Source organism: Sphaeramia orbicularis, chromosome 6 (genome assembly GCF_902148855.1).
Source record: "Sphaeramia orbicularis chromosome 6, fSphaOr1.1, whole genome shotgun sequence".
NCBI lineage: Eukaryota > Metazoa > Chordata > Actinopteri > Kurtiformes > Apogonidae > Sphaeramia > Sphaeramia orbicularis.
This window is the reverse complement of record NC_043962.1, coordinates 33903491-34047669: the sequence shown is the minus strand read 5'-3', so window position 1 is coordinate 34047669 and position 144179 is coordinate 33903491. Positions and strand designations below refer to the sequence as shown.

The 144179-nt window shown below is 37.9% G+C and overlaps 1 protein-coding gene across 4 annotated transcripts; it reads left to right on the top strand.

Moving 5' to 3' along the window:
- The first annotated feature begins 46151 nt into the window (after positions 1-46151).
- On the top strand, positions 46152-137632 carry LOC115420865 (cGMP-inhibited 3',5'-cyclic phosphodiesterase A). Of its 4 annotated transcripts, XM_030136437.1 has the most exons (15): positions 46953-47118; positions 47318-47916; positions 95006-95056; positions 108636-108896; positions 112117-112274; positions 120645-120718; positions 123230-123381; positions 123487-123624; positions 124302-124413; positions 124624-124737; positions 125388-125587; positions 127019-127222; positions 128381-128542; positions 134999-135257; positions 137097-137632. In XM_030136437.1, exons 1-15 carry the CDS (start codon positions 47076-47078, stop codon positions 137408-137410), a joined length of 2841 nt encoding a protein of 946 aa, XP_029992297.1. In that variant the 5' UTR covers positions 46953-47075; the 3' UTR covers positions 137411-137632. The 4 variants fall into 4 exon arrangements, with proteins under 4 accessions (XP_029992296.1, XP_029992295.1, XP_029992294.1 ...); XM_030136436.1 differs by having other exon boundaries at positions 46152-47916; positions 125430-125587; XM_030136435.1 differs by having other exon boundaries at positions 46153-47916; positions 123233-123381.
- Positions 137633-144179: the final 6547 nt, after the last annotated feature.

Below are 144179 nucleotides of genomic sequence, written 5' to 3'. Positions count from 1 at the left end.
ATTATTTTACTGGTCCGGCCCATTTGAAATCTTATTGGACTGAATGTGGCCCCTGAAAGAAAATGGGTTTGACACCCCTGCAGTAGACTGATCTGAAGGACAGATGGCCTCTTCATTCTGACTCTAGATACTGGTTTCATGTGAGTGTTCACCGACAGACAGAGTAGTTGACTGTAAACACTCTGATATGTTTTGATGACGCACAACCCTCTACACACTCATTGATATGAAGACAGAACTGAGGGCGGGAGCCTCCTCTACAGCAAACACACTCACTGTGATGTTGAGTGGATGCATCCCAGATTCTACTACATTATTATATGTTTGTACACATGTATTTAGATAGAGACACATTCTAATGTTAGTTCAAATGGATAGCTCTTACACTCACTCTTTAGCAGTAAGTTAGTGTTAATACTCTGCCCTGTTCTTTGCTTCAGCCCCTATTTGTGCAACATATGACAAATTTGCCGTGTAACTGTATCATGTCGGTACAGCTTTGTGAGCAGTAAATCTATTCTGGGAGAGATGAAGGTAAAATGTCGGTAGCAATGCGATGTTTTTGATCAGTACTGATTTTCTCTGTGATGCCCCTATCGATGCTGCAGGTTTGTTTATTGACTTTTCAGATCTACTTCTTAGCTTCTTCGGTCTCATATTCAGAGAAATGTAAACACTTTCCTTAAAATTCCTGTTTCATCTAACTTACAGCATTTTCTTCTGTTTACTGAATCTTGCCTCCACAATCCGACACTGTGCAATCTCCATTATAATGAAAAGCAGATATGTTTGTGGTTATGTTCACGCTGGAATTTTGAGCAGTGAGAATGGAAGTAATCCACAGGGAGAAATTTTCTTCTTCAAAAAGGGAATCGGGGCATGAATATCATTTTCACACAACAATGCAATTAGCAGGAGTACAAGCTGGTGCACTTTAACATAATGATGAGCCTTGATCCAGATTCTTTGAATCATATTGTTTTTTCCTCCTGTGAAAATGCTTGTTATCATATGGTGGACTATGGACCCACATCTTTCTGCCCCCATCTCTTGTTTTCTCTCTGTTTATTCTCTGTCACTCTAGATAACCTCCCTCTCCTTCTCCTCCTTTCATGTATTTGAATGTTTTAACTAATATGTTAAGGCTGTTATTTTTGCCAGCCCTCTCTCTTGCTGATTACCACTCACTGTTTCTCCTCCACCCTCCTCCTCCTCCTCCCCCTCCCCCTCTTACCTCCCTGTTCTTATTAAAAACTCTCCCACTTAAGAGTCTCACTGGCACAGGTCCCACTCGCTTCCACAGAATGATCTGAGGCATCCTCCAGGCGTTTCAGCTTCTCCCTGTCCTCCTTCCTCTCTCGTTTCTCGCTCTCCCTGGCTCAGTGTGCGAGGAGTGACGCACGGCCCTGCTGTCAGGGAGAGATAGCGGACCGGACTCTGGCTGTGACGTCACCGGGCTATCTCCAAGCCGTCCTTCTGCACAGCTCAGACCTGCACAGACACACACCTATAGTATTTGGAGGCACATGCTGCCAGTACGACCGTCAGGATTATGATGCTGCAGCTCGTACGGACTCTTACACCAATGCAACCACATGGGGTTATGTTTCACACCTCCAAAACCCCAAAGCAATTACCGGTCGACATGCCTTAATTCCACACTCTTGCATGCTAGTCATACTCAGTGCAAATCCCTCACATACCTACACTATCTGCAATTATTAACATAGAAGTTTTTTTTTTTTTTTTTTTTTCCTATTCCCATGTCTGCATATAGAGTGAAATACTTACATTTAAATTGGAAATATTCTAATTCACATGGGTTCTTTTAAACTGAATTTTCATATCAAGATGATTCTATTTAACTTATTTTAAGCTCTATAGAAATTGCGTTCTTTTTAAGATTTTAATGTAATTGTTAAAGTACTTCATAATCCCATTACACTATTGTAAATCATGGAGAAGGAACACAAAGACTAAAGAAAAGATGGGTAGTTTCTCATATCTGAATCACTCACTCATTCCACAGAGGTCAGTCTATTAATGAGTCTAGTTCGAAGCAATTGTAGAAATAAAATTAATAGAAGATAGGACTTAAATGCAGGCTGTGACGCAGTTTTTCGATCAGAGGAAACATTTTAAGATGACAAATTAAGTCCAGCTTCGAAGACAGATGATGGAAAAATATCCCAGCTGTCCAACTATTATTGAGAATAGTTTGGAACCACTAAAACCTGTTGCAACATCTTTTTAAATAATGAGAGGAGTCGTACTGAGATGGACAGCTGATGCAGATGTTCTCTGATTTATGGCTGCAGAAGTGTCATCCAAATAAAGTCTCATCAGGTTTTGTGTTTACTTGATATTTGGATGATACTGAGCTGTAAACACAATTCCCCAATTCATGGTTCCCTCTACAATGGTTGTTTTTATTGTCTTTCCAATGAATATAAAATAGGCTGAACTGAGGAACAAAACCTTTAACATCAACCACCATATGAAGTTGAAAGTCATTCAGAATCTGTTTATTCATCAGCGGTAATGGATCCCTTTATGTTCTGTCCAGTCTGAACCCTTCTTCCCTGTTAATTCAGAGGTAGGCTTTGTTCTTCTTCTTTGTTAATACGGCACTATTCCCTGAGGTGCGATCAAAAGTACACCAGCTCCACTGAGAACAACCCCCACCACTGCTACCACAAAAAAGAGGGAAGAAAAAAAATAAATGCATGATTTCACATTTGCAGTCGTTCTCGGTGTAAAACCTCGACTGGGTCCACAACTGATTGGAACCTGAACCCACAAAGCAGAAAAAGGAGCGACGGTCAATATTCATTTGAAGCGGAAAATCAGGCAGTGGTGAAGTTCACTAGGCTTGGGTGGGATTCACATGAATAAAATTGGACGCCCCACTTTTTCTTTTTTTTTTTTTTTTTCATTTCATTGAATTCGGATCAGGACATGACGCCAACTCTTAGATGTGTCGCAGAATTTGGCATTGTCCGTGACGGCAGAGACAGCTGTATCCAGCAGCACCCCCCCACCACCACCACCTTTGTCAGAACTAGAAAACTCAACCACCCACAATCTTCCTGTCTTTTGATCATCCAATTCTTTTCTCATAATTTATGGATCCGTCCTTTTCATCACAATCATATTCCCTGCTGCTTTCTTTGAAACAGCTAAAGGTTCTTCCAAATGCCATATCGTTGTTTTTATTATACAAACAATTGTTCTCAGTATGCACGGTCATCATGATCGTGACGCTCATTTGGATAAATAGATCCGTAGTCCGACCAGTGTTAAGATCTCACGGCACAGGCAGATGTTTGGACATGTATCTGGGTGTGATATAAGAGGACAATAGCAACAGCATGACAGGCTTCCTCAAAGTCACGATGCTGGATACGAGAGCGGAGATGCCGAGTGTTGGGATGGATGGTGCCACTGCGTTTCCCTTTGTGTTCACCAGCTTACATCAGCCAGCTGTGACGCAATATGGCAAAGGAAAGTAGACCCATAACAGACAATGCAATGTTGCACAATAATACTTTGAACATGATCTTTGTGTGAGAGTGTGGAATGGCATTTGAGGCTTTTCAGAGAGACTCAGATCACAGTTGTCTTTTTAGGCTCGGGTGTAGAGCTCGTAGCTGTCTGACCATTTGATCAAACTCTTCCTCTGTTCGCTGAATTCTGGTTAAATCTGAGTTCTTTACAGAGGGGGGGGTACAAAACTAGGCCAGGTGGAATATAAACATTTACAAGAGTGCAGGACTTTACTCCTGAAGATGAAACATTTAGTACATGTAGATGGCAATGTAAACAAAATCAACCCTAAAGAAAATTAAAAACAGTTATTGCAATGGTATTAATCACAATAAAACATTACATTGTCTGATTCCACTATATATATATATATATATATATATATATATATATATATATATATATATATATATATATATATATGTGTGTGTGTGTGTGTGTGTGTGTGTGTGTGTGTGTGTGTGTGTGTATATATATATGTATATATATGTATATATATGTATATATAATGCACAAACAGTATGAGCCACTTAATAGTGAGGTAAAATATTCACAATTAACATTACATATCCTCTTGAGACCCCGCAAAGGATTTTTGTCCTCAGCAGGGGACAAGAGTTTCACAGCTTTACTAAAAAAAAGCTGGAAATTCCATAAAAAAAAATCTAATAAACCAAGTGGTGCCAGGCACAACAAACCCCGCCCCTTACATGTGTTTCTCCCATTGTCAGTAAGTGGGAAGAATTTAAAAAATCATAAAAAATAAGAACTTTGACCTACCTTTCCCAAAATTTAATGACATCTACTCTGGGTCACTGGGAATCTATAAACCCAATTTGGTATGAATTCAACTAATAGTTTTGCTGCTAAAGTGTTAACAAACAAACCGAACCCAAAACAATAGCCTTTGCTTCCCCTTTTGGGGGGAGGGGTAATAATTTATCTGAAAAACTGTTACGTCATGCTGTTTTCAATCAAGACAATTATTTAATGTAAAAAAACCCAAAAAACATAACTTTTACTTGCCTGGGTCTCAGAAGGATCTAAAAAGCCTCCCAGTTTATTTCCTTGTTAATGGTGTTATTTTATATTGCCATTTGTTGTCAAATGTCAAATATAAAGCTGTTATTTTACCATTTCTCTTCTGTGTCTGTCAACAGCAGTGATGTTATCAGTTACAAATATTAAGCATGAAACTTAAAAAAGCTTAAAAACATCACTGATGTAGAGATTTAAGACTTATTTATGGACGTAAACACAGACTGAACCCAATCAGTGTTCTCATCTAAATCACATTTATAATCAGTTTGTGCACAGATTTGCTTTGTTGAAATTGTGACTTTAACCCTTGGGCCATTTTTGTACATTTTTTTCATTTTTCTTTTTTGACTTGGTGATCACTATGGTTGACATACATAAACATATTTTTTAATCTAATGTCAGTCACTCTTACAGGTCTATTATATACTGCTAACACTTTGACATACAGTACTATGGGGCCCCTTGAGCCAAAAATGTACATGAAAAAAAATTCCATAAAATCAAATATCAGTGTTTTTTGTTTTGCCTTTTTCTGCATAAATCTTTTAAAAGACTTAAGCTTTGCTCAAAACTACCAAATATTCAATAAGTACAATTTTAACCCTTTAAATGCCAGTAAAATTATGTGACGCTATGTTTTAATAAAAACAACAGAACTATGAAATATGTTCCATATGATACATGATGGAGGGATATGGAATTATTCTATATCAGAATCTTGGACATGTCAAAGATTAGCAATGAGAGTGAATTTATTGCAATAGTAGTTTCTGTTTTCTCATGTCCAAAACTCTAATTATCAGTAATTGAAATTATTGAACATTTGGTAGTTTTGTGCAGAGCTGAAGTGATTTAAGAGATTAACCCAGAAAGACTCAAACATTCACCAGCGACCAAAAGCATCTGCTGATCTAAACTGTTTAATACCTGTTGATCCACTAATCCCATCAATACATGTAAATAATTGGTGTAAAATGCAGTTTATCATCTTTTCATGGTCATCAGATATGACTCATTTGGGTGTTCAGAGGCTCCGTAGTGAACATGGAAACACCGTCATCTGTTACAACATTGATTCACCAGTAAAACCCATGGAGTTTGACCAATGACAGTGGATGGACACACTGGGTTTATGTTCAGTTAATTATATATTTACCGGAAATGGCTTTTTTTTTTTTTTTTTTTTTAGTTTTCCCTGTTTTTAAGATAATAAACCTCAGCTTTAATCTGAACTTTAATGAACATCTACATGATCAGTAAATTAGATCTAGGAAAATACCTGATTTTCACTGGAAAAATGCAAATTACAGAAGATAATTTTATAATAAATGATGATAAATCACTGAGGAAAGGTTAAATATAGAGGAAAAATCTTTTGGGAAGTGACACAAAAGAAGCACTGGGTCTTTATTGGTTAAAGCAGAAAAAATATTGATATAACAGTTTTTGGTGTATGTACATTTCTGGCTTGAGGGTCCCCAGTGCGTAGTAAATTAGACAATGCACAAGAGTTGAGCAACATTTTGCAGAAAATTGTCAGAGACATAGATGGTATGGTTTAACTCTTAACTTTAACTTTCCTGAAACTTTTCTGAAAATAGGAATAGGCAAGGCAAATATATTTGTATTGCACACTTCAGACATGGCAAGAGAGACAAGTTAAAAACACATTCATTTTCTGAACTAGGGTCACAGGGGTCGCTTGGAGCCTATCCCAGCTACATAGGGGCAAAGGCGGGGTACACCCTGGACAAGTCGCCAGTTCATCGCAGGGCTGACATATAGAGACAAGCAGTCACTCTCACATTCACACCTATGGGCAATTTAGATTAACCAATTAACCTATTAGTGCATGTCTTTGGATGGTGGGAGGAAGCTGGAGTACCCGGAGAGAACCCACGCAGACACGGGGAGAACATGCAAACTCCACACAGAAAGGTCCCACCCCCATCAACTGGTGTTGGAATCGAACCCAGGACCTTCTTGCTGTGAGGCACGAGTGCTAACTACTGCACCACTGTGTTAAAAACACACAATTAAAATATAATCAATAAGATATAAATAATAATCAATCAAAATAAAGTAAAAGAGAAGAGTGCAGATAGAATCCTTTCAGTTTTAATATGCACAAATGAACAGCCGTTTTCATCCTGGAGTTAAATAGTTGTTTTACGTTTGTCATGTAATGTCATGAAATTTTCAACTTATATTAATAAATGCAGAAGTGGGTGTGAATATCCAAAGTAAATGCCAAAATACATGCTTTGTTTTTCCACAGTCACCACTCAAGAAATTTCCAATAGGAGATTAAATTATGTACACAAAGAAACTAGTGTAACTGAGGCCGTCCCAGATGTCTCATCAGAATTGATTCTTTTGTGTCTTCAAAGAATTGTTGCTTTCATATGTTTTTATCCCAAATGTTGATGTGACAAGACACCGGACAGCCCAACCACAACTTGGCAAGGATGCATATAACGGGCGAAGTGTGTGGATGACATTCATCTGCTTTTTGGCTCTCATTCACTCCTTCAGGCCTGAGCAGTGTGATTCATACTGTAGTCCATCTGACTGGAGGTCAAAAGAAGGGTAGAGCAAGGAGAGGGACGGTGACCACAATCCCCCTGCCATCTATCATGTGCCGTAACGGCTTTAGTTCCCCTGATAAGTGAGAAATGAACAATCCAAAAAAGGAGGGTGTCTCAGCTGTTAACCCGACAGAGGAAGATGAGTGAAACTTCACTTCTTCACAGTGATTAGATGCGTCACAAGAGACGTAGACGGTGCCAGAGCTAGGAAACAATCTCATCATTTTCTTGACATCAAAAGAACATACTGTCTGTGAATGTAACAATTCTGAAGAGGACAGGAAAGAAATTACAGGGGAGCTTAAAATGGAAAGCAGATAATTGTGTCCTTAGTTTGCTTTGGCAAGATTTGTTCCTTTTTGAGCCAGATGAGTTAAACAGGCCAACCAACTATAGAGACAGATAGCTCCAACACCTCAGCCAGCTCCATCAGTCACCCTTCGCTGATGACACACATCACTATCTGACCCTGGTGAGGAATCCCATAATCCACACTGCAACTTCTACCCCTCATTGATTACTGTGTGAGTCCAAAAGTTGTTTTCCAATTCACTGATTCATGATGATGACAGATAAAAATCCAAAACATGTTCAAACTTGGCCTGAGAGGATTTACAGGGCTAACTGAGGAAAGATGACTTTGAGCGACATCCACACAGGGATTTGCAGCTTTTGTGGACATAAAACTGTTGCAAATTAGAGACAAATATAGCATGTAATTCACAGAACACCCACAAAGGGTCATGGCAAATTGGGATGTCAAGCATATAACATCACAGCACACCTTTACTATTTGCATGGAAATGAAAAAATCAGCACCTTTCTATGCAAATTAGCCATTTTCTAATCTTCACCATTGGCAAAAAGAGTATATTAACCCTTTCATGCATAGTGATCACTACAGTGGACAGCTATTCTACAGCTGTTCTCTTATCGTATTTTCAAGGATTTTATTATTTTAGTTCCATATCAGCCAACACGGTAGACACTGAAGCATCATCCCATACACTGACATGCATACCATTACTGTAACTCAGCTGTTGATAAACCTGATCTGCAGTAACATGTTTGAGTACAGGTACAGGTACTTGTTATTGTTATTAGACTGTCATTAACATTAAGTTTTTTGTTTTTTTGCATATAATCTCCATAAAGTGAGTAATAACTAGTATTAGAGTTTGTTAAAATGTGACAAAACATCAGATTAACAATATTTTGAAAATGGTTTCATAGTTTTCACTCAGTGTATCAGTAAATAGATGTTTCTTTGCTTCTAAAATTACACACATAGTAGACATTTTTGCAACTCCAGGAAAAATAGGTTCATAAAAAACAATTTCATTCGCATTATTTTTTTTCATGCCTAAAGAGGAATAAAAACACTCAGGAAAAAAAAAAAATCTCAATTAAGTTTCTCATAATTCATGCATGATAGGGTTAATTAACCCTTAAGGACCCAGTGTGACTTTTGTGGCAGGTCCTAAATGAGTTTTTCCTCTCAATTTAACCTTTCCTAAGTGATTTATCACCATATCCTCTGGATTTTGCATTTTTTCCCAGTGAAAATCATCTATTTTCCTATGTTTATTTGACTGATCATGTGGACGTTCATTAAAACTCAGAGTAAATTCAAAGATTTTTGTATCAAAACAGAAAATACTGAAGAAAATGTGACTTTTTCAATGAAACGTCATTAACTGAACATAAACCCAGTGTCTCCATCCACTGTCATTGATCCAACTCCATGGTTTTTACTGGTGAATCAATGTTGTAGAAGATGATGGTGTTTCCACGGTAACAGCAAAGCCTCTGAACATCCAAATGACCATGAAAAGATGAATACCTGTATTTTACACCACTTATTTACATGTATTGATAGGATTAGTGGATCGGCAGTTTAGATCAGTAGATGCTTTTGGGTGTTTGGGTCTTTATGGGTTAACCCTTTAAACCCCTGAAATATTATTCCAGGTAATCGTGCTGCTGTGAATGCGTCTGTTTCAGTGTCATAAAAGCTGCTGTGAGTATGTGTTTGTGTTTGGTTTTGTTTTACTGTGTGTTTTAGGGTCAAAACAGGGTGGAATAACAAAAAAGAGAGGAATTGAAGTTTTACAGGTTTTTACCAAATAAGGCACTCAGAATGTACATCACTAAGAGATTCAGGAGGTTGAACATCAACTGTGAACTGGAACACACTGAACAATAACAAGTATTTGAATTTGGGCCCAGTAGTTTTTGTTTTGGGGCTCTTTTTTCTGTAAATCAGTTCAGCTAATTTTCGGCACTTGGTTGAATTCCAAAAAGCAGTTACATGGTCAAAACTCGATAAAAACACAGTAAAAAAAAAAAAGGGAAACTCACAACGGTAAAAACTAAAAACCACAAGGAGAACAATGTTAAAGGTCCCATATCATGCAAATCTCACTTTGTGAAAGTTTTCTTATAGTAGTGTGTGTTGCAGTAGCCTCATTATGAGGTTCGAATTTGAAAACTGTCTGTTTCCTCCCTGCCTTGCTGCACCACATTTTGTGAAAATGCCTGCTCAAACGGCCGAGTTTGAGTTGGGTCCGCTTATGACGACATAAGTGGATTTAACTCCTCCCCCTGACTGTGCCCCCACCCTGGCAAAGCGAGCCCCGCCCTGGCAAAGTACCTCTTGGACAACAAATATGGCGAAGGCGAGACACGCAAGTTGTGGTGTTGTTGGCTGCACACACCAACACGATAGTTTATTTTTGCTCCCCACTTCCGAGCCTCTCCGTTAAAAGTGTCTGGATTCTATCTGTGATGGTCATGTACCAAACAACATTCCCAAACGCTTGTATGTGTGTGCCCGGCATTTCACGGACGAGTGTTTTTCGAACATGGGCCCATACAGCTCCGGCTTAGCACAAAGACTCCGAATCCAGAAGGACGCAGTACCAACGCTTCGTGACCCAAGTACAAGTGTGGGAGATGTAAGTTCTGATCATTTTTTTGTATCTTTACTGCATAACCCTACATTACGGATGAGCTGGTGGTTGTTGATGTGTACGTCTAACGTTAGCATGGCAGCTAACATAGCTCGGTTACTGCTGCTAACGTTTGCGTCCCCGTTAACATGCAAGAGCTGATAATATCAAGAGACATTCAACAGAACTACTTGAACACGGGCCTTTTGTGGTTGGCATCAGTATAGTTAGCATCAAGCTTGTTAGTAGCTGCCTGCATTAGTGGTGGCAGGCGTCCTTCCGTGTCAGGTCCACGAACCCGACACAACACCGCCGTTTTCCGTCGGGGCTCAATCACGCCTCAAGGCAAAGAAAGCCAGTGTTTGGAAAGACGTTCTGTCTGAGACATGTGTATTGTAGACAAGAGAGCCATGGCTTCACAGTCAACATTAGCGCGTTGTACCGCTAGCGGAAGCTGCGTCCTCTCCCAGAGAGGGGAGGGGGAGTGGACGTGGACAGATGCGTTCATTTGCATACCCGGAAGCAGGCCCAGAAACAGCCTGTTCTGAGGAGGGCTGGTGAGAGGGACTTTTTCGACCGCTGAAACTCCGAAAAAAGGATGATTTTGGGGCGAACAAACTTAAATACTATGTTTTTGGGCTTCTGAGACCTATATGACGTGACTGAAAAATAGCATAATACGGGACCTTTAAAAAAGAAAAAAGAAAAAAAAAGCCCAAACAATCTATTTTTATAGTGAGTTGGTCTCACTCACTGCTGTGTTTTGACCTCTATTCCACAGGCGGGGTGTGCACTGAGCATGCTCAGATGTCTATGGAAAGCACAAGGTCTAGTCTATCCGAACATTTTGAAGTTTTTGTTATTGAGCTAATCATTGAATTTTAATGAGTATTTAAATAAATCATACATTCGGAACGCTCACCACAGACACATCAGTAGTTAAAGGGTTAAACACATGGAATTTGAGGGGTTTTTTTTATGGATGTAAAAAACATATGGTTTGCTGATCTTATGTGTTATAATTGTAAAGAAAACCCTAAACTACGATTCTGGTAATGATTATTTTCTTGTATTTTATCTGTTTACCTGGAAATCTGGCTGCCACCCATCAGGTTATTCAGTGATATGGCAGATTAATATGGAACTAGAAGACACACCCAGAGGATGCTGGGATAGATTGCTGTGGAGCCTGCTACACTGTTAATCTGACTTTTTACTGTTGGCATCTATCAGCCTCACAATGGTTAAATACTGAAGATAAAAGCATAAAGTGCAGGGCCCACAAAAAGACAGGCACTGGTCTGATTTATTAGGTTGTTGAGCTGTGATTCCCAGATCCGTGATGCTGTGACGATCACCCTGAACCTCTCCATGCGTCCGTGGTCGTGTCCCGTCCACTGACAGCTCCATCCACTCTGCCTTCTGGCTATAACGGCTTCCTCCATGATGGCTCTGTTTTTTGTTTTTTGTTTTTGCCTTGATGTATTGTCTTATGTTGGTGAAACATGGAAGAAAGTGTTTGTATGTGTCTGGTTGATGTCATTCTACTTCACAGCAGGGACTGTTGCCTCCTGGACTGCAGTACTATAGATAATGGTGCATTTTAGTCATTATTTGATATTCAGAGATGTGTTCACTTCAGTAGAACTTAGGAAACACATGCCCCATGTCCTGCCTGCACTTAATCTAAAGCTGACACCTCGTTTGGTCGTTTAAGATGTGCTGCCTGCAGTTCCTCTTTCTGTTTGACTGACATTTAGAGATAGCAGAGGTTGATGGAATGGGTTTGCATCGCTCTCAGCAATACAGAAGGAGGCTGGGGAGCTGAGAGAAAAAGAGGTGAAAGCTAGACAGAGAGATGTTAGATAATGAGAGAAAATAGGAGAGCAGAGTACTCTGAACCATGATAACCTTAAGTCCTCTTCTGATGACACATGCTGCCATCTCTGACTGGGTTTATTATGGCCACAGCATCCTTCGCTCATCTAAGTCTAGGCTCTGCATCACACTCCCATGAGGACACTGGTCTGTGGTGTTTGCATTCGGAGGACGCCTCTGAGTGTCTTAGCCGTCACCTTTTTTTAGGCGCAAGAATCTGCTTTTGAAAACATCACATAATGCTGTGATCATATTTTTAGATTGGCTGCATAATGATAATAAAAGCAGTACAACAACAGCAATGATGTGAAGGCAGCAACTGTTATTACCCCCCCCCCACCCCAAGGGCAGGCAAGGGCTATTGTTTTTGGTTTGGTTTGTTTCTTTGTTTGTTAATACTTTGGCGGCAAAACTATTGGTTGAATTCATGCCAAATTGGGTTTATAGATTGCCAGTGACCCAGAATAGATGTGATTACATTTTGGGAAAAGTAGATCAATGTAAAAAAAAAAAAAATTATGAATTTTTAAAAATCTTTCTTTTTCCCATTTTCTTATAATGGGTGAAATTTCAAATGTTTATAAAAACATCAATTTTGTTTCAATTTACTTCAACCTTGGCACATATATAGAGGCAATTGTTATACATCACTCTAACATAAAGCTAAGGCATATGTATTTTTTCACATTTTGAGTAAATTTTTTTTAACTCTTCCCATACCTAACATTGTGGTATACATTATAAAGGATAGGGAAATCACACACAAAAAAAGCATCCATAAAATATCATCATTTCTAATCAACTCATTCTGAAATTTTTTTAAACTTGTTTTAATAATAAGCAAGGAAAGCACTCTGAGAGCGCAGACCTCTGCCAAGGCAGATCTGTCCCCCCGATCACCACCAAAATTTAATCTTTTTTTCCTTGTGCCAGTATCAACATTTCCTGAAAATTTAATCAAAATCCTTCCATAACTTTTTGAGTTATCTTGCTAAAAGAGAAACAACCCCAACCCCCAATCACCACCAAAATCGAATCATTTGTTCCTTATGCCAATGTCAACATTTCCTGAAAATTTCATCCAAATCTGTCCATAACTTTTTGAATTATCTTGATAACAGACAAACAGACAGACAAATCCCGGTGAAAACATAACCTCCGCCGTTCCTTGGTTATGAGGTTATGAATGCCATTGAAAAACTGATTAAACTTGCTGTGGGTTAAAATAAGGGGTAGGGTTTGTTGTGCCTGGCACCACTTGTTGTATCTGCATTTTCTCACCATAAAGCATCAAACAACGCTGAAACATTGCGTACAGTAATACCCCTTTGTTATCTTTAATATGATACATATTTCATTATTTACTTAAATAACTCTTAAAATAATATATAATATCCATTTGAGAGAATAGTAACAAAACAACTCTTTATTTATGGGAGCTTTAGAGGAAGTGTGCCGTCAAACTGGAGATAAGTTTACAGAGTTGTTGATAGGGAGTCTGGGAAAAAGTGCTCTATGGGTTTGCTGAGAGTTTTATAGCCCTGGCGTAAACTGTGGTGACCCTCTATCACGACACCTCTGCTGTAATGTTTCACTTATCGGATCTGGGACATTCCTGTTATCTGAATTATTAGCTGTTGAATAATAAAGTGTTAATTATCTACTGTGGGAACTATTGATCTCCTATGGATGCTGACCTACATATTGTCCTTGTTTGATTTCCACATGTTTGATGCCTTAGTTAATAAATTGCTACAGTTAGACTCTGTGTTTCTGTCTAAATACTGAATAAAGCTATAGATAGAGAAGACAAAATGTAGAATTCTATCATTACTGTTGACGGTTGGGGTTTTCTAAGAACGTCTCACTGTGTGGTTGAGTGTGTGTTCCTTTGACATAGCACAGTGTGGCTTATTGGATCCATCACAAGACTGGAATCTACTGTATGTCTTGTTGTGAATAGTTGAGTGTGAGAGGGAATGTGTGTTTTGTCTTATTTTCTTTTTTTATTTGACCATTATTTAACCAATTTAGTCTCTGGAGATAGAAACGCTGGCCAAAAACACCACACATTGTGTTAAACAAACTATAATTCATAGAAGGAAGAAGAAAAGAGATGGGGGAAAAAAAGCAAAAAAAAAAAAGCATTAAACTGGTAATGCAGATATAGAGCTTACACTAATGTATGCGTTCATCTCCCTGTATGACACACATGCATGTCATAGTCTCAGGAGGATCTCTGTAGCCACTGGCATTTTTTCCTGCTTCATGTTGTCTTATTTAATTTTATACATGAAGTCATGGGAGGACCATAGTGAAACATTGGACATGCCTTTTACATTAAGTCAAACATTTTTATTTCCATCCTGATTCTGGTCTTATTAAGGAAATTTAACATACATGCCTCCAGTTGCAGCAGACACTGAGCCTGTATATGATTAGAATCTTCCAGCCCGGCCACAACCACCACTGCCGTCACCACTGCTGCCACAGACCTTCTAAGAAATAGATCACCTCCAAATATTGTGTTATGTAACCTTTAAACAACTGCAGATTTCTCCCCGCTTCTTTCTTGAGAGACACGGGACCACAAGCGTGCCTGGAGGCCAGATGGAGATGATGGTCTGTCAGTTTGCGGACCCATGGTCAGGCCATCATGATGACATTAACACTCCAAGAATGTCTGTAGCACTCACTCTCAACAATCTTTCCACCCTCGGTTTGAGCAATGTAGGCTAATTCTCCCCTGCAGAATGTGGATTGTTATAAAGGATTGCCTGTACAGTATGTCTGTAAAACCACAACGCACGCTCTATAGGTGAGGCTTTTTTTCTTTGCTGTGTAAGTCATTCTTTTTGGCTAAAAAACAACATATGGTATGATATACAGCATGTGCACTGGATAGTCAGTTCTGACCAAATATCCTTTTGCCACCCAATTTATTTCCATTTATTACAGAGCGTTGTAGAATACTTGACTGATGGCCCATGATGGAACACACTGACTGTTATTTCTATATAGCAGCCCATTATTATGAATAATGTAGTTGCTATGTTGGATTTTTTTTAAACTGCAGATCATAGTAAATAGCTGTGTAATAAGTGGAATAACGTACTTAATGCCCTTAATATGCACTTTTTTTTTTTTTTTTTTTTTTTAAACAAACCAGCTTTCATGTGTCAGTTATTGATGGAATGAGAAAAGCAGCAAATTATACCATTTCAGAACTTTAACCCTTAGGGACCCCTCAGACCATTTTTGTACATTTTAGTCATTTTTCTTTTTTAATGTGGTGATCATTATGGCTGTGATGAAGCTTATGGTATGAATTTTTGCAGGAAAGTTGACAGACTTATTGAATTTAATGTCAGTTACTCTTATTGGTCTATTATAGACTGTGACACTTTTTACATCCTCTTGGATGCAAAAGACCTGCTATAAAATCATCATATATCAATGTTTTTTCTGGGCTTTTCTGCATTAATCTCTTAAACCCCTTCAGCTTTACTCAAAACTATCACATATTCAAAAATGTTTTCAGGATTTGAGCCCTATAAATGCCAGTGTAAATAAGTAATGCTAATTGTTTTATTAAAAAACAAAAAACAAACAAAAAAAATAAATAAACAACACAAAATATTTTCCATACATTACTTATTTACTGTATTAGTATATTATTGTTAAAATATAGTCTTGATATTAATATTACTATAATATTACTATATTAGAGACATATCAAAGATTAACAATAACACTGATTTCATTGCATAAGTAGCTTTTGTGCACTGCAGGACCTTCATTACAAAAAACATCTCATTTATTTACACCGAAAAAACATTTTTTAATTTCACCTAAAAAATACTAATGCAGTAAAATCAGTTTTGTTGCTGCTTCTTGGCATATCCAAGACTCACCACAAATGCCCATTTATTATAAAAAGATTTTTTTTTTTTGTGTGTGTGTGTGTGTTTTTAAATAAAAAACAACAGTTACATGTATTTAAACTGGAAATTAAAGGGTTTAAATCCTGAATATTATTGAATATTTGTTTTTGAGCAGAGATAAAGTGGTTTAAGAGATTTATGCAAAAAAAAAAAAGTAGAAAAAATATTCATATACAGTGATCTTCTGGCAGTTTTTTATGCATGTACATTTTTGGCTTGAGGGCCCACATAAGGTAGTAAATTAGACAGATGTGGAAGGGCTGAAACAAATCATCTTTTAAAAAGTAGTTAACATTTTTTGATTGACCACTTTATTTATTTGTGAGTTCTTTGAATAAATTATTCACTGAAATTAAATACATTTGACAAATATGGTTGTCAGAGTTTATTTTGCCGTCATGAATGGCTCATTAAACATCATCCTTTTCTAAACATCTACTGAGGAACGCATGATGTGGTGATAAGATCAAACCTTCAGTGGGTTTTGACCATTTGAGCGATGCCGTGCAGCATTAGGAAGTGAAAATGAGGACAGATGAAAACCCATTTATTTATGCATCACAGAAGTCCCCCATGGATCTGCTGATGACACGAGCAGAAGCTTCAAATACTTGGAGCCTCTTCCACTGGCTCCATCTCACCACCTCATCCCAGTATCTCCTCCTCCTTCCTCTCTGTGACCTTTTTTGTTATAGCAGGCCTGATATGATGAGGGTTTCATGAAAGAAATATTTAGACACATCACAAGCTTGAGCCCATGCTTTGAAGCCCACGATGGTAGTGTTGACAGCAGCTACTGGTGCGCCTAATTAGGCTGCAGAGTCGACACCTCTGTAAGGGCTTCTCTGATGCAACTTGGAAAGAACCCAGCTGAAGCCACCGCACTGTAAAGATAACGGCTCCAAAATAACCAAAGTTGTGTTTACACTATGTCATCCGTACCCTCAGCGTGGATTTACATTCGGGATATAATTGCAGGCTGTTTGATGAACAACGGGGTGAAGCTATGAAGCTGTTAGGACACTGATCTGAAACTTGAGGTTAAGAGGTTGCAAGAACTGGCCTTGGCATCTCCCTTATGTTTGATGTGCAGCCTGCTGAACATAAACCTTGGCTCTGAGTTGCCTCTGGAGAGAATATCTTAGGCAGGAAAGTGAAATGGCTGTCGCCTGCAAAGCCAGCTTCCTGTATGGAGCCTCACTGTGCAGGGCCTGTATGAATTAAACATGGACTGGAGCCATTATAAATGACAGGGTCAGAACAGCCAAATAGGGATGTTGGAAAAACAATGCGACCAACAGAATCTATCATCTCTGCCAGCTCAGTAAAACTTTGTCAAGTAAGGCCAAGTCAGCAACTATCAGACTACAGCTCCAGTGAGCACACTAATACTGAGACGAACAGAGACTCAGTCAGATGATATGACACTAATGGCTGGAGAGCAGAGCAGTGACGTGGGTTGTGCACTGTGGTATTACTGCTGGTATGCTGTGAATGATTATCTGATCAAAACAACTTATTACCGCAAAGTAATTCACACACTGCTGTACATATCTGGCTGGCCTCGTTTTATAAGCTTTAGAAGTAGACGTTTTGGACAGCTTCGCCTATTTCCCAATTGAATGAGAATGGAATAGTTTAGAGTCAAAGCTAAAACACACTGATCTGACAATAAAATATTTATTCTTACTAATAGTGGGGTGTTTTCACCTCTTCTCGTATTCTGATCATACAGTATAGAAAACACCTCTGAGATCATAACTGACATGGAAAATCAGAAGGAAAAATGTCAGAATGTGAGAATACATTTTGAGAATATTGTTCTTCTCAGTCCAAATAAAAAATAAAAAAAATCAGTACACTTCTTAAAATCTACATATTTTAATAAGATGAACTGGAAAACAAATGACAAAAGTGCTGGTCAGCTGATGATTTCAATTTATATGATAAAGTCTTATTAAAAAAAAAAAAAAAAAAAAAAAAAAAAAAAAAATATATATATATATATATATATATATATATATATATATATATATATATATATATATATATATATATATATATATATATATATATATATATAGGATTATGTACATTTAGAAAATAGATTTATAAATGTCCCACTAGAAAGAACCTGTAAAGTGAATGTATTGTAATGTGCAGACAGTGTTTTAAGTAAAACCTATTGTGTCATTAATTCTTAGGCCCTGTCCATACGAAGATGGTTTTGGTCGTATCTGCAAATGTTTTGTATCAGATAGGCCTTTTGTCCACATGAAACTGGTGTTTTCGGTCACTGAAACTGCAACTTTATGAAACCAGGAGTAGATAAATATGAAAATGCTGGTTTCGTGTTCGTCTACGACCAAACCGCAACTTTTCTAAAACGATGATGTCATAGCCCCACCTCTCTAACCTTTCAACCCGGAAGCAAGACACCACTTGACAACCACAACTACGGTGGACTACATAGTAGTGCTTGTGCTACAACAGCTATTGAGCTTATTGGAAATATTGAATCAAAATCTTAGGCTACACTTTCATTACAATGAGCAACAAACAACCATAGCTAACAATATCCACTACATGCTCTTGGATGGAGAGTTGTTCTTGTTCTTCTGTAGTCTATGGTTTGCATACAGCGCTCAAGCTTTATGCACATGCTCCACATCTTCTTCTCCGTTTTTTGCAAGAGCATTACAACGCCACATACAGGCCTGGCATTTGTACTACATCATTTTCAGTTGTTTTCACTGGTTTCGTGTGGATGCAGATATTTCCTGAAATGACCCAGTGTTTGTGAGCACATATGACAAAGAAAAAGATCGGACAGGAAAAGATGTGGCTTCGTGTGGACATGGCCTTAGAATTAAACATTTTGACCAAACACTGTATCTTGGAAACTACAGCCATCCGGCATTTATGACTTAATTTTTCTTTATTAGTAACTCAAACTTGGTAAAGTTTCATATGGAGGCATTTTGCCTGTAGACTGGTGATATGAATGGAGAGGACTCGACTCAACTTCTGAATAGAATAATAAATAAAGTCACATTCAGGTATGTTTTCAGTCATGTATTTAACCTCCATACCTGTCTGTAAACACCTGTGATCGGCCTAAATCTGGGCATTCATGGTGAAGATTTTCTCCAGCTAAAAAACACAGACAAGAAGTAAATACAGAGCTGTCATGTCCTCTCAGACCAAATGAATTATAATATTCTGAAAGATAATAATGGAAGTTTTGCCCAATATCCCTGAAAAACAATCAACTTTCAAGTTTGCTCTTGTAATGAATATTTCATTCAAGGATAAATGGATATGTAGATGAGGGAGTGAGTCAAACAACAAATATTAATTTCACTAACTTCTTTTTAAAAAAATATTTAACAAAAAGATTCTCTGTGTTAAAATTCTCAGACATGAAAGTTTGCTGTTTGTCATCAACAAATAATGGATGATGGGTGATAAATTAAAACCTCACTGAAGGAAAAAAGAAATAAACAAGTGGTGCCAGGCACAACAAACCCCACCCCTCACATGTATAATATCTTATGGCATGGATCCAGCTGTTGTTATAATGTCTATGTGTGTGCTGATGTCAGCATATCAGTTGCCTCTCTCTCTCTCTCTCTCTCTCTCTCTCTCTCTCTCTCTCTCTCTCTCTCTCTCTATATATATATATATATATATATATATATATATATATATATATATGTATATGTATATATATATATATACACAAAGTGTGGAGTAAATTGAAACAAATTTGATGTTTTTATAGATATTTGAAATATCGAGCATTATAAGTTAATGGAAGAAAAAAAAGATTGAAAAAATTCATAAAAAATGTGAACTTTGACCTACTTTTCCCAAAATGTAATGACATCTATTCTGGGTCATTGGCAATCTATAAACCCAATTTGGTATGAATTCAACCAATAGTTTTGCTACTAGAATGTTAAAAACAAAGAAGTAAACAACCAAATAAACTGAACCAAAAACAATACCCATTGCCTCCCCTTCAGGGGTGTACACAGGATGTAAATAGTTTTATTTTATGTGTTTTAGGTCCCTTTTGTGACTGCAGTGCTTTTCTGGTCTACTTAACTATCAAAATGGTCAATCTGAAGAATAACTGAAGCAGAACTCCTGGAAGAACAGGCCCCAGTTCTTTCTCTGTAAACTATGTTGAAGTGCTAACCACTTCTTCTGTTACTTTTATTTTTAAGAGCATTCATCAAGTGCAACAAATCTTGATCAAAGGTTAACAAAACAATTTACCCCTTGGGTCTAAATGTTAAATGGATACAGATTTTTCATCATCATTTGACCCTGATGGTTTCATAATAGCCTACATTTGTTAAAACATGATTGGAAATGGGATCCAACAAAGGGACAGTCCAGTACATTCCATCAGCCTCGGCCTTATTGTGTACAATGGGACTGTGTTATCTGCAAGTGTTTCCAATGTGCTACAAATGTACCAACTGTCTTTGATCATACTGTGAAAAAAAAGTATCTCCACCTGAATTTAACTAGATTTAGCAAATACTTCAGATCCTTCTATTGGATAATTACTATATGCAATACGTTTCAAATGCAACCAGTTCTTTAACTTTAACTGATGCAGTGTGTAGTTTCTCATTTCTTAAACAACCATCAGTTTGATAGAAAGCATAAAGATTGGATTGAAAAAAGTCATGTGGTCTGATGAGTCCAGATTGACCCTGTTCCAGAGCGATGAGTGCATCAGCAGTCGCTTTTCCATTGACCCTCAAATTGTGTGAATATAACATGTGCATAAAAATTTACCTAATGGAAAAACGATAATTTTGCCAAAAGTCTAGTTTTTCGATAAAAATTTTTTTGTGCTGGCAAGAGGTGGTTTGTCAGGCGTAGCAAAACTGGTATATCTCACAAAACTGCGAAGCAAAGACCTTTTTCTGAAACTAGAGCTATGTGAATAAAAAAATGGATGTTGATGGACGTTAGAAGAAGAAGCATGGTGCGGTATGTGTGGACACACCAGGAAACCGAATCATTTTTTAATTTAGTACAGGATAGAGGGGTAATATATAAAAATAATGAATATATCTGTAAGTCAACACAGTATTTACGTTCGTCACCATATTTATGGAATGACTTCCCATCTCATCTCGCGATAAGAAATAAACAAATCATTGTGTTTGTGATTTAATGGAAAAACCGACATTACGCACTTAATATCAGTAAAGTTTTGCACATGTGTCCAATGGAAAAGCGACTAGTGTGAGAAGAGAGGTGGATGAAGTGATTACCCATCAAGCCTAGTGTCTACAGTATCAGACTGAAGGCACCTTTATCAGTACTTAAATACGCTGATGTTTTTCATCGTGTCTTTGGCCATCATGAGTCTACATCAGTTTGAGGCTAAGATGATCTATGGACTGTATTGGGTTTTTAAAAATAATTCAATCAGAGTAAAACAAATGGGTTTAAGCTCTTTTACCTGAACTGCACCTGTGGAGAAACTTAAGTTAATAGTTTACTGGAAACTGCAAACAAAATCCGATCAGTCTCATTTCTCGGACTTGTTTTGATCTCTGTTTTAATGGTCTTTATTCTTTATTTCAGTTAACATATGTTTTAGATAACATCTGATTCTGAGCTTAAAGTCCACATCAACTGCAGATGGAAAGATGATTTATCTGCAAACTATGAAGTTCTATGCATTTCCCTTGTTGTAATGTTTTTTAAAAGAAAATTCAGTCATAGAAAAAAGTGTAATTAAAGATTAACACATGATTATGCCATTTATGTTTAAAAGTTAACAGGATAATGGTTTTTAATTCGACCTTGTTAGTTCTATAATAGCTGGGACTAGTTTAGCACTATCTCCAAATGTATCCAACAGAAGACCAACCCCTCAAGTATAGATTTTTTTCATTTTACTATACTGACTGTCTTGGTTTTAAGGGAAAATAAGGCTTTATTTGAAACAAACTCCACCATATACTGCAGGTGGAGACAGGTTGAGAGTTGTTTTTTTTTTTTTTTTTTTAATGAGGTCAAGGTCAGTTGTGTTCATTATCCCCGGGCAGTTTAGGAGGCTGAGCTCACTGAGGAGGTTGATCTGCCCAAGGTGCCATTGGAATATTGGACTGTGCTGAACATGTTAATAAACAACAAAGATGTCAGTTGTCAGGTCCTTTCAGGAAACTATTTGAGTCTTTTTCATCCCTTGACTTCACCCTCTCAGTTTTCAATGTCAGACCTTTTCCCATAAATTCAGTCTTTTACAAAATGTTAAACCAAAGCCCTAAAACCATCTAACTGCACTCTGCAAACCAAACAGATTCCTTTGTTGATTACTGCACAGACACAGGCCAGCTGGAAAGTTTCCCCGTTTCAGATCTGACCCTGCAGACAGAAGCAGACGGCAGAAACACCGGAGGGGTGACAGGGTGGTAAAAGACAACTGTTCACAGATACCGTCCCAAAAGCAGAGTTCAACTACTTGATTTACACGTCAGTAAACTGAGGATCACCCACAGTCGTATCACAGTATCCAGGTAAAATCCAAAAATATAAAATTACAGAGATGAATTTGAGGTTTCATTTGATTACACACAGTGTTACTTTGAAATGAAACCAAATTCATCTCTATTATTTCTATTTTTGGACCCTTGGATGATTTTCTGTACAAACATCAGCTCCTATTCAACAAAAACATGCGCACACTTCTAATTATTAAAGTAAACACTATTATTAAGTCATTCTTCTTTCAAGCTGTGTTTGTCTACAAGTACTTTTGTGCTGAGACACTGTTTTATGTGTGTGTATTCCACTGTGGGTGTCCTGCAGTGTTAGTATGACTGTATCTCTCACATTCTTCCTTGTCAGATAGACTATCGTCTAGTGTGGTCTGAAAGGTAAACAGGACCCAGGGGGGTCTGGGAGCTCCAGTCTGCATTCACTCCTCAGTGTCAGAGTCAAGTGTAAGCTAATGGAGCCTGTCAAAATCCTTGTAGCCTAAAACCACCTGCCTTGAGAGGGCTTTGTGTGTGGATGTCAACTCACTATAGTAATACCCACACGGCCTGCAGCTCGACTCAATACTGTGCTGTCACACTTGATTTATACACTAAGTGGAGAGGAATAAATGCTACAATTAATCTCAATTAAGCCTTGGTAATCCTGACAGAACTCTATTAGCAGTGACTCATGTGACCTCTAAATTGAAAATGCATCTGGGTTGACTTGGTCAGTGCAGTAACAAACCTACCATAATTTAGATGTAAGGTATTTTCTACTAAGGATTTTTCTATATATATTGGTTTTCTGTTTATTACATATTGTCTGCAGTGGTGCCTTGGTAGAACTTAGCATATCTTACAAGGGATGCAAATGCACAGTCACACACCATGCATGCACTTTGTAAGGGGGGATGGGGAATTTCCCCGCCTTCTGGTCTATATATTCCTCTATATATGCCTCTGTGGAATTATAGATATCCCCAGTGGGGATGGACTTTATCTCCTCACCCCATAGTGATTAAAGCTACTTCAGCAATAGAGCATATAAAATGCTTAAAACGAATGAATAAATAAATAAATAAAATAAAATAAAATAAAATATACAGTGCTAAAGCGCAAACAACAATAAAATCTTAAGTGAACTTTCAGTGTCAGCGCTCATGAAATGACCGTGCATTTAAGCCACATGATCTTAGTTCCACAGGCCTCCATCTATTCAAGTCACCAAGCACCAATAGTCTATTTCACTGTGAATATAAATATGGGTAAATAAGTGTTTGGGCTCATCTGACTGAGGCACACCATTAAAGGGGATTTAACTGTGGCATGTTACATTAGCATTTATCCTCCTCATTTGTCCTTTTTGGACCTGTAAGTATACACATGAGGAAAGACAAAGGCATGGGAGTGGAACTTATTGAAAGGTTAAAAAAAAAGATAAAAAGATAGTCCTGTGAATGCAGTTGGTGTTTCAAAACAATTGTATTCAAGTTTGTAGTTATTGTAAAAATGTTTAACAGTATCTTAACAGACAGTAGCCCGTTTTACGCAACACCTCTGTTATAGGAATATTTCACCTTTATTCTGGAATGACATCTGTGTAAACAAAATGGCATAATCATTTGGTTTCACCTTTATCATGGCTTCATAACACCTCTGGATGTAGTAACAGAGCTGTGATAAAGGTGGATTCATGATTCTGGGACGATATGTAAAAGGAACACCTCTCGTTCTGCAACCAAGGTGTTGTGTTGATGCCAGTGGGATTTAAACATGAGTGAGGGTCGTGTACAGTAAACAAACATATCAATGCAACCAGAAAGATGTCGAACTGGGGAGACGCCGAGATCCACGAGCTGTTATCACTTTGGGCGGAGGACTCTATCCATGCTTACATTTGTGGAACAGTGAAAGTCGTCTCTGGAGAGGTTAACACCGAGATGCTTGGGGTATTTCTGACACACAAGTTATATGTCACACTATACGCTGCGCTGTGTCACTGCCCCTTGGATTCCAGAACTCAGGTCCACTGTGGAAAAGTCCAGCCTGTCTCACCTCTGTTACTACTTTGGCTTGGCTGTGGAAATCGGCCAGTGGTGGAAAAATTGTGGGATCACCATCTCACCTTTTTTCCAGATCTCTGGGTAAAAGTGGCTTTAGACCAGAGGCGATTTCTCATAGACTGCAAGGGAAGCTCGGCGTCTTCTAAAACTGCAAAAATTAAATGGTTAAATATGTACGGTTGTGTTGACATTTCATTGACTACAAATGTGTTAGAACACGTTCATCTCACAGATGAGTTCGTTCAGAATCAGCTTTATCAGAAATCAGCGGACTCGATGTTGTTCACTTCTCATACATTCCCGTTGCGCTGTTTTCTCATACGATCTCTGCTCAGTGCATTTGCCCGTAGACGCTCAGCGTCCATGCACTTCAATGGGACTGAGTGGAACAGTTTTTATCATTGCCTCAAAACTGGACGGTAATTGGATAAATGCCATGATGTTGTCCCGCTCCCGGAGGCTTGGCATCTCTGGGGGTGAATGGAGCTGTGGGCGGAGCTCGGCTGGGCTGGACGCCAGAATCCCACGTACTGATTGGAGGATCGGTCGAAAGGCTGTATCCAGTTTGATTGACAGCTATTTTGAGATCTACTTCTTCACTTGACAGAGTTCAGTTTAATACCGTCGTACATTCTGCTGTGAAATCGAGAGAGAAACCACTACGAAATTACTTGTTCATTTCTTGCACTGTAAATAAAACACACTCATTGTACTTCCTTGTTTCAATTTAACATAATTTCAACGTTTTCTTGTTTACTTGGTACGATAAGGTCACTGACCATTTTCTTAAAAAGGAACAGAGGGCTGAATTTATGTTTAAATAACTTGACATTTTTTTAATGTAAGCCGACAATGAGCTTCCCCTCTCTGAAAGACGAGCAGCCGCCACTGCTTTAGACTACTGTATGCAGACACCCCCAGTCATAAACTGCATACACACACACGCACACACACACACAGATGCATACTTAATTATCATTATGAAACAAATGCAACATGTCATGTCATGTCAGCAGGATGAGAAGGAGGGGAATAGTTTTCATTGCAGCATCTCTGGAGCGTTCATGCAGTCATGGTGGTCATACATGATGTTGTCATGTTGTTGAGATTCAGCTGCAGATGAAGGCAGTCTTGTTGCCGTTCTAGCACCAGTCATGGCGAAACTTCCACAGTTATTTCAGAGACATCACTGAGCTGAACAGAATAAAACATTCCTGATTATAGAATCTTTTATTTCAAATGTACAAAGGAGATCTGTGCTGTTGCTTTAATGTTGTTTTATGGGTGTTTTACATATTTAATCTGCATGACTGTGTTGTGTATGTTTGGTTTAAAATATTTATTACTGATTCCTATTAGCTCGGGTAAGGCACAGTTAATTCTATTGTATTTTTATTCCAAATTCTGCAATGACAATAAAGCTATTCTGGTTCTGAGAAACAAAAACCTATCATCAACTCTACGAACAAGAATGAATCTGTGTCTTGATTTATCGGTAAGGATTTTAAAGATAATGAGCGAAAGAGTAATTCCTACAGGATCTATTGTAACACTTTTCCTCAGACTACTTATATGGAGCTCTCCTCAACATACAGTCTAAGCTCCACATTCTGCTCATTGTGTTCACACAAGTACAGTTCATTCATGCTGCAGACTCTGTGCCAGTTACTTGAATGAACCTGGCTCTCTCAACTCACATTACCAGCAGCTGTTAGGTGAGCTGGAAAACCACAGCATGAGCAGGAAAGTAGCTGATGTCTTGTATTTGTAGCTGCAGGAATTTGCCAGTTCTTGTAAAAGTTCATTGTATTTATCCTTCACTTTTATACCCCCAGGTTAGCAGGGCATACATTTAGCTTTATAACAGGGTTCTGGATACAGTTACAATGAAAGACTGTTATAAAGCAATTACAGGTAACAATGAAGTGATTATTGGATTACAGAGAAGTGTGCATGTTCTGATTTTTAATTGGCTTTGCAGGTTACTTCATGAAATCTGTGGTGATAGTAAAAGCAGGCTGTCCTAGCTCTTTAACTCTTATGGCCTTCTCAAATGTATTACCCTTTGGCTGCCTTTATGGCAAAACATACACACACAAAAAACTACTATAAAATCATTATACATCAATATTAATATATTTTTAATTTTATCAACCTCTTAAAGAACTTCAGCCCTGCTCAAACCTCCAAACATTGAAACATTTTCTGGATTTTAACCCTTTAAATGCTCGTTTAACCCTTTCATGCATGAATTTTGAGACCCTCAATCAAGGTTTTTTTTCATGAATGTTTTTATTCCTCTTTAGGCATTAAAAAAAAAAACATGCCTAAAGAAAATTTTCTTATGAACCTATTTTCCATGGAGCTGCAAAAATGTCCACTCAGCTGAACACCACACGTTTAATTTTTGGAGCAAAGAAACATGTATTTACTGATATACTGTGTGACAACTATGAAATAAAAACATTTTAATGCTTATTTCAGGTAATTCATTTCTCAGACAGGGGTAGTTGTTTGTTTACCTGCTTTACTAGTTTGTCTGATAAATGAATTACCTACAAAAATTATATGTGGAAGACAGTATGAACCTTTACCAGACATTTTTAATGCTACTAATCTGATGTTTTCTCACATTTTAACATGCTTATACCAGTCATTACTCACTTCATGGGAATATAATGCAAACAAACCAACAACTTTTGTTTAAAACAAACTGTTAATTACAGACTAATAACAATAAAAGCAATTGATTTACACTCAAATATGTAAAAAAAAAAAAATACTAATAAAAAATATGTTGTAATGATTCAGTATATATGTCATTATAATTAAAACACCACACACCTTTCCTTATAAAAATTTTAATTTAAAAATAAAGCGTAAATGTTGTCTAAAATTAATGTTTGTTTGCAACATAGCATAGCAAACTATTACATGATCGAAAACAAATTAATTTTAACAAAAAATGTCTCAGTTTTGAATGTCCGGGGTCACCAGAAATTTGTGATGTTAAAATGGGGTCACAAACCAAAAAAGGTTGGGAACCACTGGTTTAAAAACAATAACAAGCAATTGATTTACACTCAAACATGTTAGTGCAGATCAGGTTTATCAAGAACAGCAAAGTTACAGTAATGGTCTGAATGTCAGTGTATGGGATGATGCATAACCATCCACTGTGTTGGCTGATATGAAACTGAAACAACAAAACCCATGAATATCCAAGAGAACAGCTGTAGAATATCTGTCCACTGTAGTGACCACTATGCATGAAAGGGTGAATTATTTGAGTCATTTATTACAAAAAACACAAAAACTGTTGTATTTTCAATATAATAAATAGTAAGGAGTTGGAACATAAGTGGTGATTGGAGCTTTGGCGATGTCAAAGATTTTTTCTGTTGTGTCAAATACTCCCTCTGGTTACCCTCATGGACAAAAATACCACATTGACTACCATTATAACCTTGAAATGATCACCAAATTAAAAAACAAAACAAAACAGAAACATTTCCAAAAATGCCTGAGGAGGAAGGGTTAATTATGGGCTCCTGAACTCCATCCAGTCACTGGAGTGAGTCGAGTACAGTCCAGAGCTCCAAAGCTGAGATACAGCACCACATTTTTCCAGCTGGAGCTTTCTAGATAAATAAATAACAACGATTATTACATCTGTCTTCAGGAAGGACCAACCAACCTTATCTTATAAAATGCAGTGGTTAGTGCTGTAATTTTCCCCAGTAATGAACCTCAGAGCAGAATTGTAAACTGAACGTTAGTGAAGGCAGAATCATGTCAATAAAATTAGATCCCTGGCCAGCCTCCCATAGAAAAACAAGCCCATAGGTTGTTTGTGCAGCCTATTATTGCCCATAGTTGGTTTTTCTTGTTAAGTGGCAGCATCTGTGTTTACTTTTTTTGACATTCATATTGCAGAAGGTCTGAAAATGTTTTTAAAGAGCAATAATGTGTGTATGGAGGGTTGATGATACTTCAGCTTTGGACATTTACTCAAGAGGCTGCTGTTCATTTCAGTTTCAGATGGGTAGTTAGTATTGTTTTTTTTTTTAGGCCTGTAATATGAGGAAAACCTGCCATGTGGAGTTACATTGTCCAATAACCAATAAATAAGATGGCACTCAACACCAAATGAACCCCAGCCAATTTGACAGTGAATTGGATGTTGTGTGTGCTCAGGGCTCCATTTTGTGGTTCACATGCATGGGTAAAAGGTGTCTGCATACACTTCAGGCAGGAATGAAAATGTTGTGCATGTTCACGATATGATTATCATCAAAATGTGATCTATTAGTCACCACTTTTCTTATTTAATCTAACCAATGATTGTGTCATAATCATAATGGTATGTATATTATTGCAATCTAGACAACAAATGTCTTCTAACCAGCAAAATATTTTTAATCCACTGTTCTTTGTTTTTTGTTTTGTTTTTGTTTTTGTTTTACCACAGCTGCTTTTGTAATCAAAACATTTACCCAAACTGAAACTTATTTTGGAAGATTAACCTTAAGTCTGAGTCAGGGACAAGCAATTTATATAGATGCATAGAATACACTATAAAAAGTTAGAATAATGTTGTTTTCAGACACATTCCTCTTTTTATTCCTGTTCTTTGACCAGGTACAGTGATTACATACTGAGTCCCAATTACATTGTATCTAATGGAAATAACTCTCACCGTCACAATCATTTCATGAGAAAAGGAAAAATTATTTCATTTCAGCTTTATGAGCAATAGTGTAAAAGTTTACAAATGCAAGTAACTTAAAGTAAATGGTTAAACATGATAGTGTCCTCAGAAGGTGGTGAATGGGGTACCTTACACATGGCTTTAAGGAGCAAAGTAGAAAAAGTACAAATGTCTAATTGTTTTTGTACCTGTTACTTCTACCAGCCACATTTTAACACTTCATGGGAATATCCGAGGAGATGAGGAGAAACCACTTCTTCTCTGGAAGCAGAAACAGCTGATCATTCATGTAAGTTAAATGTCATAATTTATACTTCAGTATTAACTCTTTTCAAAAAGGCTAAAAAAAACCCTTAAGTGAGTGTGAAAACTTTTTACCTAATTTAACAACTGCCTAACTCAGGGGTTCCCAAAGTGGGGTACATGTAGTCCCAGGGGGTACTTGAATTTTTTGGGGAAAAATATATAAAAAGTTATTATGTACCGAATACAAAATAAATAATGAGAATTAATGCAGAAATGTAAAACACAATAAATACATTCATAAAATGTTTTTAGTGTCAGTCATCTTGTTTAAACTTTGGTAGCATTTTAAGAACATTTCTATTTTATGTTATTCAAAATGAGTTTATTTGAGTAGCTAAGTAATCTTTTTTCTTTTTTTTTTATGAAAGATTCATTTATTACTTAATGACTAATTTATTTATTTTTCTTATCAATGAAAGACGGCACTTTCCAGTTCATATTTTGCACACGAAATGTTCTCTAAAAAATTATAATTTTTTCCAGTTAAATATATGATGTTTGTTTACAAAGTTTGAAAATATATACAGACCTTTTTTTGCACAGGAACAAATTTTGCATAATTTTTTTTCAATCGAAAATGCTGAAGTGAGAGTTGGGGGTACTTGGCTAAAAAAAAGTATATTTCAGGGGGTACGCCACTGTAAAAATTTTGAGAACCACTGGTCTAACTTGTATAATATCGCAAACATCCACTCAAACAGTGGTCAAAGTTACATGCAGTCTACAGAATTAGACAGCAGCTGGGTTTGTCCATCCTCGTGCAAAGGAAACGCTATAAGATCTTCTGCTGGCCATTAATGTTCTGCTAAACGTGCAGCCAAGGGAAGTCAGTTACTCACTCTGATCTTCCCAGATGCCGTGTGGAAGACATGAGGCAAACACCATGTGCTCTCAGTTGCACATACAATATAAATATAAAATGTTCTCATACACATTCAAATCTAGCTGCTGGTTTGGTTTGTCACGCACACTTAAGCATGGTTACATGTTCACAGTGCGTCTATCCACAAGCTTTCATTTCCCAACCAGGCTTTATCTCTGGATTCCTGAGTGGTTAGTTAGTCTGCAGAGTTTATCAGCCACTGAGGCCAACGAAGGAGTGCATGTGTAGAGGAAGAAGCACTTTCCTTATGCACCAGAGTAATAACAACCCCTGCTGGGTTTTCTTACCCAGCACAGATTAGATCAGAGCCAGAGCCTGATGGTTTGGTCTGTCTGAAAGCTCAAAGTCTTTGGCTTTTACCACTTGGACTACGTGGAGGCCCTCTCCTCAGGGAACAGTCCTACTGAGGCCAAGAGCAGAGCAGAGGAGTGGAGTGGAGCGCTGCAGGGAAAGTCCAGCATACGTCGGTCTGAACACCAGGAAGTGCAGAAAGGAAATGACCTGGGCCTTTGGAAGTCATTAAATCCTTAATCTGATAGCACAGGGAGAGCACACACATCAGCTGCTCCCATCACCTTTCCACCAGTGATTCCAGCAATTTTTTTATTTTGGGATTTTACTTGGAACAGCGTTCGCTTGATTTGATTTTTGATGACAGCGTTGTTAAATAATCAATTCTGTAAATGTGCCTATTCTTAATATTTTAAAGTCTACCACATTGTGTAACTGACAGTGAAATCACATCTGTAATGCATTCAGTGAATGGTCATTCGAGAAAAAAATAGACATTTATTGATGTTTTTTTTTTTCTTTTTCATTGTTTGGGTCTGTTTTTTCTGTTGTGTTTGTATTAATGTTGCTTTATGACGCATCCCCAGTGACGGTCTAATTCGTAGGATACTGAAAACAGCGCTGTGCACAAGTCCCGCAAGAGAGGGTGTTTAAATTTTTAAACATATACCATTTTAGCACATTAACTATTGAAAGGTCCCAGTGAACCGTGAATAACTTGTGCATAATGTAGACAGGCAGAAATCTTTAAGCACCACATATGTACTGTGAAGAATTTAGCTTCTCTGTGTACTCGGTGCGATACGCATTGCTGTTTTCTAGGAGAGAAAAAAGACACAGTCAGGGGTTTGATGCATCACAGGACTCGGAAGTCATCAAAGTGTTTTAGCAATTAAACAGAAACTGGACAGAGATGACGACATTAACCTAAAACTTACTGACTTATTCATCAGGGTTCCTGCAGCTGAGGGAATGCTATTGCTAATGTAAATGGATGGACGCTGTAAGAAAGCCTGCCAACATAGATTACAAAGGACACAGCAGAGAATGGAGATCGCTGTGTCCTTACTTTACATTTGCAGGTGCCATCAGCGTCCTGACCGAGTGTGGTCTAACATCTTTTTTACCACAAATACATGACGATCAACGTGCAGAAGGGCCATTACTTTGTCTTGCTCAAGATGATGAATTTATTACTGTACTTCATGTTGGGGTAACTCTTTTTTTTTAACCTTTATTTCAAAAATTACAGTTACAAAAGATCAAACATACAATCGATATGGCCACAAGAACTTACAGCAACCTTAACATACACACAAAAACAAACAAATACAAAAGGATTCTTAGGCATTGGGGCTGAATCCCAATTCATCCCTTGGCCCTCCCCCTTACCCCTACCCCTCAGTTTTGCGCATACATGTGAAGGGGTAGTGTTGTCCCAATTCTTAATCAGTCAGAGGGGAAGGGCTAAGGGGGAGGGCGCTGTATAGGCCTTGAAACAGAGATTTTCCAGGACCGCACTATGAACAGAGGGGTGGGAGAAATTTCCCATAATTCTGTTCGAATCATTGGCAAGACAAAAGTAAACAGTCACAAAGGGCAGCAGTGTGATGAAAGAAACACACAAATGTACGGATTTTCTTTGTAAACAACTTAATCATTTGATTGACTGTTTAATAATAATAATAATAATAATAATAATAATAATAATAATAATAATAATAATAATAATAATAATAACTAGAAGCACTCAGAGAGCGCAGACCTCCGCCAAGGCAGATCAGTGCCCCGGATGAAAATTTCAGGAAATGTTGATACTGGCACAAGGAACAAATGTTTAAATTTTGGTGGTGATTGGGGGTGGGGGTGGGGGTGGGGGTGGGGTGGAGTGGGGCCACTGATCTGCCTTGGCGGAGGTCTGCGCTGTCTTTTCTAGAAAAGTACTCGTAGAGTGCAGACCTCCGCCAAGGCAGATCAGTGCCCCCCCCCACTCCCGATCACCACCAAAATTTAATCATTTGTTCTTTGTGCCAGTATCAACATTTCCTGAAATTTTCATCCAGATCCATCCATAACTTTTTGAGTTATCTTGCACACAGACAGACAGACAAACAGACAAACCAATGCTGACAAAAACATAACCTCCTTGGCGGAGGTAATAATAAACTTTATTGCAGACACAAGTCCATATAACACAAGCACACAACGTACAGAATAAATAGAAGAAAAAGGAGACAGAAATTAATGCAGTTTCAATGTGTTATAGATCACATTTCAGCAGTTTATAGTTGATAGCTGCAAAAAGATGACCAAAGCCCATGGAACAGAGATGGTTACATCTACTGACGGCATGATGAATACTTTTGGTTGTCACATCTGTTAATAGCGGCATCGATGACTGCTGATGACGTAACAGGTCGCGAAGGGTTGTCCCATTTCATAGGACAGAGGAGAACTAACAGATTTCAGATTCTTTTATTCCTTCAGCTCTCACACTTTCAAACTCTGACAGCAGCCATTTTAGTCATTTTAGTCATTTTATACGAGATTTTCTTGTTAGCAGAACCAATAGGGTCTTTTAGTCTGCGTTGGTATTTATTGATTATTTATTGTTGATTATTTAAATGCATTTATTCGTAATTGCTTTCAATGATCTTGTTTTTGTGTACTGATTTATTTATGTTTGCCACATTGTACTTTGGTAAGGGTTAGGGCTAAGGGGTGAATTGGGATTGGGCGTAGTTCTCTGTAGAAGATTCTTTATATAGTTTGACAGTCTTATCACATTTGGGGGAGTCTATAAGCTTAATACTGCATATGTACTGTTCAAATTCAGCTGGACTCTCTGTAAACTGGGGGTCATTTTCAACACTTTACATTTGTGGATATGGAATTTACCAAACAATATTAATAAGTTAACAACATATTCAATGCTACTCTCTTGGTGAATAAAACATGTAATAACAGACCTTATAATTAATTACAATAGGGTGTTTGACTTTACACAATATATATTTTTCCAATTTTGTCCAAAGGGTTATAATAACAGAGTGGTTGCACTGATAGAATAAGTGTATTAAAGTTTCATTTTTTTCATGTTCATTATTGCATAAGTTGCATTTATTTTCTAGATCTAAAAATTTAGAAAGATATGCATTAGTTGTATATATATTGTGTAAAATCTTGACGTGTTGGGTTAACTCAGACTCCAAGTGTGTATGCTTCATTTTCATTCATTATTTCAACACAAACACCAATCTTTGCTGGCTTTGCCTTTAAAGGGTAACAGGGATCTGTTGGTACAGAGTGTCCGTGGTTGCCCCACGCTCTTATAAACACTCCTGACATGGGCTAATGTTCAGTGTATCCTGGGGCACACATGCCTTCTAAGAAAATTAAACCAAATCTCTTTTGCTCTAAACAAAAGCAATGTCAGAGAAAAGTTAAAATCCTATAACAAGGGGAGACATGAAGTGTATTATATTATAGCTTTGAACCGACAAATTCATTTTTTCTAATTTTATGCCTTAAAATGCATCTGTGGGATGAAAGGGTTTTGTGGTAAATTAAACACATGTCCTCTGCCGTTGCCAACTCTGAGTCTCTGTTTGCATAGTGTCAGTCAGAATAATCTTTATTACCAACAGAACACTGCATTTATAGATTAATCCAGTCAAATGCTTTAGCTGAGCTGCTATTCTATTATGTTTGAGTCAATTGTCATGGCAGTTTAGTCAACATTAGGACAGGTGTAGAGGCTGAATACATGAATACCTCAGGGAATGTGCACATCAGGAAAACAAAAGCACTAAAACCAGGCGAGGATAAAGGAATTCAATTAACAGGTTTAAGGTTTAAGTTGTCACCATGTTCTTTCAAGCATGAATGTCCATGAATGTTTCCCTGTGCAGGAAATATGCTGAATGGATAAATCATTTTGCGCAAAGAAAGTTTACTTAAAATACAAAAATGATACAGATCCTAAGATTTAATCTAGTGCTAACCAAGGTTATAATACTTTTTCAATATAGTTTAGTTTTATGTTGTTTTGACTTTTTTTTTCTCTAATTCAGTTAGTTTTAATTCATTTTTAGAGCAGGTTTGCTAGTTTTTATTAGTTTTCTTTTTTTTCCCCCAGTAAATGCTTAGTTTTAGTATTAGTTTGAGTTTTTTCACATTTTTTATCTTCCTCGCTGTCATATTCAAATAAATCAAGACTCTGCTGCTTTCTCCCAACTTTTTTTTTTCTCTAATTCTAGTTTTGTATTCTAGTGTTAATTAGTTTTTAAAGCAGGTTTGCTAGATTTTTATTATTTTTCGTTTTTTCTAAATGCTTAGTTTTAGTTTAGTTTTAGTATTGTGTTTCATTTCATTTCCATAACTTTTATCTTTCGTTGTATCAAAAAAAAAACCATACAGGACTTTAGTCTCCATGTTGCCAGGTAGAGTGCGGACGAGAAGACGACTCTAAACGACAAGTGCCGAGAAGTGACGGACTGTGAAGTGCCGTATGGTGCCGCCAGCTAAAATTGCTTGAGTGAAATAAATCGATTTCATATCAGTTTGACTTTGACAAAGACGAAAACTAAGGGAATTTTATCTATAAATTTTATATGAATGAATGAATGAATGAATGAATGAATGAATGTTTATTTCAGTTAAATACAAAATACAAAACACATACATATTAAAAAAAAAACAACAAAACAAAACACCTACATATTAAAAAAAAAAAAAATGTTTTAGTTCTGTAAGTACACAATACAGTCTCAGTTGGTTATCATTTTTTCTTTTAATTATAGTTTTTATTTATTTCAGTTAACGAAAATCTTTTTTCAATTCTAGTTGTTGTCATTTCATTTTTGTTAACGATAATAACCTTGGTGCTAACATAGGCACGGGAAATGATTAGATTTTATTGATACCTGTGATGTTTTATCAGCCTGTCTGTTCATTGATTCCCTCAGTGAGTCCTGATCCATTTTCTGTGTGCAAAAATACACTTTTTTTCCAGTGTCAGTGTAGCATTTTTCCACATTTAATATTACTATTTTGGAGACATAACAACCATGCTTTGAGCTGTTCCATTCTCTCCACCTTGATTCTTTCTTATTGATAAATATGAGGTTGGCATCTCTGTTTTGCAGTGCACAAATATACGACCTCTGATAAAAGGAACTGGAAAGATTAGACCATTTGGAACCCATTCCTGAGTCCCAAAAGACACCAGAATAACTTATTATGAGTTGTTTTACTGCAGGAGTAATTTATTCCTTTATGATGCTAAATATATATTCATCTCTATATATATCTGCTTGGATGCTTTTGTCTTTCCAGTAGGAAAAAATTTATTCCAATGTTATTCAGTAAAAATGAATAACCTTTTCAATTCTGCTGTTAAAATGTAATCATAAAGAATACTGTACTGAGCAGAAGCTCATGCTCTGAGCAGCAAGTCTGATTTTTCCTTGATGTTTACAATGCTCAGGCTTAACCGAATGACAACTGTAAGCTGTTAGAGAGGATTCTCATTTTTGTCCGTTTATTTAAGAGAGCCTTCTCTCCATTACATGACGTCAAACATCCACTGGGAAGACTAAATAGGGCGTTTTAAGTCTACACAACTCCCCTCGCACTGTTTTTAATGGGAGGTTTTTAGACCCACCCCCCCAATTGATGGAGGGAAAAATGTGATGGGGCGGAAACAGTTTGTATTCTTATTTTAAGAGCCAAAAACGTTGCCTTAAAAGTCTTTATTTAGGGTATCAGCCGAGTAGGTGTTTCCCATAAAATGTTGATGACAGAAGAGGGAAAAGGCGAGAGTGAGAGTTTGTAAATGGAGGCCTCAATCTGCCCGCTTCCTCCAGAAGGACCACACACTTTATGGATCACTTCCTCCTCTCCTGTAGTTCAAGAACGGCCTGACGTGTGCCGGCGCCATCCTCTGTGATGGCAACCAGGATAAACGGTACAAACAGCGGGGGATACATGGCAGCTTAAAAGCCTCTGTCCCAAATAAAAGTTGCAAAGAAACACAAAGCGTTAGGGGCTGTCACAATCTGGAGATGAAGACCAGCCACGAGAGATGCAGGATGATTGGGCAAAACTTGGACTAACCTTCTGCCACCTCTCGGGGACAGGAAGTCTGCTGTGGTGTCCTGTCTTCTCTCTGTTTAGGTGCCAGCGTGCCTGTCTGCTTTTTCTAAGTGCTGTCAGTATAAAGGTCAGCCAACATCAAGCGCTAATCTCATTCTTCCCTTTTCATCATAGAGCAAAATTGTGTGCAACAGTAAATCACCTGACAAGTCATTTAGAGAAACTGACTCGTGTGAAGGTCTATAGATGTTTGGAGGATCTGGCCTCATAAGGGGAAACTTGACTCGCATGAAAGTTTTTGGCCCCAATCTGAGTGGCACCCTAACATGTTCCATTCATGAGTGTTTGTGTCTGGCATTTGTAAGACCAATAACATATACTTTAGATTCCTCTGTGTATAAACTCCTCCCCGCACAGCCAGACACATTGTCCAATAGCTTTTACATCCCAGGAACATGAAGTGGAGAGCCAGTCTGGGCGATGTCACTGAATTATTAATTACATATTAGATAAACTGATGAAATGAGTTAGTTTTCATTTAAGAACAAATACATCCAAGGCTTTCTGTGTTCCCAATACCCCTCTGAAGTATCTAATCTCAGACTATTGCTGAATCAATGCCAGTAATGATTTAACTTAACCCTATAACTCCAAATGTATCATATTTGATACATGAATTTTCATTTTGAAGCCCACTACATGATCAGTGTGATATTTTTTTCTTGAAAAGCCTGATGTATACAATTAGATACATGCAATACATGGATAATCCAACGGGGGGGGGGGATCATTCACCACAGGCCTTTCCAGTGACACTACAAGATTGTCATTAATGAGGAAGGAGGCAGAATTTTGAAAATTCTGAAAAGGAATTGCTAATTTGTTAGACATGTTTGAGTTATATTATGTTTTTGTTTGCTCAAAAACAATAATATTTCAGTATTGAGACCCAATGAATCAAATATGATACAAAATTGAAACTCATACATGGAAATTGATATTGATATTTGAAAACATTTTTTTGGGTTGTTCAGAAGGACCAGTAAAGGCTCCAGTTTCAAAGAACTGGAATTTTCAGTGAATTATTTAATGGTTCAGGCTTTACAGGGTTAAAAAGGACAAAATAAAGCTCAAGCTGGGAGTAACATTTTACAAAAGTAATGCATTACAGTAATGGATTATTTTTTGCTATAACGCTGTAGTGTAAGGCACTACTAATACATTTTCAGTAATATTTTACTCTGTACATGTTCAATAGCACTTGCATTACAACACACTTTTCGCCCACAGTTTAATTGCTCAAATGAAAAAAAAACAAAACAAAACTGCAAGACCTTAAGGAATAAAAAATGGAAAGTTCTATTTCCTGCTGATGTTCAGCCATTGGGTGAAGATGGCAGAGGACAGTACACTAGCCACATTGAGGTATGTTCATTACTAACCCTTACCCTGCTTAGTAGTTAGCATGATCCCTGTGATCAGCAATGACAAGATAAGCTAATGTTTCTATGACTAGTTAGAATTCTTTATCGATAGCTGATTTATCTACCTGCATCCTCAGCACTCCACCCCCTGTTTAAACATATAAAATGTTGAAACAAATGCAACCGTTCCTGCTGGGATTCGAACATCATAGACTGTACCATTACTTGCTGAGCTATCCATCCACATGTACTTCAGGGTGGAAATTTATGCATCCCAAGGCTCTCCGATATCTCGTATATGCGGAAGGTTATTATTTGACTTTGGGGGGTGTTGGGTTCTACTGTGCACTGGGGATGGAGATATTCACCTATTTGAAACAGTGGTCTCCACAACTGCAGGTTTTGTTGGGTGTTCCTGGTCTGCAGTGGTGAGTACCAACCAAAAATGGACTAAGGAAGAACTTCCCAACCTTAGGACAATTGATCATCTGTGGGTGGAGTTGGATAAATAAATCTGATCCATGTAGGTCCACCTCTACTTCCAGGATTTCAGGGATCTGCTGTTAACTTCTTGGTCCAGATACCACAGCACACCTTCAGAGGTCTGGTGGAGACTAGTCCTGGGGTCAGAGCTGGTTTTGTGGAAAAAGTTGAACCTACACGATATTAGACAGGTGGTAATAATGTTCTAGTCCCGTAGATACTTGATTGGTTGAGATGGAGTTCTTGTTCCTTAGATACCTTTAGTAGGTACTAAACACTTAACACTGGGAGTAAACAAAACGATCTGGAGACGGCCTGACCCTGTGATTTGACCGTCACAATTTCTCTCTTGCCAAAGTCACTCAGATCCCGACTCTTACCCATTTTACTATTTCAAACACATCAACTTCAAGGACTAAATGTTCACTTGCTGCCTAATATATCTCATCCACTGACAGGTCTTATTGTATTGTCATAGTCAACATTAACACCACTTTACCTGTCAGTGGTTATAATGTTATGGCTGATCATTACAGAAGGTACACATCTCAGAAGTGTCCGATAAAATATTGGATTGTCCTGTCTCTTCAGCACAGAAGGGGGCATCATAATGTATATCCCCTCAATTTTGCCACAAATACATTTTGCAGATGTGCATTTTTACAGGTGCCAGCTATGAACACACCCTCTAAATCATGTACGCTGGTTTCCGGTCCTGCCATTTGTGTTGATATTTGAGAAGACTGGAGTGTACTGATTTTTGTCAGAGCTATTATTTTGGCTGGTCAGCTTCATCCATTCCTCATATTTAGGCTTCAATATATCCAACAAATCATTAGAACAGGGTTGATTTAGAGGGAATAATCTGTTAAAAATAATGAAATAAAAATATAATTTGATATCCAGGAAAGATCTACTTCTTTATGAGACAAAACAGGGTGAAGATCGTCAGCTTGTCAATAAACGCGTGAGAAATGAGAAAGTCCCAGTTCAGTTCTTGACGAGTCAAACCAGTTTCTGTGTGTCATTCCTTCACTCTCTTTTCCCATATTTATCTTCTCTACATCTATCAAGAAGAGGCATAAAATGTCCAGGAAATATTTTAAAAATTAACTTAATGTATTCCGTAAATCTAGTTAATGTCCCATTTTGGTGCTGTCAAATAAAACCCTGGGGTCTCCAAAACGTTAACTGCTCTAGGTATGATTAAAAAGGCATGTCGTTATTTTAAAAGTCATGCATTTTTGTGTTCTTCCAGTTGGCTTGGAAAGAGTTTCATCACCCTGAGTGTAATGGGATTTTGTCATAACGGTTCTTGTGATCTGCACTTTCCTCCTGACAGTGATGATTTCTTTTGAGGATTGTTCCAGGTAGTTATTTAAATATACAGACCGAAGACTGACTATGTTGCAGTCAATAAGAATTTGTTTAATTGTTCTTTGTGATTATGCTCTTGGAAAAGGCTGTCCATTACCCTCATCCTTTTTCCCCCACTGGAAAGTTGCCGTGAAGCACTTTACCCATGACCCCCTGTTTCCCTGACAAGTGAATAGAGCCTAAGGATCTGTTTCTGGGCCTGAGCTCCCAACAGCATTCCTTGTGTTAAGGAAAACATGTAAACTGACGTCGAAAAAATAAAAGTGAGCAGTCAGCTCCCTTGGCCTTTTTTGCCTGGCCCAGATGCCCATATGAAAGCTGACTTTTGTGTGCTGGACAACTCATACAAGGTGGACGGCCGGTGTTTTTCCTGGCATGTGTTGAACAAACACAGACCAATTACACTGGGCTGCCTGGTGTGTCAAGCCGTGATCTACAGTTTTATTTTGCATTATTTGAGAAGGTTTAGGAAGTAAATCTGTATCCCGCAGAACAAGAGAGACAGAGATATATAATGCAGGTTCCTGAAATTTCCCTGGGTTAGCATAAATCCCAGACTAGAGCAGATATCTAGTGTCTAAGACAAGCACTACGTCCCACGCCAGCGAACTGCCACATGGTCTGAGCAAGCTGCGGTGGCAGAACCGCTTTGAAAACTTTGATCTGAAATATTCAAAACTCATACATACAACTTTTCTAGCTCTCCTGAATAGATACCGTATGCAATAAAATGTGTATTGCATTATTCATCTGTGGCTGTGTTTCAATTTTCTCTCCTCTGCCTGCAGCGCTCCCACCCACACCAGTGAATTAAGTACCCGTCTCCTAATTCAGTCCCAATAATCTTCCCCAACAGTCTCCAAAATAGTGTTACCATGTCCAGCACAGATATGCATGGTGGGAACATATAAAACCATTTAATGTAACATGCCAGAGTATTTTTGCAATTTGAGATTAAATTACAAACGGTGGCCTACTTTGTGTTACTTTTAGCCATATGCAGCCAATTTTCATGTGCAGATGGAGGCTTTTCCTAAATTAGTTTTGTTCACAGTCACTCATTAACATTTTCTACATTAATTAATTTTAATTAAAGCATAGCAAAGCATATCCTTCATTTCAGATAATTTGATGATCTGATATCTTAACTCATCCTTCCTTCTAGACCTGTAAAACATTTGACAGGTCTATATGGCAGGATGGTTTTATGATTTATGTACCCTGTGTGTAATATCACATCTATGTAACCTGTACTATTTTCATTGACCAACTTAATTTGTATTTTATGCATAAAAAGAAATGTTGAATTTTATACTTGTTTTGGTACAGAGACATTATTATGATTGTATTACACTGCGCTATCATTTTAATCCACATTTTAGACCTGTGGATACTATTTGTTGCTCTTTTGCAAATGTTATTTTTGCACATTCTTAACAAGACTTAAGCTTTTCAACAATCTGTCTGACTGTTGTCTGTTCTTGTCTTCGTCCATACATTTTCAATAGGACACAGATGTGGACTGCAGGGAGGACAGTCCAACAGAAGAATGAACTCATTGAGCTCATGCAGAGTGGGTCCTGGAATTGTCTGGCTGAAATAACCATGGACTTCCAGGGAAAAGATGTTGAGTTAATGAAAGCATAATGTCCCTCTAAAAGTCCACTATACACCTTCACATCAACGGTACCTTCACACATATGCAGGTCAGCCGTTTGTGCACCCCCAGAACATCACAGATGATACTTTTACACCTTTGAGTGATAATAGGCGGGATGGTCTTTGTTATCTTTGGCCCACAGATCCTTTTTTCCTGAAAACATGTTGAAATGTGGACTCATGAGACCACAACACACTGTTCCACTATTAGTAATTTTTTTTAGATGTGCCCTGATCCAGTGAACTCAGCGCCGTTTCTGCATAGAATTAGTGTGGGGTTTCCTCCTTGTGCAATACAGTTTCTGGTTGCATTTCTGGCTGCAGCGGCAGATGTTGAGGTGTTGAGTGAAAGCAGTTTTCCAATGCCCATGTGGCTGTATTCATCACCGTAGTGTGATGGTTTCTCATACAATGTCACCTGAGCACTCAAAGATCACACACATTCCACAGTGGTTTCAACACTTGGCCTTTACACAGTGACATTTCCCTAGACTCCCTGAATCTTTTCACAATATTATGTAAGGTAAATAGCAATTTTGCATTGACAAATGTCCTGTTTGAACTTATTGACAATTTTCTCATGAAATTTGGAACAAAGTTTGGGCTAAAACAAAGAATGGAAAAAGGAAGATGCTCCTGTTCTGTTTTTTGTGTGAGTGTGATAGTTCATACATTTTCAATATATGTTTATTAAGTTTACTATGAATTATTGTGTATTCAGGAGGTAATAGTTTTTTTGTTTTTTTTTTTGCCAAAATCAAGGCCTACCACAATTAAGAAACTGAAAACCAAATTTGAAGCATCTGTAAATGTTATCAGCTCAAAGTTACTTTTACTATCAGCAGTTTCTAAAGGTTATTTTATATTTTGCACTAGTTTCCATGTATGTGCATTGTGTGATGACTGGTCTTCTTCAAGTAGCACTGCGTTTTGTTCCATGTCTAGAGAGTCAGCAGCGATGTTTACCATCAAGCACAGAGTCAAGGTGGCCCAGGGAGTGTGTCAACATACAGAAAACTCCAGTCACCAAAACGCACTGGATTATTTTAGTTGGATTTTTTCATCAAATAACAGGGGGATTACAGTTTCTCTCAACAGCGGTGGCTTTGTCTGATCATTTCTGGCCTGTAAACAACAGTGTAAAAGCTCCAAACATCATCATGGAGATTTTTTAAATCCTATAACTAACACAGTGAATCCCTCAGTCCGACATGATTTAATTAGAATATCCTTGCATCACTGATATATCCAGACTCATACATCGTACATTTGGTCCTGTGCAGATTCCTCCTCCATGTTTGCCGTGACTACACAATAGTATTAGGGTTTTTAAATCAGATGCATGTTTCTGAAGAAAAAGGAGGCTTGTTCATTTTTCTTTTTGGGGGCTCAGCCGGTTAAGCTCCTGTTCTGTGGGCACTGTGTTTATATGCACACGGGCAGACAAATGATTGTGTCAGGAAGTGTGGGCACGTGTGTGTCTGTGTACGGTGGTGGCATTTGTACATGTTTGCATGTGTAGAGAAGGGTGTCCACAGCACCTCAGTGGAAACTTGGCCGTCGGCCGACTGCTGCCCATGAGGGCTGGTAAACATGCTGCAATGGATCTCAATCTCTGCACACAAGTGCCAAACGCGATGTAAACTTGTTTTCATCACTCCATTCAGCTGCTCTGTCTTCTTTTCCCTTTTGTCTTCCAGCTTGGGATCATACTATATTTAAAGTAAAATGTAGACGGCAATGTGTAATATATATTTTAAATCAGCCTGCCTTGTTGTGTTTTGTTATGGTTCTTCCTTAGTGCTACTGAAACAGACGGTTACTGCTGGTGTGGTTTTACTCAAGATTACAGAAAGATATTTTCAACCACATTTACCTAAAGTGTACTGTAAGTCAAGTATGAGGTATGTAATTAGTTCATATTCATATAGGATGTGAGCAGAGCATAGGGGCTGCAGGGCGAAGTGTTTCACTGGTAAACAAGTCTACAGGAAACAGGCCTGTGGACATTCACTCCTCCTGTATGGATCAGATCTGTCAGCTCCAGCCCCAGAGGCTGGCGTAGGTCTGAGTGAGGTCAAGTCAGATGACTGCCCCCATACAACATCCAAACCAGATGTCTGATGAATTGCACCTCATAAAAGATTCCTCTTTTACAATGAACCGTGCTATTGCCAAATAGGGTAAGACTGTTACGTGAGCGTTCCCCAGTCATTAAAATTCTTACGGGTTATTCAGAATGGCCTCTGGACATGTTTGTAGAGTCAACCGACAGAAATTTCACAATGATTGTGTCCTGAGATGCTGGCTGTAGTGGCTACACTGATTCATCTCCATATGACACAAACTACATGTGAACCAGAAAGTGATGCTGTTCATGGGGGAAAATGCAGGTTGTAATGAGTTTCATTCATCCTGGACAGCTGTTGGCTTTCACTTTTGATAGAATGAGTACTGGTCCAGATATTCCACATCTGGCATAACTGTACTTCTTTCCTGTTTTTATTTCCATCATAACATAATCTGTGTCATTTTATATTACATTACCACACGCAGATATAGTTATTTTTGGAAACCTTTTGCTCCTATCTGAAAACATGGTTTGTTACACAGTTTAACCCATAAAGACCCAAACAGACACTGGTAACTAAAACCATCTACTGATCTTAGATGATTAATAACTTCTGATCCACTAATCCCATCAATACATGTCAATAATTGGTGTAAAATACAGTTATTCATCTTTTCATGGTCATCAGATATGACCCATTTGGACATTCGGAGGCTCTGTAGTTACCGTGGAAATACCATCATCTTCTACAACATTGATTCACCAGTAAAACCCATGGATCAATGACAGTGGATGGACACACTTTTTATTATTTTGTCATTGATACATTTTGCTCAGTTTTCTCTGTTTTGTTAAAATAACCTTCAACTTTATTCTGAGCTTTAATGAACATCTACATGATCAGTGAATTAAATACAGGAAAATACATGATTTACACTGAAAAAACACAAAATACAGAGGATAATGTTAGAATAAATTGTGATAAATTGCTTAAGAAAGGTTAAATAGAGAGAAAAATTAATTTGGGAACTGACACAAAAGATGTACTGTGTCCTTATGGGTTAAAGAACATTTGTATATTCATGTTTGCCTGACTTTAGCTCATCTGTGTTTTTTCTTAACTTTAGAACAAGGAATGTGTCTCTTCTGGTCCCCCATGAAATAAACTAGGTTGATGAAGCAGTAGTTTTTTTTATTTCTACCCAAGAAACTTACATTGTTTCCGATAAAGGAATACACAAATTGGTTGTTGTGATAAAATCTCTTCTCAGTTAGTGCAGGCAGCTGTCTTGTGTGATACACTGCAATGAAAGGGCTGTCTGGCACTTAGTGAGCATGTGCTGAGAGGTGATGGACACGGCCTGGCCTCCTCCTGCTCCTATCACTCCCTGTTAGCACTTCTTTTCCTCCCTGGTCCCAGTAATCACAACCGACAAGGGATACACAGAACACTGTCTACACCGATGCATGGAAAGAGCTATGCTGACCCGTGTCACTCTGGTGGAGTGAGCACAGGTAAGGACTGAAGGAGTGAAAAAACATGATTTGAAGAACATCAGCACTGTAGTCATGACTTCTGGTGAATATGCTGCATCTCTCTTTTGAAAGCTGCAGGATTTGCATGAATTAATGAAGAGCGCAGAGCTGCAAAAACAAAAGTGTGGCATGACAGAGAGTTGTGTCCTCATTTAGATGCTGTGAGACGACCAGATGTTTTCAAGTTATTGGGTTCAATGTACAGTAAAAATGTTTATGTGTGTGCGAGTGACCAAAAGAACAACAAAGAAAAAAAAAAAATACAATTATGGTGTACTGTTTTCAAATGCATAATTTTCATCACTGCTTCCTTGTGCACCAGCCAACATAAAAGAGATGAAATGAGCTGGCTCGTTTGAGGATGTTTGCATATGACGCATGTCCACCTTATGTGAGAGGGTGTGCTCCCATGAGAGGATTACACGGACGTGAGCTCTGATCTTAGGGAGCATACATACGCCTCCTGAACTGTAAGCAAATCTACTTAAGCACGTGGAAGATCTGTGTGTTGAAACATTGATAGACACACTCCACTGTGACACAATATGTCATCAGTGACACTTGAAGTGAAATGAATATTTCAATGCTCTGGGGGAGTTTGTGCATTAGGAGTCAAGCTGGAGGGCAGCCATAGGACTGCTCTGACTGATAAGTTGCAAAAAAAGATTGAACCAAAACACTGAAACGTTTGCTGTGAAAAATAAAATACGTTTTTTCTTTATTCGGACAGGAACCTATTATAGTAGGAAAATATAGGTCAACCTAATTTTATACATATAAAAACTTTTGTGTAGTTTAAGCTAAAATGTTCCATTGTGTACATTTCTAAATGTAGCACATTCAATATATTTCATGTAGAATCCTAATATTAGTCAGATCTAGTGAGGACAACGCCTGCTGGGCTGGCAGAGGAAGGGTTTGGGGGTTTCACTGCTGCTGCAATATCTTGCTCCCTGTGTGAAGTCGGAACTCGGGGGTGTGAATGAGCTGAGACCAACGGCTGGTTGGAGAGCTGGTGACAAATACTAAGGATTTGCCTCACAAAACACCGACCAACAACTACACAAACACCTTCAACCTTCCAGAGCCTCGTTTATCCTCGAAAGTAACGGGATCCTGTACGATTTCAAGAGACCGGGAAGTGTGGCCAAACAATGGGCACAGGAAGCGCATTTTATCGCCGACTGTTGACGGACAAGACTGATGTTTTGCAAAGACTGGTGCTGCACGGACCGGGCCGTGGAGGCACAAAGCGAGGAGAATGGCAGCAGAAGTGAAAGAGACGGCGCGCCACAAAGCAGGGCAAAGCAGGACGCGAGTGTGCAGAGAAGCAGTGCCCTAGATCTGTGTAACATCTGAGTTACTTTGTCATTCAGGCTCCCTTATGCTGGTCGGCCAGCAGTTCCTTCAGCAGCACCTGGAAAAACAAAGAAACTGCGTCCAGTGGCAGCACATCTCCGTGCGTAAATGGAGACGCGTCTGTGCGTATTCGCCGTTTTTCATTATACCTACGATAAATGATGTTTGCTTTGTCACTAACTCATGTCCTGTCCCATGACCACGGCGCTATAGATGCATTAAAGACTTCCTCATAGTTCATATCTGCCATGAGTGATGGCGATGCCAGTAGAATCTGACAGTACCGGTGCGCAGAGCAGCACTCATGAAAAAAGCTTCAGCGCACCGGATCGCAATGGTTATGTGAAAACATGTGTCATCCCACTGAGCAGAGACCGAAGCTACGAGTCGTGGGTGAGGCTAATATTCACCAAAATATGGAGTTCCCAGAGACTCAGGAGTACAGTGTGTGTGGGGTCGCTTTCGGTTTTTCTCGCTCTGTTGGTCAAATGTGCAGAGTGGAGAGCTGAGTCCAGCAGCAGCAGCAGCAGCAGCAGCAGCAGCGCACACAACACACTCTCACACTCTCCGTCTCCCCTTCACTTCTTCACAGGCTGCGCCGCGGAGCTGTTGCAAACTTGCTGGAGTGTGGTTTCGCCATTGTTCACCCTTGTATGTGCCTTCTTTTGGGTGGGTGTCTACTTAATCCGGTGCGGGGTCCTGATCCAGACCGCCCTGTCCCTGCTGACCGTGTGCCACCTGGGTGAGGCAGCAGCCTGGTGTCTCCTGGATGGGACAGATGAGCAGCTGCTTTCAGTCACCACAGCGGCCGTGGTCGTGCTCATCTGCGTGGCCACCGGCGCACTCATGGTAGCGCGGCTGAACCAGGGCATATCTGTGATCCTTTTCATCAGCATAGTCAGGACTATCTCTCTGTTCTCGCTGCACAAAGTACGGGCCACTTGGAGACCGTACGTAGCCTACCTGGTTGGAGTGCTGGGCATCCTGCTGGCGAGGTATGCTGACAAGCTCCTTCCTAACCAAGGGAGACACAAGGAGGGCTGCACCCCCGTGACTGGCGCCAGGGAAGAGATCCCTGTATTTAAAAGGCGCAGGAGGTCCAGTTCTGTGATAGCCTCAGACATGGCACACAGTCAGTCCAACAGTAAGTCACATCGCCGGACCTCTCTGCCATGCATCCAGAGGGACCAGGTAAGAAGTTTCCGTCCCATTCAACTTTTCTATTCCGAGCTTGTTTTTCTCTTCTGCTGTCCACATTTGTGTTTGAGGCAAATGCATGGAAAGAGAGAGCACAGCTGTGGCAACAAAATAAGAGTTGTTGGCCTTGTATGGTAAAAATAAGAATGATCTGCATCATTTCAGTGTAATAATTGGCAATCAAGTATCAAGTATCTGTCTTAATATTTAAGTTTACTTTAAAAAAAAAAAAAAAAAAATCTATGACATGTTTATACCTAAACAATAACAACAAAATAGCAAAACAATGTAATCATTATTATTATTATTATTATTATTATTATTAATAATAATAATAATAATAATAATAATAATAATAATAATAATAACAATAATAATAATAATAATAGATATTATTGTTTTATATTTTAAAGGCTCTGTTTTACGTTGCTTTTACAGTTTAGGCTAGAAATATATTGTAACAGCACTGATGCATTATATTTACTGAAAAATCCATTATATCAGGATTTGTCATTATTTATTCATTCATTTATTTAGATTTAATCTTCTTTAACATTTATTTAATATTTTGCACTCTTCAGACAAGTGTGATTGTTTTTCTGAATTAATTTATAAATGAGTTGTTTCAATCTGGTGTGCTTGTGTCATTTAAAGATAAAGAATCAATTGTGGTTTTGTCTTATTAAAGCAGTGCTATTTTTGAAACCATGCTTTCAAGTGCTGATGAAGAAGGGAAGATGAGGATACGATGTCAGTGATTCAACTCATCCCTAATTATTTATGTCAAACATTTTCCCCAGATGATCTCTGAACCACTGCAACACAACTACTGAATGCATTTTTAATTCCTCTATCCTGGACCTTTTATGCCACTTGCCCCTCACTTATTGTGGCTTTCTGTCAATAAACCTCAGGAATGAATCTGAGCTTTTTAAACCTCCTCTGATACTGATACACATAGAAACCTGCGTTAAAAGGGGGTGGGGGGCTTCGCTTAAGCAGATTTGTATCAGCTCCTCATCCCTGCTTATGGAAAATCAATGAGCATGCTGAGCATGTGAATGGGAAACAGATTTTTGGAGTGATCAAAGCTCTCGTTGTGACCTGTGAGTGCGGTTAGGCTGGGAGATGAGAGGCTGCAGTGTCGGCCCGGCCACTTGAAAGATGCCCTCAGCTCTCAGGGGTAGTTAGTGTTGTAGTGTGCTTGTTTGTTTTTCTTTGTGGTCAGACACACACATATACGCACACATACTCAAAATGCATATGAAAAGACTCACAGAGATTTAGCAGTTTATACTCCACTGTATGTGCATATAGGTTTAATGTATCACCTGGAGCTCAAGTGTCAATCATTATTGATTTGATGTACATTAGTTTTCCTCCTACAGTAATGAACCGAGGATCTGTCCTTTTGACTGAGTGATGAGCTGGAAAATGGCTGGCTATGTGGTGTAAATTTACTGTCTGATTGCAAACAAACGTGCACATATGACACGTGTTTGTGTTACAGAGCAGCAGTGCAAATGATGACTTTTTCTCTCTTATGAATGTTTATGTACGTGTATTAAAAAAGGGATACACTATATCAAACATATACTGTGCACTAATACATGCAGTTCCAGTTTGTTTTATTACGTATTTTATCATTTAAAAGTATAACTGTGGTATACACTGAAAGGATCTATTCACCCAGTAAAAGAAGAGGAATACTTGGTTAAATGTATGATAATCCCCACCTTCAAGAAAAAAAAAAAAGTATTTTTAAATCTACACAGCTGTATCTATTCTCACTTGGACAAACACACTTTTTTAATGAAACTGAACATGTACAAAACAAAGGAGAGTGGATACCATTGCGTTTGGATTCAGACTCCATTACTTTAAAGCATTCAAGATGAAGTTACTTAGAGAACAATAAAACCGGTCCTAAAATCAAGGCATTGTCGTAAACAGCTCTCATTGATGCAACAACAGCAATTCACACATTATTGTCTGCTTGTGATTATTTTTCTCTGCTGCAGTGTCCAATTAAAAGCTGGTGAGACTGAAATAACGAACAGAGATGCAGACATTTCCAACATCTCCTCTGCACTGTCACCTCTAACTGGAGCCCTCTGCTGAGACATTATCTTTATTACATGTTTTTGTGGTTGGAAGTGAAGGCAGCAGACAGTCTTAATAGTATGTAAAAGTTAAGTTCAGAATATACAAGGTTTACTGGAACAAAACCTGAGTGGTCTACCACTCCCTCACATCTTTGGCGGTGGCGTTAAGCAGTTGACCAGTCACGGCCTGTAATTGAGGCACACATGGCGTACATATGCTGTCTTAACTATGTCTTGTCTGTGTGGTCTGTAATGTGTAAACAGGCCCATGCTGACCCACACTAGTCATCACCTTGCTCACATGGGTCTCTGGCCTCCCTAAGGGGGGTCAGACACACGTTTAGGGCCCACAATGCAACCACCACATGGTGATGGGAACAGGGAGATGCCAAACAGCTTAACCTGACTATGCACAGAGGATAGAGGAAAATATGGACTATCTGCACTGCTCTGGGTATCTTTAGTTATTTACAAAGTTTTATATCAAATAACCAGAATTTTTGGCCTTAAAATATATTAAAATGCCTTAAAGGAGTGATATTTTGCTTTTTTAAATGGAATTATGCATTTTAAAACATTTCCCTGTGGTCTACATAAACTGTAAATGCTATGCTTGGGTCTGAATTCTACATTAATTCAACTCCACAGGTCCATCTTCAACCCTATTTCTGAGTAATGACACCAAAAAGGTCGTTTTGAGCGGTGGCCCCTTAAATGCACGTGAGCCACTTCCCGCCCCGTCCCCTCCAGGTTGTTGACTGTGCTGCTCTGTCCTATTCAACCAACAACTGAACATTTTAGGTAATCAGCTTAAAGTTTGGACATATTTTCAGTATGAACTACAACCGCTGCTGCTGATAAACAATTATTGCGTACTCTGACAAATGTTCGTCGGAAGTCTTGACCTTATATATGCAAATGTCGTGACGTAACTAGTTATAGACGTAACAAATTAAGCAGGAATTAAAACAGGTTGTAGAAATCCACTCGATTTTTGCAGGAATGAATATAAAGATGACTTTGCATCACCTGGAGGGTTCAAATTCAAACTTTTTGTACTGTTAGGGTCCAAATACACAAATAAATGTAAAAAAGACTAATAAAAGTGGGTTTAGCAAAATATGACCCCTTTAAAGAAAATTTGGAAGTGTCCTAAATGTCCTAAAAGTGTGTAAAATTTACAAGGAATCTGATAACAGATATGGGATATGGTTGATGTAATTATGATTTTATTTTTAAAATTATCTGAATCATCTTAACTTTATATTTTTCCAACCTAAAAATCACTGGTACCTAGAATCGGAGTGGGTTGCCTTTCATGGATAGCTGTGTTGTGCTGTATCTACAGTATGTCTAAACAGATGTCCTTTTTGTTTTTCTTTGGTTTTGATGAGTGATATCTAGCGTTAAGGTGCACTACCATCTCCTACATGTATGAGTGATCTAGATTTAGTATCATCTTAACTAAAAAGCTCATAACAGAGAAAACGAGTGGAGCCAGGCACAAATAACCCCACCCCTTGTACGTACTGTAGCTTATTTTGGCATCGATCCAGCTGATGTCATCATGTCTATGTGTGTGCTGATGTCAGCATATCAATTGCCTCTATATATGTGCCAAGTTTGAAGTAAATTGAAACAAAATTGATGTTTTTATTGACATTTGACATTTTGCCTATTATAAGTAAATAGGAGAAGAAAAAGATTTTACAAATTCATAAAATTTTTTTAACTTGGACCTATTTTTCCCAAAATGTAATCACATCTATTCTGGGTCACTGGCAGTCTATAAACTGGTCTTTGAAGGCATTGATGGGGGTGTTGTTGCAGGCACTTTAGACCAAAATACTACAGTTTACAACTTCTCCACTAGATGTCACTAAATATTACACACAGGGCCTTTAAATTCAAAGCTTATTGTTACATACATGAAGATGCATTAACTATTGTCACTTTTAAATGTGTGTTTGGAAAATAATTGTATTGATCATACTGTGTCAAAGCTACAAAACAAAATCGATATAGAACCATTCACCACTGAGGCAAACTGTACAACCTGGGTATAAATTGCCGGAGCACACACAGCGCCACAGTGCATCTCACTGTGGTGTTGTGTTTCTTCTCATTGGAAAAAAAAAAAAAAAACTTTTAGAAGAAATAAGTTGCAGTTTGTACTAAACTGTTATTTTTTTTCTAATATGGTTGAATGCAGTTTTAATGAGCTCTGGCTAAAGAACAGCTTATTTTAATGTTTGACGCCTGTTGGATGTAACAAATCTGAAGCTGCAACTTGAGCAGGAACCTGATCAGCTTAGGAACTCTGTGTATAATGATATGAAGATGTCTGTGTAGGTTCTCATTTGGCCAGGTCATCGCTCTCCTTGGTAGTTCTTAACCAGTCCAGTTGAACCAAGAAGACCTACCAAGACGATATGAAGATGTAAAAAAAAACATTAAGAAATAGAACAATAAACTATCAAATTCCTGCCACCACCTAATATTCTTCTGGATTGACATTGCTACATTGACAGGACATCATTCCTTTTTTTTTTTTGTGACTGTGGGTGTAAAATCTGTGAATCTAAAAAAAGTCATAATTCTACACACCCTGAAGAAGGCTCATGCTGACACGCATTGGTGTGTTTTTTTACTCCAGCTCCAATGAATTGATCTGTTGGCCTGCATGAAATAAAGGCTTTTTAAATTTTCTAAATTTTCCGACCAAGTGCCTGGATTTTTGTCTTATTCCAATAATTCTACATTGTTGAAACCAAGCACCATGGCCGTCATTTCCCAGGTAGAACATCTCCGCTGGATGACCTAAAGATGCTGACAGATGTTTAAACAGTCCTGCTCTTTTGTTGCCTTCAGCAGAGTTATGATGTTTTAAAGAAGCTGTAAGAGAGCCGTGACAAGGAGTCGATCTGTACAGTGTTGACCTGAAGATGTTTGTATTAGTGCTGGGCATCTGAAGTGTTTGAGGGATAGTGTGATGTTGGACGGTGAGGATTAGAGTTTACACTTATCTCTGTTTTTCTCAGGAAGCGTCTCCCACAGACCTTCTGTAGGAGTCTTATATAAGAGCCCTTCAGATTGATAGTCACTGTGTAAAAACAGTTTATTCAGAAAATAAATAGAGCAAAGAGGAATCCCTCTGTCTCCTCTTCAAGCCTTAAAGCTGCCATGTTGCTCTCTGCTGTAACCTCAGCTCCACCAAAGTCATGCCCTTCATGTCAGTGTTGTATCAAGTACTGGAAAGTCACACTTGAGTAGAAGAACAGGTACCCTACCAAAAAATTACCTTGGTACAAGTTCAAGTCACCAACTGAAATGCTACTCAAGGTAAAGTCTTTAAGTATCTAGTATTTATCGTACTTAAGAATATCAAGTAATCTACAATTAAATGTACACAAGTAATGAAAGCAAAAGTAGAAGTAAATGTTAATAACAACCAAAGGCAGTCACAATTTAGAATGTTACGCTGCTGCCAGTGTTGGGAAGTTACTTTTAAAAAGCAACTTTTGCTCGTTACTCATTAAAAAGTAATCAATTACTTTACTTAGTTGTCCTGCATAAAAAGTAACTTTTTATGTTACTCATTACTTTTACATTACTTGTATGTTGCTCGACTTTGGGCAGAACCACATATCTGTTCCTAAATATGTAGGACTACATGAAGTTATACTATGGAGGACATAACAGGTATTTCTTTTGTGCTCTTTGTTTTAAAAAATGCCACAAACAGAGCACTAGACAATAAAACATTGCACTATTATGGGCTTCAACACCACCACTAAGGCCTATCAAACAACATGAAATAACATAGCCTCAATACATCTTATGGGCATATAGATGAACACAAAATACATAAGGGCTTATCGTTTTTTGTCCAACTCTTGTTTAGTTACCTAGTGAAATGAGGTGAAATGAGAGCTTGTGACTATTGCGAAGGTGCAGCTGTTACTGGATGACTACCGGATGTTTACATAGAAAAGAATGCGTTTGTGAATGCCCGGTGGTTTGGAGCAAAAAAATTTGGGAGTAAAAATTGTATGTGACACTTGTCAAATCTGTCCCCAAGAAAAGTAACGTTGTGCCGAATTGAAAATGTAACTTCATTTTGTTACCAAATTTTCAGTTGCAGCGCATTACACAACTTTTTACCCAAAAAAAGTAGTTACATGTTGGAAGCCAGTGTGCAGTCAGTGTTGTGTGTAATGCAAAGTAACGTGTTATACACTACACTGGCTGCTGCTCACATCAACAGATTATGCGATTAGGCCCTATGACAAATCATCTTCCTGACTTTGTTGCAGTCACTGGTAATCTTAGTGGTGAAAACACCAAATTTCCTTTAATTTAATTTTTGTAATGAGTAACAATACTGTGTATTAAAAATGTATCAGCGTAGGAGCGCACGATTGAGTTAGGAAATGTAGTGAAGTAAAAGCGAAAGTAAAAAGAGTAAAAAGTACTCAGTAAATTACAAATTCTCCAAAAACTTGAGTACAGTATTGGAGTAGTATTACTTTGTTACTATACAACACTGCTTAATCTACACTTCAGTCTGCACAATAGATTTAATAGGCAGCCATTTTCCCTCTTTTTGATTACAAATTGGTTCCCAGCATCCATCAGCTTTCCGAGTAGCCTTTTCCTGTGGTGGGGATGTCCAGCAGGGTGTAATAAAAGAACGTCATTATCAGATGAGCTGATCGTGGTTAGTGAGGCCTCAGCGGGACCCCTTTTTCTGGGGTTATTACTAAATGAGAGGCCAGTCTCCTGTATTTCAGTGGGGGATATCGAACTGGAGGAAGAGGTGTGGACTTCTGGTGTGGATCACTTTTCACAGCATGTAAGGAAATTTGAGTCCGAGGCTCTCCTCCTGCCGGCATCAGCACTGTCGCAGAACTTTGTCTCCTTGTGAACAGAGAAAAGCAGTCTGCTGTGTTATTAGCACAACGCTGAATCTGCCTGGGTGAGGTGGGTTAAAGCTGCAGAGTATCAACGAGGCAGAGCAGGGGAGTGAACATTCACAAGGTGTTTCTGCTACTTAGTTGATTCTCTTTAAGAAGCCCCTCCCCTTTCCGTCTGTGACTCCGCCTCTCCTCACTGTGCTCTGCTCTATGTCCTTTCACTGACACCAACACAAATATTATCCCAACCAGAGGAGGAAATTCTTTCTTAACTTGGATGATAAAGATATTCTTGAAATCTATGATAATGACTTCCTGTGGAATGGGATCCAAACACAATTACTGTTGCTGTTGTAAATGTTTCCTGTTACTCTATTTTTGTTGCACCGTCCATAATTGAATAGAGTTTTGGATGGTGGAGGTTGTTGATAGCCTGTAGGCCAGTGATTTAACACTAGGCCTCTCCATACTTTCAACACAAACAGCTTATTTGTATTCTAAACACATGTCCTTGTGGGATATGATCTTTTTTTGTATATTTTTCAGCTGGAAGGTCCTCTGAGTGTGACTCTGTACCAAGGTTATAATCGTTAACACAAACGAACTACATGACAAAAACTAAAATTGAAAAAACATTTTCCTTAACTGAAATAAATAAAAACTCTTATTAAAAGGAAAAAACAATGACTAACTGAAACTGTATTGTGTGCTCACAAAACTAACTAAAACATATAAAAATTATTTATAAAATTCCCTTAATTTTTATCTTTGCCAATGTTGGATTGGTATCAAATTGATTTATTTCGCTCCAGAAATTTGAGCTGGTGGCACCATATGACACTTCACAGTCTGTCATGTCTGGTCACTGTGGTTTCCAGTGGTCTTCTGGTCCCCACTCTACCTGGAACATACAGACTAAAGCTGGGACACAGCAGCACAGTCCTGTCTGGGATTGACTTTAGTGATGAGTGGGGTCGGGGTTTGTTTTTTTTTTTTTTTTTTTGCACTCACTGCGCATGAGTGACAGAGACAGAGCGGAGCTGAATGACAGAGTCAGACAGGTGTTGAACTAGCATCCAGGTAAAGACTGGAGAGTTTATCACCATGAAAAGGCCTTCCAAGGCCTTAACTGCACAGTTTAGAAGAGGAGAAAAGAGGAGGATGAAAACTAATCCAATTACAGAGGTATGGAACCTGTTAGAATGTTAAAAAACGTTTGATGTTACTAGCTACAGCTAGCTGAACTGAAATGAAGCAAAGTTGGCTAAAAATGGAACTGTAGATGATTAAGGTATGAGATATCTGCTAAGGTGTGGTTTACTGCTGAGGAACTGGGTTATATATGTTTCTATCTGGTTTATATACATTTCTATGTGGTTTACACCTGGTTAGCTGGTTTATATACATTTCTATGTGGTTTATATATGTTTCTATCTGGTTAAACTGCTGGCTGCTTTGTGCATCTCCTCTCACGCTTTGCACATCTTCGCATTGTTTTCACATTAAGTGACGTTGTGTATGGATCACACCCCCCCCTAACCTGCTATAGGGAATTTATGCATTGTACTATACATGTGTTTGTGTCTCTGCTCAGTCAATGAGCCGCCCTAACCCGACCCCCAAATAAAGTGTCCAGGGCAACCCACTGATCCGTGCCACACTAATTTCTTTGAATAGGATGGTGAGGAAGATAAAATATATGAAATAACTAAAACTAATACTAAAACTATACTAAACTTAACATTCAGAAAAAAAAACGATAACTACTAAAAACTAGCAAAATGCTCTAAAAACTAATTAAAACTAACTGAATTAGAGAAAAAAAGTCAAAACTAAATAAAACTAAAGTATAATTAAAAATCCAGAACTATTATAACCTTGCTCTTTACCACTAAAAGCTTCTCCTTGCATTCAGAAAGGAAGCCGACATCAGCACAGGGATGTGTGTTTTGCAATTGGACGATCCACTTCACACTTCCAAACCCCATTCAGTCCCAGTATATTAGCTGTGTTATATATAAGTGTGTGTGTGTGTGTGTGTGAAGGCAAGGGGTGGAGGAATTGGGGTAGGAATAAAAGTAGGTCATTCGAGGTTTTGTTTAGTAGCCAGGCAAAACAGCAGGCTTACTCTTACCCCCCTGTACGGTGGGAGAGTCGTGCATTTGACTGATGCAGTGCAACTTTGCGTGTGCTTGTGTTCCAGATTTGTATGTGCTACCTCTGCCATATCGGATACCCAGCATGAAGCCACATTACGCTGGGCTTTCATTAACAGCCGCGTAAACAGGAGCGTCATGCCCTTTTTTCTTTGTCTAACCAAACAGACAGGTTTAGGGTAATGTGATGCAGTGGCCAACCTCCAGATGTTCCAGGAATTATGCTGGTTTAATCCATTTCTGCATCTAAAGTAGTAGTGTGTGTCTTAATTTGTACGACCACCATAACACTTGGCATTTTTATCATACATGATGATGCTATATTGTGCAAATTTACACTTTTTTTTATTAATTTTTTTTTACTTTAAAGAGTGATTCATTTTATTTTTATTTTACCTTTTTTTAACCAAGAAGTCCCACTGAGATTAGGAATGTCTTTTGCAAGGGAGACCTGGCCAAGGTAGCAGCCAGTCATATTTTCTTTTAAAAGCAGACATACCTGTAGGTGTTTCTGTGTTGTCATGTTTGAATCCTTAAGATGTAGAAGGCAGTACTGAAAAATATTTGATTTCTCCGAATTATAAGGTCACAGTCAACCTTCCACTGTTTTTTGACAGGGTACGTATGACATCAGGTGCAGTGTAGCTCCAGCAGCTTTGTACTAATCTGTACTGTGAGTCTTAAAGTACAGCTACAGTATTAACCTCTTTTTATTTATGTCATTCATGTAATAACATTGTGTTCACCTAATGAATAGCAATAAGCTTAACCCTGACCCTAACCCTTTGAAGTATAATGGAAGTTTACAGGAAATATATGCAGTTATAATTCTGCCATTTGCTTTCTTTTTCTATCCCACATAAGTTCAGCTAAACTAAAGGTCAATTTCAAACATGTATTTGTGTGTTAAGACACATTCGTGTTGTATTGTAGGAATGTTTCTGCTTCCCTCAGTGTCACTTATAAACTTAGGGAGAAAAGTATTATCATTTCACATGCAAATGAAAGAGTAAGACCCAAGTCCTAATAAAAATGAGTCTATCCTTTAAACTCTATATTACATGGCTCAACCATCTGTGTCCAATTCTTTCATTACCTTCATTTACAGCAACTAGAGTAGCTCATATCCTGATTCTTGCCCTGTGTCTGTGATCACCTAAGCCAACCAAACCAGAGGTCCAGGACTTAGCTGAGTACCCCTCTTCCCTCTCTTCCCAACCCCTGGCACAACTACGATCTGGCTCCCTACTGATTACCATGGAAATTATTGAAGGACGGCTGTGTGAGTGTGTGCGTATGAGTGTGTGTATGTGTGTGTTGCCAGCAGCTTGATGGCTGCCAGCTGCTGCAGGCTGAGAGGTTGAATCCGCTCGGAGAAACACGGAGGGCCTCAAACCACAGACACAACCCAACGCAGCTGGAGCTGCTAGACAGGCACATGCCTCCAGTCCTGACACACAGCACATATATTAACACCTCCAGATCCTAATAGCATCCTTATCTTTGAATACAAAATGAAAAAAAAAACCTTTAAGTTGTGTCTGTGTTGAAAGGAAGTTTACATACTGTACCTGCCTGTACTGGAGTGAAGCAATTATGTCATTCAAGTTTTCTGTGTTACCATAAGACACGGACTCTTTTCAGTGATGGAGGTGAACAGAATGTTCCTGGCACAAAAATGTGTGTATGCGTACAGGACGTGGGTGTATGTGCTTGTGCATAAGTGTGTGTGTGTGTGTGTCCATGTGTGTTCAGGACAAGGTGTGCTTACATATGTGCATATATTAGGGGTCTGCATAAAAAAGACTGGCCATTATTTTTTCTAAAGCTAATACACTGTTATAACTTTATTCCCTAAAGGTGGAATCATATATTTTCCCCTCTTCTCGTGAAATGATTGTGACAATGTGATTTATTCTTGATAGATAAAGTGTAACTGGGACTTAGTAATCATTGTACCTGGTTATAGGGGATTACTGATGTGTATAAATAAGAAAAAAAAAAATAGATAAAAAATCGAGGAATGTGTTTAAAAACTAAATTATTCCAACTTTATGGGCAACAGTGTCCAAAATTGATATACAGTACTAATAGTGAAACAATGTGTGTAAATACATATGGTGCAAAATGTTAATTTTTGTCTCATAAAACCTTTGTTTTTTTAACTCATTTGGCACACATACATGAATAAAAACAATGACCAAAATGAAATACATTCATAAAAATGGCACCATAAAAAATTAGAGACCTCCACTTTCTAATTTTATTTATTTATTTATTTTTTTACATCTGGATATTTTCCTGTATATGTTGTGGATGTACGAGCAGGATTTGTGCCATCACTTCACATACAGTTAAAATGAATGTGTAAGGCCATAGGAAATATCTAAATGTTCAACATGTCAAATACTTTTCAAAAACAGTATCCGAGTAAGGTGGAGGAGGTATATATGTTTAAAAACATTATCAAGCACAATTAATCATTTGACGCCAAGTATTTTCATTTTGTCTCTGACATAACTGGTGATCAAAGAAAATTATGAAAACATTCAGTGCCCACTCTCAGCTCTTATCGGTACTTTTGGACAGCACTAAGGAAAAGTTAAAGTTTGATTTCAAGACTATGCATTAAACAAGTACCTGTGTGTCCAACGATTAAGCAATGTTTTCTCTTTTTAAAGGACGGGCATGTTAATGCTCATATGTTTTCCGGGATGGCAGCACATCACTTTGGGGAACTGAATGCAACAAGTTCTGCTTTCATCTTTATTTATCCTCCTGAAGGGCCTTTTCAATCACACGAGGAGCCCACCTTTAAGACAGTGATCCCTTACATGAGGGGACATTCCTGCGCTTGCCCTGCTGCTAAATGAACTGGAATGTGCAGGTTGAGCAGAGGCTGAAGGACAGACCTGTGGGCCCGTTCACTCAGCCCCCCCCCCCTTGCAGCCCTCCTCTCCTCTGCACACTCTGACCTGAGCCAACACCACCATCCTGGGCTGTCACCAGGTGTGCAGCTGGATGAATAGACACTCTCACGTCGGCCCGGGAAGTGTGTGCCCGGTGTGTATTTGTGCATGTTTGTGAGAGGGAGGTGGAAGTGGACAGGAGGGGGAGTGAAGTCTAAAGACGTAAATAGCTGAAGTCAGAATGTGTGAAAAACAAATGGAAGAAACAACAATTTCCTCTTTCTGAGTTCACATGTGCACATTTGGGATAGTAGTGTCCCAAACATTGATCTTGTGGCCTGTGTTTGGTGTCTGGATTCAGAGAGGACGTGCCACTAATGCCACAGATCCACTCGGGTTATTGTGTCGGTGCTAGAAACAGTCCAGACTACAGTTTGTGATGCTGCTGCCATGACTCATTTAACCAGCAGGAACACTTTGAACCCTTCTGACTGGGGCTTTCCAATAAATCTAAACATGGTCAGCTATTAATTGATTATATGTTTCAAAACATGACATGGAAGGCTGTTTTCAGTGATGGATGATGGTATTTAGTAGTCATCTGCCCTAGCTGGGTTCTGCTACAACTGAACGTAATATTAGATGTATTTAATTTGTTGTAAATAATACATTGAGCATGCATTTTCCCTAAACATTGCAACTCATCATTTCACCCGAGGAATGTTGCACATGACATTTCTTTCAAAACTAACAGCAGGACTAATACTCTTGATGATAAAAGAGCATAGTTTTAGAATTCATGTCCTACAGAACCCATTTTTTCATATTTTGCTTGATTTAATTATAGCATTCCTGGTATAAAACTGAGAAATTTCCAAAGGTGAAGTTCTTAATTTGCAACATAATCCTTTGGGCCTAAATGTTATGTTGCTCAGGGTGAATGTCCGTCTAGCTCAGTGGCGTGGCGCGAGGAAATGTGTTATTGTAACCTCTGCCTGGTGAGCCCTCCCCATCCGTCCAACCCAGTGCCTCACTGGCTCACCATGAGCCTGTCTGTCCCTTCAGCCAACAAGGCTTCTGCTGTTCCCTGCTCAATGCTATGTTTTACTCTCTAAATATGTTCGAGGAAAAAAAAAAAAAAACCTGTCTGTACATCTGTCTGTCAGTAAGGTTATTTCACCACTTGCAGGGGCTAAAGTCTTAGGGTTTGGGTTAAGGTCTGTTTTCTCAGAGTCACTTTCAATTAGTCAGATATTTCAAGAGCAACATATAGCTGTAGTTCTGCGTTGAATTTGCATTATGTACACAGTGTTGATGTGATTTGGATTTTTATGGACACATTGCATACCAACAAATACCACTGTTTAATTTAGGTTCAACTGTGTGGAGTCATTTTGATCACATTAATGAATTCACTTAGCAAACAGAATGGCAAGACAGATTAAAAATAGCAATAAGAAATTCATTTTCAGTTAATTTTTCTCATTTCATCCAATTTTACAAAAGGAATCGCTCTGTAACCCAAACTACTCATACACATTCCGTTATGAAAAAAAGGAGAATGAAGAAGAAAACATTTCTACCTGTCTCACCTTTTCTTAGTGACAATGATAATGTGATTACTGGCAGCAAATTACATCTCATACATTAAAGGGGTCATATTTTGCTAAACCCACTTTTGTTTGTCTTTGGTACATTTATTTGTGAATTTGGACCCTAATAGTTCAAAAAGCACAACACAGCAGTCCATGAAAGGCAACCCACTCCGCTTGTAGGTATAAGTGATTCTTAGGTTGGAAAAATATAAAGTTAAGATGATTCAGATAATTATAACTAATGAAATCTTAGTTACAGCGATAATATCCCATATCTGTTGTCAGATTCCCTGTAAATTTTACACACTGGACATTTAGGACACTTCCAGATTTTCTTTAAAGGGGTCATATTTTGCTAAACCCACTTTTATTAGTCTTTGGTACATTTATTTGTGTATTTGGACCCTAATAGTTCAAAAAGTTTGAATTTGAACCCTCCAAGTGCTGCACAGCTATCTTTATATTAATTTTGGCAAAAATCAAGTCATTTTAATTCCTGCTTAATTTGTTACATCTATAACTAGTTACGTCACAACATTTGCACATATAAGGTCAAGACTTCCGACGAACATTTCTCTGAGTACGACATAATCGTTTGTCAGCAGTAGCAGGTTGTAGTCCATACTGAAAATATGTCCAAACTTTACCTAAAATGTTCAGTTGTTGGTTGAATGGGACAGAGCTGCACAGTCAACAACCTGAAGGGGGTGGGGCATGAAGTGGTTCATTTGCATTTAAAGGGCCAGCGCTCAAAACAACCTTGCTGGTATCATTACTCAGAAATAGGGTTGAAGATGGACCTGTGGAGTTGAATTAATGAAGAATTCAGACCCAAACATAGCATTTACAGTTTAAGTAGACAACAGGGAAATGTTTTAAAATGCATAATTCCATTTAAAAAAGCAAAATATCACTTCTTTAATACTTGCTGGTACTGACAGTCGGGTGATATATCTGTTTATATGAATTAAAAAGAAGTCACCAAGGTCCAAGTGTTTCACATTTACCTGTGTTTATATGCATCACTCTTTGGTTTAATCTTATGTGGAGGTCTGTGCTTTATTACTTATTTATATGGGACACTTGAAAAAAGGGTGGAACATCTTTTTTCCCTTCAACGTGCTAAATGCTATGAATATTTAATATTATTTTTAAAGCTAATTTCATCTCGAGTTGACATTTACTTGTTTGGTACATGGTAAGGACAAGACATCCAGAGAGCCCCGGGATATTCCCACACTTACAGGGGTTTGGCTGAACACTGTATTATTCAGTTTGGAAGTGTGAGTGGCTTTTCAGTTGTTAAAAACTTGTGAGGTAAAGGCATGGTTGGCTCCAAATCCCTCTCCAGACCCTCAGGTTTTTTTCTGCAAGGGAGATCATAGAGCAGTGACCTACCCTCCGCTGCTACACTACTTTTTTCTTTACACTATAACCTGCTAACACACACACATGCTTCAGCAGACAGGCCGGGTCTCATTGATTTGTTGCTGCTATGCTCTGCATTGCCTAGAGACACTAAACGATGTCAGGGCTGACGTGTTCTTGTGTAGGTGACATCCGTTTATACTCGGCCACAATCGATGGGTATGGACAGCAGGTTCCTCTGTGCATTTGTGTGTGTCAGCCAAGTCCTGTGTAGCGGAGATAGTAAGCTGCTGGTTCCAAACACCCCTTCCAGCCCGAGATAGTCGACTCACCATCTAATTGCTTTACGGAGCACAAGCCAGTCCTGTTAGATGGTCCCAGGCTCTGCTCACGTCTTTGCCCTGGAAAATAAGATGTGAGAAAAGACATACCATGACAACATGTGAACCTCATTGATAAGACGCATGGCATTGTTTCCGAAAACTTCAAATGAATCGCCACCCACGGCCCATGTGCCCACCTAGATAACATGTCAACCGCACGCTCAGTGTTTTCGTGAGAAGCCTTTCTATGTTGTAAAGAGAGCATGAAAATTCAAAATGTGGCTCAAAACAATGGGATTGGGGTTAGAATGGGCCTACTGGGCCTTCACTTTAATGGTTATAAGCCTCGGGCTGCTTCAGGTTTCTCTCCCCACACTCTCTCTCCATAATGTTTTCCATTAGCTGCTGTTCCATTCATACCCTTGCTGATCTCTGCGTCGTCTCCTCCGAGGCTGGACAGCTTTAATGAAATCTCCATACCTACTGCAGCAGACACCTCTTCTGTTCTCGTCTCTTTTTCCTTTTCTGTGATCTGTCCCCCTTTTTGACAGTGGAAAGAGTTTAATGTCAGGCCTTCACGCTCTAGGCCGTTTAACAAATTCTGGCTTTGAGACCACATATTCGGTCTTTTATAGAGCGATGGCACCGGCGTTTTCTATGTATAACTCAGTACTGCTGTGTTATTGTTCTTTAGCTCAGTCTAACATGGATGTGTGTTTGCATTTCTTTTATTTTTTTTCCACCTCAAATGTTCAACCCCTCACCTTGTCTCCCACTGTCAGGGTCAGACCCACTTCAGTGTTAAGATTTAAGAATTGTGAGAGTTTTGGCAGATGATACATCAAGGCTTTGGAGAGAGCTTTTCTATTGTAAGGATGAGGAATGGCATGTGGTGGTTTTGGCAAAGCTCCACAAACTGTAGAGGCAGAAGGACTTTTGACGTCATCGGGAAACGTGACCCACTTCTCAAGAGACGAGAAGCCTTGGGCTGGTTGAGCAGATGTTGCACAGATGAGCCTGCGCACATGAACAGGCACACACACACACACACACACACACATACACAATGTGCACCTACCTTGTGGGTGCACCCAGCTCAGCCTTTATTTTCCATTAAAATACCCACAGTAAAAGAATCAATGGCGCAGGAACTTCAGCTTGGTTCAGCTCATTCGGGTTTGTGGTTGTGCATTGGCGAGAACTGATGGGGTGATCAGCTTCTGCACTGGCAGACCAGGCAGGGTGTGACAAAACAGAAGATGATTGTGGGTCATTGGGGTCATAGCTGGTGGATTTTCCTCTACAGGTCTCAAAGGGGCCCTGATGTTGCATCAGTATATGCTTTTGAGCTGCTTTGGTCCTGTTATGTAAGTTGGATGAAAGTAAGAGGAGGTGATGCCGGGCCCGTTGAGTTCAGGCCTCCACTGGGTACATCCTGCTCATCAGCCAGGGGTTATAACTTACTCCTCCTCTCTGCCATCACTCTGTCACTCTCAGACATTACATAAAGCTTTTCTTTCCGGTCTGTCAGGCAGTCAGACATATTACACTGCAATAGGCTCTCTTTATCTCTGCACTGTTTGCCCTTTTTATTGAAAATGTAAAAGTGCCTGTCACAATGCTTGTTCCAATGGATAGGGTAGATGGCAAGGCTCCAGGCTGACAGAATTCCCTCTAAACCATTCCCTAAATGCAAACCTGAAGCTTCCTTTATTTCTAGCCTGTGTGCTCTTAAAGTTATTATGACTTTTTACTTCTCTATTTTGTTAGTGGAAAGATAGTGAGGAAATGACATGCAGCCTAGCCAGCTGGGAATTGAACCTAAGGACTCACTGCTCAGAGCGTTTGTGCCCATGTGGTATATGTTCTAATCACTGGCTTATCAGGATGCCCCTGGCCTGTGCACTACTTTACTTTTTTTTTTTTTTTTTTAACTCTTCAACTTTTCTATCCAGTTTGTTGTTAATTTATTGGTTATTCATGGGCCACCCTAACAGTCCAACTCCAGTTTCCTGTGGGAGATGATAATGTTCCATCTAATCTGTTTTCATCTCCAAACCTGATACACATATCATAATTTGTGGTGTAACTGATCCTGTACATAATTTGTGGTGATGAGGGGAAAAAAAAACTTAAGCCTTTTGTAAATTTCAGTTGATTAAATCAGATCATGTTTGTTCACAATGCTGGAGAGCACATCAGGACAGTCCAGTCTGCGTTTGTGTTTGTGATTTGTATGTGAACACACAGGTTTGAGGTGCTCTTTGTGTAAACAAGTAATTTCAACTTTACGGGTGTTTTCCCTGCAATTATTCTGACAACTTTTTAAGTAATATATAAAATTTCTCTCTACATATTTGTCTCATTTCGCATATTTCTCTATGTGCCAATCTGCAACTGGAAATTAGATTGAAAAAACTGTGCAATATACCAGATCTATGGAAAAGGAAACCATCAATGCCTATTGATCTCAGTCACAAGCTTGTTTGTGTGCTATTGATACTGTTCAGTTTTTAATCTAGCTCTGTTTTGGCAGCCATGACCTCTTCATTTGTTGTTTTTTCCCCTGGGAAAAGTCAGTGGCTACATCATTTCAGGCAGATGCTTAGCTGAATTATTTTCCTCTGTGTTTTGAATGCAAATAATTTATAGAAACCAGAATGTTGGCTCCTCCAGTGAGAGGTAATTCGTACTGTCTATGATGAGCTCATTATTTCTTAAATGTCAGTGGTAATGAAGATCGGTCACCTTCAAGAAGCAACTCAATTCACTGAGACTGAGATCTTTATGTTTCTCGTCACGCTCGACTGATGCTAAATCTGAGAGTGGACCTGACAACATTACAAACAAAGATTAGTAAAGCTTCATTTTGCATGTGTATCGATATCGCTGATTGATAGCGGGAATGCTTGGATATTGAAGGAAATGCAAACATTCTTAAAACACACATGCACATAAATGCACAGCACACACACACCTGTATAACTGCAGCCTGTGAAGTTGCCGCAGATGTTATAAGCACTCATTCATTTCCACTTTGAATGGCTGAATGTTAAGACTGATTCAGGGGCTGGTAGATGAAAAGGTCAGCGGGCTTGTTTTGAGTGAGTGTAAGATTTCCATCATCACGCTGCACGCTCTACCAAGCTTGGTCCAAACCACACAAACAGTGTCTCTGAAGCTCCTGACAGCCTCAATTCTGCCATTGAGTCAATAATCGACCTTCTCCTCCTCCTTCTCTCTCTGACCCTCACAACCAACCTGCTGTCGGTTTACGTATTTCCCTTTTTACTTACTTTCAACAAAGCTTGTCCAAACAGCAGCATAACTTACGTGTTTCCCTTTCTCCCATCGTGCCATTTTCCACAGTTCTCCCACTTTGTCTCCCCTCCCTACTTCACACCCAACACCTTTCATTGTTTCCAGACAGTGGTGAAACATATGAAGGGAAATGTGTGGAACGTTCACGTCTGTTTGCATGGATAAAGACGGGGACATGCACACACACACACACACACACACACACACACACACACACACACACACACACACACACACACACACACACACACACACACACACAGATACACACACACACACACACACACACACACACTCACACATGCAAGGAAGAGTTCCAGGAAAGTGGCATCTGTGCAGCCCATTAGACAGAGATGCACTGGACCTGTGCGGGCCCTTTACATATGGTGGTCAGCTGCTGCAAAGGAACTGGAACCAGAGGTCACATTTGAGAGAAAACATTAGAGGAGATGATGCATGTTGGAGACATGCACACATAAACATATGCTCTTCAAAGTCCTGTTGTTTATACCCAATGAAAATATGTAGCTTCAATGCATTTTAAAACTTCTTTTCCTTCCTTGACTCATAACCTGTAAGAAAAATTATTATGAGGATCACAAGACAACGTTGAAAGAGAGAGTGAAGTTTGAGAAGCCTCTCATCAGTAGCCACAGTTATTATTGCAGGAACAGTCCACCCTACTGCAGTGGTAATGGCTCTCCAGAGTAAAAGACTCCCCCTTGTCTGTAGTGAAAGAAGAGCATCCAGTGAGGAAGCTATGAGAGTGTTTTGCAAAGTTTTTAGAGAAGCAAAAAGAGGAGGAAGCTGCCTGTCCAGGCCTTGCAGCTGTGATTCATTAGGATATTTGTGTTGCTAGGTCTGAGTTGACTAGACCAGAATGGACCCAGTCCAGGCCTGGATACTCCTACTGGGATGGCTGCTCAGCCTCTGTATCTTAATTTGCACTTTTTTCACAGTTTTCCTAAAATCTAAAATGTAGCAGCATTTACTCTTTTGCAATATCGGGCTTCATCTTTTGCAGTTGGAAATATATCCCAGACATGTAGAAGTAGTGACAATCTATAGGTTTATCCAATCTTTACATCAGAAGTGAGACAAAAAATAAAAATTAGATGAAAAATTATATCAGCCCAACCACATTTTCTCCATATTTTGTTATTTAATCATAAGACAGAACATTTATCAGCTGCCTCCTTTATGTTTAGTTGATCTGCTATGGTGTCTTTACTGTATTGTGTATATATTAATCATTAATCACAATGCAATTATTATATTTTTGTAATTTAGGTGGTATTTTTTTCTATGTAGGGTGTTAATGATCCTATTTACCGTATATGTATATACAATTACATAAAATGTTTTACATGAAATTGGAAAATAAAATGATTATCAACACAGGCTAACTGCATAAATTAGATAATTCAGTTAAATTGTGTTTATAGTCAGTAATATCTTACAGTCACAAAAAAATTATTAGACCATCAAAAATCATCAAAAATAATGGTTATGCAATCAAGTACTAACTCCTGTGTGTATCGTGTGACTAAGACAGACAGAAAAGAAAACATGGAATGCCTAAAAGCGCTGTTTTTGTCAGTACAATGCCATTAGAACTGAAGTGATGTAAGAACGGAAGTGATTTTGGTTATTATCAAGAAAACATGGAAAATGGCTAGATATCACCTCTGAAATTAAACTCGTATGAGATATTTTTGTTGTTATTATTATATTTGTCCAAATAAATGTACTTTTAGTTGTACCAGGCATTAAAATGAACAAGAAATTGAAGAAACTGCAGGTGGTCTAAGAATTTTTTCAGCATCTGTATATCATTTTATTACAATGGAATTAGGAGAAGTCTATATTAAGAATATAACATAAATAGGCAACATTTACTCTATACATGCAGCACAGATCAGTATGGTAAGGAGTCAGAGTGAGCTTTAAAGAAAATGTACCTTCTGGGTGGTATGTTGTACAGTGACATTATGAGAGGGTGGATCCTCTGTTTTTGAAGATGTGTTGTGTCAGAGCACCTGGTTAGAGCCTTGGGCTGCAGATGCGGTTACACTGTACGGATACGAGAAGCAGCATGAATACGAGACTCATAAAGTTCACCGGCCTGCCAGGTGGACGACAGCTTTCTTCAGCACACGCACATGTGATGCACACACACTCACACAGATACATGAAGCCGTACATGTGTGGCTGCTAATAAGTACACAAATAAGACACGTTCACACTCTTTGCAAGGGCAGACAGAGGGGGGAGAGCTATTGGGCTGGTTAGCCTCTAATCAGATCAACTCCGATATGGTATCACTGTAACCAAATTAGTGATGATGCAGAGTATAGTATATCAAGTTTTAGCCAGTGCTCGCTCACATTTGTGGCAGAGATGTGACATGGAGCGCTTGTCCCAAATGTAATAAGTGAACTTGCGTCATGCACATTAAGGACAGTTTAAAATACAGATACTGGAAGAAAGACTGACGATGGATGTAGCTCACGCATGTAACTCTTTGTGCGAACACAGAGACAGATTTGAACATTCACTTCTGTCTGGAGCCACTGACTGTAGCCACTGACTGTAGCTACAGTGTGTATCAGTCACAGCAGACAATTTTACCCAAAATAAAGCTTTTTATTTTTTACAGTAACTAAAATAAATATTACTGGAATATATTATGTACCCCTTATACTCCTTTATCAAGAGTAATGGTGCCATATATGTTATGCCTAAGGCTTTATATTGTATGTAGAGTCTCTGTAAATATGAAGAAAAAATGATCATAACATAAAATAGATATCCATAATAAGATGTTTGTATGCATTGCTGCAACATACACTGTTTTATTTGGGTCAAGTAGTATATATGTCAACACATGCAATTGTTGAAACAGTTTCAAAATTATATTTGGTTTGTCCACTTGCCCACTGTTTTATATGCTTAAGTATATGCTTTGTTAGCTTATGTTTATTTAAATAACCTAAAAAGGTTAAAAGGAATGAACATTTGTAGATAATCTTTGCACACAAATGTAATTGGTTTTTAATTTTTTCTCTCTGAAATATTTTATTAACTGAAATAAAACATATTTCAGCATATTGTACCTCTTCTTCCTTTCAGTTTGTGTATTCAGACACAAAAGTGTGTCCATTAACCATGGATATATTTTTAATCTAAATATTCTGGTGTTTTGGAGAATTAATAGAAATGGAAATACTGAGCTTTACTTGATGCTAATGTATTGCAAAAGTCTGTATTTGTTTGAAGTGTTTTATGACCATGACATCTGAGATAAACTGTTGACTTTGGGGGTGAAAATGCACATCACAGTAGAAGCTACTGGAGCCAGACTTGAATATTTGGGTTCTGTCTGGACTCACCTAATGGTCTTTGTGGTGGGAATGCAAGCAGCCTTAATAATGGAGTCTGAATCACATGTTTGTCTCTGCGTACTCTGCTCTGATAGGCCCGTGGTTCTTAATTACCAGAGTGACTGTTTATCCACACTGTTTGCCTGGATCCTTATCAGCCCTAAAAGTGTTTTAACTCCCAGTGGAGAATGTGTGGGAGATGGTGAGAGGAAGTGTGCATGCAAGTGTGTGCAAGTGTGTATGTTTGTGCGCGTACTGTGACGCACAATAATGCACATGTCAGCCTGCATGTTTGATGTACTTTGTCGGACTTGGGTCAGAGTTTGTGGAATGCAGAACATGCAGATTCTGCCTGTGATATCCTGTTGTGGTTGTGCTGATGAGGTAGTGTTTGCGTTCCTCATTCTTGGGATGGAGAGTCGAACTTGTGGTCTACAGTCTCCGCAGGGACACTTGCGTTGTGGTTTGGTGCTGAGCGATGAGTGCTCAGGTTATTATCACATTCCTCTGCATGAAGGTTATCAAGCAAATGTTACATTTACATTCCAAACCAGGAGCTCTTGTAAAAGTGTGACGATTTTATTGAGTCTAGATTGTAAAAATGTTCACAGTGTGTTTCATCAGCCCTCTTTTATAAAGGCGGAGCATTTTTAAAGTGTTCTGTGTTTTCGCACTCTTGTATATCCATATGTCTTTGTTTGTGCATGTGTGTGTGTGTGCATGTGTGTGCATATGCAAGCATGTGTGTAACCTGAGCTCCGGCCATCTCCCTGTGTGTGAGTAATGGTCCCTGTTTTATTGGCCTGCTCCTCAACAGACTCTATGAGTAATCACATAATGCCTGCTCTGACGTCAGAGCTGTTTCCATAGTAACACAGTGCTCCCCACTCTGGGGAGGTGCGTTCATTTTTTTTCTTTCCCCCACATCGCGTCCTATGTGCACTCAAAGCTTTGGCTCAGGATGGAGACATTACTCCTCGAGGTAAAATCACCTCCCTCTAATCTATAGTTTCACAATGTACTCGTATGATTAGAGCCTCGGACTTTGGTCTTTTTTACCTTCCACTTCTCTTTTTTTTTCATTCTCATCTCTCTAAGCCTTTCCCTCTCTTACTTCACTGTCCCTATTTTAGTCATCCTGTCTCCTCTTGCCTCCCAGCCCTGTCTCTTTCATGATTAGCCACTATTTCACTCTCCATCCGCTCCTTTTTTCTTCTTTCTTCTCGTCTCCAAACTCCGTAATGCCCGACAAACCACCTCTCCTGTTTCCACCACAGATGTATTCATTTTTCTCCTTGCCTTTCACGCACGGCCGACCCCTCTATTTTCTACAGGCACTTCCTCTTTACATTTTTATCTTTTCCTCTCTCTTTTTCTGGGGAGAGTACAAGCTTGGATGAAAAAAAAAAAAAAAAAACATACTCCCTAGTGTAATTGTGCATACATAAGATTAATACAAGTCCAGCCATCCCAGGTGCCAGAGGACAATAAAACATATTTCAGTTAATAACTAGACTAAAAAGGCAGAAAAAAGATCCAGCATAGGAACCACTTGTCTAATTTTATGGTTGTTGGAGTGCACTGATACGCTAATAATTCATTTGCAATGAGGTTCACTTTAAGTCAGATTCATTTAGAGGTACTGCCTTTAGAGACACCAATATCCAGTGTATATGTGTTATTCAGTGTCCCAAAAGCCTTTTAAGCACAATAGCCAAAATCCATCAAAGTTCGTAAGAGTTTGACTTTTTCCAAGCCTGACAACCATCAAAATGTCAATAATCAGGCCAGCCTCGATCTCTAGCTAACAGCGGCGGGTCTGTCTGGCTTTCCAAACACTCACACAGGGAGGCAGATAATGGCTCTGTGTTATGTCTGTTGTCATTGCACTGAGAGGCCGGGACTGAAAGCATTACACTGGCCATTTCCAACCCATTTCCTTCCCCTATTCAGCGTGGTGTATCGCTGTTAAGGAAAAAGGGGTATTGCAATCTCACAAACCTAGCAGAGATCCACCACCTCCTGTTTGTCACGGCTCTGTCACTCATCCAGTCCAGGAGTGCAGACTGACTGGTTGTCTCTGCAGGCCTGCTGTCACAGACTCTGTCCCTCGGTTCGTTCAGGTGTCCGTCTTCATTTTCCGATCAATCAAGCTGCAGTGGAAAACAGACCGTCTGACACAGGTGCATGTGTGTGAGGTTTATGTGATATGTGTGTGTGAGAGGAAGGAGACAGACAGGAGGAAGCGTGAGGGGGCGTTCATGAGTGCAGTTGTGTGTGTGTGTGTGTGTGTGTGTGTGTGTGTGTGTGTGTGTGATCCTGTGCGGTTTGCCAGAAATGCAGCCGTACCAGATGATAGCCATAAAAAAGTGCAGCCTTCCAGCTCAGCCTGGAGTCATGGTGGGGTTTCTGGCTGACTTGGCCTTGACTTGCTTCAGAGGCCCAGAAACAGAGCTGTGCCCATTAGTGCGCTGTTGCATGTGACTGGAGTTTTGACCCTGGGAGCATTATCGAACCGTAACCCAAACAACCACAGTTGAGGGCTTTATTGCCAGAGGCGAGGCTCATTTTGCGAGCATAGGCCCCTGGTTACCCACAGTTCATTGTGGCACTGCCAACTCAGCATGGCAGTCCAATCCAGTCAAGGACAAGGACAAGGTGAGTGTCGGAGTGAGGCTGGATGGCTTTGTGCGCTGCAATGTAAATGATATAAATGCAACTTCATGCAAAAATGTGGAGATGATGGAAGAATCTCTCTCATTAGCAATGCTGTGGTGTTCCAGCCCATCATTGTTAATCCATCAGCTGGTATCTCTGTGTAAAAGACAAAAATGAAATGTGACACATGGAAAATAAACTGGTCTACTATTGCAATCTGCCTTTGACCCGACAGTCGTCATTTAACGTCTGACAGCTCATTATTGTTTGCGTGATTGCTTCTGTAATGTTCTGATCAGTGATGGTGGATGTTTTGGTGTAGATGCAGGTGGAGTGAGTTTAAAGCATTCAGGATTTTACAGTGACGTCCTGATTTGTGACCTCTCCATCGACATCATCCCTCTGCATGCACACCCACGCACACCACCTCCTTTTTTGCTGTCTGCACTATATCCATTTGGCTCAGGCTTTTGCAGCAGGACTAATCAGTTTATATAGGGAGAAGTAATTTGTTGTTGGGGCTGTTTTCCATTACATTAATGTACACATGCAGATGATAAACATGCAGACTTTTTTCAAATGGAAAAAAACAATAATTTGCCCAAATTTCCATTGTTTTTAACTCCAGGGTGGCCATTTTGCATTTACAAGTCCTGCACAGCCCAGCCTTATCAGCGGTGCATGTGTAGCTGTTTATGGCTCAGTTTTATGATACCTCTCTTCTAGTCTACCTCCCTAATTAATTGAACTACTTCCCATTATACTGGATTATCCGTTCCAATTGGGGATTTTTGAGCCAGGATTGTGAAAACAGTCCTAGCTGCTGGTCGTCAATTATCCAGAGTTGCAGCAGACGTTATTATTTTCTGCTTTTACATGGTCTATGGAAAGTTCAATTAGTGCAATTATAGACAAGAGGTCACACTACTTTCAGACTACATTCTCAATTTTTCATACTAATATGGGATGTGAACCTTCGATACACATGATCTTAACAACAGAATTCATCTTTCTTTTCAATGTTTGATTAATTATCCTGCCACCATTGCTGATTGGCCAATTAAGAGAATAACAAATGTGAACGACTGGACAGAGCAGTTACTGAGTGAGGTTAAACACAAGCTCTGCTCTAATTGCATCGTGTTTTCTCTGCTTCTTCAGATGGTAGCAAGATGAATCTGTTCTTGTGCAGTGTCTTTGACGTGGGGAGCAGATTTTAAAAGGCAAAGGTCTCAGCAAATTGTTTCCTCAGCTGTGCCGCAGAGTGGACTTTTTGGGAATTTTTGAAACACTCTTGTTGTCTTAAACTTTATCTAGTGTGAGAGTTTTTGTGGTTTTCAACCGAAGAATGCAAACTATGAAGCCACCAGACGAAAAGTGAATGAGGTGTCGTCAGTAAATGATAACAAACTGACACTCTGCAGTTTCCTGTGTTAGTGATCAAACTCAGAGTACAGTTGAGCTTTCACAGCAGCTACAGTGTGACGCAAATTGCAAATCTTACACAATGTTACACGGCAAGAACATTCCCATTGCATTATAATACAGATACAGATAAGATACAGGTGAACTTCATTGATCCTAAAGGTGAACGTCACTTTTTTCATGAAGTCAGTTGATAGAAAGAAAGAAAGAAAGAAAGAAAGAAAGAAAGAAAGAAAGAAAGAAAGAAACAAACAAACAAACAAACAAACAAACAAACAAACAAACAAACAAACAAACAAACAAACAAGATTCAAGGATTCAAAGCATTTTATTGTCATGTGTGCAATAAAAAAACAGGTTTCCCTGTACAATAAATATCTTAATTTGTCGTCCACAGTGAATACCAAGAGAATTTAAGATGCATAAAAATTGAAATAGACTAATTTAACTAGAAATTAAAACAAACTAAACAAAGTGGCATTTAAGAATGGCATTCAAAATAAAATGAGCATAAAAATATAAAAAACATAAACTAGTATTACTAAGAGAAAAATTTATATTTACATAAATGTGCAATATTTGGGTAATTGTGTAAACTGTAGGTAATTGGTATATAACATGTGCAAAACTGCCTTAGATAAATAAGATGTTAAATGTGCAAGACTGTTCTGCAAATGTGCAAGTGTCCTGCACTTCAGACTCCTGTACCTTTGGTCTGTTGGACGGAGAGTGATGGGGGTGGGTGGGGACTTTGATGATGGAGAATAGAAAGAAGAACAGAAAGAAAGAAAGAAACAAACAAACAAACAAACAAACAAACTAACAAACTAAAAGCAATACATATTTGTGTTAAATAATGAGATTTCAGACACGTCATCTGTTAACAATGTCCTTTGAGGTCATTATTCCATTATTTCTATTGTTATCCTCTGTCATACAAGACGTTGATTAAGAATGTAAAGACAAATTTGATCATCTATTGTAATATTTTATAAAATAATTTGTGCAAAAATGTCTCTGAAATGAAAAATATAATTAGATTATTGTGATATAATACTTGTCCTGTGTCCTGTAGTTCATGTCATTTATTGAAGTTGTTTTTAACTGTCATTACTTAATACCTGGGTGAATGTGTTTATTTCCTGGTTGTGGGGTACCAGTCATAAGAGTGCATGTGTGGCTCTGAAAACTTTTACCAAACAGATGATGGGGCACAAAAGCCATTCATAATAGTTTTTATTTTCTTGTCTTCATGTGATTGGATTGTTTTCATTTGGTTACAGATGAGGTTTCAGAGTCCACATAAAGCAGGAAATTAACCTGCCCCAAATGTCACAGGTAACAAAGTTGTGTCTTATTCTGCCCATTATACCCCTGTTTAGTGTGCTACGCCTCTGTGTCTCACACAGGGACAGTATGAGGCTGAAGACCACTTACCTATTAGGCTATATTTTTTATATTTATATAATGTCCATCCATTGAGGTTCATGATGCTTTCAGAACACTAAAATGCAGGTGGACTGTAGTCAAATGTTAGAGTCAAAGGCTTATTGCATTTCAAGACAAGCATTATCATCCAGCTGATCATAAATTTGGTGCTGCTCACAAATTCATGACCTCTGTATTTCTGTTCTCATATATTCTGCCCCAGTCTTCATTAACACCAGCCACCACTGTGTCCAACCCCACTGTCTATGCCACCACGTCAATGTATCAACACAACTCAGTGGGAAACACCAGATCTTTAAACTGTAATCCATCCAATTATATTCATGCAAACTCCTGTTTACCTTTTGACCTCGTCTGTTTTGCATATCCTTCTCCCACCCTGCGAGCTTCTGTATAAATGCCTGATCTATTCCTGTATATGAAATAAACCCTCGACTGCAGCAAACGTAGGGACTGTACATGTTCAATAATACAGACTTTTAGACATACAGTAGTTTAACAATAACCTGGTGAGACAACAAGCAAAAGCATGAAACAAAAATTGAAGTGTCTGTGCACATGTATGCACTGAGCTATTCCCTGTGTCTATGTCTTGACAGCAGTATTACAATTATTTATGGATTCCATGTCTTAAGTGGAACAGGAAGACTATTTCAGGCAATAGCTGTTCATGTGCACACAACTGCTTATGAAAACAGATGGCAAAACAAAGTAGTGCTTATTTATTCTATCAGGATAAGATAAATATAGCAAACACAGGCCCTGTGAATGATTGCTGGTTTTTATATCGTATGGTCTGCTCCCACTCTTCCTCAGCATGAGACGGTATCAGTGAGAACTAAGACTGATGAATGTGAGGAATGCAGGCTGACGTCACAGCATGTACCACAGCTCCAGTCACATGGCTAGGTAAACACAAGTAGCCGCTTGGCCTGTGTGCATGGGGTGGCACGGTGGCTCTGATCAAAAGGATCCAGCAGCAAAGTGTTCCCTTTTCTCCATGTTGTTGAGGATGAAAAAAGAAACAAATGCTTTGTGTATTTTTACTAGGATTCCTTCCATGTTTAAACAAAGTTTTTAACAATGTTTTCATAGCTTGTGGTTGGACTTAATGCTGTTCCAGATCCTGTGCAAACATGCAACATGAACACTATTACACATACAGTATAAGTGCACACAAAAACACAGGCTTATATATACAAACCCCATTTCCAGAGAGTTGAGGAATTTTCTAAAATGCAATAAAAACTAAAATCTGTGATTTGATAATTCCCCAGAACCTTTATTTAACTGTCAAAAGGGCAAAGAAAAGATTCCCTTTGTTTCCACTGACTAACTTTAATGTAGTGTTTTTTAAATGTAAACACATTCAGAGAGAAAGAATGCAACACATTTAAATTAAATGGAATGTACAGTTAACACGTCTCTGTCAGATTCCACAATTAGTAAGTAATAGGTAAAGGAGTAATGACTGGATGTAAAAGGAGCATCCATCATAGGCTTAGAGTCACACCTTTGTGCCAAAGTTCATGACAAAATTGTCATTTAGTTCAAAAGGAACGCTTCTCAACACAAAATTGCAAAGTTTCTAAGTCTCTCACCATATAATATTATGAAAAGTTTCAGGGAGTCCAGGAAATCTCACTGTGTAAAGGCCAAGGACGGAAAACACTGTTTAATGTGCATGACCTTAGAGCTGTCAGGCAGCGTGGCATGAGAAACCATGATGAATATAACCATTAGGGCTTGGGAGTACTTTAGGATACTGTCACCTAACAAACACTGTCTGCTAATGTATCCAGAACACACAACCTGAAACTGTATTATGCATGGAGGAAGCCCAGTGGAAGTCCTTTGAAAAGACCACCGCAGGTCCACGCTCATTTCAGATGGAAACACAGTAGAAACGTGTTACAGTCAGACAAGTCTATGTTTCAGCCTGTTTTAGGGGAAATGGATGTTAGATTGTATTTGCCAAGGATGAGAAAGAAAGACAATCCAGACTGTTATCAGCTCTAGGTGCATAAGCCAGTATCTGTGATTGTATTATTAAATTATTTTTAGACAATAGATCTTGAAAATCTTATTTCAAGAAATCTTACCAAGATAATTTTCACTTGTTCCATTGGCAATTTTTTTTTGTTTGAATTAAGCAAAAAAAAAAAAAAAACAACAACCTTGAATTAAGAAAAAAAAAAAAAATGTACCAATGGAACGAGTGAAAATTATTTTGGTAAGATTTCTTGAAATAAGATTTTCAAGATCTGTTGTCTAAAAGTAAGTTCTGATATCTCACTGAAAAGTTACTCTTTAGGTGATTATGTCTTATTTTAAGTGTGATGAGATATTCTGACTAGAAATGAGAAAAATAAATGGTAAAATTTAGATTTTTGCAGTGAAAGATTACACTTGCAACAATTAGTACTTCCCAAAAAATTAAAAGGTGCAATTACAAAAACAAACAAACAAAAAAACCCAGCATAAAACAGTAATATACATGTCTCTGTCATAACTTATTTGGATTGTGTTGCAGAAATCAAAATAGAAAATGCCCCAACCAAGGATAAACATATGTGGATTATGTGAACACACAGAACCACTACCTGATATTCAGACATGAGACATTTTCTGCAACAGGCAAATGTTATATTTTTACTGCACCACAAACTCTAGTTTGTGCCTCTCATGGACCATAATACTATCAGTTTACAGAAGTTAACCATTATTTTCTATAAAATATTTAATTACTAATTCACTGCAGGTGTCTGAAATACCCAGAAGCTCATTAAAAAGAGTAACCATAGCACTGAAGGTATTTCCAGAATTCTCCAAGAAATTTTCTGTTTAGACCATGCTAAAAATAACTTAAAACTGGTTTCCCAAGTGGCCACTCTGTTTATGAAGCAGCGCAAAGATGGCACCCTGCCAGTTACCTGGATAGGTAATAGAGGAAGTGGGTTAAAAATCTCTATTCATCTTTTTTATTTTGAACTATTTCTCCAATGCTGGAATTTGTTTACTAAATAGTTGCTAACTTTGCGCCAAGGTTTCTCAAACATCTGATAAACTAAATGCATAAAATGAACGTGTACCTGTTTTAGCCAAAGAATGCATACAATTGATTTTCAGATTCACTCTGTACTTTTGGGGAACTTCAGAACTTCAAACCATGTACAAAATACATGTAAACGATAGAATTTCACATTGTGACATTACTACATTTACTTAACTCTTTAAAATCTGACATGTTATCGCTGACACACCCTGCACATATGCAGTTTGAATGGCTGTAACTCTTTTATTGTTTGTGCAATTGGAAAAATTCGAACGGTTTCTGAAATCTGAGATGTTGTGCTTTATAGGCTTTATTCGGTCATCATGGTAATTTTACCCACACCTGTACTAGATGCTGGAGGTAAGCCATTTTAGCAGAATTATAACATGCACAAAATAGTAAATGATTGCTGCATTTTGAAAGATCTGGAAAAAAGTGCTCTGGAAAAATGGGCAAACGGACTCACTCACAGCATATTTTCTAACCGTTTTATAGTCAAAATAAGAAAAAAGTTCAGGCAGACCCTTTTCGGCTTAGGGTTTAAAGCACAGGTGTCAAAAATGTGGACTGGGGGCCAAATCTGGCCCACCAAAGGGTTTAGTCCGGCCCTTTGGATGAAGGTGTGAATCGTAAAAATTACACTGAGATGTTAACAATTTTAGTTTTCATTTTAGTTTTAGTTTAATTTCCACATTCAGACCAATATGATCTAAAGTGGGTCGGATCAGTAAAATACTATTGTAATAACCTATAAATACTCAGAACTCCAAATTTTTCTCTTTGTAAATGTAAACATTTTCATGTAATTACACTAAAACAAAGTATAATTTCACAAAAACTACGAAAACCTGAATAAATATGAACCACCTGAAATGTCTTAAGAGAAGTAAGTGCAATTTTAACAATATTATGTCTGTAAATGATAAACTGAAGCATAATATTGTTAAAATTGTACTTATTTACTCAGTTGTTCATGTTATTAAACATGGTTTTGAAGGATAGTTTGTAGATGTAAACATTTTCATAACGTAATCTTACTTTTTTCACACTAAAACATAGAGGAAAGTTTGGAGTTGACATTATTTCTATACTATTATGTTATTATTTTACTGGTCCGGCCCACTTCGGGTACGTTTACACGGCAACACTCCGCAAAGATTTCTCCTTTGCGTTATAAAATCATTCCCCATTAAGTCGAAGCCGCTATGATAACGATCTGCGTTAACATGAGTCCGCGAGAACGGCTGAATACGCTGTAGTGGCCATGCCAGACCAGTAGCTGGCGATGTAGAGCTGTAGTGAAACAGTGGCGGTAAAACACGCGCCTGCGCACAAACGATTTCCGGTTTAGACAGCCTTTAAATGAGGAGAAGAAGAAGAAGAAGACGAGATGGACAACGCTATCTACAAACAGCAATGACGAGTGGTCGTACAAAGATGCAGGACTTCTTTGTCTGGACAGACGAGCTGAGCACAGTTAGCAGCACGTATGTTGTTCTGAAACCGGCCATTGTTGTTGTGGTTGTTCCTTCTTTTTCTGCAGCTTTGTTGTGTCATAGAGGCTGGCAAACCAGCTTGGAGGCGCATTACTGCCACCAACTGGCCTGGAGTGGGTTAACTGGTGGTTCTTGGCTGCGCGCGCATGCGGTGACGTCATATTTTACCCTGGAATGCTCCGATTCGCGTTAACACGGAGCTGAAATGCGGAGCGTATCAATAACATTCCACCCTGGACCCTGGTATCAAAAGTTTCCGGATTCAGGCACTCTAGGCACCGTTTCCATGTTAACAGAAGGCTAATCCGCGATGAAATCTTCCCGGAGTCGACTGAATCCTACGCCGTGTAAACGGCCCCGAGATCAAATTTAGCTCAATGTGGCCCCTGAACTATAATGAGTTTGACACCTCTGGTTTAAAGAGTTAAACCCCTGACGTGTCTGTTGTGAACATCATGAATGTATGATTTATATTAAATATTCCTAAAAATTCAACCGTTTGCTCAATCGGAAAAATTTCAAAACATGCTGAGAGAATAGACCTTGTACAAAATTCAAATACTTGTTGTTATTCAGTGTGTTCCAGTTCACAGTTCATGTTCAATATCCTAAATCTCTTAATGACGTACATTCTGAGTGCCTCGTTTAGTAAAAACCTGTAAAACTTAAATTCCTCCCCGTCTTTTTTCTGTTATTCCACCCTGTTTTGACCCTAAAACACACAATAAAGCAAAACCACTGAAGAAAAGGAACACAACACATACTCTCGGCAGCTTTAACAACACTGAAATAGACACAAATTCACAGCAGCACATTTACCTGGAATACTGTCTAAGAGGTTAAAGGGTTAAATAAATTATTTCAGTCCTATTTTCCATCACTGTCGTACGCACATCCTAACACGTATCATGGCTTTCTTAGTCTTAAATGAATGTGTCTCTGTGTGGTCCAGTCAGAGCTGTTGTCACTTTGAGTCGAGCTGTACTAAGACATACATCATGATATACCTTTGCCAAAAGCATAACTGCTGCTTGACACAGTCGACAGCATATTATTACTACGCTATCTGTGGTTATAATCACATCATATATCATTTAGACGAGTCCGACAGCCAGCTTTAAGATAGTATATGTAGTTTATTGCTTGTTAAGCTACATTGAGCCCCAGTGAGGGTGTGATCGAAGAGGATGGCTTTTTGTCACTCAAGGAGCCTGTAGCCTATTTCCCCAGAGGACTCGCAGGATCTTCTATATCTTGCGTCCCCTCTTTGCTTTGCTTTGTGCCGGGTCTTCAGGCAGGCTATCAGTATGATGGCCCATTGTTATTGGCTCTGTGCTTTGGCTCATAAAGAGAAACCCAATGCACTGAACCAGGGAAGACTCCCCCACCTCCACCCCCTACCCGCACTCTCACGGTTCCTGCACGCCCCACCATTTCTTCTACATGGGGAACTACAGCCCTCTGGGAATTTCACAACAAAGCCAGCGTTTTACTAGCTAATGGTGGAAAACATGCCCATGGTGCTGACCTGAGCCTCTTCAGGAGGAAGATGCAAATCCTTCCACCTGCAAAAAAGAGGAAGCAGAGATTTATGCCCCCATACAGGTACGCATGCTGTTTATCTGAGGCTGGAATTCACACACTTTCATGCACGTACACACATGCTCTCAGTACATCAGTCAGTACAGTCAGGTGCTGTTGTGACTGTATGTTCATGTTTCTACATCAGTGATTTATAAAGCATGTAGAGGTTTGATTTAAGGCGTATGCTTGAACGGGCAGTCACTGTCTGTTTGTTTACTGGAGTCCTGTGGGAATCTTGATGGGATTGTAAATGTTCTACGTGCAGCTGAAAGAGTGGACGAGGTGTGTGTATGTGTGTCTACGTATATATGTGTGTGTTTATATGTTTTTCTTACATTATAGGGACATAAACTTGATGACACACACACTGTGGAGACATAGTTGGCATTGTGGGGACATAAAGCTGAGCCCAACAATATAAATAATTAAAAATCAGGGTTGTGATTTGTCCTGATTTAGATGTAGGATTAGAATTTGGTTTAGGCATGGGGTGGGAATGGTTACTGTTAGACTGAGTGACCAAAAAATGAATGGAAATCAATGTAAAGGCTTTTCAATGCAGGAAAATTTAACATGCATATATATATGTGTGTGTGTGTGTGTGTGTGTGTGTGTGGTCTTCTCTCTGATGACCACAGACAAAATACAGAACACACACTGTGCTGAGTCAGGCATGTGAATAAAAGATGAAATAGTGTATGCAGCGGAGGCAGCATGCATGCACAGATTCCCATTCTGCTTTCATAATATTGCCTTCAACCTAATTCTGTGTTCTCAACTTTTCACTGCCAGTTTACTGGATTATCTTATAGCAAAGCTCAAGTTGCTCAAGTGTAATATTAAAAACCACAATTAACATTATTCCAAAGTTCAGGATGTTTGCTTCACTTCTCATGTCAAGGTCAGGTCCAAATTGTTCTGTTATTCAACTGTTCATTAACTTTGAAAACCCCTGTTGACGTACATCGCCTACTCCAAAAGAAATATAGCCTCCTGTCCCGGCCAGACTTATGGCTCCATAAAAACATTTTACAGTGGAACTGTGACACCCTGCCCTTTTGTCTGAGACCTGCACTGTGCACAATTAGCAGAAATCTACTCATTTTTAATGCTTAAACAAGACCTTAAAGCTACAAAATAGGGGGGAAAAAATGTGGTTGAACCCCTTTTTATTTGACTAAGCCCCTAATCCTCTGGCCTTTCATAATGTAATTTAGAAATGCTACAGCAGGTCTTTGAGAAAACATATAAATCAATAATACCATTTCCATTTTGTAATGAAAGCTCAAATGGAAAAGACCCAAGTAGCTGAAGTAGGCTAACGCGTTGAATCACTGGGTTGATGGATGATGGGGAAATACAGTTTTTATCTCGATGCTGTCTGCTTTTACAACACACGGAAAGCACCTCAGAAAGATTTTGCAGAACTCTTGATGTTTCTGATTTTCTGAGCAGGTGCAGCTCAGAGGTAATGAATGGGCCACCAAATGAGTGGCAGCATTTTGACAGATAGAAAAGTAAGGTCAGCTTTATTAAACTAATTTGACTGTCATGATTTATTTATTTGGACATAACTCTTGGAAAACAAGTGAGCTGTGGTCAGAGATTAGACACTATTGTTGACACACTGTGCACCATTTGAATCAAGTGTGAATTAAACCACACAAAGCCTACTGGCACCTTGCAGACTGAACAGAGCAGAGGCTTGTAAAACAAACAAACAAGTGAGTGCTGTGTTCCCTTCTCAGCTCTCCAGGCCCCAGCAGTAATCCTGACTGGACCATTATACACTAATGGCTTTGGCATGGTGTTGTGAGGTGGGTTGCCAGGTCTACCCAGCCAGATCCCCTCTTTTTCACCCAGATGAATGTACGGAGCTGGGAACCTAACTGCTTGAGTCGGCCATGGCCCATAAGCTAGATAGTGTGTACACAAATAATATTACAATAAAATAAACAGTGGTCCTTTTTAATGGTATTGCACAGCATGGAGGAGGTTGTGTGTTTTATGGCAGGATGTCACCACTGATTTTCTGAATTCATTCATTTTTGGATTGACAACAGCACAATTTTATTTAACCTCCTGGGATGAAGGAAAGTAATTGTTCTGTTTTTTTCTTTGTTTTTTTAAATTAAATAATTGTCTTGATCGGAAACAGCATAATGCAACAGTTTTTTCAGTTTTATTTATTTATTTTTAATCAAATGTCCTTTACAGTAGATTTTTTTCTTAAGTAAATCTGTGAAACTCTTGTCCTCTACAGAGAACAAAAATGCATTGCTGGGTCTTTGGATGTTAATTTAATTTATTCAATATCATGATATTTCAGTTAAACTGCCTGTAAAGGTTGGATATGGAAAAGGTTCTAAGAAAACTAATTGTATAAGGAGCACTCTTCAGCGCATCATCTGTATCTATATTATAAAAGGGAAGTGGACTCTGTCTGTGTGTCTTGGGCGTCACACAAAATTTGGAAAGAGCTGACTGCTGCAGTTTGGTATACTTATGTATCTTTGGCCAAGGAAGAGACTAACAAAAACGGCAAATTGATAGGACCAATATTTTGGAAGATATTAGTAATTTTGGCCTCACAATGGCCAAATGCATTGCTATCCCCAGAATCATAGAATCATCATTGAAGTGGGTTACCTAGCAACAGATAAACAATAGGGCCATGTTGCCATCATGTCAAATTTCATGTGCAGAAACAGACATGCCAACTGAGAGGTTATTCAACTGAAAATGCCAGTGGAATTTGCCAAGAAAGTAAAGAAAGCAAAGGAATGAACTGTATTAGGGTATCTAGAGCCCATGGTTCACCACGAGTCAACGTGCTAGTATACCATAATTCCCATAGCACATGACAGCAGGATATTAGCATGGGTTATTATGTGAAAGGGCTTAGATGACACATATTTACAAACCTCTCTCATTACTTAACATCTTGTTAAAAATATTAACATTTACATTAAGAATAAAAAGTGTGTTAATACATTTTTTTTAAAATTATTTGACATGAGTAGTGTTAATGATAAGTCCTTTCTTAAGTGCACAGCTTTACTAAAACAGGAAAAGCTATATGATATTAAAAGATTGATCTCAGGGTTTTATTAAGCAATACTGAATTATTAAAATTAACAGATTTAATCAGAAAATCCCTTCTTCCAATCCAGTCCTATCTATTTAGGCTTTCAATCTAGATCTTGGAGAGGTTTTTGGTCTCGCAGTGACACATTTCCTCCCATTGCGTTTGATGGGTTTTGAGGTCAGAATATGGGGTACTCCCTCTGAGGTTTTCTCTGGGCCACAGCATCCTTGTGGCCTGTGTTTTCACCCTGAGAGACTGACAGGTCTATCTCTGGTAGAAACTCTTCACTGGGTTTCTTCGAGGATCAAGCTAAGTCTCTCCCAGGAAACATAAAGGCGATAAATCTCATTAGTCACACCTCAGAAATTAGAGGAGTGTGAGTAAGAAGTGTGAAGAGTAGAGGAAACACAAGCTAGAGTGCAGATGCAGTACTGGTGTGTAAAATATATTTTGGAATGGTTTCGTGCATGTGAGTCTTTTTAAGGCAGATGCCAGTGTGTTTTCTTACAGTGTGTTTGTGTGTTTTGTAGGCCACAATTAGAGTGTGAAAATGTGCTGATGCCAAACAGCTTTTAGGTGTGCAAGTGCTTCTTTGCATACACACAAGTATGTTCCTCATTCCCTGCACACGGCCTCTCCGCGTTGGCAGCCCACCTCAATAGCTCCCTTCCCACCAGCGATGACGCAAATGACCCACAATGACTGACCCCCACGGTAAAACCTGTAAAACATTAGCCAGCGTGAATAGGAATGACTACCAATGTTCTCCCCTCAGCAGGCAGCAGGGAAGGATTTACAACATCCTCCAATAGGATGACTGCTGCACTCGAGGTGGATGTGGCAGAGGAGAAGTTCACCTGGACAAATATTCAGACTGTTTTGTTCGGAATGCATTGGTGGGTCTAATTCTTCCCCACTATCCCTGCAGTGAGACCTCAAACACAACCCTTTTCATTTTCTTTTGCCTTGTCTTATTAACATTGTCTTTAAATGAACAGTTCTTAGGATATCTCCTGAGATGAGTTTATCAAATTGCTTTTGGAGAATATAAATACATCATAAAACACTTTCACTCTCCACATATTATCTGTTAAACTGTTAAGCCATAAATCAAGCAATAATGTCAGCAATGTTAAAAAGCTACATAGCTGCCAAAATCTGTCTCTGCAATCAGAAACCTAGACATCTGACAGTTATTAATGTCTGTCTAAACTACAGAGTGAGAAATAGATAGAGAGCACCCAGTGGACCAGGAGGCTCCATCTATAAAGCCTCCAGAATGCAAAAAATTACACAATAATTGATCCACACAGCTACAGTAAATTTGCTTAGCTTTCTTCAGCGTGTTTATTCCAGATGTTTTAATCCAGAAAGAGCACCTTCCCAGAGTGTGCCCCCAGGGAAAATTATTTCATATTAATCATGTGAATACCTCCACCTGCAGGTATAAGACAAGATTACAGTTGATTATTGAAACTATGATGAGCCATGAAAAGTTCTGTGTGGCTCTAACATCCATGAAAGTGAGCACGACAATTTTTGATTGTTGCCTTGATGTTGTCCTTACGGCTAAGCCGCTGTCATTTCCTAAGCCTCCGTATACTGAGACTTAGTAGAATCTGACCTACTTTCTTTTTGTCAGATGAAGTACAAATGAGTGCAGGGATGTCTGAGTCAAACAGTGCAGACATCAAAATGCCTTTGACAAAGATCAGTGATAAGAGAACAAAGAAGGATAAGAAAGAAAATATTGTGAGACCTTGAGGCGGTGGGTGTGAGTCTCAGTGTACAGGAGTGTGTGTGTGTTACGTGAGCAGGCAGTGTGTGACTTCATGACTTAGCAGACCTTACTATAAGTGAGAGCATGGTGAGTTTAATTGGACAGAGAGGTGGTGCATAAAACCCTTGGGTCAAGCTGATTGCAAATCCTGCAAACTGGCCTTGTAACACCGACTTAATTAACCCAACTATACTGTAAAATCAACACTCTCTCTGTTACTCCTGCCCTCTTCTTCAACCAGGAGATGTTTAGTCTGCACTTCCTGTTACTGTATCCTCGATGGACACAGAATTTGGGTCCTCGAAAGTCCAGTGCACTAACAAGCCAGCACTGCATCATGATGTGAATAGACACGCATCAACCCCTCCTACGTGAAGCCAGTAATGAGGAACGAAAAGGATGAAAAAGGCAGAGGAAGAAAAATGAAGAGAAGATCATGAATGAATGACAAAGAAACACTCTCACTGAACTATATTAGGACCAGCCTGCTTCCGGTTTCCTCTGCTGGGAGACTCAGAAAAGTACTCAGTAGTAAGCTGATAACCGTCCTTAGCTCATTACAAACCTGATCAGGATGAAAACTGAGCTTCGCTATGGGTGCTCCTGTAGCTCCCACCACTTCACACCCACAGGAAAGTGGTTCTCAACTGGTTACTGGCGGGAGTAAGTCAAACAACAAGCATATTCCAGTAGTTTGTTTGTGCTTTGACACCATGGTGTTTACCCAGCACCTCAGAGGCATGGCAGCTCGCTGTGGGTTGTGGCTCTGAGCCATGGTGGTGGACAGGGTATGGCTGCATACTGGCATCCACACAGCTGCCCTCTTAACACATTTTGGGGAAGAGGAAGACTGGGAGTTTACTTGGCTGGCACTATTTCGAGTCATTTGCAGTGGGTATATTTTGGCAGGCTGTATATATTGTGTTTTGGTTGTTGTCATCGGCGTATGAATTTCCTTTCCATTATTTACTTTTCTGTCTGTGAATGTTTTAAACACAGTGTCACTGGTGAAAGGCAGAACACAGAGACGTTCTAGGCACTGAATCAGAGCATCTTGCACCAAGGCTTTGACTGGAGTTTTGAAGGCTTGGTTTACATTTTTTCCAATCTTTCATAGACGCTCTTAAATGTCTTATGTTGAAGAACTCTTCTACTCCATGCTTATCCGGCAGCATTACTTTTTAAGTACTACATTATGATTACATAGTCAGAGTGGGGCCATGTCATCTGTGAAATGTAAAAGTTCAGCTGAAGCTTGTATTAAGTTTCAGCTTTAATGTTAGAGCCAAACTATCAAGTGCAATTCAGTGAGATTCGAAGCATAAAGATGAATATTGTCAATAGCAGTTATTTTTGTTTGGTGTTCATTTATGATTTACATATACTATGGGTATCACTTTACACACTGTTGTCCATGAAGTTGGAATAATTTTGTTTTCAGTCCCAGTTACACTTTTTCTATCAAGAATAAATCACATTATTACAATCATCTCATTAGAAAAGGTACAAATGTTTTATTATAACTTTATGGGAAACAATGTATTAAGGTACACATATTAACTTGGAGCCCCTTTTCACAAACAAACAAACAAAAAAACCCCACAATAAATCATAAGGGTGTCTCAGTGGTACTTATGTGCAGGTTAATCATCAATAGCTTTCTAAATACTTCTAATCAATCAATGAAAGCAAATATATTAAAAAGTCTGAACTTTGTAGAAACCCACTGTTTACTAGCTTTACCCAAAAAGCTTTAACTTTACCGCAAAAAAAAAGACACTAACCTGTTTAGATAAGTTCTTATTTAAATTAAGAGTAAATATATAGCATATATTTTTATGAAATTCATTGTCTACATCCTTTTTCTAGCCATAATGTTCTGGTTTCTCACTGCGTATAAGCTTCATAGTGATCTCGTGTGTAAAAGCATTTCCTATCAAAACTGTTGACACTGAGGTCTGAGGTTTTTCCACATTAACCAGCACAGTCTTCCTAGAAAGAGGTGTTGATGTTCATTTTTTTAAGGAAAAGGAAACAAAGCTTGGAGTTCAGGTTCGGAAATACTTTGAGGTAGTGTGATTAATGTGAAAAACTCAGATGAATTGTGTTTAGGGAGATAGTCTGGGTACAGGACCTATCTTTCATACATGCAATGACCATCAACATAAAACTGCACCAAAAATAGAAAATGTAAATGACTTTTTTTTTGTCTTTACATTAAGAAAGAGATGTTGTATGTTCCACTTTCCACTTTTTTTATTGTAAGAAAACTGACATAGACCCATAAAGTGTAATATTTTGCTCTGTTTTTTCCCCCATTTCCCTAACTTTTAAATGTTCCAGGCAAATAATAATAACTTTCATCAAGCCATCAGCCAAAAAGTTTTATCAGCTACAGGTCGCCATGTTTCTATCCCTCTCGGAAAGCTGTCATGTGACCTAATGTTACCCAATGTGGGTCTAGCATCCACAGACAGAGAGAGGCTTTTGGATCACATGTTTATATGACTAATATTTTCCTGCTGAACAGATTATTAAAGGTTTTCACCACCCTTCTCATTCTGATTCTGAAAATTCCCTCTGATCAGGCCAGTCTCCTCTGACAGAGGCAGCATGAGGCCTTTTTATTCTGACTGTGGGGTTTTAGGCTTCATATAAACTAAGTTATTGGAGAAAAAAGAGGCCCTTGGACTCATCTGATCTGATTTTGAGAGTTAACATCAGAGATTAAGTCTTTAGAGGACACTCATAGGAATTCAGAATTAGAGAACATAACAAGACCATATTACTTTGGTGAAATTTTTCAAAATATTTTATTGTCACATAGAAAATCACGGTCAATGAAGTTACCATATTTGGTTCCTTGCCTGCAAGTGGCCAAAAAAAAAAAAAAAGAAAAAATCTAGAAAAACACATGTACTGTGAAAGGAACATGTATTTTAAAACATCAGATCATCACTTTTAGAGCATTACAACAACACAAGTGCTGATCCAGACACCTGTCCACATCCACATTGTCCCTTTGAACGTCATTCCTTACATTAGTACCATTACTTCATGGTACCTAACAAAGCAGGTACACTCACTGTTCATGCAGAGGTGGACCTTACAGACCCTGTAGACCACATTGGACCTGAGATTTTTGACTCACCATCCTCACTGTAACTGTTGTTATCACTAGTTGCTTTTCCATTGATCCTCAAATTGCCCAAATATAACTTGCACATAAAAATTTACCTAATGGAAAAATGACAGTTTTGCCAAAAGTCCAATTTTTTGATTAAAAGTTTTTGCACTGGCAAGAGGTGGTTTTTCTGGCTTGGTGCAAATGGTACATCACGCAAAACTGCAATGGAAAGACCTTTTTTCGAAACTAGAGTCAGGTGAATTAAAACACCAGATGCTGACAGACGTTACAACAAGCGAAGAAGAAGACGAAACATGTTGCGGTATGTGTGGACACACCAGGAAACCCAGTCATTTTTTAATTTAGTACAAGATAGAGGGGTAATATGTAATAATAATGAATATATCTGTAAATCAACACTGTATGTATGTTTGTCGGCATGTTTAGAGAATGACTTCTCATGTCATCTCGCAATAATAAATAAACAAATCATTGCATTTGTGATTTAATGGAAAAACCAACATTATGCACTTCTGTTTTTTCAACATGTAGTAAATATTGGTAAAGTTTTGCACAGATGTCCAACGGAAAAGTGACTAATGTCTTGTAATGTGTGCAGAAATGACCAAAAATAGTTGCTTGCCTGATGAAGGGTTAAACCACTGTGCAAGTTATTCAATGGATAAAATTATTTTCATTTTTTTATTTTATATTTATTTTATATTATTTTATTTTATATTAATATTTATTATATTTATATTTTTATTATTTTTTATTTTATTTTATTCAATGGATAAAAAAAAATATATAACTGTATCTCAGATTAACATACAAATGAACTAAATCAGTTTTTCTCTTGTTTGTTTTTGAGAACATTAGTCTGGATCATGGAAGTCTAGTAAATCTTCAGAAGCTGCTCACAATGGAGCTGAAGTCCCATAAAAACAGCCCAGACCTTATTGAGTGTGTCGTGTTACTGTGGTAGCTATAGTGCCGTGATTGAAAGATGTACTTATATTTTCAAAGACAATTTTTTTTTCTTCTGAGGCCTGGTTTCAGTCACCAATAAATCAAGAGTATTGCCATGAGTGATGGAAAGCCACCGCTAGACCTGGCCTATTCTGAGTTATGGTGCGGCATAATGAATCTAGCAGAGGGTGAAACAAAGGGCATAACTTCTACAAAGTTGTTATTTTTCCCAGTAGGTGCACTGGAGCTTTAGGACAAAAACAAATCCATTTGGAAATTTTACTGCTGTGGCTGTGTTATGCTGCCTGGAGGGTGTCCATGAAAAACCAGGAGATATCTAAGAAATCATTCATGTGTGGTTTTACCTCTTCAGACATAATATTGGCAGTGAGATGTCATGTGTTTTAAGTATAATCTCAGTCTACCCTGTTCAATCCTTCTGAAACAAAACAAGGTAATAAAGTTAGAGCAAGACAATTTTATTATCTTTCTTTTATTTATTTATTTTTTATTTTTTTGCATTAATTTTGTGTAAAGCATTAACAGGTATGCATAGTCTCTTTGTATTATCATGTTTCTTTGTTTCTTCAGTAATATATGTATTTTTGTTTAATTTTTCAGGTTTTATGATTCTTGTAATTGCTATTTGTTTCTATTTATTACAGTTTGATATTTTCTCTTCAGTTTCCTTAATCTTTTAACCTTCCACTGAAGTCTTCTAGTGACTACAGTTTGACATTTTCTTTGTCCTGGTATCTTAATTTATTTTATATTTTATTTTTATCTGAGTCAAGATCAGTGAGCCTCTATGAGTACTTACCCATGCATACCTGTATTGTCCTCTGTGCCTGTGTTTTGTTTTGTTTTAATGTTATTTAATGCAGACTCCCTCTTCTGTTACTGCAGAACAAATCTACCTACAGGTACAAATACATTTACCTTGCATTCTTTCCTTTAGTCTGTGGAACAGTAGTTTTATTTTTACCACCATTAAAATTGAAAAGATCTAACACCAAATTGCATGTGTTTGCAGCCGTAATAATTGGTTTCCTTTGTGAGGTTTGTTAAAATCAATGAACGCACTAGGACCAAACAACTGCAGAAACATTCTGTGTGCAATGTTTGATTCAGTGAGAGGTGCATCATCCATATTTATTTGTTGATCAGATTTGTTTTTTGAGCTGGTCTCAGAGAAATAAAAAGTCCACCATGGCCTGGAAAGTCATTCTGTCTGCACTTTATAATTTGATCCTCAGCTTTGATTTTGAGTTGGGTGGGTTTTTTGTGTATGTGTGTCACATCAAAAGGGGTGCGTGTAGACTTCTGTGTAGTCTGGGTCTGTCTCTCAGAGCATGGAGATGAAAGGTTGAGTTACATAAGACTGCAAGACCGAAAGGCTGTTTATGCGTGAGCGCCTGGAGAGCCTCACTGATACTAGGACCCTCTAATGGAGCAGGACTCTGCTGTGACCATGGAGGGGCCTGCTGCCAGCCCCCATACTATAAAAGCAAAATCCTGTCATCAGAGCAGTAAAAAATAAGACAAACAGTCCACTGGATAATACTATCATTTACAAGTGGTTTACATCTCATACATGAACCTTTTACACAGCTGATTGCTTCTTGACTTTTTCCAACAGGCTTCAAGTATGGTTATTTTAATGCTTGAGAAGACACTGTGCATGCCTGACGGAGCTTTAAAGTGACTCATAGATATCAACATGCTGACGACCCGAGAATCCAGGCTGTACTGTTGTGTCTACAAAATGGAGGATGAGGAAATGTTCTTAGGAACATCTCATTTTTTAACTCAGCTGGAGCAAAAAGCGGTAGCACTTGAATATGTGTGTGTGTTTCTGCAAAAGGTAGCTCTCCCGTTGACCTTATTATATTTTAGGGAGCATTAGCCACTGTTACTCAAGTGTTTTCCAAATGATGAGGTGGGCACAAAGCAGGAAACACCAATTGTTGTGCAATGTCCAACTGAAAATATTTTAATGTCACAGTATTAACCCTTTATAGGGCACTCCTAGAAATACTCTGAAATTCAAAAGTTCAACCTTAGTGTGTTATTAAACTTTATTTATTACTTGGGCAGCCATTGCTTAGGAGGTAGAGCGGGTCGTCCAATAACTGAAGGGTTGGCGGTTTGAATCCTGCTCTGTCTTTGTCATGTTTCAATACACTTCACCCTAGCACCTTCAGTGCTACTATTACGCTGGTGTATGAATGTTTGGTGGTGGTCGGAGGGGCTGTGGGCATGAATTGTCAGCCACGCTTCCATCAGTCAGCCAGGTGTGGTGACATATGTAGTTTACCACCACCAGAGTGTGAATGTGTGAGTGAATGAATAATGGCTCCATTGTATACAAATCTAATCCATCATTATTATTACTTTCATGAAGTTTTTCAACATTTTTTATTGTCATGTAGAAATCGGGTCAGTGAAGTTACCGTTTTTGGATCCTTGCCCCTATGGGGCAAAACAAAACAAAACAAAGAAATACAAGAAGTAAATATAAAAAATACAAGAAAAACACATGTAATGTGACCATTAGAACATCAGTTTTAGAACATTAGACCAACATGCGTGCTGATCCAGACACCTGTCCACATCCACATTATCCCTTTGAACATCATTCCTTACATTAGTACCATTACTTCATGGTACCTAACAAAGCAGGTACACTCACTGTTCATGCAGAGGTGGACCTTACAGACCCTGCAGACCACACTGGACCTGAGATTGTTGACTCACTATCCTCACTGTAACTGTTGCTGTCACTGTCTTGTAATGTGAATGTGTATGGAAATGACCAAAAATAGTCACTTGCCTGATAGAGGGTTAAAAGGAAATGTAAGCAGTCTGTCTTACCTTCTTATCAATGAATCTTACAAAATTACAATCACAGTATATGGACAGAAGTATTACAACACACTGAACACAGAGGTCATTGCTGACAGGGAGCTGAGCTACAAAACAATAATGACAAATGTCATAACAATTTCATATTGTGATTCATCTTAATGCCTGATTTTATTGACATTATCATTAGTGTTGATTTTGTTTGTTTTTTTATTTCAGTTGTTTTAGTTCTTCTACCTTTATATTTCTGAATTATTTGACACATTCTCTTGATTAATAATGGTTTTAAACCACAAGTAAGCTCTCACTCATGAATAAGATTCACTCTATAACTTAAAAGAGATATTGACATTCATTGTGATAATCATTAACTTGCTGTGAATAGTAGGTTTCCCAATATTTTTGTCCAGCACATACTGTATATCATAGAATTTGATATACACAGCTACTTTAATAGCAATAAGACTATAAATCATCTAAGTATGATATATTAACATTATAACCATAAAAGTCTGCATTGTCAGATGTTCTCATTGACTTACACATTTCATTCACAATATGTAACACAAACAAAATTAACAAGCGACAAAACATAGCTGTGCCTTGACATTTTGGAATTATACAGAAAAATAAAGCAAACCAGCCATCGAGGTCACATTCTCACTATTGTTTATTGAGGTAAATTGTCAAATATGCATGTAATTTCTATCAAACATTTTACTATATTACATAAAGGAAAAGCATTAACTCCAACATTTTGTGATTTTAACTCAGAAACACTGTGAAAAACACCCTACAGACTAGACAGGCCTTTAGCACTGACGACTGAAACACACATTTTCACTTACAGCATGACACAACTCAATGACCTCCACAGACACAGTAAATTACACCTGAATTATCAATTACACCCTTATCCTGGGTCTCTCACCCCAGAGTGCGCAGGAGTCATTTGTTACAGTGACATGCTCAGATTCTCAGATCACCTCAGTTCAGTGGCAGAAAGCCCAATGAGAGGCAGGGAAGTGTAATGTTAACTTGGCTTTCCAACCATGTTCACCCAAAAAAAAAAAAGTCACTGACAGAGCTGCACTGATGCATTCGGTAACTCCCAAGAAAGTGGAAAACGGGTTTATGAGGCCTGTGGGAGGACACAGCGGTTGGTAATTAGACAGTGTAAAAATCCTCAGCCTCCACCAGCCCTTTAGGCAGTGAATAGGAGCTAAAGTAAACTAAACCTGACTGTGAAATTGCATTAGACGTCTGTACTTAATGGAAAGTGAAAAAAATAGACAAAACCAATTTTTGCATTTATGAGCATTTCCATTCCCTTGCACTTCCTCGACTCCTTACATCACCACTCCCGCTCCTCCTCCTTTCCTCTTCAGCACAGCATTACCTCCGTTATGGTTTAGAATTTGTGAGGAGGAAAGTCTGCAGTCGGACTCGTAACAGAAACAGGATGTGCGGAGCTGTGGTTTGAACATGTTTTTGTCTCTGTTTTCCCACAGATGCTCTCCCGCTCCGACTGGGACCACAAGAGGGGCTCCCGAGGATCACAGGTTAGTATCATCCAATGAAAAAGAGACGCACTAGTAATAACAATAATGACAAACAGCTGAATGGAAAACCCACAAAGACACACTGCCTCCTGGATCTCTGTCACTCGCCTACACACACCTTATAAATGATGCAAACAGCAGCAAAAATCGACCACTAACAGGCGTCTTAGCTCACTCATTTTATCCGTAGTTAAACAGCATGTCCAGAGGTGTCACTTCCCACCACAGTCCTTGTTGGACTCTGTTAGTCTGAAGGACGCAGGTCTGGAAGGTGCTGCACAAGCCATTAAGAGTGAGGGAATTGAAACTAAAAAGACTCAGCACAGGGGACACAGTTTGGTAGAGGTCGAACACACACAGCCACATCCTTGAGATTACCTTTCCCATCTTTAGAGGTGGGATGTGTGTGTGTGTGTGTGTGTGTGTGTGTGTATGTGTGTGTGTGTTTGGGAACTGATGTATTGAGCTGCCGTGGAGCCACAGAGCAGGACTCTGGAGTACATGACGAACAAACAATGCCCTTGGCGTTGACATGGCCATATACAGTACGTGTGTGTTCTGCATTTCATACGCTGCTATCAGAAGGATATCCTCCCAAAATGAATAGAAGGCTTGTCTGTGCTGACAGTGTACATGCTGGCTGCACAAATATGAAGTAATGAACAAGGTTATAATAGTTTTGGATTTTTCATTATAGTTTAGTTTTATTTAGTTTTGACTTTTTTTTTTCTCTAATTCAGTTAGTTTTAACCCTTTCATGCATAGTGGTCACTACAGTGGACAGCTATTCTACAGCTGTTTTCTTGGATATTCATGGGTTTTGTTGTTTTAGTTCCATATCAGGCAACATAGTGGACTCTTAGGCATCATCCCATACACTGACATTCATACAATTATTGGAACTTTGCTGCTCTTGATAAATCTGATCTGCACTAACATGGTTTAGTGTAAATGAATTGCTAATTGTTATTAGACTCTAATTAACAGTTTTCTGAAACAAAAAATTTTATTTATTTATTTTTTTTTGGGCATATCCTCCTGAGACCCAGCAATGCATTTTGTCCTCTGTAGGAGACAAAAGTTTGACAGTTTAACTTTAAAAAAATACTGTCCATTGCAAAGGAAATTCTATTTTTAAAAAAATTGTAAAAATCAATAAATAAAATAATTTTTAAAATGTATGTGGAAAAAAAACCTATTGCATTATGCAGTTTCCAATCAAGACAATTTTTACTGTAAAAAAGCTAAAATTGTCAATTTCCTGGATCTCAGGAGGATATTATCTCCACGAATTGAGTAATAACTAGTATTAGAGTATGATAAAATGTGAGAAAACATCAGATTAGCTGCATTAAAAATGTTTTTATTTCGTAGTTTTCACATGGTATATCACTCTCTGATGAGTTTTAAATGCATGTTTCTTCGCTTCAGAAATTAAACACATGGTATCCAGCAGAGTAGACAATTTTGTAACTCCATGAAAAATAGGTTCATAAAAAAAAAAAAAAAAAAGAAAAATCAATTGGATTGTTTTTTTAATGCCTAAAGAGGTATAAAAACACTCAAGAAAAAAATATTGACTAAGGTTCTCATAATTCATGCATGCAAGGGTTAATTAGTTTTTAGAGCAGGTTTGCTATTTTTTATTAGTTTTCGTTATTTTCTAAATGCTTAGTTTTAGTTTAGTTATAGTTTAGTTTTAGTTTTTTTTTTATATCTTTCATCTTCCTCGCCATCATATTCAGATAAATCCCGTACAGGACTCTGCTGCTTTTTCCCACCTTTAGTCTCCATGTTTCCAGGTAGAGTGGGGACCAGAAGACGACTGTAAACCACAAGTGACAAGGAGTGACAAACTGTGAAGTGTCATATGGGGTCGCTAGCTAAAATTGCTCTAGCAAAATAAATTAATTTTGTATCAATCCGATGTTGACAAAGACGAAAACTCCATTTTATCCATAATTTTTATACGTTTTAGTTAGTTTTGTAAGCACACAATACAGTTTTAGTTAGTTATCGTTTTTTTTTTTTTTTTTTTTTAATTATAGTTTTTATTTATTCCAGTTAAGGAAAATGTTTTTACAATTCTAGTTTTCATCATTTCGTTAGTTTTCGTTAACAATAATAACCTTGGTAATGAAGTACAAATATTTTGGTACTATAATGGGGATACAGGTTTTAGGTAATTGTTAATACTTTTTACATGTACTTCCTAGATCTTAGTAAAACTATTTGTACTTTTGACTCTTTACATTCTCAGAATAGACTCATTGACTTAGTTTTATTGCTTTTTTCCCCCTCCACATCATTGTTTGCCTTTCCATCATGGCTGGATGGAACAATAACACATAAAGAATGATTCCGTGGTGTGTCTGCCCATGCATATCACACAATGAATGTAACAAGATGAAAAAGATGTGACACAGAAAGTTAAGGTAGTGTATAAACTACTTTCAGCTTATTGGAATGGTTGAAAGGAGGGATATTTTGCTGTTTTAAATGAAATTATGCATTTTGAAACATTCCCCTGTGGTCTGCATAAACTGTAAATGTTATGCTTGGGTCTGAATTATTTATTAATTCAACTCCACAGGTCCATCTTCAACCCTGTTTCTGAGTAATGACACCAGAAAGGTCATTTTGAGCGCTAGCCCTTTGAATGCACATGAGCCCACCCCCTCCAGGTTGTTGACTGTGTGCTCTGTCCCATTCAGCCATTTGTGTTCGTTAATACAACCAACAACTGAACATTTCAGGTAATCAGCTGGAATTTTGGACATATTTTCAGTTTTTACTGCAATCGCTGCTGCTGACAAACAATTTTGTCATATTATCTCAGAGAAATGTTTGTCAGAAGTCTTAACTTTATATGTGCAAATGTCGTGACGTAACTAGTTATAGGCGCAACAAATTAAGAAGGAATTGGAAATGGATTGTAGAAATCCACTCGATTTTTGCCAAAATGAATATAAAGATAGCTTTGCAGCACCTGGAGGGTTCAAATTCAAACTTTTTGAACTATTAGGGTCCAAATACACAAATAAATGTACCAAAGACTAATAAAAGTGGGTTTAGCAAAATATGACCACTTTAATAGTTTTCACATTATATTCATTTCATAGGTTCAGTTAATTTTGCACAAATACAGCTGGTAGAAACATCCTTCAAATTTCTCCTTTTCAGATTCACATTTCAGAGCCAGAATTATTTAACTTTTACTTGTGTAAAGAAGTCAACTCAACAGATTTCATTTACAGACGTATCTGTACTTCTACTTGAATAAAGTGTGTGTGTTCTTTTGCCACTTCTATTGAGCCACAAATTACATGCTGATAATTTCCTAAGGATTTTAAGAATCTTGTACTATAACCGTAACCTTACAGTATTTTCCTGCTGCCTTCTCTACTCAAAATTTTCAAATAGCATGTTACCATTGAAATATTCTCCAAGGCTCATATCAATTTGTTATGCGGGGTTAGTAGGCAAGCGCATATTTTTTGATTGATGCATTCCCTAAGCTGCCATTTAGACTCAGTGGTCAGTTCAGTCTTTTTTATTTGGACTGGTGCTACGCATTCGTCAGTGGAATCCTGTAATAGTCCAGAGACTGACAAGACGTCTAAGAAGTCGAGGCTTATGTTGGCACCTCTCTCCATCTCGTGGCTATTTTCCCTTGGCTCTCCTTTCTTGGACCAGGTTGTCGGTCAGAGAAGCTGGTAGTGCTTCACTAAGCCGTAGCACCTCGTAGCATGTGTAAATCACACTCTCCTCTCTTTAGCTGGTGACCAGAGTGCTTGATTGATCTCCACTGTGTTGTATTTGCCAACATGCACACATTAGCAGGCTCATTTTCCAAACCACATCTTTTTTTTTTCTTCATCCAAAGCTCGGGCTGGATGTTTTAGCTTAGGAATTGACAGCGAAGTTATGTATGGAAAGAGCTATTTAAATATTTGTATTCGACTTGAAAACACATTGGTTTTGGAACATTACCCGGGGAGATTATCGAAGAAAAGAGTGTTTGTAGGCCCGGATCTTGTGACTGTTATTCTAAATTACAAAAAGGTTTGAAGAGTGGTCTGTGAGGCAGACGAGCCATGACACTGCAGTCATGTTGAAGATTTCTCAAAATCATTGTGAGTACTTTAAACACCCGAGATTAGGAGTTGGTAATGGTCACTGCCCCTATTCTGGTTGGTCTCATCATGACAGTGTAGTAGAGTATTTTCTCATTAAATTGGGTCTTGGGGCAAAACTAAAATTAAGGCCTGGGTTGAAAACATTTAACTACCTGCCCTCTGCCTGGGAAATAATTGGAAATGCCACAAATAATACAGACGCATTAGTAACGTTGAAGCTTACCTTCTATGACAAGTAGCAGTGAACCACCTCTGGGTTGGTGCCACTTGTCTGACAGACACTCAGTATTAAAATGTACTTTAAATTTGGTTGTATTTATGGTCAGGTCCTTTTTATTTTTTTTGCAACTGTGCCCACTGCGTACTAGTGATGGATGTATGTTTAACTGCTTTTGTCATGTGGTGAATCGACTCTCACTCATTGCTTGTGTAAGCCATCTGGTTTACCTCATGCATCTCTTTTGTTTGCTCTATCCTTCAGCCTAGCATTTCTTCCTTTCCTCTATGGGTCTGTCATTACGTCTGTCCTTTAGTCTGTCTTATTACCTCTGTTTTTTAATCTTTTCAGGCATAGGACGGCTGCACATTAAGGGTCAAATAGCCTGACCTTTCCCAGTAAATGTTTAATGATGCAGTTATTCTTTTATGTTTTGTTTTGTTGCCCAACATCCCCCCCAAAACACCCTGTTTTTAATAAATTTGTAATAGTGTGTAATTGTATCCTGGCTGCAGCCGAGGATGTGGCTCGGCGCAGCTTCGTTAGTTGAGTTGGTTTTGTAAGGGGAGTTGGGTCGCGGTAGGGGTGAGGGATGGTTGGGAAGTGTAGGATTGGGTGTAGTTTTGGCTGTAGGAGTTGAAGCAGCGAGCAAGTAGTGTCTCAATGGAGTTTTGTGTTACCATTCTGCTGTGATTCACACTGTATCACTGCTCTGTTATTCTAAGTACAGAACATCACCATCTCCCAGGCTCCTCTTCAACTAATCCATCTCGACAGATGTAATCAGGGCCATTTCACTAACTGCACTGCCACTGAAATAGAAAACTCCAAGGTAATGATTGTTCAGACATGCTGTGTAAATGAAATCAACTTATGAAAAAATAATATACATGCTTAAGTATTTTTTTTTTAACATTATTTCCTTTTCTTCCTCAGTTTCTTGCTTGGCTGCATTTCAGACTGTGAGGAATTGTATTCAGGGATAATTGCAAAAATAAATAAATAAATAGATAAATAAAAAGCTCACAGTGAATGTGTGCCAGTGTTAACAAATATTTGTGCCTTGTATTTGTTGTGTAAATTGCTCACATTGCTGAAACATGTTTAGTAAGAGTATCAAATACCTTTAGGTCCTTGAGACGTTTTTCTCCGGATGCACCATTTAGTACTTCTCTGGGATACATTATACTCTCAGCATTGCACAATGTTAAAAAGCCCACAGAATACTGAAGTATTCCACTGGGTTTTGAGGATTGTGTGTTTAGATGAAGGAGCTGAGGGTGCATGAAGTGGACGTCTCAGAAATTACAAATATGTGACCTCTCCGTCTGTGTATACCATTAATAATTTTCATTAGACAGATGGATCAGTGTTGTGTTTGTTGCACCAAATGTAACTCATCTGTCTTCTGCTGACTTTTGGCAAAAAAGCATGTGGACGCAACAGGACCACCAAACAATCATGTCTTCAATGCTTATTGTTGTTCCAACAGTTGATTTTTGTTGTTTGGAGTAATGTAAATAATATTTTACATGTGGCATGAATGCATTTTTGCACAGATAGAATTCAGATGCACATTAGTGTTTAGCAAATATGCATTTTTATATCAAAACTATGTATATTTGAAACAAATCAGTCACGTAAGGCAGTCACAAAAATCTTTCAATACACTTAAATTTGTAGTTCAGTCATTCTAATTTGGCACAATACAAAAATAATAGGCTTGATTTCAGTAATTTCAGTACAAACTCTGTAGACATCCCTGAGCAGAGTGTTGCACACAGAGGAGCTGTGTAGAAAAACAGCGTTTCATTCTCCATGAGTGATGGCTGGTTTGTTATGAATGGCCTTCGGTTTAGTTTACATGAACTGTTGCACGGGTGTTAATCTATGGCATGTCTATTGACAAACTGTTCCAAACTGCGTTCACACAGGCAATTAAGGCCATTGATCATGTGCACTGTTGTTATTCATAGTAAAATGTCATAACAGAACATTCGTGCATGGTTTAGTATGTGACTTAGCTTGTTGAGGAGTCATAAAAACTGTTTATTGATTCTGGTAGTCACAAAATCTAGCACAGTGTGTCTCAATGCCTGAGGAGTTTCAGTCATTTTTAACCAGAAGTACTGGCACGGAGGTCAGATTACGGGGATCAGTGGATGTTTCAAGAGCTGCCATCAGTCAAATTATTTCCTGTTCTGGCTTTTGAAACTAACAGAATGCAGAAAAATGATCTGTACTCTTAGCAAACCCAAGGATACTACAATATGGTTTGTCTGAAATGGCAGAAAAGCTGGTTTCTAAAGGTGAAAATAATATTTCCAAGTGTTAAACTGCCCTTCAGCATGGTGTTTAATGTCTGTTTAAGTTTCACACAGGCTGCCAAAGCGGCAGTAAAGTAAAATATCACATTGTGTAATTGCTCATTTATTAAACACCTTTTTCAATGTCCCTGGGTCAGGACAGCAGGTCAGGGTGGTTTTTGGATGTTTTAGTGTGTTTTCAAAACCAGAAAAAGAGAGAATATGTTGCATTCGTTTTATGGCCTAACAGTCAGAGTGAAAATTTCATTGCCTGGTTTGAAACTCTGCCATTTTTGGCTATTGCGTTTATATCACTGGATGGATGGAGTTGATATTTTCTTAATTTACTTGGTCACTGAATGTGTGTGGCACCTTTAAAAAGAAAGGTTTTTTTTTTTTTCCCTCCCCGCTTGGAAACAAAGAAATGATGAATCCTTAAAACCCAGGAAGCTGATGTTTCAATGATCAAAGAGACAACCTATTTCTTTTTCACTTTATACTTTAACGTAGTCACTCCCTCATCTCCTCCACACATCTCTCTGAGGTGCTGGATCCATGACTAACTCTGAAGGGTGTATTTCTAAGAAAAACCTCTACAGAGAGGACTTTGAGCCAGTGGCAGACAGTTGTTGACAGCTCCCAGATGTGAATGTGATGCAGGGAGTTTTTTAAAGACTTACTTCTTGTACTGTATGTACAGCCTCATTGACAGGTTGAAAGACACTGATTACAGTCGTGGTGTGTAGTCAGTTTTATAAAACCTGCAGATGTAACCAATGTAAGAACACAGAGAAACGGTACTGTCAGAAAAAAAAAAGCATTGAAGACTGTTTTGAAACTCCTCATCACAACATCTGTCTGAATATTCTTTGCAGTGCTTTTTCCCACACGGGGGTCTAGTATGAGCTCCAGTTTCTCAAAAAGTGAAGCCTGCAACAGATGTGGCGACGGTTGATGAATGAAACCGGTCATCTAAACTGACAAGAAACACTTACATAACCTTATATCACTTACATATATGTATTCTGTGGCTTATTTTTGGTGTGATATGTCACAAAATGTCCATAGGTGATTTTTAACCCATGAAGACCCAAACATCCACCATCAAAAAGCATCAAATGACCTAAACTCTTCATCCATTAATCCTATCAATACATGAAAATAACTGGTGTAAAATACAGTTTGTCGTATTTTCATGGTCATCACATATGACTCATTTGGACGTTCAGAGGCTCTGTTGTGAATGTGGAAACACTGTCATCTTCTACAACATTGATTCACCAGTAAAACCCATGGAGTTGGATCAATAACAGTGGATGGAGACACTTGGTTTATGTTCAGTTAATGATAGTTTTAATGAATGTTTACAGGATCAATTGATTAAACATAGGAAAATAGGTGATTTTTACCAGAAAAAATGTAAAATTCAGACTATAATGTTATAATAAATGGTGATAAATCACTTTAGAAAGGTTAAATAGAGAGAAAAATTTGGGAACTGACACAAAAGTCACATTGGGTCCTTATGGGTTAAGTGAGTTTTAAGTGAACATCAGGAGGTATTCTTTACCCAAAGCTTAACTTTGAAAGACGCAAACATTTTCCCATTAAAGGGGTCATATTTTGCTAAACCCACTTTTATTAGTCTTTGGTACATTTACTTGTGTATTTGGACCCTAACAATTCAAAAAGTTTGAATTTGAACCCTCCAGGTGCTGCAAAGCTATCTTTATATTCATTCCGGCAAAATTCGAGTGGATTGCTACAACCTGTTTTAATTCCTTCTTAATTTGTTATGTTTTATAACTAGTTATGTCATCACATTTGCACATATAAGGTCAAGACTTTCGACAAACATTTCTCCGAGTACGTCATAATTGTTTGTCGGCAGCAGCGGTTGTAGTCCAAACTGAAAATATGTCCAAACTTCGAGACGATTACCTAAAATGTCCAGTTATTGGTTGAAGGGGACAGAGCAGCACAGCTAACAACTTGGAGGGGGTGGGGTGTAAAGTGGCTCATTTGCATTTAAAGGGCCAGCGCTCAAAACAACCTTGCTGGTGTCATTACTCAGAAATAGGGTTGAAGATGGACCTGTGGAGTTGAATTAATGAAGAATTCAGACCCAAACATAGCATTTACAGTTTATGTAGACCACAGGGAAATGTTTTAAAATGCATAATTCCATTTTAAAAAAAGCTGAATATCACTCTTTTAAAATATCCAAAAACAACCGCTTCTACATTAAATATCTTGTTTTAATTCAGTGAAATCTGATATGTTACTCAACATAAGGCTCATTTAGTCGCCTGCCAATGGCATCAGTTCCCCTTTATTAACTTGTGACTACTTCATTAGAATGAAACACTACTACATGACGTGAATAAAGCTTTAATATGTTACATCATCTGTAAGAATGAGGTCGGATAGATGTTCTTCTGAAAACAACAGCTCCCATGATCCCACATGACTTCATCATCAAACATCCTCAAACTACATCCACATCTGAAAGACATGCACTGATAGAAAGTGCGTCCTGTGCTTTTAATAACTTTTGATAAGCACAGACACATGTTTTTAAGGTAGTGCGGTATATTTTGTTTATAGGCAAATTCCATACAAAGCAGTGAGGTGATGCGTGTGTACTGTGGCAGGCAGTTATTGTCGGTTTTTCAGGACAGTAACAAATACAAATTCAGTGGAAGAGGCTGCCTGCTGAGTCCCAAAGCCTGAATTCTACCCATGCACCTGGATCCCTTCACCATACTATATTTTTCATGTCATATTTTGGGCATTAGGTGGCCTGCTCCTAGTGCAAAACCAAACCCAACACATTCATCATTCCCTCCCCTTTTATGGCCAATTTTTCAACTAGTCAAGTACAGTGACGCAATATTTATCCCCCTTCCAACGTCTGTTTGTCTGTTTTTGTGCATGTTCTGTATCCTCAGGTCGAAGCCCGTGTGTATTTATTTTCCAGTACTCATGCTTTTTATTTCTTGCTTTTGATTTTTTGTCTTTGTCAAGCAGTTTATGACAAGGCGTAAAGTTGTGAAGTAGAAATTCCTGATGATTCATGCATGATGTTTGTATGCACGAAGAGACTGTGCAATAAGATGCTGAGACCCCCTGAGGGACAGCGCTGTCTTTGTCCAGCCAGATGTTCTGCAGCAGCCATATTATCCTTTAACCCCTTTCTTTGACAAACTCCTAAATCAGCCTGTAAATGAGCTGCGAGACATGTGTTTACATCTTATCCTCACAGCATGGATTAGAGAGCAGAACAAGAACAAAACGAGGAAGACGAAATGTAGATATTCTGCAAAGGAAATGAGAGGAACACAATAGTCGTCTGTCCAGAAATGTTCCATCAGTTCTCCCACAGGATGTCTTTAAAAGAGATTATCTTGGTCCCAGTGGTTGTAATGATTCCAATTTGTTAAAAAAAAAAAAAAAAAAAAGTTTATTGTTGTCATTCAGTGAACACCTACTTTTTGTATGAGCAGGAAAATTGTACAAATACAGTGACTTATCTGATTTGACTAGGAAAATAAAATGCAAAACCTTTGCTGTTCCCATGAGTGGGGACGAATGAAAGGTCTTCACACGTGTTGTTTGGGTCAGCCTCTTGCCTCTGGGCCAGTGTAAACAGAATAATTCTGGGTGCCTGGCAGCTGCTGTCAAAGTGACTGGGACATGGGGGGAAACAAATCTGATAACATTCTTTAGGGAAAAAAAGGGAACTCGTGAGCTTATTAGATAAATTTGCTGGGAGCCAAGACTGACCTGTGTTTAGTTGTGGTAGTTTGACTGCTCTAGGCACGGCAATTATGAGCGGGTTATGAACTTTTCACTTTACCCTGTGAAAACAAGGCGTGCTCACACTGCACTGGTGCCTTCAAAGCAGAGGGGCAGACAGTCGAAAACAGACGATGGCTGTTGGCCGCCTGAGGGGTCAGGAGTGAGGAAGTCAAAGGTTAGATTCTAACTGAGACACTGCTAATGAGCCCATTCATTAAGCATCAAGTAATACACGGCTGTGCTGAACATGCTTCAACATAATGTTGTTGTTCAGATATTAAAAGGCTGTGAGTATTTCATCTCCCACTACTGTGAGCCACTTTCTGTTCCTTGTCATGTTTGTACTTTCTCTGAGCTAAAGGATCCATATAAGGTATAGAATAACCCCTTTGATGTGTAAGTGAGTGTCTGAAAGTGTGTGTTTTGTGTGTGTGTGTGTGTGTGTGTGTGTGTGTGTGTGTGTGTGTGTGTGTGTATGTGTGCCTGCATATTCATAACTTGTGCTCTAAATATTAAATCATAAAGTTTGGCAGAGTCTCAGTTTGGCATTATGATTAAAAGTGTCTCCTGTAAAAGCTGTTTAAAATCAATTGTCTATTGTTTTCTTTCTTTTCATATTGTTCTGTTCATGCATTGTTAATGTGCATCATTTGTTTTATTTTGTGCCATGTTGCTGCTTCCCTGAGCTAAAACCAATTTGAGATGTGATTTGGCTGTGTGTACTGTCATTGTCGCATATTATTTCTCAGTTCACATGAGACGAAGCTGAAAGGCGAATGTTAATTTTTGCTTTTGCTAAATTGGCCTCCCATTATTTTTGTTTTGTTTTGCATACAGATTACAGTAGTTTGCAAACCAGTCTTTGGTATACCAGACATAGCACTATCTGTAATATTTTTTTTTTCTTTTTATCTTGAAGAAAAAGTAGCAGCGACAGAGCAGTCAGATCCCTATATAGAATGTGTTATGACTATTGTACTGTGTTCAGATAGTTGACCTTTGCAATGCAGCATGTGCAGCATTGTGTGTTTAAGACATGCACCAAAAGACCGGTTTTGTGTTTGGAAACCAGTCTTGTTCTGTGTATGTATGTGTGAAGTCTATGAGAACTGATTGAGGAATGCAACATTTGCATATCCAGGATTTTTTCCCAGGTAGAGTGGGATTGAAATGTCCAAATGAGCTTTTTAGTGATACACTATGTTTAATGTAATCATGCAAAAATGCGATATTATGTTAATGACTTGGCTAGCTAATACTTCTTCTCTAATCACAAGCTGGTTGCGTCAGAGTTGCTGTCACACTCATGCACATACCATAATGAACTTTAACTGCATTTTGATAAAGGCATCGTGAGTCTGTTACAATTACATTGATTTTTCATGTAAACATTTTTTTTAAAATCTTTTTTATTATTTTCAGGCAGCATTATCTTATCAGCATTTTACATCATGTATAGAACTTCTATATATGTAAAGATAAACAAAGAAAAAACAAAAACATGCTCATACAGGGGAGGAATGACAGAAATAGTAAAAATATACACAGTAACCTAATATAGAGTTAATGGGAAATAAGTATTTTTCCCCATTCCATTCTTTTCTTCCCTCTATAAGATTAACACCGACCATTTAAAGTTTATAGCATGAACCAAGAGTCTACATGGGTCTCTTGATAGTGTTACAAAATCCACCCAGTTTTTCCAATAATTGGTGGATTTGTCTGAATCAAGGCTGACAGAGAAAGTCAACTTCTCCATCTTATAGATGCCACCTCTAACCTCTATCCAATCCTCCATTTTTGGTGTACCCTTTTTTAGCCTCTTCCTACTGATGGCTTTTTTACTTCCCGCCAACAGTATTCTGAATAGATGTTTATCCCGTGAATTTGTTGTCCCCTAGTTCTCTTTTCCAAAGTATGTGGAGTAAAACATAAATTTAACTGCAAGAGATACTATTTGTCTAAGATATTTGGCTTTAATTGTATCATTTGTGTACATTGCAATGTTTTAAACCGAGTAATCAAAGTGGTTAAACTGACTGTACATGCACTGTTTGTTTTCCACTTACATGTATTTGACTGTCAATACACTGCAAAAATCCAAATCTTACCAAGTGTATTTTTCTCATTTCTAGTCAAAATATCTCATCACACTTAAAATGAGACATAATCACCTAAAGAGTAACTTTTCAGTGAGATAGAAGAACTTATTTTTAGACAATAGATCTTGAAAATCTTATTTCAAGAAATCTTACCAGATAATTTTCATTTGTTCCATTGGCAGATTTTTTTGCTTAAATTAAGCAAAAAAAATTCTTGAAATAAGATTTTCAAGATATATTGTCTAAAAATAAGTTCTTCTATCTCACTTATAAGTTGCTCTTTAGGTGATTATGCCTTATTTTAAGTGTGATGAGATATTTTGACTAGAAATGAGAAAAATACACTTGGTAAAATTTTGATTTTTGCTGTGTATTTGGGTGTAAATGAACCACTTTTGTGACTTTGGTATCTTAAAAACATGATGAAAAACACTGCATGCTAACACTGATGCCATATAAACAGAAATAACAACCACAAACTAATAAATATTGATAATGGATGTTCTATATTTAGTGTTAAAGATCAAACACTTAACAGTTAATAGTCAGTGACAGTGGGAACCATGAAGGTTTAGGAAAACACTGCAGAGAAATGACCAAAAAGAGCATTTTCATCTGGTGTACTGGTGTTTCTGTCACTATTAAATCCATTGCAGTATATTATTTATGTTTGGATGCCTGAAGTAGGTGTACATTACTGAATTTACTTTAAAGTCAAAATTATTTTTCCATGTTGTACTTGAGTAAACGTACTTACAATACCATGCAAAGTTCCTTCAGTGCAGATTTTGCTGACAGTCCTGTAGGATAAACAGAAGTGATGCCAGTGTCACCGTTAACCACATTGTGTTCTCATCAGAGACCCGCTGACATACTTTACTCACCTCTTCACGTCTGCCACAAAGAAGCTCAGCAGCATCTATCAGACTCAGTGCCAAATACTCATCACTTTACATCAAGCACAGCAGCGGTGTTATTAATTTGTCCTTCCTCTGTTCCCTTGTTGTCCCACAGTCCTCAGGTACCACTGTCATGGTGGACATAGCAGTGATGGGAGAAGCTCATGGACTAATCACAGACCTGCTGGCAGACCCTTCTCTGCCCCCCAACACCTGCACCTCACTGCGGGCTGTCAGCAACCTGCTAACCACCCAGCTCACCTTCCAGCCACTTCACCGGCCACGCCCTGCACCCCTGCTTACCCCCAGCGACGTCTACACCTGCTCTGACTCTGAGGAAGGGCCTGAGAAGGGAGAAAAGACATCCATCCACAAGGTACGGGAATGAATGAGGACAACACGGTACGATTTACACGTAGCACCCTAGGGAAGAAAAATAAAAGTGAAAATATTTTATCCAAATATCAAAACTCTGAATCATTAGAAGTGGTCATAAGCCAGGCACAAAACAGTTTTTCAGAATGGCTGAAATAAACCTTACATGGAGATAGAGTTCACCTCATTCAGACTAAATGATTTATACACCACACACTGCTACACACATGTTAATCTTTTAGGCCATGTTTCAGCTAATGAGTGCTTCCTGCTCTCAGAGCTTTTAGCATCAAATGAAGGAGTGTATTTTCATAGAGTTGAGTGAAGAAAAATAGAGCGCGTCTACTGCTCCGAGCACTGTTCTCCCTTTCATAGGCACAGCTGTGTCAACATGACAGATGTGCAGAGCCAGACAGTATGTGTGTATGAGGCAAGCAGAAGACGAGAGGCAACATGAAGGTGAATTTATCTCTCTCATGTATGTGCCCCCACAATTGGGAACATGCATGTCCCTGATCAGGATAAAATTACGTTTATTACTAATAAAAACAATCATCCTGGCTATGTTGGCTGATAGGTGTATTTTTAAGACATCTAAACTTTGTAAAAGTAGCTAAAATAAACTGCAAATGTGAAGTGGCCACTGAGGCTGAATGTATTAGTGCTCAGCTTCCAGATACTTCATGCCCACTGTAAGTGTCTGGGAGGAGAATAGGAGTGTAAAAGGTCAAGAGAAGAGTGGAATGTCCTTTGCTTTCTTTTCAGCCTCCTGGATAGGAGTTTAATGTCTGTCGTGGTGCATGCTAACGCCTTTTAAGTATGTCCTCTGTGCTGCAGAAAAAAACACTCCAACTGAAATACATACATGAAAAAGATAAATGTCAGAACAAGTCAGTCTTTGTAAAATGTTTCAAGTTTGATTGAGCTTACATTCCTCATACTTGTTAGAGTTAAATCAAAGCTGGGATCAGCTGTCATGTTTTTCACTTTTTGTCAGAATGTTCTGGTTTAACTGTGCTTTTACTGGATGTGTGTGTGTGTGTTTAGTGTGTCTGCAGGGTGTTCATTAAGGAAATAAATATAGGTATTACAAGCTCATCAGAGATTTCCCATCCATATTTAGGAGTTAAATGTGTATTTTATTTTATTCATTCATTATCTGAATCCAGTTTATCCTCACTAGGATCACTGGAGCCTATCCCAGCTACTTATGGGCAAAGGGGGGGGGGTACACCCTGGACATGTTGCCAGTTCATCGTAGGGCTGACATATAGAGAGAAACAACCAATCACGCTCACACCTATGGGCAATTTAGATTAAACAATTAACCTATCAGTGCATGTCTTTGGATGGTGGGAGATAGTCAGAGTACCCAGAGAGAACCCACACAGACACAGGGAGAACACGCAAACTCCACACAGAAAGGTCCCACCCTCTTCGACTGGTTTTGGAATTGAACCCGAGACCTTCTTGCCGTGAGGCACAAGTGCTGTCCACTGCACCACTGTGTCAGCCTATTTTATTTTAGTAAATACTAAAACAATAAAAAAAAAAAAAAAAAAAACTCCAAAGAGCTTCATCCTAAAGAATTGGCGTCCCATCTCTAAATTTTCTCTAATAATCAGATCTCAGGTCAAATACAAACTTCTGCTGTGTCAGTCTTTGATTGACAGGTCTGTATGATATCTCACTCTGATGAGGTTTATGTAGTGAAACATATTTTGTTCTTGAGAGACACACTCACTGTAGTTGTGGTTATCAAACTTGTAAAACACTTGATGGAGGTTGCAATTTTACTGAGTCCTTAAGATAGCATTTCACTGACCCTTCAGGCTCCCATAGTTCCACCCCTTTAAACCAAATATGGTCACTAGCTCCAAATAGCAAACATAGTGACAGCCAACTTGCAAACACCACCCTCAAATTCTTCCACCATGGTTCCTCCATTCACTAACTATCTGCAGTATATGCTTTATCCATCATTTTCCGGAAAGACTTCTTGTCTTTTCGCAGTTTTACATGCATAGATGTGGTATATGTTCACAGGAGTCAGGCTGTTTCCTTCCCCATCTACACACTAGCTAAATTTAATATCACAAGCAATAGGAGTATCCATCCTATTATTAATGTAAGCGTAATTTGAATAAATGGTTCATTAAGACTCAGTAGTGTCCACAATGGTACTGCCATCTTTCACTTTCACTAATACACTCATACTACATCTGTGTATTATATAGCATGTTGGAAATAAAGGTGAGAGCATTATGCCAAACATCAGACAAAGGGGCTGGCCATGAAATTATCAGGCACAAGCAATTAATGCACATTATCCCCTCTAGAATCTGAAATTTCAGATTAATTATAGTTTAGGAAAAATGAACAGGATGTAAGCAGAAATGTCCCCTAAAGTGACCCAAAACAGCAGTGTGTGTGTGTATGTGTGCATGTGCGTGTGTGTGTGTGTGTGTGTGTGTGTGTGTGTGTGTGTGTGTAGGTGCGTGCTCACCCTCGTGTATGAGTCCTTGCTGAGAATGGGCTCATTCAGGATTCTGAGGCAATCTTTACTAGGTCACCCTGCAGAAGACTGGGAGAGAGCAAAATGGAGAGAGAGTGTGCCATGGTTGGTGCTGCTGTGCCAAGCGGCTGCACGGCGCTGAACAGATGGAGGCATCACAAGGGCACAGACCACTGGGAATCCCACAGAGAGCAGAAAAAAGACAGATAAAGAAAGACACTGGAAGAAGGAGACAAAAGAGGCTCGCAGCAACAATGAGAAGCGCAGAAACAAAGTCTTTCTGATTAAATGTATTCAACTCAGACATTGTCTCTAAGAATGCTCCTGGTGCACAGCTACCTCCAGACAGTTTCGACCGCTGTGTTGATTCTATTTGAATTCAGGGGAGAAAAATATTCAGACACTTCCAACCATGAAAAATCTTCTAGGTGATGTCACCTGCATCATTTCTTTCATTCTGGGCAGAGGAAGGAAAACAACTGTCTCATCTACTAGATCTATTTGACTTGACTTTAACGTTATCTTACAGGTGGGAGTACTTTTAGAGCTTTTATCTAAATGCAAACATAATCACAGCCATGTTTTTTTTTTTTACTCCTGCAGTTTCTCTTGGTTGGAGGTTTGTACATTTATCAGGTGTAATGGGAAAAATCTCAGAGTAGTGTTAATCATGTGTTTACATTTTTCTCTGTGTGTTTGTGTGCAGCGTCTAAGGAGGAGCCTCCACCCGGGTCTTCTGAGGAGGATCTCTTCCACGTGGACCACCACGACCTCAGCTACAGGTCTGCCCACTATAGAGCCTGGGCCTGTCAGAAGAGACCGCAGTGCCAGCATCAAACCTTACCATGAAACACTCACCTGCAGGTAGAAGAGCTACAACTCAATGACCAATACTAATGTAACGTCTTGTTTCTTTGTTCTTATGTTTTTCCTGACACATATGCTCAGGTTTTATGTGTGTTTTCACTCTGGGTTACTGGTTTATGTCTGACTTTTTACACATTCCTCAAAGTAGACTATTTATTCAAAGTTGATTTAAAACAAAAAAAAAGAGCCACTGTAAAAGTTCAAAATCTTACCAAGTGTATTTTTCTCATTTCTAGTCAAAATATCTGATCACACTTAAAATAAGTCATAATCCCCTAAAGAGTAACTTTTCAGTGAGATATAAGAACTTATTTTTAGACAATAGATCTTGAAAATCTTATTTCAAGAAATCTTACCAAGATGATTTTCACTTGTTCCATTGGCAGATTTTTTTGCTTGAATTAAGAAAAAAAAAAAATCTTGAATTAACCAAAAAAAAAAAATCTACCAATGGAACAAGTGAAAATTATCTTGGTAAGATTTCTTGAAATAAGATTTTCAAGATCTATTGTCTAAAAATAAGTATTTATATCTCACAAGTTACTCTTTAGGTGATTATGACTTATTTTAAGTGTGATGACATATTTTGACTAGAAATGAGAAAAATACACTTGGTAAGATTTTGATTTTTACATTTCAAGTACTCCCTGATTACAGACCAAATTATTGTTTTAACATATGAATCATGTCGGACTGGGCAACACTGCACTATAGGAAGGCCTGACTATGGTTATAATACAGTATAAATGTTTTTTTTTTTTTTTAGTTTAGTTTATTTCAAATATGCAACAAGACAAAGTAATCTTACTTAGTCCTTAGACCTAGAAATAAAACAGGTATTAAGAAGTCATGGAAGAAAACAAAAATCAAAACTTATATATATACATGACTTCATTTGCACATTCGAAAAGGGGTGGGAGGAAGTAAAACTTATTTAATCCCACCCCTTCTCCACACAGCAGTCTATCCTTTAGCTTCCTATCAGCCTAATATATGAAAAGCCCAGTCCCTTAGTCCCTTTTAGGTGGACTCCTATGACGGTTTACCACAGTCTGAAACACCACTACTAAGGTTATGAGGCTTATTCCCAGCAGTGTAACTGGAGTTATATTTGAGGCATCAGCGTGAGTGAGCAGTAATGGCGCAGCAGTTCGGAAAGGGATGTGTGTGCAAGCCGAGCCAGAATGGAAATATGCCCCACAGGCAAATGCATTAACCTGAATAACTAAGACACACATCAACTCTCAGCACATTACTGCTGGAGATAGCACGAAATCCAAGCTACACAGACGTGTCATGGTTCAGAAGTAGTTCTTTATATGTGTGATACAATGGTCAAGGTGTTTTTTTATTGGGGTCGAACAGATTTAGAGTGGAAAATGGGCCAGCAGGGATATGCCTTCGTGCTGATTAGTATTTGTGTGCATTTATAGCTGTCTGTGTGTGTAAATTCATGGATATGCATGTTGGGGTTTGTGTCTGTTGTGATTCCGAAGCTTTTGACAAATTCTTACTTTAAAGCTGTCTCTGAATATAGACTCAGTGAAATGCTTAGATATGTGGTCCGGCAAAACTTGACAAAACCTCAGTTTGTTTCAGCATTTCTGTTTTACTACTAAATCACACTGATGCATTAAACCTAGAATAAACACAGTGTCTTAATTTATTAGTGATTATGATTACTAAGTGAACTATTTCAGCATAATTTACCGTGATCAGTGCAGAGATTGCATTCCTTACAATTACTTAGTGATTACTGTGACGTTGTGTTTGGATTATCTCAAAACAGCTCAGTGGAAATAATGTTGTTTTGTCATTTCAAAGGGGTGCAGCGTGGAGATTGGGCTTGAGAAATTTCAGCTTTTCTCTTTGTGTGTACTTGAATATGAGTTATTATGCATACAGTCTTTTTTTATGATGGATTTTATTGTGAATGTACAAGCAGTAGTAGACCGCACATGCTCCCTCTCTTCCTAAAATATTAACTATGCCCCGACAAGAAAGGGTCTCTTTGTGTTTCATCTATTTCATTCAGTTTCTTGTCTGTTGAGTTTGTGTCGCAGGCATAAAAACACTTTGATGGAAGTCTTAAGGTCAACTGCGCTGCAAAGTAGTGCCGAACTAGTGGGACGGAAACTGTTGTAAAATGTGGGCTGTAGGTTTTTTTTTTTGTGTGTGTGTGTGCTGTGAGATGGTTTGGAGTTGGTCTAATATTCATATCCTCCTGAGACCCAGGAAAGTGAAAGTTTTAGCTTTTTTACAATAAACAATTGTCTTGATTAGAAACTGCATAATACAACAGTTTTTTCAGACACATTTTTAAAAATATTTTTATTTATCTATTTTTTTTAATGGAATGGCCTTTGCAATGGACAGGATTTTTTTTAAGTAAAACTGTGAAACTTTTTGTCCGCTGCAGAGAACAAAAATGCATTGCAGGAGGATATAGAAAAATATTAAATCTAAACTGAAACTGGAGCTTAATTATTTACATAGAAAAGCCTCAGAAAACTACATCTGACTCAGAGACACAGTGAAAATAATCTGTGTGGATTCAGACAATACAAGTGACAGATGAGTCCTTTATGTTGTTCAGTTTGAGTTCTATGGATTTGTGTTCATGTTCATGTCAGAGCGAAAATAACTGTGCAGTTTGATTTCTGTATATAATTCATGCATTGAAATATGACAATATGACAACACCAATAACATGATATCGTATTATCAGTTATTAGTACTTGACAGCTTTCCTCTAAACTTAAGGCTTTATGCCCGAAACATTTTCTTTAGTTTTACGTCAGCCTGGACACAAGATATAAAAAAAGAAGAGAAAATAAACAACTTGAACAATTGCTAAAATTAGGTGTGATGATATAAAATGAGGCATGACTCTGCATGCTCTATTTCCTACTTCATGTTAATTTAGAAACTAATTTTAGGTGAACGGTTTTGGGAAAATGTGATGTTTCCACAACAGTTGCCATGTTTTGTTTTGTTCTGTTTTTTTCATTGTGGAAAAACCAGTAATAGGCCAGGATGTGGTGTATTTATCCAGTCAGGTGGACAGAAGGGTTATGTTGATGACTAATAACATTAATTTCTTTATTACTTTATGTAAGGATCCCCATTAGTCTCTACCAAAGTAGAGACTATTCTTCCCAGGGTCCATTCCCATAATTAAAGTATTACAATTTATACATTTACAAAGCACATAGACAGAAAAAAAAAGAGTTACATTTATTTAGCATTGTTTCATTATTGATTTCAGATTTCTTAAAAACAACATGATTACTTTTTAGCATCATTTCTGGAGGTTACATATTCCAGTATGAGATGGCTCGGTATATAAAAGTGTTTTTGAGTGCATTAATTCTTGGCAAAAGCAAAGTAAAAGTAGCATTAGAGGCTCGTCTGATGTTCAACCCATGTCTGTTACAGGTGAACTGTACTTTAAAGAGCAGGCTAAAGGGTTTGTATGAGGTCCAGATTTTATGTAAAGCCAACACAGAACCACATGCCAACCTGTCCTTGACTTTCATGCAAGACAGTCTTTGATGCATTGCATTAACATAAAAAAAAAATCTGCCAATGGAACAAGTGAAAATTACCTTGGTAAGATTTCTTAAAATAAGATTTTCAAGATCTGTTGTCTAAAAATAAGTTCTTCTATCTCACTGAAAAGTTACTCTTTTAGTGATTATGTCGTATTTTAAGTGTGATGACATATTTTGACTAGAAATGAGAAAAATACACTTGGTAAGATTTTGATTTTTGCAGTGTATAATCTAGTTTAAAACAGCTGAAACTGATGTAAGTGTACCATGATGTAAAACTATATACAGTACAAACAAAAAGTTAAGGATATTTCTTTTTTTTGTCTTTTTTTGTCATTTTTGCCATTTGTAAATAAAACTATGCCTGGTCGTTAAAAAAAATGTGTTTCAATTCAGTTCACACACAAAAAAGTAAAAAGTGCTGTGCAAGAATCCCAACTGAAAAAAAGCCCAAAAATTAAAAATATCCTTAACTTTTTGTTTGTAGTGTATGTTATTAGGGGCAGTTGTGGCCTACATGGTTGGCGAGTTGGCTTGTGACCAAAGGGTCACTGGTTCAATTCCCTGGACTGGCAGAGTTGCCAGCTGATGTGCCCTTGAGCAAGGCAATTAAGCTCCCCAGCTGCCTGATATGGTGAGCCTACTTCTGCTAGCGTGCAGTGTGTATGATGCATAAGCTAGTGATGGGTTAAAGGCAGAAGACAAATTTCAGTGTGTTTACTGGCAGAATAAATATTCTATTATCTTAATGTTAGTGTGTATTTTATTGTATGTTTGGCCACTAAAAGATGTTACCACTGTTATTTTAACAGACAGTAAAACCCAATTGATAAATGAAATGAAATGAAAATCAGGCTGATGGCTGTATCCCATTGTTCCCTTTAAATGATCTGTGTACAGCAGTGACTGAGCAGCACTGTGAAAACTCTGCGCTGTGTTTTGTTTTGTGTCATGAGCCCTGCACACAACTGTGTGGGCTTCCGTCAGTGGCTTGTTTGGGTCTGTTTGCACAATGACACTGTGGTACTTGAACAAGTTCTGTAAATGTAAGCACACTGAGCGCCTTCTGTACACAAAGCCCTGTCGCCTGGTCCTAATGTTCAGCCCGGCCCAGCAGCAGGCCCAGCTACGGCCACTTACTGTGGTGTGAGTATAAACAAACACCTGGGCCTCTCCCCAGTCACCAGAACCCCACTATTAACGGAGAAGCACACACAGACACACACTTATAGACACTGTCCCAGCTGCTCTCCTGGCAGGGGAATACACAGACACAACTGGAGAGTACACAGAGTTTCTGGGTTTAGTTTGCTGCAGCTGAGAGGGCTCTCCTCTGAGGAACACTTCATTTAAATTTTGTTTTCTGGCTTCTATTCAAATGCCAGAATTGATAAAATAGCTAAAAGACAGTTTCAGCAACTTGCTTTTGTTGTGCTCCAATCTGTGATGGTCCCTTAGCAGCACGTACTAACACCAACACACCATCTCTCAAGTGGGCTTTAACCCATAAAGACCCAGTACTACTTTTATGGCAGTTCCTAAATTAATTTTCCTCTCTTTTCAACCTTTCTTACGTGATTTATCACAAGTTATTCCACTTTTATGCTCTGTATTTTGCATTTGTAGGTGAAAATCAGGTATTTTCCTATATTTAATTTACTGATCACGTAGATGTTCAGAAAGGTCAGATTAAAGTTGAGGGTTGTTATATGAAAAACAGAGAAAACTACAGAAAACGTGAGTTTTTCAACCAAATGTCATTAACTGAACATAAAAACAAGAATCTATATCCACTGTCATTGATTAAACTCCATGGGTTTTACTGGTGAATCAATGTTCCATCTTCACTACGGAGCCTCTGAACGTCCAAATGGGTCATATCTGATGACATGAAAAGATGATAAACTGCATTTTACACCAATTTACATGTATTGATAGGATTAGTGGATCAGCAGGTATTAAACATTATAGATCAGTAGATGGATGTTTGGGTCTTTATGGGTTGACACAAAAATCACAGAAATCAATAAGTTTATCTTAAGACCTGTTCAAGACAGCAGTGATATTTTTATTTTTCAAGAATCAAACAAAACACATATTACCTTACCTGAGATGCAGTGAGAGGGAAATAGTTGTGGAGGAAGAAAGCAGTGAGAACACAGAAGAGAATTTGGGGGAAAAAGGTAACACATGGCTTCAATTGCCGTCTCTTTGCTCCATCATCAAATCTGTACGATCTTAATTAAGACATTAGGGCTCTTTTTTCTTCCTCTCTTTTTTCCATCATGTCAGCTTTCAATGACGTACAGTGTTAAGATAGAATAACACTGACATCAAAGCTACAATATCAGCTTGTTATCTGACAGACTTGGTAAAAAGCAGCCTATTGAATACCTTCCATTTCCCTCAGCTCCAGCCACTGTACCGTTGTTATCTTCTTCACGTCATCTGGCTCAAGACTCGGTAGATTACTGGAAGCAGAAATAATGGCTGCTGTGTTTATCGTGGCTTGGCCACTGTCCGTTTGGGCTCTGAACCAAAGGTAATCTGTCAACCTGCTGTGAGTGGTTGAGTAAAGAAAATCTGGGAGTAAACTGCATCGGAAAGGGGAGTGGGCAGAGGCCGGTCAGAGCTTATTGTATGCCTCGAAACATTAAGATAAGCAACATGGGAAGAGGGGCTGTTCTCACAAAAAACAGACAATGTTGGAGTGTTCTACAGAAAATCTTCATACAGTGTGTTTAATGTAGGGTTCTTGCTTCAATGTCAGGGTTCCTTTGTTTGAGAGGAAAGAGTTCCTCTATTTTCTTTATCAATGAGGCACTTAAAGTTGACTGCTGTGCAAAACTTTGGTTATGTTTACATTAATTTGTTTAAACAAACAAAAAAAAAAAAAAACATCTGTGAAACAAAGCAAAAGAATTTGACCTTTGAGTGTGACTGGTCTTGTAAAAAGCAGACAAAAACACACTGGTCTGTGAGCCTGTCTTCATACTGTACAGGTTTAGCACACTGGGACGCTTAAATTACTGTAAGTACAGCGCTAACGACTGTAACTACACTTAAAAAGTTTTTGTGATAAACTTTATACATGACTGACAGATTCCTCACTTGAAAATGACCGGGCCGTCTTATTTACATTCTGCGCTGAAGGCTCAATGTCAGTAAGTGAGGTTATTCTGCTGCATTAGCAGAATAGGAAGAGTGTCTGCCAGTTCTTCAACTTTCATTAAAAGTAAACCTTTTAAGCCAAGCGCCGCTGCCTGCCCAGACCCCCCTGACAATAATGTACTAACTGTTCACCCGCCAAACTATCAAACTATTTTATATTCCACACCTGCTAGGCATTACATGCAGTGGTCCAACCTGGCCATGCAAACACAACAGAACTCTCTTTGTTGGGGCCTCAGCACCATTAGGCAGGGTGGGTTCAGCTCAGAAGTGTTCAAGAAACAATTTATCAGAAGGAGATAGACACACAACAGGTCTTTGTGCTCCCTGTGACACCATGCTCTAACTGCAGGCATTTCCTGCTCCGAGAAGGCAGGTTTTACAACATTTAAGTAGAGGTATTTTAATTGGAACCACCTACAGCCTGACAGCAGCCTCGGTGGAGAAACATGGAAAAGCTGTGTAGAGCAGCTCTGGAGGCTCCCCACAGTGTCCTGCAGCGGTAACCAGCCACACAGACTGACTCAGGGCTCTTTCCGTAAAACATAACATTTGCCGTGTGATTTATAAACCAGTCAATAAATGTGAATATTTTCATTTGTCTCTGAAATGATGGCTACGGTTGTGTGGCCAACACCAGTGTGTCATAAATCTCAAAGAGGGTGGGCTCCATTTCTAATAAGTCTTTATAACGGCGCCAATACTAGCAACTGTTTCACATTTGTTTTGTTGTTTATTCTCATTGCATTGCGTTAATGTGTTCATCCATTAAGTTCATTAATGAGTATTTTTCTTGACGCATCTGCACACCGTCTGTTTAATGTGGGGACAGCACAGTAGGAATCCTATTAAGATTTTTTCGCAACTTCTGCTGACTGCTTATACATCAAAGACAGATGTAGTGAATGGCTTTATTCCCAATTCTTTGGCACAGCTACAGACACCAAAGCTTTGCACATTTTATACTTGTACTATTCTGCATTTGTCCCACAGTGCTTAATTTTTAGGCCAGTTTAGTCTGCAGAACAAAGTCAACCATGGAGAATAAAACATTTATATTTTCTTCCAAAATAATGATTCACTAGAACTACAAAATTGATTTTTTTTTTTTTTTTTTTTTTTAAGCAATTTGTTTATACACACAGTGAAGGTTGGTTCTTTAGATAGAGTTGATCTAGCTTCTCTATTGTTTTTACCTATTAAGATTGTATGTGGAGCTCAAAAATGAACTGATCATGTGGAGTTTCTAGTTGAACCCAAGGCCAGTAACCATGTGGCTGCTATTCGGCTCTTTACAAGCATAAAAAAAGGCAGATATAATAAATGTTTCTGGTGGAAATCCAGTGGAGACATTTTGGGTGCATGTATTTTCAGTTTGTCAGTCAGAGTTTGGTTAAATTTGGCACCAAAACTACCTTGTTGTGTTTGGAAAAACTTCATGGTTGTAAATAAACCTTTTCACAACATAACAAGTACAGCTAAAAGTATCTTACAGTAGAATACAACACCCAAATTGCTTTTGTCTCATCTAAAATGTCACATGGCATCAAACATTGCAACAGGGAATGTCATCTACAGTGGAGTTAAATGAATCATATCCTCTTTTCCACTTTATTTCTAACCTTTATTCCCTTGTTTGCAGCTGTGGGAGGCCATACATCAGACTCAGCCATGGGGAGGGCTCTATAGACAAGGGAGACAGGATACCACGGTCAGGTATGTGCTCAGGCTTTGTCTTTCACCCCTGTCTCTATTAGGGCTGAAAGATATATCATTATCATATCGATATCAAGATATGAACATTCAAGATATTAATATCGAAAAAAACAACGATATAAACGATATAGATTTCCCCCGTGCTCACCCTGCATGTACAGCTCTGGAAGTCACAACAAATTTAATTTATTTGTACTTTATGTTAATGTTGATGACTGGCAGTGAGTTCTTATAAATAAAACTGCACTTTCCACATTCTTTTGTATTATGATGTTAGTATTTTTCTGAAAAATGCTTGGTTTTCACCGACCCCATAGTCATATTGTATCGTATCGATATTGAGATATCTGGCATGAATATTGAAATATGAAATTTTGTCCATATCGTTCAGCCCTAGTCTCTGTTACCAAAATGACTGTGGCTCCAAGCTGTGTATTTACAGTATTTTGACATACTCACTTTTCCCCTTTGAAACTGTCTTGATATCACCACACTGAGCCTTTTTGAGAGCCTACACTGTACACCCATGAAGTTGGAATAAAATACTTTTACTGCTGTCATGAAATGATTGTGACAATTTGATTCATTCTTGATAGATAAAGTGTAACTGGGACTCAGTATGTAATTATTGCATCTGGTCAAAGGTGATTACTGATGTGTACAGGGTGTCCCATAAGTCTCCATACATAGGAGACATAATACATTCCATACATATATGGTTCTAACATGTATTTCTTTATATTTCTTCTTTATAGTTCTTCAGCAGACACACATTAAAATGTGTTCCCGACAAAATGGCAGTCATATAGAGCATATTATATAAATAAAAATGGTTTATGTCAAGAAACGTTTATTTTTCCTATGTATGGAGACTTATGGGACACCCTGTATAAATAGGAGTAAAAAGAGCAATGTGTCTAAAAACAAAATTATTCCAACTTTATGGAGAACAGTGTATAATAGAAAGATAACCAACTCCACTACAACTATAATTTGGTTTAAAACAACTGAAACTGTTGTAAGTGTATCATGGTGTAAAACTATATTTAAAAAAAAGTATCTTTTTTTGGGAGCTTACACTTTACACCCATAAAGCTGGAATACAATATTTTTACTGTTCTCATGAAATGATTGTGACAGTGTGATTTATTCTTGATAGATAAAGTGTAACTGGGACTCAGTATGTGATCATTAAACATGGTCTAAGGTGATTACTGATGTGTCTGAATAGAATAAACAGCGAAATGTGTCAGAAAACAAAATTATTTCAACTTTACGGGAAATAGTGTATTATGCAGATGAATTCAAAGAGCACAAATGGGCCTGGCCAAGCGAAAGTGAACATCACGGTCAATTTATTTTTTTCTAAAACAACATTTTTGATTATTCAGCATTAGAGACATATATCTCTAGTTCCTAAAACTGTGTTTATTAAATTTGTACTGAATTACAAGTGGATATATAAGAGAAGATATGAGAATACAGTGTAAATGAAGAACAGTAAAGGTAGTAAATGAATGTGTTCAGCATAAATTCAGAATGTAAATAGCAATGTGTAAATAAATATGTTCCAAATATATGCCTGTGTCTAATCTTATATTTCATAATAATCAAATATTATAGTGATTTTGAATGTTATTTATTTAAATTAAAAAAAAAAAAAAAAAAAAACAGCTGAAAGATGTGTATTAAATATAGTAATGAAACATATGTCGCTAAAGACTAATAATTTTATCAGTATCTAAATAAAATCTTTAATTATTATTCTGGTGCATCACACTGAACAAATACCTCACTCTGTTACTTTTTTGGATTCTCACTCCGTTACCATGAATTAATGTCTTTTAAAACTAAACTCTTTTGGATATAATGTACTCTCATATATTAAGAAAAGTGTGGTACACTAAATATTTGCACTTTCCTTGAGGAACAGCACTTTTTGGTATTTTCTCTAAACCTTGAATAACTGCTACTATTTTTTCTCACTCTGTTACTTGGACAATGATGATGAATTCATGTTTTTATTAAATATTTGGTTATTATTCCTTAATGGCATGTTAAAGTACTTGCTTAGACCTACAATTTGAGCTATTATAGTTGCTGCTAAATTAATTTTTAAAAGCAAATATGGAGTGATTAGTATTACTGCACATTGCATTCTCATTCCGTTACTCGCTTGGCCAGGCCCACATGTATAACTTAACTTAGAATACACATGTAGCAGCTTCTCTTATGATACAAACTGAATAGCTTATGATGCATTGCAGTCACCAGTCCCACTGCGAAACATTTTTGTCAGTAAAGGGCATTGCAGCAATCACAGAGACGTACCTGAGTTAATGAATGAGCACCCTCACCATCTCTGGAGCCAATTATAACAAGTCAGAGGAACCAGCAAAAAAGGAAAAGAAAAAACCTTAACTCATTGAATATCATCTTTTCATTGTTTCGGCTTCAGATGCGCTCTCTTGAACCAAAAATGTGAGATTTTTTTGTTCATTTTTTTACCAGCAGAGGACCCTGTGGTTGTATCATCAGACTACGACAGCACCCATGAAGCCAACCACAGTGACAGCAGCGATGTAGCACATACAGAGGAGGACACAGAGGAGGGAAAAAATACCTCCCAGAATGTCATCCTCCACCAATTAATACCTCCTGAGGTAAGACGAGTTTTGTCCTAGCTTGTGTTAGTTGTCTTAGGTATTACACAACAAACTTACAAACGCATGATTTTTTTCTTCCCTTAATTTATTATGTGTGTGCAGGATAAACCTATTCTGGCCCCTGAGCCGTTAATAATGGAGGATTTAGAGCCACTCATGAGTCAGCTAAACAATTGGAACTTCCCTATCTTCAATTTGATGGAGAAGACCAATGGGAAATGTGGACGGATCCTCAGTCAGGTAAGCTAAACTAGAGACACCAGTGATGGACTTTAAACATCAACATAGACTAAGACACCGTTGAGTTTGAAGGAAGAATATCTTACCGATAAATTAGATTCAACCAACATTTTAAATTTCGGGAGGGCCTAATGTGGTTACTTAAAACCAAGGCTGAAAATAAGAGCAGTGAACAAATAATCTATTAACTCAAATAAATGAAAACTTCATTGAAATTAGTTTGATGTTCTTACTTGATTGGCATTGTAGTTACTGTGGTACTTTGTAATGTGTAATAAATTTGGGTTCTTATAATAGTATGTCTTGGATTCTTTCATCTTACTTTTTTTCATTATTCTATCTTCAGCCTTTAGTATTTCCTCATAATGCCTGAAAATGTAAAATAAAATAAAAACTAAAGTAAATCTAAAGAATTCATCAAGCTAAAAATAAAATGAAAGTGAATTAATCTTAACTAGAATAAAAATACATTGCAATCAACCACCAGATTGAACAGCTAAATAAAAATAAAACAACTTAAAGAACAAAACTTAATTTTAAAACCTACAAATTTAATGCAGTAACTGGGTGGAAACAATACTGTACTTGTCTACAATGTTCATTTTTCTTTAAACTTCAGTTATTTAGCATTTATAAGCTTGATGTTCATACACTATGTTTAATTCTTTGTGTTTTAGGTCTCTTATAGGCTGTTTGAAGACACTGGCCTGTTTGAGACCTTTAAGATCCCAGTTAAAGAATTCATGAACTACTTCCATGCCCTTGAGAATGGTTACAGAGACATACCATGTAAGCTCCATCTGATTTTGTTTTGCTTTGCTTGCAGCTGTAATATTATAACCTGCCACTAGAGGGCAATATCACACAGTTTTTCCAGTGTTTGTCATGAGCAACCATGTTCAGCCTTTATGATGGTACTGGAAACATAAGCAGCAAACAGTGCACCCTAGTGGAGAAGATCGGACTCACTTAACAGACATGTATTGTTTGTTGACCCAGATCACAACAGGGTGCACGCTACAGATGTGCTCCATGCAGTCTGGTACCTCACCACACAGGCTGTGCCTGGTCTGCCCAGCCTCATAACTGACCACGGCTCAGCCAGTGACTCAGGTGCGTTCATTCATACATCAGAGCAGATAATATGTTGTACTGGTGGTCTGGGGTGTATGGGAATCAATGTGTTGTTACCATCAGGTTTTCATAATAACTAATGATCTACCAACCACTTTTTGTTCAATTTTTCTAACTATTGTGAAGTTATTTAAATATTTTCTATATGTAGGCCAGATGACTTTTTATTACTTGAAGTTTTCATGTGCCGCCAGTCTTACTCTGAGCTCTCACGTTAATGTGAAAGCATCAAAACTACAGGAGTGTGTGTTCTTATCCTACCCACAGTTCTTCTTATCTTACTCAGGCTTTTGGCACTAGCATTTACGTATCAAACTCTATTTGAAGTCGAGAACAGCATGAAATTGCCGGCAGATTAGAGTTCCTTCTCACTCATATTTCCATAACCTCATTTGTATGCCTTACTAGGGCCATCCCTTTGATCCACGTATAAGTGGATTTGAGTGTTCAAGTGTGCTTTTTTTTGTGTGTGCACTTTGGTGCCTGTGTATGCAGGATTGGTGTGTGTTAATGGGCATCTGCAAAAAAAAAGTACAGTATGTGTGTGAGCAAACATGTACACAAGTGTTTGTGTAAATTGTGCCACCCTCTTTACACCCTCTTCCCTTTTGTCTGTTCCATGTGGTTAGACTCCGACAGTGGAATAACACATAGTCATATGGGCTTCCTAGTTTCAAAGACCTACACTGTTTCAGAAGATGGGTATGGCTGTCTGTCTGGCCTCATACCTGCTCTGGAGCTCATGGCCCTTTATGTGGCTGCTGCGATGCACGACTACGACCATCCAGGGCGGACTAATGCTTTCCTTGTGGCCACCAGCGCTCCACAGGTACCCATGATATTCAGTTTACAGTAAAGACACACACAACTATTTTTTTTTCTACTGTAATCGACAAGATGAGCGTTCAGCTGCTGATCCTATTTTAGCTTATGTTTTACTTTCTTTACAGATGATAAATCAGTCTTAAAAGTATCTCCTACATAACACTGCACTGCAAAAATCTAAATCTTACCAAGTGTATTTTTCTCATTTCAAAATATCTCATCACACTTAAAATAAGACATAATCACCTAAAGAGTAACTTTTCAGTGAGATATAAGAACTTATTTTTAGACAATAGATCTTGAAAATCTTATTTCAAGAAATCTTACCCAGATAATTTTCACTTTTTCCATTGGCAAATTTTTTTGTTGCTTAATTCAAGCAAAAAATAAAAATAAAAAAAAAAATCTGCCAATGGAACAAGGAAAAATTATCTTGATAAGATTTCTTGAAACATCTGCAGTGAATTACTAATTAAATATTTTATGGAAAACAATGGTTAACTTCTGTAAACTGATAGTATTATGGTCCATGAGAGGCACAAACTAGAGCTTGTGGTGCAGTAAAAATAAAACATTTGCCTCTTGCAGAAAATGTCTCATGTCTGAATATCAGGTAGTGGTTCTGTGTGTGTTCACATAATCCACATATGTTTGTCCTTGGTTGGGGCATTTTCTATGTTGATTTCTGCAACACACTCCAAATAAGTTATGACAGAGACATACGTATCACTGTTTTATGCTGAGTTTTTTTGTTTGTTTGTTTGTTTGTTTGTTTATTTTTTTAATTGCACCTTTTAATTTTTTGGGAAGTACTAATTGTTGTACCTTTGCAAGTGTAATCTTTCACTGCAAAAATAAGTCTTACCAAGTGTATTTTTCTCATTACTAGTCAAAATATCTCATCACACTTGAAATAAGACATAATCACCTAAAGAGTAACTTTTCAGTTAGATATAAGAACTTATTTTTAGACAATAGATCTTGAAAATCTTATTTCACGAAATCTTACCAAGATCATTTTCACTTGTTCCATTGGCAGATTTTTTTTTTTTTCTTTAACTCAAGAATTTTATTTTTTTTTTGCTTAATTCAAGCAAAAAAAAAATCTAGAAAATAAGATTTTCAAGATCTATTGTCTAAAAATAAGTTCTTATATCTCACTTACAAGTTACTCTTTAGGTGATTATGTCTTATTTTAAGCGATGAGATATTTTGACTAGAAATGAGAAAAATACGTTTGGTAAGATTTTGATTTTTGCATTGTGTAACTTCTCCTTGTTAGCTGGAAATTGAGATCATGTGGTAAGTTCTGCCTGAATAGAAACTGTATTTTTTGTTTGTTTTTAAACATTCTGTTTTGACAAATTTGTCCCTGTTTAGAAGTTGAAATATATGCAGCATTGTGTGTGAAACGTGTGTGTGTGTGTGTTTGCAGGCAGTGCTTTACAATGACCGGTCTGTTCTGGAAAACCACCATGCTGCCTCAGCCTGGAACCTCTTCATGTCACAGCCAGAGTACAACTTCCTCGTCAATTTGGACCATGTGGAGTTCAAACGTTTCCGTTTCCTGGTCATTGAGGCCATATTGGCCACTGATCTGAAAAAACACTTTGATTTCCTCGCTGAGTTCAATGCCAAGGTAGTTATAAAACATTTAAGGGCAGACTGGAGACTTCAGTTTTTGAGGAGTTGCCAGTATGGTACATAAAAAGAGCATAATTATTGGATTGGATTTAAAAATGAAATTTGATATCAACATACCTTTGCTCAAATATTAACTGAACTTAGATTAAAAGTTATTAATGGGTTATCTGGTTTAGTTTTTTCTAGTAAAGATTCTTCTATAAAGATATTTTCATCAACTCACATCACATGTTTTTAAACTGAAAAATAACTTTTATTGATTCAGAAATGTCAAGTATTTTTTCATTGAATAAGTCAATTTGTGCAGAACTTTGCAGCACTTAAAATAAGTTTAGTTCAAGTCAACAAAACAGAACACCCTGTAGGTTTCAAGAAGTTACTTATGTGCAGACAGATTGTTGGCTGTGAATTTGATGGCCTTGGGTTTTTCCATTGTGAGCATTAGTACAGTTTTAAGGTTTGGTGGCCAGAGCCTGTCAGCTAACACTGAGCTCTGTGCTTTAGCAGTGAAACTCCATGTGCTGTTTCTCTCTGTAATTAACTCTGTACTGCTGTTCCTGGAAACATGTATCTGTGAACTACCCTTCATGTTATATATGTGATCTTCTTAACTTCCTGTGATAAGATATTCAGAGGTGGCTCTGCCTCTCCACATCTGCTGCTCATTAAACATAGTTTAAAATAATGAATTCATTCATGCAGTACAATGATTGATGTACACTTTCACTCCACGTTAGAGTGCTGCCACTTACCTAGAAATAAGTTAGTAATAAAAGAAGAAGAAAAAAAACATGCCCTTTATATTATACAGAGAGCTGCATAATTACTTGTATCTTTCTGGAAACTATAAATGGGATGTTGTAACCTCTACTGTCTAGATATAGCATGTTTTATCACATGGAAAATTCTGCTTAGATGCTTCATGCAAGAGGGAGAAGCTGCATATGAATTCTGCACAGTGCATGCCAACACTACTGTTTGTCAGTTCCCTGTTTATTAAACCCTCGACACATTAATATGAATGTATGACATTTGAACAGCAGGTGAATGTCATCACATTTTCATATCTACCATACAGATTACATGTTACATGTTGTGTCAACACATAAGAATATGTTAAATGTCAACTTGTCTATTTGTGGATTGTTTCCAGGTGGGTGATGATCCATCTACAGGTATCGACTGGTCCAATGAGAATGACAGGCTGCTGGTGTGCCAGATGTGCATTAAACTGGCGGACATCAATGGGCCTCTGAAGTGCAAAGAACTGCATCTCCAGTGGACAGAGGGCATTGTCAACGAGTTTTATGAACAGGTGTGTGAGTCATCGCACATGTTTTCATTTGTACTTTCCAAAGATTAATATTCTGTTGTGTGTGTATGTAGGGGAGTCACAGCAGCACCTGTACAGTGTAGCCCAGAAGTGGTCTGTTCTGTTAAAATACTATTTGGAAGATCTCAACGAGGCTTTAAAAAGAAAAAAATTAAACCTACATTCCAATTATATAGTATGGTTATATACTATTTCTTGTTCCTTAAAGTGAGACATAGATCTTGATAATAATCACAAACAGGTTAAGGATGTCAGAAAATACTGACAAACATACACATGCCATTGGTATTCTGATAAGAATAAGAATGTAAATATTTGTTCCTACTGAAACTCTAAAATCATCTAATAAATCCTTCCAATAATCAAATTAAAGCACATTATAAGGGGCGTGTGCTCTGTGCTCTGCAAAAAAAAAAGTTATGTGTTTTGCTCATTAAATTCTTTGTTCAAGGCAGAAAAGGAAGCAATCACAGAAACTGAGCTGCCTTTTTTTTTGTTCTAGAGATTGTAGACTTCAAATTTAATCAATTTTTCTGCCCCTAATTCATTTTTCATTCAATCATCCTGACTTATTGTAGGAACTAGATGGGCACTCAGAGAATGCATACCTCTGCTATACCTCACAGTCCTGAAATTCAATCAAATACACTATGTCACAATGTAAGAAAAGTGTAAAAAGTCCAGGATCTGCCTCTTTTTCTTGGACTAATAAGAATCCCCTGCCCATGGTCTTGCCTTCCACACCTCCCCTCATCCCTGCCGTTTAGGAAAATATGTCACAGACAGACCAATGGTGATGGAACGGATGTAATGAAAATGTAAATTTCAACCAGACCTAATAATAGCTATGTCCATACTGGAGGTTCTGTGGGATGAAATGTCATATGCTGTTATTATTTATGCTTTTAATGATCAATTACATGGTATCCATACAGTCCAAACCTCATGTATCTTGTGGGTTTAGTGAGCGATTTGATCCACATTTCATAACCTACTTTTGGGTTTTATTTATTTTGTAAGTGTGGTGAAATCACATAGAATTGTAATCCTAATGTGTGTACTTGGAGCTCTTACAAACACTGTACACATTCCTTCTGACTTCCACCTTCCAACCTCAGTGACCTTCGTTATAATATGGCCTTGGCTGTAAATGGCTGCTAATCTCTGCTAATTACCTCTGGGTCAAGTACCACATGTTCAGGTCCTTGCACATTGTGGGGTGACATAATCATCTTGTTACAAGCCCCTCTGAGGGCAAGAGTTGAGGCAGAGTGCAGGGGCTGCGCAGAGGAAACGCTCCTCTGTGATACAATGGTTCTAGTGTAGACGTTCTGACGCAAACGGGTGCCCAGGCAACTGTCATTCAGGTGGAGCAGCAGCAGCAGCATCTGATTACACTGACCGTCAATGGCCTAAAGACCTTGAGAAATAAAGCTCCGCCTCGATACTCCACCTTGTTCAGGCAGTGCATGTACATCATTATATGTGTATCTTATCATGAAACAAAAGCACGTATCTTGCTAGTATCTTGAAGAGGATTTTTGTTCAGCTTTCTCTAGGACTATACAATCCAACATGCAATCCAATACCTGGGTGTCTCTGAATTGATTGAATTGTGATACGTCCTATACAATGTCTCAGATCCTACCGAGGCTGACATGTAACAGAGAAATCAATCCTTCTCCACAATACATTATCTTCAATGGGACTACTGTTGGTCACAGGGTTATATACTGTTTCTGAAGCATATTACCATTCATTTATTGAAGTTGGAAAGTATGTCGTCATGGTGACTAAAACATCTCCGAGCTCCTTTTCCCTTTTCTGTCAACTGACTTGATTAAATCGTACATCCGCGCGTTTTAATGACTCACGTTGAGCTTTACATTAGATGCTTGCTGCTCTGATGGAACAAAGACATTATAATGTAAAGTGTATGGCATGACTCTTAGGGTCAGTTGCCAAGGTAACCAGGAACAAGGCTCTAGCTGTTCATTCCCACCCATAGATGTGGCTTCTCATTCACCAGAGCCCTGCATCCTTTGGCTTTTTTATGTAAAACAAATATTAGATTCATTTGTCACCTATATAGACAGAGGAAAATAGATCTATGCACCAAAATGCTCACATACAGGGAGTTTTCCTTTTTTTTTTTTTGGTTGTGCAACCTTTGAACCACCAGGCTGTTCCTCTGACTTCCATCACCCTTCCTATTGGACACCATGTAATGCAATATGCTGTTTTTATGTGTGTGCTCTGCAAACATACAGTATACATATTAACTAGAAAGACCGCATTATTATGGTGACTCAGCTCTCCATGTATCTGTTGTTAATTGAGGCTTACAATACTTAGATAATGACCACATGATATTAGAATACAGTACAGTACAATAGGCTTTATTGTCATTACACCAGTTTTGCAATGAAATTGCAGGTGGTCTCAACCAGCAACAACACAATAAGATAGACATATATTAACCCTATAAAGCCTGAACCATTAAATCATTGACAGAAAATTCCAGTTCTTTGAAAATGGAGCCATTTTTGGTTCTTCTGAACAACCCAAAAAAATGTTTTTCAAATATCAATTTCTATGTATGATTTTCAATATTGTATTGTATTTGATACATTGGGTCTCAATGCTCAGATATTATTATTTTTGAACAAACAAAAGCATAATATAACACAAACATGCCTAAAAAATTGGTAATTCCTTTTCAAAATTGGTCAAGCTCTGCCTCCTTCCTCATTAATGACAATCTTGTAGTGTCACTGGAAAGGCCTCTGGTGAATAAATTCCTCCTCCCCGGTGGATAATCCGTGTATTGCATGTATCTAATGGTATACATCAGGTTTTTCAAGAGAAAAAAATGTCACACTGATCATGTAGAGGGCTGCAAAACTCATGTATCAAATATGATGCGTTCAGCATTATAGGGTTAAAAAAAATACAGAAAATATAAAATAGTGTGCAACCCAAATATGTGTGAATTAGAGATATACTGTATGAAGGGGTAAATTTGAAAAATATGAAAGTAGTATAAAAATGTGCAAATGTAGCAGTGTTGACAATGAAAACATACATGAAGCACATGTTCCAAGAGTAGTTATTGCACATTACAGTGAGTAGTATCACTGAATCAAACCTTTATCAGCTGTACTAGTGTGACTTAACAGAGAACATATAAATACAAACTGCATTTCCAGAAAAGCTGTGAATTCTTCCACAATGCAGTGGATTTGCTATTCATTAATTCAGTCCAACCTTTATCTAGCTGACAAAAATACAAGAAATGATGCTTTCACTGAAATCTCAGAGCATAAAGCCCAAGTATAGAAACCACAGTTGAATATGAGAGACCCTCAAGTCCACAGGTAGCACTGCCCAGCTACCACCGCTGCATTCAGAAATACATCCTATAACTGTATTGTGTAAAGAAGAATAATGCCGCTGGGTTCATTGTGCGCTGTGGTCAGGTGAGCCCTCATTTCTGCTTGCTTTCAGGAAACAGATGCTTGGATGGATGTGTGGTTCTACTATTAGTGTCCATGGTTCCCAAATGATTGAAAAGTATCACAGAACAGAAAAGTGATGTAACAGTGTGCTAAATATTTCTGTCTACCGTCTTTTGAGTGTACTGCAGGCATCAAAATTAACATATGTTTATACAGTACAGACAAAATACAGTTCAGATAGTAGCAAATCTACAGCACCTCAGTCTAATGGCTCATTCTTTCTTTTATTTCTTTTCATTTTCTTTTTATTTTATTGTTTTTGGTTCAGTTTGTTTGATTGTTAACATCCTAGCAGCAAAACTATTGGTTGAATTCATACCAAATTGGGTTTATAGATTGTCAGTGACCCAGAATAGATGTCATTACATTTTGGGAAAAGTAGGTCAAAGTTGAAATTTTTAATGAATTTTTTAAATCTTTTTTTTTTTTTTTTGCCATTTACTTATAATGGGTGGAATTTCACATGTCTGTAGCAGCAAAACTATTGGTTGAATTCACACCAAACTGACTTTATTTATTGCCAGTGACCCAGAATAGATCCCATTACCTTTTGGGAACAGTTGGTCAAAGTTCAAGTTTTTTATGAATTTTTAACAGTCTTCCCATTTACTTATAATGGGCAAAATATGTGCAAGGGGCGGGGTTTGTTGTGTCTAGCACCACTTGTTAACACTTAACACTTTTTTTTTTCCACACTTTTATTTTAACACCTCAGTTTAATGATTCATTCTTCCTTTTCTTTTATTTTATTGAGTTGAATAAGACAGTGGAGTTCATCTGTATCTGGTCCTTTTCTTTGTCCTTTTGTCAGGTAAATAAGGATTTGGAATTAACGAATCACTGACCTTTAGTTGTCATTGATCTTATGAAAATGTGGTTTGTAAAACAATACGAGCAGTGTAAATGCATGTGAGAGTAAGAGTGAACCTGAGGATGTTGCGTGATGCTGGTTTAATTGCATTCACCGGGCATCCTAGGTGTGAAGTAGTTATTGATTACCTGGCTAGAAGAAAAATCAATATAGATTAAGAAACAATATGAAGAGCTGCCACTCAAGGCCTAGTTCTCAGCTTCCCACCCTTATTCTACCCACGTTATATCTTTATTCTTTGAATGAACACTGTACCGTAACTGCTGCAACACACCCGCCTTAATTACCTCTGCCAAGGAGCTTATGTGATCACTCTAATGTATCTGTCTGTCTATCAGCAGGACTGTGAAAAGAAACTACAGCCTCTATTTTCATAATACTTTTTGGCAGGGTGGAGTATATGAGCCAAGGATGAAACGCTTACATTTTGGAGCAGATCCATGAAAAGGAGCTGAAACTTTTTACTTTCTTCAACACCTTAGAAGCAAAAGCAAAAAAAGGAGTAAAACAAAGGTCATACTCTTTGGTTTGTTTGTTGTTTAATGAAAGTGCACTATTGGTTCTTCCAAACTATCACTCTAAAGCAGGAGTGTCAAACAGAAGGCCAGTACATTAATGGGTAAGGGTGTCAAACTTATTTTAGTTCAGGGGCCATATGCAGACCAGTGTGATCTCAGGTGGGTCAGATCAGTAAAATACTATCATAAAAACCTAGAAATAATGACAACTTCAAATTCTAAATGCTAAAATGTTAACAATGTTATGCCTGCTTATTTGTATTTGCATATTTGTAGATCCTCTATGATCTATAAGCTGTCATGCATATTGTCACTGTTAGGCGGAAACCTCGCAAGTCCATTTTTGTCTTGTTTTTTTTTAAGAATAATGAAGTATAATTGCCACAAGGTTGCAAGAAATAACACAATTTCTAAGCACATGACAGCTCTTTTTTGAGTCTTAAACATTGGAGATAAAGAGAGAGATGTTAGGTGGAGGTTATTTCAAACCTGTATTATTTATTTATTTATTTATTTATTTATTTATTCATTTATTTATTTAAATTTTATTAGAAAGCAGGTGCAGATCAATATATGTCTGTTACTGCAGATAAGAAATATAAACATACACACATACATTTGCCAGGACATTATCCAACATATAAATCACAGAAATAACAAAAACTAAATAAATAATTACACACACATGTATGCACATATACACATACATAAGTGCATCATTACAATGTACAGTTGGCAGACATGAGTCATAACTAAATCAATTAAAGATAACAGAAAAATATCACAGAACACCTGCATATTTTATAGCCCCTTAACCCTAACCAACCCCATCCCACAGATCTTTCTCTAAATTTCACGACATGCTAGATATTTCAAATAAATACATAAAAATGCATGGTCTCACTGACCATTGGTCTTTTTTTTTTTTTTTGTCATAAAATGATTCTGTTGGTCAGTTTTCACATTGGCTGGGTGGTTTTAGAAATATTTAGCCACTGAAAAGTGTTCCAAAAGTGTTCTCCATGCATTTATTTAGAGTGTACATCGTTCTTCCAGTTTCCTGAAAAAGTAACCATATTGGACATAAGAGGTTGCCGCCCGACAGTGACAATATATGAAAATGATAAGTTGAGGCCTAATTATATAAAAATGAACTCATTTTTTTTAAGGCATTTCAGGTTATTCATATTTTTATTGAAAGGATAATTTGTAAATCTAAATATTTTCATGATTTAACTATTCTTGCACTCACAAAACGACAAAAATTTGGAGCTGGTGTTATTTATCGGCTATTATGCTATTATTTTACTGGTCTGACCATCTTGAGATCAAAATAGGCTCCTATGTTGCCCCTAACCTAAACAATTTGACGTTGTGAGACAGAAAATTAAGTTTTTTATTCATATTACAATTTCTGACTATACATCAAATCCTAGAAATTTCCATTTTCATATTGACTTTCATAAAGCTCATGATAAATGTGCACAAATGTGGGTCATGCTTTTTTTTTTTTTTTTTTTTTTTTTTGTAGGGTGACGAGGAGTCCAGCCTTGGTCTTCCAATCAGTCCCTTCATGGACCGAGCGGCGCCGCAGCTCGCCAAACTTCAAGAATCGTTCATCACACATATCGTGGGGCCACTGTGCAACTCGTATGACTCGGCCTGTCTCATGCCTGGACGATGGGTGGAACCGAACCCTGAGGCGGAGGAGCCTGAGATAACGGAGAATGAAGAAGAGGAGGAGGAAGATACTGCAGAGGAGGACACGTCCACCAGTTCAGAAGCATCACGTAAGCAGCGGTCTAAAACAAAGCTATTTTTATTTATTAGGATCTCCAGGGCACAGTGACTTGTCCTGGCTCAACATGACATACATACATAAACAAAAGCAAAATGTTCTTTCATGCATATCTCAGACAGTCAAATGAATGTACAACCCTTCAGTAATGGCATAAAAATAAACTAGAACTGATGCCTCATCTTGCTATTGTAGTCTTTAAACACACTGAAGATAATCCTTTATCTGTGCCACACCAGGGCAAGAATCATATTAACAGTAAAAATATTTTTGCTGTTAGTAAATGGTGAAAAATACAGCAAGAAATAGAGATAAAAACAGCAAAATGGAAAAATATTAAACCGTAAAAAGCTAATTCATGGAAAATAACAAACACAAGTTGAAATGGAAGATCTATACAACATATACAGTCGCAGAAAAAATTATTAGACCATTACAAGTCATCAAAAATATTAGTTATGCAATCAAGTACTATCTCCTGTGTGTATCATGTGACTAAAACAGACAGAAAACAAAACATGGAATGCCTAAAAGCACTGTTTTTGTCAGTACAATGCCATAGCTATTGATGTAAGAACTGAAGTGATTTTGGTTATTATCAAGAAAACATGGAAAATGGCTAGATATCAGCACTGAAATTAAACTCTTATGAGCTGTTTTTGTCATTATCATTATATTTGTCCAAACAAATGACCACCACCAATCATTTATACACTGGTGTGAGTGGCACTGGAAGAAAGGAGGGTGAAGTGTCTTACTAGGACAGGGTGGGACTTGATCTGCCAGCCCTTTGGTTATTAGACAACCCACTCTACCTCCTGAGCCATGGCTACCCCATATGTAACTTTGAAAGGCAAATTGCAATCTTCTTGTTGGAGTTAGCTCATAGCTGTCAGCGTATCACTTGTAGTGATCGATCAGACAAACATTTAGGCATTTTTTTCATGTGTCTACAACATTCCTACTGGTCGCTAGAGCCGTTTTTTTTTTTAACATAGGTGGCACTAGTGAGCACATTTTGGCACCTGGGGTAATTTTTACATTTTATGAAATTTTTCACCAGACCTGACATGTGTGCCAAATTTGGTGAGTTTTTGAGCATTTTAAGGGGTCAAATTCCAGTTTAAAGTGGTGTCTGGAGAATAACAATACAGGAGGTCCTCGGGTTATGAACGAGTTCCGTTCCTACGCTGGCAACGTAACCCGAATTTCTGCGTAAGTCGGAATTAACTCTTTAATACCCCCTAAATACCCCCTAAATCTCTAAATAAATATCCAAATGCACGTATTATACTTCATATTAATAAAATAAAATAAATTAAAATAAAAAAAATAAGATACTGTACTTACCATCACTGCTGAGAGGTGGCTGGAGAAGAAGGAGGGGAGGCTGTGAGAGCTGCTGCTGGGGAATCCGAATTATCTGGAGGGGTAGCAGGTGCAGGATCTTCTGTAGACATTGAAGGTACGGGTTCTACTGGCCTCTCCACCTTGGTGAAGTACTTGGAGATGTCCGTCTGGAAGGAAATCTTCCTCTTTTCCTCCCAGATCTCACGGTAGCACCGTACACTGTCCATCACTCCCTTTGAAGCTTTCGAAAATCGTTCCATATTGGGATCCTCTGCCTCGAATCGCGCCATAGCCTGTTCTAGAAGTGAAAAGGCCTCAGCTAAGGCGGATGAGACTCAGGCGTCGTGAAGTCGAAACAGCGTAGGTCGAGTACCGCGTAACCCGAGGACCTCCCGTATAAAAACGAACTAAATACAATAGGGCCTTGCAAGTAAAAAAGTTTTTACTTATTGCATTTTTTTTTTTTTTTTGCGGTCTCCAGAGAAAGCAGCACCAAAGAAGAGGAGGAAAGTCTTCTGTCAGATCACTCATCATCTTTTGGAGAACCATGAGATGTGGAAGAAGGTGATCGCAGAAGAGGCACAGAAACAAGGCCAAGCAACGGAGTCTGTTCATTTAAATAATGTAGCTGAGCCAATTCTGGCCATTCACGAGGAGGAGGAGGAGCCGGGGAGCAGAGAGGAGCTGGTAGAAGGAGAAGACCCTGAGGAAGGAGTGGAGGAACCAGAGTGGTCAGTGTCTCCACAAGATGACTCTAAACCCACAGAGGAACTACAAGAGGTGGACCCAGAGTGACACAGCCAGTGGGATTTATGGTGCAAGACAGGGCAAAGACATAATGAAGTATTTCTTTTTTTTTTTTTTTTCTTATCCTTTCAACTGACTCCTGTTTTTGCCAGCACATCACTTAGACACAACACTGTAGATGTTTGGGAAATGTGTGCCTATTAAGAGGAAAAAAAAAAAAAAAACAGGGTGGGAAAAATTGTGCTTTACACATTTTATCTAAACTTCTGGTTACACCAAACATTTAAAGGATTTTTCCATATTGCAATACGGGATTATTTGTGCACTTTGGGATACAGACTCTTTTGCTACTGTCAAGAGAAGAGGAAGACTGGTTGCACAGACCTCAACCCAATGTGGAAACACAGGACTGCAGAAATTTGCTGCCAATTTATACCTAATTATTTTCTGAATGCAATTATATATAAACATCACAGTTATTTGTACTTGTGTTTCAAGTTCAGCGAGAGTTTATGTGGTCGCTCGTGGGCCATGCTATGTTTATTTTCTACATATGGATTTTAAGGGAGTCAATCAAATGAAGAACATTGATGTATCTTTCTTTTCTTTTAATATCTGCCAAAATTCACCCCTGGGATTTAAGTACAAAATCAAATGTTTATACATATAACGTTTTAACTTTGCTGCCAAATTAAGTACTATATACCATTACAAAATGTAGCTGTATTAGTTCAAGAAGGGAGACTTAAAGCTCCTCACACTCTGTATGTATGTGTGTATGCATGTATGTGTATGTGTCTGTGTGTGTGTGTGTGTGTGTGTGTGGGGGGGGGGGGGGGGTGACTGTGTGGTTAAAGCAGTCAAATCAAATGCACAGATATTCTCCAAAAGAGTGGATAATCTGTGCCATTTTTGTGTCCAGTTGCAAGGGAAATATACTGTTCAATTCACCAATCAGTATGCCAAGGTTTGCACTGACAAAGCAACAGTGAGACTCATACACAAATCATATATAAACACTACTGAAGTATTTAGAAAAACAAAACAAAACAGGGAATAACAGGTAATCTTCATGTTATAAAACACTACAGTGATGAAAAATGTCATCATGAATTAACCCATAAAGACCCAGTGCTATTTTTATGGCAGTTCCCAAATGATTTTTTCTGTCTATTTTACCTTTCTTAAATGATTTATGACCATTTATTATAATATTATCCTCTTTATTTTGCATTTCTTTTCAGTGAAAATCAGGTATTCTCCTATATTTAAGTTACTAATCATGTAGATGTTTGTGAAAACTCAGATTAAAGCTGAATTTATTTATTATTATATCAAAAACAGAGAAAACTAAAGAAAAAGTGACTTTTTCAGATAAATTTATCAAAATAAAACAAGAGTGTCCATCCACTGTCATTTATCAGACTACATGGGTTTTACTGGTGAATCAGTGTTGCAGAAGATGACCTGAACGTCCAAATGGGTCATATTTGATGACCATGAAAAGATGACAAACTGTATTTTGCACCAGTTATCATATATGCATTGATAGGATTAATTGAACAACAGTTATTAAACATTTCAGATCAGTAGATTGTTTTGGTCACTGTTTGGGTCTTTATGGGTTAAACTAAATAAATGCCACTGATAAGTTCTTTAAGACAGACTAGATGAACATTTGACCTTTGTTTTTCCTTGAGTCTATCCTTTGTGTTATTTACTGTTTCATTTAGATTTAATGCTCCACACTTACTGGTCCTCACTGAACACCTGCTGCTGATGCTGACCTTTGACCCTCAGGAACCCATCCATTCTTTAAAACATGCAGGGATCTCCTTTAAAAGGTTTAAAAGAAAGCTGTAGTTAATCCCACCCCTCCCCACTTTTCTGCTTTGACTTTTATAGGATCTTTGTAGATAAACATGGTGAATATGTTGGAAATCTTCTCCTGGTACCTCAGGGAGACAATCATTCTATCAGAGTTAAAAACAGTTTAACACCAGTAAGAAACTGTACTGGTTTGTAGTGGTTCACCTGGTAAAAAAAAATGGCCACAATGGCTGTGTCCTTTCCTTTTATGGATGATTACATTGGTAGCACAATCTTAGTTTACGTATGATATTACACCTTTTATTCCAGTTTGTCCACAGTTTCTTCACAGTTACTGTGAAAGAATAGACGCTTTAGCGCTTGTATCTTCAGACGTTTTACCTTTAGAACTAATTATGAGAAACAGTTTTGCAACAATTTCTTGAGAATAGCAGTAGTAGCAGTATTGTAATAATAACATGATAAAAGTGATGAATGACAGTGAGTAAAATATACACAAAAGTTAATATGATATGTCCAAAACTTGCTGGTCAAGGATGTCAAACTCATTTTCTTTCAGGGGCCACATTCGGCCTAGTATGACCTGAGGTGGGACGGACAAGTAAAATAATAACAGCGGAAAAAGGTACAATTATATTATAATAATGTTTACGTCCACAAACTTTCATAAAATATTTGAATAACATGAACAACCTGAAATGTCTTGTGAAAAATAAGTGCAATTTTAAGTGTTTTTCCTCAGTTTATCATTTACACGTGTGAATTACAACTTACAGATCACAGTGGTTCTACAAATACACAAAACATTTAGTAACAGGAAGAATATTTCTCTTAAAGTTTGGTAAAAGTTCTTCCAAGTATAGTCTACACAGGAAGAATATTGATAAAATTGCACTGACTTCTCATAAGACATTTCAGGTTGTTCATATTTGTTCAGATTATTCATATTTTTTGTGAAAGGATAGTTTCTACATGTAAACATTCTCATGCAATTTTACTTTTTAAACTAAAACAAAGAGAACAGTTTGGAATTGTCATTATTTTTAGGTTATTATGATAGTATTTTACAGGTCTGATCCAGTTTAGATCACATTGGTCTGTATGTGGAACCTGAGCTAAAATGATTTTGTCATCCTTGATTGTTAATGTCTTCAGTGTAATTTTTGTATTTCACAAATTCATCCCATGGGCCAGATCAGATTCATAGGTGGGCTGGTTTTCGCTCATATGTTTGACACCTGTGTTGTAGGTTAACAGTTATAGATGCTGCTGTCGATCAGTGAATCAGTAAGTCATTTTTACACAGAACAGCAGGTTGACAGACAAAAAAAAGTGCTCTACCCTTCTATTTAACCCATCACTGGGTTCAGTTCTGATTCACAATTACAGTGAATGAAAACAGAATGAATTATCCATTATTATGCTGGTCTTGTAGACTTCCTGTGACCTACATGCACATGTGAATTTCTTATACGCTGGTATCTCTGCACATAGTGGAGCATCTAGTACTGTTCTCTCAGTTTCAGTTTTTTTAAATTCTGAGAAGGGGAGGTTGTGTGGCTGTTTCCTGCATCTGGTGATTCCATAGTGGTGTAAGTAGGTGAGAAATAACATGCTCTTATATTCTTGCAAATCCTTTTATTACTTTATTAAAACCCGCAATGTTCCCCGCTGTGGTGAATGGCACACTACATCCATAATGGCCAGGTTTCTGCTGCTTTGACCCTGCTATTATGCATTATAGGGGGAGCTTAGGCCACAGGAGTAAAACACATTTGGTTATCTCAGTGAACAGACAAGTATTAGGTAGAGTGTTGTTTCATCAGTAGAAGCTGGTCAAATCACTACAATTATTGCCTGTTTCTTCTGTACATTTGCTGTAATTGTATTCCTTCGGAGCAATAGTAATCATCACAACAGCAAAAATAGTAATGATTAGGTCTCAGAAATGATAGATAAAGTAAAAAAAAAAATACTAAAACTAACATCAAAACCAACACCAACATCTTTAAGCTACAGTGTTTTTTTGGCATCACTGATCCAAAAAGTCTATGATTACCTTTGAACATGTTGTCATTCAAGTGGTTTGACTGGAAACACAAATTCAACAAGTAGGCTCTGTAGCACCACATTATGTAATAATGGTAAAATACGTAATAATGTAATAATTTTTCATCTCATTATGTAATAATGCCGTATTTTATAATAACATGCCACATTTTGTAATAAAATTCTTGAACACATTTTGTTTTAAACTTTGCCATATTTTGTAATAGCTTATTATATATTGCAGCAGTTATTACAAAACGAAGGTGTAGCACTTTTTAAAAAAAAAAAAAGAAAATGTAATAATTTGGTGCATTATGTAATACACCATCAAAACTGAAGCCTTGACTTGAAAAACCATCATACCAGCAGAAAAATAGTGAGCATTCCAGCTTAATTAGAATGGATTTTTAAAAAACTAGTAGGTTGTTTCATTTGTCCAACCTAAATTACATGTAACTGTATTCATTTTAATGGAGAATGTGTTTGTAAGAGGGACAAAAGCTGTACTAATTAAGTATTACTGACACTTACTGAAACTTACTGTTGCACTGACATTTGTTATTTTGGTTATTATTAAAATGCGGCAAAGTTTATTATAAAATGCATTCAAGAATTTTATTACAAAATGCGACATGTTATTACAAAATGAGGTGAAAAGTTATTACATTATTACATATTGCACCTTTGTTACATAATGTGGCGCTACAGGCTCTAACGTCTGGGCTGGTGTTTTCAGACAGGTAGATGGGTTCAAATATGGGATTGACAGTTAAAATTATCATAGCTTCCCTTTTTAAAAAAAAAAAAAACCCACATAACTCAATTATGTATTTTAATTTGGACCAAGAGGAGAAAGCTGCAGGAGAAAGGTATTTTTTCTACCTGTGGTGTTTTTTCCCCCTGATTTTGGCTCCTGCAGCTTAAACTGATCCATAATTGACTGATTCACATTCATTCAAATAATATAGCTTCCATCTATAGTTTCTAGCTTCCAGGTTACAGTTTTATTATTACATCAACTCCGCACAGCTCCAGCTTTGTGAATGTATATACAGTAGAATATGTAGAGTGTTGTGCATGTGTGTGTTTATGTGTGTGAAAGAGTGAAGGAGTGTGTGTTTTGTCTATCTGGAATCTTCCACCGGCCTCTAAAGTGTGACTCCTCAGACGTGTCTTATTTGGTTCGTTTTTTTCCTGGTGTGATGAGGAGACCGATATCTTTACTCCAAAGTAGAGATGATGAAATGATAAAGAGTGAAGCAATACAGGAAGTAATTCTTTAACTCTCCTCAGATGCTCATTATTTGCCGAAAGTCTTAAAATATTTCTCCTTGAGCTTCCTCTTTGATATGAGATTTTCACTAGCAACAGAAGTGTGAAACTTAACACACAGCATCTCTCATCCTAAAACACAGTGGATGCATTTGGGCCCCAGTCGCATCATTTTCAAGTCAATAACTACATGCTGATGATATGAGTTGATGATGATGATGATATGAGGTGATGATGATGTTTTGATAGTGTATTTTTTATGTCTTAATTGGTTTTCTTTATCATACTTATGCACACATATAACATAATTGTAACCGTGGGATCCAAACAAGCTTTACAATTATGTAAACAAAAATGAGCGTATTTTTATATAGTTGACACATAATTAAATAATTCATTGCTTTCTTCTCACTTGTACCTTGCACTTACCACATCTACTAATACTTACACAATGAAGAATATGTCCAAATACACAGTATTTGTGAAAGAAAAATAATTAATTTCCTTGCAGGTTGATGCTCCATTTTGTACAATATACATATGCTGTACAGTAAAGAAATGTTAAAACTACAAAAACTCTTTGAGATATACATTATTTATTTTTACCATTTTGTAATTTAGACACTATACTGTAGCTCAAATATTGCCAGACTTACTGGAAGTGCCTATTGGTATTATGTATCATACAGTGAATATATTTGAGAATCATTAGAAGTTGTCACAAACTTAACTATGTGGATGTTGTAATGTGAATACATTGAATTACAAAACTATAATTTCTGTGGTATTCCTGTGTCTGTGTTCTTCCTTCTGTAGCTCTGGACATCGTTCTTTGTTAACCATCAGTAAAGAAACAGCAGAAGTAGAACATAATCTAATTATGCAAATGAGCTGAGGTTCTCCATGAATCTGTTTTCTACAAACGCACCCTTCAAAATGAACATCATGATATATCAACAACAAGAAAAAAAATGTTTCACGTGAAGTTGGGAAATGTTTATGTTAAAATAATAGTTACAAATGCTATTTTATAAAAGGGAAGTGGACTCTGTGTGTGTGTCTCGGGCATCACACAAAATCTGGAAAGAGCTGACTGCTGCAGTTTGGTGTAATTATGTATTTTTGGTCAAGGAAGAGATTAGTGAAAATGGCAAGTTGATAGGACCGAAATTTTGGGAGGTATTAGTGGTTTTTGAATACAATAGCCTCCCAATGGCTATAATCATGTTGCTATGCTCAGAATGATAGAATCATCATTGAAGTGGGTTACCTAGCAACAGATAAACAATAGGGCCATGTTGCCATGGTGTAAAATTTCATGTGCAGAAACAGACATGCCAGCTGAGAGGTTATTCACCTGAAAATAACAGTGGAATTTACCAAGAAAGAAGGTAAAGGAATGAACTGGATCAGAGGATCTGGAACCCGTGGTTCCCCGTGGGTCAACATGCTAGTTGTACTCTACAAAATATGCTATATATATACTGTATATAAGTATAATAACAGTTCTTCCTGGTAGTTCTTCTTGGTTCAACTGCCAGGAAGAATGATGACCTGGGCATATGAGAACCTACACAGACACGTAATAACACTTATAGTTCTATAGTTATAATAGTTGTACAAATAATAGTTATCACACCATGAAACATTTCACATAATATGAATA

Bases quoted from the DNA above. Each gene is read 5' to 3' on its own strand.
- LOC115420865 (XM_030136434.1), top strand. From the start codon at position 46,981: ATGGCGATGCCAGTAGAATCTGACAGTACCGGTGCGCAGAGCAGCACT. The intron at 123,625-124,301 runs GTAAGCTAAACT...TTTGTGTTTTAG, and splicing joins GTGGACGGATCCTCAGTCAG to GTCTCTTATAGGCTGTTTGA. The intron at 128,543-134,998 runs GTGTGTGAGTCA...TTTTTTTTGTAG, and splicing joins TCAACGAGTTTTATGAACAG to GGTGACGAGGAGTCCAGCCT.